At 37.2% G+C, this 119093-nt stretch overlaps 22 protein-coding genes, 1 non-coding gene and 3 pseudogenes across 47 annotated transcripts; 10 read left to right on the top strand and 16 right to left on the bottom strand.

Moving 5' to 3' along the window:
• Nucleotides 1-2450: 2450 nt before the first annotated feature.
• On the bottom strand, nucleotides 2451-4523 carry LOC104739420 (uncharacterized). 2 transcript variants are annotated; one of them, XM_010459785.3, is made up of 2 exons: nucleotides 4406-4523; nucleotides 2451-4265 (listed from the first exon to the last, which is right to left on the bottom strand). In XM_010459785.3, the coding sequence occupies exon 2, from the start codon at nucleotides 4222-4224 to the stop codon at nucleotides 2848-2850; it is 1377 nt and encodes a 458-aa protein (XP_010458087.1). In that variant the 5' UTR covers nucleotides 4225-4265; nucleotides 4406-4523; the 3' UTR covers nucleotides 2451-2847. The 2 variants fall into 2 exon arrangements, with proteins under 2 accessions (XP_010458087.1, XP_010458072.1); XM_010459770.2 differs by having other exon boundaries at nucleotides 2451-4232; nucleotides 4406-4521.
• Nucleotides 4524-8256: 3733 nt separating this feature from the next.
• On the bottom strand, nucleotides 8257-9723 carry LOC104739410 (heat stress transcription factor B-2a). Its single transcript, XM_010459760.3, has 2 exons — nucleotides 9262-9723; nucleotides 8257-9170 (listed from the first exon to the last, which is right to left on the bottom strand). Exons 1-2 carry the CDS (start codon nucleotides 9505-9507, stop codon nucleotides 8472-8474), a joined length of 945 nt encoding a protein of 314 aa, XP_010458062.1. The 5' UTR covers nucleotides 9508-9723; the 3' UTR covers nucleotides 8257-8471.
• An 805-nt stretch (nucleotides 9724-10528) lies between these two features.
• Nucleotides 10529-15488, bottom strand: LOC104739391 (auxin response factor 2). Its single transcript, XM_087472970.1, has 17 exons — nucleotides 15169-15488; nucleotides 15028-15073; nucleotides 14788-14945; nucleotides 14574-14689; nucleotides 14347-14442; nucleotides 14192-14248; nucleotides 13927-14082; nucleotides 13732-13816; nucleotides 13529-13619; nucleotides 13283-13447; nucleotides 13031-13150; nucleotides 12862-12937; nucleotides 12615-12786; nucleotides 11586-12514; nucleotides 11305-11495; nucleotides 10999-11213; nucleotides 10529-10904 (listed from the first exon to the last, which is right to left on the bottom strand). The coding sequence occupies exons 3-16, from the start codon at nucleotides 14933-14935 to the stop codon at nucleotides 11036-11038; spliced, it is 2580 nt and encodes an 859-aa protein (XP_087329096.1). The 5' UTR covers nucleotides 14936-14945; nucleotides 15028-15073; nucleotides 15169-15488; the 3' UTR covers nucleotides 10529-10904; nucleotides 10999-11035.
• Nucleotides 15489-22827: 7339 nt separating this feature from the next.
• LOC104756945 (pentatricopeptide repeat-containing protein At5g61990, mitochondrial-like) lies at nucleotides 22828-26328 on the top strand. The gene has a single exon (XM_010479615.3). The coding sequence runs from the start codon at nucleotides 22948-22950 to the stop codon at nucleotides 25681-25683; it is 2736 nt and encodes a 911-aa protein (XP_010477917.2). The 5' UTR covers nucleotides 22828-22947; the 3' UTR covers nucleotides 25684-26328.
• A 135-nt stretch (nucleotides 26329-26463) lies between these two features.
• On the bottom strand, nucleotides 26464-31983 carry LOC104739368 (ADP-ribosylation factor GTPase-activating protein AGD1). 6 transcript variants are annotated; one of them, XR_015571411.1, is made up of 19 exons: nucleotides 31463-31981; nucleotides 30981-31057; nucleotides 30789-30889; nucleotides 30605-30675; nucleotides 30417-30479; nucleotides 30273-30317; nucleotides 30080-30145; nucleotides 29950-29997; nucleotides 29762-29857; nucleotides 29550-29591; nucleotides 29216-29419; nucleotides 28989-29120; nucleotides 28660-28887; nucleotides 28448-28539; nucleotides 28024-28356; nucleotides 27755-27900; nucleotides 27577-27670; nucleotides 27005-27498; nucleotides 26464-26910 (listed from the first exon to the last, which is right to left on the bottom strand). XR_015571411.1 is itself a non-coding variant. In XM_010459695.2 (19 exons), exons 1-19 carry the CDS (start codon nucleotides 31505-31507, stop codon nucleotides 26796-26798), a joined length of 2496 nt encoding a protein of 831 aa, XP_010457997.1. In that variant the 5' UTR covers nucleotides 31508-31983; the 3' UTR covers nucleotides 26464-26795. The 6 variants fall into 6 exon arrangements, 5 of the variants coding, with proteins under 5 accessions (XP_010457997.1, XP_010458015.1, XP_010458005.1 ...); XM_010459695.2 differs by having other exon boundaries at nucleotides 28448-28543; nucleotides 31463-31983; XM_010459713.2 differs by having other exon boundaries at nucleotides 28448-28543; nucleotides 29762-29852.
• Nucleotides 31984-32810: 827 nt separating this feature from the next.
• LOC104756937 (tubulin beta-1 chain pseudogene) lies at nucleotides 32811-34181 on the top strand (annotated as a pseudogene). The gene is made up of 3 exons (XR_015569810.1): nucleotides 32811-33071; nucleotides 33182-33451; nucleotides 33931-34181. The product of XR_015569810.1 is annotated as a tubulin beta-1 chain pseudogene (transcript).
• Nucleotides 34182-37354: 3173 nt separating this feature from the next.
• Nucleotides 37355-41891, bottom strand: LOC104739359 (uncharacterized). The gene is made up of 14 exons (XM_010459683.3): nucleotides 41728-41891; nucleotides 41500-41622; nucleotides 41194-41260; nucleotides 40992-41102; nucleotides 40602-40797; nucleotides 40335-40420; nucleotides 40072-40267; nucleotides 39720-39831; nucleotides 39395-39522; nucleotides 39022-39228; nucleotides 38824-38933; nucleotides 38415-38544; nucleotides 38104-38253; nucleotides 37355-37777 (listed from the first exon to the last, which is right to left on the bottom strand). Exons 2-14 carry the CDS (start codon nucleotides 41591-41593, stop codon nucleotides 37553-37555), a joined length of 1812 nt encoding a protein of 603 aa, XP_010457985.1. The 5' UTR covers nucleotides 41594-41622; nucleotides 41728-41891; the 3' UTR covers nucleotides 37355-37552.
• A 4347-nt stretch (nucleotides 41892-46238) lies between these two features.
• Nucleotides 46239-47605, bottom strand: LOC147949313 (uncharacterized). The gene has a single exon (XM_087472962.1). The coding sequence runs from the start codon at nucleotides 47426-47428 to the stop codon at nucleotides 46307-46309; it is 1122 nt and encodes a 373-aa protein (XP_087329088.1). The 5' UTR covers nucleotides 47429-47605; the 3' UTR covers nucleotides 46239-46306.
• Nucleotides 47606-49273: 1668 nt separating this feature from the next.
• LOC104739349 (protein MEI2-like 1) lies at nucleotides 49274-55564 on the top strand. 9 transcript variants are annotated; one of them, XR_015571407.1, is made up of 16 exons: nucleotides 49315-49966; nucleotides 50096-50245; nucleotides 50456-50622; nucleotides 50758-50992; nucleotides 51195-51595; nucleotides 51711-51869; nucleotides 51967-52083; nucleotides 52155-52300; nucleotides 52458-52528; nucleotides 52618-53010; nucleotides 53377-54031; nucleotides 54117-54201; nucleotides 54308-54376; nucleotides 54468-54647; nucleotides 54899-55128; nucleotides 55232-55564. XR_015571407.1 is itself a non-coding variant. In XM_087472943.1 (15 exons), the coding sequence occupies exons 3-15, from the start codon at nucleotides 50545-50547 to the stop codon at nucleotides 55049-55051; spliced, it is 2742 nt and encodes a 913-aa protein (XP_087329069.1). In that variant the 5' UTR covers nucleotides 49315-49966; nucleotides 50096-50245; nucleotides 50456-50544; the 3' UTR covers nucleotides 55052-55564. The 9 variants fall into 9 exon arrangements, 5 of the variants coding, with proteins under 5 accessions (XP_087329067.1, XP_087329073.1, XP_087329082.1 ...); XR_015571404.1 differs by lacking the exon at nucleotides 50096-50245 and having other exon boundaries at nucleotides 49300-49876; XR_015571408.1 differs by lacking the exon at nucleotides 50096-50245 and having other exon boundaries at nucleotides 49302-49869.
• Nucleotides 55565-55700: 136 nt separating this feature from the next.
• LOC104762315 (uncharacterized) lies at nucleotides 55701-61188 on the bottom strand. Its single transcript, XM_087472938.1, has 12 exons — nucleotides 58662-61188; nucleotides 58454-58582; nucleotides 58229-58354; nucleotides 57930-57976; nucleotides 57686-57846; nucleotides 57503-57594; nucleotides 57192-57383; nucleotides 56886-57092; nucleotides 56648-56795; nucleotides 56435-56568; nucleotides 56254-56343; nucleotides 55701-56161 (listed from the first exon to the last, which is right to left on the bottom strand). The coding sequence occupies exons 1-12, from the start codon at nucleotides 60600-60602 to the stop codon at nucleotides 56078-56080; spliced, it is 3351 nt and encodes a 1116-aa protein (XP_087329064.1). The 5' UTR covers nucleotides 60603-61188; the 3' UTR covers nucleotides 55701-56077.
• LOC104756909 (uncharacterized) lies at nucleotides 61153-66537 on the bottom strand. Of its 2 annotated transcripts, none has more exons than XM_087472929.1 (13): nucleotides 63893-66537; nucleotides 63674-63802; nucleotides 63448-63573; nucleotides 63260-63361; nucleotides 63127-63173; nucleotides 62911-63044; nucleotides 62736-62821; nucleotides 62415-62603; nucleotides 62107-62313; nucleotides 61866-62013; nucleotides 61638-61768; nucleotides 61462-61554; nucleotides 61153-61367 (listed from the first exon to the last, which is right to left on the bottom strand). In XM_087472929.1, the coding sequence occupies exons 1-13, from the start codon at nucleotides 65801-65803 to the stop codon at nucleotides 61272-61274; spliced, it is 3399 nt and encodes a 1132-aa protein (XP_087329055.1). In that variant the 5' UTR covers nucleotides 65804-66537; the 3' UTR covers nucleotides 61153-61271. The 2 variants fall into 2 exon arrangements, with proteins under 2 accessions (XP_087329055.1, XP_087329060.1); XM_087472934.1 differs by having other exon boundaries at nucleotides 62911-63041.
• LOC104739326 (uncharacterized) lies at nucleotides 66372-71353 on the bottom strand. Its single transcript, XM_010459638.3, has 12 exons — nucleotides 68965-71353; nucleotides 68757-68885; nucleotides 68546-68656; nucleotides 68410-68456; nucleotides 68166-68326; nucleotides 67976-68055; nucleotides 67647-67847; nucleotides 67339-67545; nucleotides 67099-67246; nucleotides 66867-66997; nucleotides 66691-66783; nucleotides 66372-66593 (listed from the first exon to the last, which is right to left on the bottom strand). The coding sequence occupies exons 1-12, from the start codon at nucleotides 70909-70911 to the stop codon at nucleotides 66498-66500; spliced, it is 3351 nt and encodes a 1116-aa protein (XP_010457940.2). The 5' UTR covers nucleotides 70912-71353; the 3' UTR covers nucleotides 66372-66497.
• A 382-nt stretch (nucleotides 71354-71735) lies between these two features.
• On the bottom strand, nucleotides 71736-76291 carry LOC104739333 (uncharacterized; annotated as a pseudogene). The gene is made up of 12 exons (XR_015584443.1): nucleotides 74287-76291; nucleotides 74082-74210; nucleotides 73871-73981; nucleotides 73735-73781; nucleotides 73499-73659; nucleotides 73314-73414; nucleotides 72980-73180; nucleotides 72672-72878; nucleotides 72432-72579; nucleotides 72204-72334; nucleotides 72028-72120; nucleotides 71736-71928 (listed from the first exon to the last, which is right to left on the bottom strand). The product of XR_015584443.1 is annotated as an uncharacterized LOC104739333 (transcript).
• On the top strand, nucleotides 76272-78084 carry LOC104739342 (APO protein 3, mitochondrial-like). The gene is made up of 2 exons (XM_010459662.3): nucleotides 76272-76847; nucleotides 76926-78084. The coding sequence occupies exons 1-2, from the start codon at nucleotides 76459-76461 to the stop codon at nucleotides 77740-77742; spliced, it is 1206 nt and encodes a 401-aa protein (XP_010457964.1). The 5' UTR covers nucleotides 76272-76458; the 3' UTR covers nucleotides 77743-78084.
• Nucleotides 78036-79379, bottom strand: LOC104739316 (protein FLX-like 4). Its single transcript, XM_010459628.3, has 3 exons — nucleotides 79193-79379; nucleotides 78375-78944; nucleotides 78036-78283 (listed from the first exon to the last, which is right to left on the bottom strand). The coding sequence occupies exons 2-3, from the start codon at nucleotides 78941-78943 to the stop codon at nucleotides 78142-78144; spliced, it is 711 nt and encodes a 236-aa protein (XP_010457930.1). The 5' UTR covers nucleotide 78944; nucleotides 79193-79379; the 3' UTR covers nucleotides 78036-78141.
• Nucleotides 79380-79486: 107 nt separating this feature from the next.
• LOC147949312 (uncharacterized) lies at nucleotides 79487-82941 on the top strand. The gene is made up of 6 exons (XM_087491417.1): nucleotides 79487-79706; nucleotides 79862-80301; nucleotides 80385-80498; nucleotides 80581-81026; nucleotides 81323-82497; nucleotides 82593-82941. The coding sequence occupies exons 2-5, from the start codon at nucleotides 79870-79872 to the stop codon at nucleotides 82446-82448; spliced, it is 2118 nt and encodes a 705-aa protein (XP_087347543.1). The 5' UTR covers nucleotides 79487-79706; nucleotides 79862-79869; the 3' UTR covers nucleotides 82449-82497; nucleotides 82593-82941.
• A 1529-nt stretch (nucleotides 82942-84470) lies between these two features.
• LOC104756899 (protein BONZAI 1) lies at nucleotides 84471-88020 on the top strand. Its single transcript, XM_087491420.1, has 16 exons — nucleotides 84471-84623; nucleotides 84725-84772; nucleotides 84867-85015; nucleotides 85098-85146; nucleotides 85313-85369; nucleotides 85509-85694; nucleotides 85791-85925; nucleotides 86053-86114; nucleotides 86205-86298; nucleotides 86381-86495; nucleotides 86651-86727; nucleotides 86815-86952; nucleotides 87031-87195; nucleotides 87286-87399; nucleotides 87485-87581; nucleotides 87690-88020. The coding sequence occupies exons 1-16, from the start codon at nucleotides 84471-84473 to the stop codon at nucleotides 87785-87787; spliced, it is 1737 nt and encodes a 578-aa protein (XP_087347546.1). The 3' UTR covers nucleotides 87788-88020.
• A 1605-nt stretch (nucleotides 88021-89625) lies between these two features.
• On the top strand, nucleotides 89626-91115 carry LOC104739307 (ethylene-responsive transcription factor ERF114-like). The gene is made up of 2 exons (XM_010459616.3): nucleotides 89626-90076; nucleotides 90442-91115. Exons 1-2 carry the CDS (start codon nucleotides 89842-89844, stop codon nucleotides 90948-90950), a joined length of 744 nt encoding a protein of 247 aa, XP_010457918.1. The 5' UTR covers nucleotides 89626-89841; the 3' UTR covers nucleotides 90951-91115.
• Nucleotides 91116-91822: 707 nt separating this feature from the next.
• On the bottom strand, nucleotides 91823-93672 carry LOC104739290 (mitochondrial import inner membrane translocase subunit PAM16 like 1). 6 transcript variants are annotated; one of them, XM_087491412.1, is made up of 5 exons: nucleotides 93602-93672; nucleotides 92927-92982; nucleotides 92643-92691; nucleotides 92327-92460; nucleotides 91823-92241 (listed from the first exon to the last, which is right to left on the bottom strand). In XM_087491412.1, the coding sequence occupies exons 2-5, from the start codon at nucleotides 92927-92929 to the stop codon at nucleotides 92122-92124; spliced, it is 306 nt and encodes a 101-aa protein (XP_087347538.1). In that variant the 5' UTR covers nucleotides 92930-92982; nucleotides 93602-93672; the 3' UTR covers nucleotides 91823-92121. The 6 variants fall into 6 exon arrangements, with proteins under 6 accessions (XP_087347538.1, XP_087347530.1, XP_010457894.1 ...); XM_087491404.1 differs by having other exon boundaries at nucleotides 92604-92691; nucleotides 93602-93660; XM_010459592.3 differs by lacking the exon at nucleotides 93602-93672 and adding an exon at nucleotides 93107-93307 and having other exon boundaries at nucleotides 92604-92691.
• On the bottom strand, nucleotides 93598-95910 carry LOC104739299 (uncharacterized). Its single transcript, XM_010459604.3, has 5 exons — nucleotides 95621-95910; nucleotides 95248-95355; nucleotides 95092-95166; nucleotides 93938-94564; nucleotides 93598-93846 (listed from the first exon to the last, which is right to left on the bottom strand). Exons 1-5 carry the CDS (start codon nucleotides 95813-95815, stop codon nucleotides 93598-93600), a joined length of 1254 nt encoding a protein of 417 aa, XP_010457906.1. The 5' UTR covers nucleotides 95816-95910.
• A 481-nt stretch (nucleotides 95911-96391) lies between these two features.
• On the bottom strand, nucleotides 96392-99244 carry LOC104739273 (protein LEAFY). 2 transcript variants are annotated; one of them, XM_087491389.1, is made up of 3 exons: nucleotides 98685-99244; nucleotides 97819-98219; nucleotides 96392-96988 (listed from the first exon to the last, which is right to left on the bottom strand). In XM_087491389.1, the coding sequence occupies exons 1-3, from the start codon at nucleotides 99136-99138 to the stop codon at nucleotides 96572-96574; spliced, it is 1272 nt and encodes a 423-aa protein (XP_087347515.1). In that variant the 5' UTR covers nucleotides 99139-99244; the 3' UTR covers nucleotides 96392-96571. The 2 variants fall into 2 exon arrangements, with proteins under 2 accessions (XP_087347515.1, XP_010457875.2); XM_010459573.2 differs by having other exon boundaries at nucleotides 97819-98231; nucleotides 98685-99240.
• Nucleotides 99245-101279: 2035 nt separating this feature from the next.
• Nucleotides 101280-104185, top strand: LOC104739253 (putative beta-1,4-xylosyltransferase IRX10L). Its single transcript, XM_010459562.3, has 4 exons — nucleotides 101280-101819; nucleotides 102222-102610; nucleotides 103041-103282; nucleotides 103479-104185. The coding sequence occupies exons 1-4, from the start codon at nucleotides 101714-101716 to the stop codon at nucleotides 103990-103992; spliced, it is 1251 nt and encodes a 416-aa protein (XP_010457864.1). The 5' UTR covers nucleotides 101280-101713; the 3' UTR covers nucleotides 103993-104185.
• Nucleotides 104186-104418: 233 nt separating this feature from the next.
• On the bottom strand, nucleotides 104419-104503 carry TRNAY-GUA (transfer RNA tyrosine (anticodon GUA)). Its single transcript is given in 2 exon segments — nucleotides 104419-104454; nucleotides 104467-104503. It is a non-coding gene; the product is annotated as a tRNA-Tyr (tRNA).
• A 29-nt stretch (nucleotides 104504-104532) lies between these two features.
• On the bottom strand, nucleotides 104533-106217 carry LOC104739243 (short-chain dehydrogenase/reductase 2-like). Its single transcript, XM_010459533.2, has 4 exons — nucleotides 105974-106217; nucleotides 105468-105732; nucleotides 105172-105366; nucleotides 104533-105087 (listed from the first exon to the last, which is right to left on the bottom strand). The coding sequence occupies exons 1-4, from the start codon at nucleotides 106063-106065 to the stop codon at nucleotides 104689-104691; spliced, it is 951 nt and encodes a 316-aa protein (XP_010457835.1). The 5' UTR covers nucleotides 106066-106217; the 3' UTR covers nucleotides 104533-104688.
• Nucleotides 106218-106584: 367 nt separating this feature from the next.
• On the top strand, nucleotides 106585-109129 carry LOC104739210 (uncharacterized). The gene is made up of 5 exons (XM_019237875.2): nucleotides 106585-106905; nucleotides 107189-108092; nucleotides 108178-108327; nucleotides 108419-108670; nucleotides 108782-109129. Exons 2-5 carry the CDS (start codon nucleotides 107199-107201, stop codon nucleotides 108911-108913), a joined length of 1428 nt encoding a protein of 475 aa, XP_019093420.2. The 5' UTR covers nucleotides 106585-106905; nucleotides 107189-107198; the 3' UTR covers nucleotides 108914-109129.
• A 5432-nt stretch (nucleotides 109130-114561) lies between these two features.
• LOC104739215 (uncharacterized) lies at nucleotides 114562-117731 on the top strand (annotated as a pseudogene). Its single transcript, XR_015571399.1, has 5 exons — nucleotides 114562-114807; nucleotides 115274-116170; nucleotides 116259-116408; nucleotides 116494-116745; nucleotides 117483-117731. The product of XR_015571399.1 is annotated as an uncharacterized LOC104739215 (transcript).
• The last annotated feature ends 1362 nt before the right edge of the window (nucleotides 117732-119093 follow it).

Raw genomic sequence — 119093 nt, 5'->3', positions numbered from 1 at the left:
TTTTTTTTTTTTGTTTGCAAGTAAGTTTTAGAGATTATGATTGATCCTATTTAATATTTAATTGAGAGAATATCTTATTTTACATAGACTTGGTGACCTTGTTGAATACTTCTGTGTAACTTTATATCTTTCCTTGTCTATGTTCACCATGTTCAGAACCTTCAAATCTGCTTCTGATGTTACTCTAGATAAAGCGACATACAATTATCCATGACTGAAATCTGGTTTTGGGAAATATATAAACCAACTTTTTAAAATCTTTTTCCTTGGTTTTTATTAATAGTAATTGCATAGCTCAAATGAAGGGGGAACTGACGTCTTCTTAATTTGAACAGCCACTTAGAATCAGGTGGAGAGAGTATTATCGTTGCGATGACAACCTTGTTTCCAACTGTTATACCAGTTAAGATCTTTGCTTCAATGACTCTAGCACCCGAACATGTGACAACTAATTTGGTTCCACTGCAAAGTCCTTCTTTTTGATTCATGTTTCGTAAGAGCATAACTGGAGAGCCTATATATTTTGAGTGAGTTAAAAAATTCTGCAGGATATGAGGAAGGGCTTCAGTTTCTGTTCCAAACAATTATATTAGATACTGTTTTTAATAAAACATTTTCATATAAGGAAATGTTTTGTGTTTCTAATTTATAGCATTGTATTGAATGGAATTAATGTCTCTCTAATAGAATTAGGAATACACAAAATTTATGGTGATGTATTTTAATTGTTTGACATTTGGGGTTTAAAATAGAGGATAATATATGGTTTTAAATTATAATGAAAATGACCATGTATGAATGTGGGCTTCATGTATAAGTATGACTCATTTGTGTAATTTGGTTTTTACCTATTTGTGAAAATTGGTTATTGCAATAATGCACTAAGCCAAAAATGAGGATTAAAGTTTTTTTCATAGACAGGTCTCAACTCCCGAAGTGTCACATGTCAAGTTCTGAAAGCAAGATTTAAAAGGAAACTCTACAGTAGATTCTTTTGTCGTTATTATTTTGGGGGAGAAGTCGATTAATTTGCAGAAAATGATAAATTTGCTCGGTTTATTTTTCATACACAAAGAATTAAGGTGGTCCAATAACCACTTATTACAAACATAACTCACAGCCCATTAACCTTGTTAACCATGAGAAACAAAAGGAAAAAAAAAAAAGGACAAATATCAGATATACAGGTGTCACGTGGCAATCAGTTGGAGCTTTCTTAGAGGTAGAAGCCAAATTGGTTATTGCAATAATGCAGTAAGCCAAAAATGAGGATTAAAGTTTTTTCATAGACAGATGTCAACTCTAGATGTCAACTCTAGAAGTGTCACGTGTCAAGTTTTGAAAGCAAGTTTTAAAAAGAAACTATATTGTAAATTCCTTTGTCGTTATTATTTTTGGGAGAAGTCGATAAATTTGCATAAAAAGATAAACTTACTCGGCTTACTTTTCATACACAAAGAATTAAGATGGCCTAATAATCATTTATTACAAACATAATCTACAGTATATTAATCTTGTCTACAATCAGTTGGAATTTTCTTGGAAGTCGAACCTTACTTTATTATATTAGATTTCTAAGAAAGAGGGGTGGGAGACAGTGGAGTGGTGGAATTGGGACATATGATTTTTCAACGAAACAAATAAATAAATGAGCCAAAGTAGTGTGCGAACCTAATTTCTTATCCCTTCTACTTTGACGTAAGGTCCAAAAACACTAGTGTACGACCATATCTTTCTTTCTTTCTTTTTTGTCAGTGTACTACAAGTATACAACCAACCATATCTATTTCTCCATTTTGATATTCAGTGTAAATCGATTAAACTCATAAATTCATTCACATTGATAAAGTCAGCTCAAACTGCAAGAATAATCAACTCTATTGTGTTTTCAAAAATTAAGTCTTATTAAAAGAAATAAGTGGTTGATCTCTATATTTGAAGTTGAATTCTTATAAAATTACTAGCAAGATTTTTTTCAAAACACAACTAAAAGTGAAATAATCTGTTTGTGGAATTTATGAAGTTTCAAATTACTGATGATACAGTAGTATTAAACTATTAATTAGTCGGTGTAGTTTCAAGCTGTGTAAGTATATGTACTTTGGCTATTTCATCTCATATGTGTACATATATAGATTTAATGATTTATAATGAAGATTCCAATATGATGAACAGAAAATCACAAAGAGTTGACTTATTATGATATAACTAGCTTTTACCAATCAGCTTTTTTATGCATTACAATTAAAGTGTTTTTTTTTTTTTGTGTGGGTAGAACAGCTAAAAGTTTTCTAACCAAAAAAAAAATTATCATAAGTTTAGAACAGAAAAAGTTTAAATGATAGAGCTTAAATATGATTAAAACCACTAACAACACAAGTTTTTGCCATACAGTAGGTGATTGGTTCGTCTGTAATTATAGTTTAGGATTTTTGTTGTAGTTGTTTTAATGTTGTAGAAAATTAGATTATGGAGCTCATTAATGTATAATTATAACAATAAAAAAACATGAGGCCGGATCAAACCAAAACTTCAAAATCAAAACCAAACCTAATCAGATCTGCAACAAACATCATCAGTATCTTTTACTGCAGGGCCTATATTTTTCACTTCTATCACCATTTTGTTTTATCAAAACAAAATTTGAGCAGACAAAATCTCAGTAAACGGGAGAAACAAGTGTTGTAGCCTCTCTACAAACAGCCCTTTAATCCTCACGGCTTGTATAGAAAAACTGCATATGAGTCTTCAACTTCTGTCAAAGACTCATACAGAGTCGACAGTTTCACTTGAAGACTTCCCCAAGCTAATAATCAACAACACATTCCCCGACTTGGGTTATATCAGCTACTCTGTGTGGGAAACTATAAAAGAAGGTAAAGGGTTTCTTCGAATGGGACGAGATGCCTTCTTGAGATATGAAGAGTTCCATTCTCCACCTTCTTGTGCATAATAATCCATTGGATAGTCTCCATCGAGTGCCCCATCATCCTCTTTATTATCATTTTCCACGTTCTCATTACTACTACACGCACAACTTGTTTCGTTCTTCTCTTTGCAACAGCCAGCCAAAGAATCTCCTCTGCTCGAAGTATCCTTCTCCCACCAACCGCTGATGTATCCTAGAGCAATCTCAGCTTCATAAGTTGTTAGAAGCGGTTTAAGAAAGGCCTCACCCCAATCAATAGAAAGCCTTGGACATGCTATTTGCACCCAAGCATCCACCGAGTCTTCAAACAATGCTACTCTTGTAGGGCTAAGTTCAGACATTAAAACAACTGTGCTATCTATCCCATTCTCCCTCATTTTCGTCTCTAACCTCTCAAGAATCTTAGGATTCCCTTGCCTTCCCAATGTCCCCAACACAATCCCCCAAGTTTTTGCATCCATGGCCCTTGCAATTGCTCTCCTTCTTGTCTCCCTCATTCCCTTATGATCATACTCCTCTAAAAACAGCTTTCCAAGATATGGATCGTACCTAAACGCCTTGATCTTTGGATTGGCTATCATGATTGCTTCTAGATGGAACCTCCCGTCAGCTACAAACACAAGTACTTGGTCTTCACAACCCTCAACCATCTTAATCTTTGGAGCTGTACAGCCAAGTACTTCACCAGCTGATAAAGGCTTTGACTGAGGGATCAAAACATTAAAACCTAGCTTCTCTAAATCAGGCTTCACAGCCCTAATAGCCGAACTAAACTGAATCGTGCCTGCAAGAACGATGTTCTTGGCATCACTCGTGAGATTAAGATGGATGGTGTTCAAAAGGCACTTGACATCAATCTGTATATCGACAAAGACATAAAGGCAAGGGATTTTGGTAGAGTCAATAGGGACAAGACAACTATGTCCATAGTGAATAAGCAAGTCAGCACCAAGAGCAACCGCAGAGAAATCATCAACACAGCAAGCTCCATAAGTAACATCACCGAGTACAAAACAGTGAAGCGCTCCAGCAAAAGATGTGAAGATGTCAGAGAGTGTGAGTGCGTACATGAGAAGACCCTCAGGAAGCTGCAGAGCTATGCGTTTAGCGTTCAACGATTTGATCCGCCAAACGCACTTGTGTACCTCAAACTGGTAAATTGAAGGTAGGATTGAGATAGCAGCGTTGAGAGAAGCATCGTTAAGGATTGATTCAGGGATTTGGTTCTTGATGAAACGTTTTGGTGGCTGCTTTGGTCTTGTGCTCTTGACGTTGTTTACATCAGAAAGCTCCATACTTTGGCCTGATTACATAAGATAAATTCATAAGATCCTAACTTCACCACCACAAAATAAAAATAAAAGTTAGGATTTTTTCATATGCTTAGGTTAAACAAAATTTGATTCCTTTACTAATCTAATCGAAGGGGAAAAAGGTAGGTCTTTGAATCAGTATACGTTGAGATCAAACACAAACCTTGACGAAGAAGATGAAACAAAGTCGTTTATGATTTTGCTCAACCCAGAGAGAATAGAGCGCGGCGGGGAGAGAGAGAGAGAGCAAACAAGTCAATAAGGTTTAGGGTCTAACCAGTGTTATAAACCAAAATCAGTCTATTTTATAATCTAACCGGTTATCCCGGTTATCTACAATTTCTCTTAGTTTTCTCGTTAGGTTTGGTTTCTTTTTTTTGTGTATGTGTGTGTGGCTAATGTTGCAAATTAGAGACAACATTATTTGGGGAAAAAAGACAAGTCGCTATAATTCAAATGTGTTGTTGTTGTATGTGAACGAAATGCATAGACACATTACACATGTGTCATTGTCAACAACTTAACATTGACAAATTAGATGATCAAGAGCAATACAGTGTCGGTTCTTACCTAATTTGGCTGATTGGCTCTGCAGTCAAGGTTAAAAAAAAAAAGATTAACCACAGTCATTTCCTTAATTACCGAACTTCAAAGTTTTTTTTTCAGTCAAAATAACATTTACCTGCACTTTGACGTAAACAAAATTATTTTTCTTTTATGCATAATTTAACATTAAATTAGAAAAATGATAAATACTTAGAATTATGAATTCATTAATGTCACTAAAATGAATCTAATTTAAACAATTTATATTTTGGGATTGTGGCCTAAAAAACTGTTTTGTGGTTAGTTGCTTTGAGCATTTGCCCATTTTTATTATAGGTGAGTACACCCATTGTGCAACTAACAACTTTTCTCAAAATCTAATCTCAAATAACAAGAGAAGATTCAAAGCTTTAGGAGGTTATTGGTTCTATGATTTTAGTGGATTTGGAAATCCAAACAAAAATCATGTGTTATTCAATCATTTATTTTAAAATACTTATCAAAATTATTTGTTATTGGTTCTCTGATTTACAAATATTTGTTAAAATCCTATGTTATTCATTTAATGATTTGTTTTTGGATTTTAAAATCCACATTATGTTTTAAATGGATTTGAATGGATTTAAAAGTGTAAAATATAAGGATTCAAATTCAAGGATAAAATATGTTAGAATTTACAATTTACAATTTTTTATTTTTAGAATTTATAATTGAATTTACAATCTTTCAAAATCCATATGTTTTGAATTTTAGAATTTACAATTCCATATGGATTTAGAAATCACCTCTCTAATAACAGCCCAATTCCATTGAAATATATTAAACATATTATTGCCATAAAACATTAAACTTTACAAACTATTTACCTGAATCACCCATTTAAATATCGCTCTATTTATTGGGCTTCCAATAATCTATTTTTCACCATGTTGTTTGACTTTAATTGCAACACCATCACATCCATAGATACTTTTATATAACCGTCAACTCCTCTTATAAGACCATGACTGTTCTTTACAAACGCAATTGTCTCCCCATCTATCACTTTAATAGCCCGTATCGAAACCGCATGCCATGCTTTGAACTTAGAGTTTTTTTATTCAGGTCCACGATACTTGCCCTAAACAGATTAGAAAATAACATGTGGTTTCAGTCAAAACAAGTTTATATATACAATAGTAACTAAGAGAAAATCATAGAAAAATACATAAATTGCATTACTTACGTCTTCGATTCGTTATAACTCGGGAAAGAAGATAGCCAAGAGAGATATCTACATACATGTTTTACATAAATTCCATGGAAATAGATCGAAAATATTATTGCCATAAAACATTAAACTTTACAAACTATTATTACTTTTGAACTGATGGACATATTGCGTTATCATCCAAATCAGCCAAATAGTCTAAATAAGTTTTGCTGTCATTTTGCTTTAACTTATCCTTAAAATCTAAGGAAGCCTATGATCAACAATGAGAATTAGACAGATATTAAAAATGAACAAAACATAAATCGAATATGAGATATCTACATACATGTTTTCATCATCGCCTTTGATGCATAAATTCTAAAAAAAAATAGATATTATATAATCAGTAATTATAATCAACATAACAACATAACAAATTTCAATGGACTTTAAACTACCGATAAATAATTTATACAAAAGATGACTAATAGAACGATCTTGACATATTAGGAATAAAAAATTCATTAGAATTAGACTATTTCCCTTTCCAATAAATATATGTTGAACATTATGTTAATTGTGGAGTTTGTTGGTCTTATATTAATGATATTTTACCATAATATACTTATGTTCTGTTTAAGCAGTTGAATATCTTGAAAAACCAAAAAATAAATAATTAAAAATATTGAGAAATTAGTTTAAGTAACAAATACTACTACGATATTAAAGTTGTGAATTTACAAGAGTTGCATTCGAGTGAATGTGAGGTGGATACATATAAACATGATAAATCAGTTAGGTCATAATAAATCATCTAGTAAAATAATTAATACAATGGCTAACTATATTTATACACCTATATTAAAAACAAATTCATGCACTAATATGGTCCAAGAACTCAAAGCATTTATGAAGAAAACGTTCTGCCGTTTCCACATTCCAGAACATAACACACGTCGTTTTCTATTCTCCAACAATAATTTTTAATAGTAACAGGATTTTTTTCATATATACTTCCACAGTTTAGGTTAAACAAAAATTTGATTCCTTTACTAATCTAATCGGAGGGGGGAAAAGGTTAGGTCTTTGAATCAGTATACGTTGAGATCAAACACAACCTTGACGAAGAAGATGAAACAAAGTCGTTTAGGTTCGATTTTGCTCAACCGAGAGAAAAGAGCGCGACGGAGAGAGAGACCAAATAAGTCAATGAAAGGGTTTAGGGTCTAACCAGTGTTATAAACCAAATTCACTTTATTTTATAATCTAACCAGTTCTCCCGGTTATCTACCATTTTTAATTAGTGAGATTTCTTTTAGTTTTCTCGTTAGGTTTGGTTTCTTTTTTGTGTATGTGTGTGTGGCTAATGTTACAAATTAGAGACAACATTATTTGGGGAAAGAAGACAAGTCACTATAATTCAAATGTCTTGTTGTTGTATGTGAACGAAATGCATAGACACGTCACACATAAGTCATTGTCAACAACTTAACATTGACAAATTAGATGATCAAGAGTCAATTCATGAACAAATTTGCAGATATTTTACATATAAATGAGTCTATAATTGTAGTATTAATCCAAGTATAAAGTTTTAATGGCCCATTTACTCTAGAAAATAGTATTTGCTTTCAGAGTTTTCTAAGGACTCTCTCTACAAAACTCACACAAATCGTGTTCATAACTTTTCAAGATACTAATTTTTTGGTTTCTTTGAGAAAAGTAGTTTTTGGTAAATAAGAAGAAAAACTCAAAAATGTTTAGATGGTGATGTCTCACTTTCCTTGCAAGTTATGCGTTTTGATTTTCACATTGCAAGTGATTGTGAAATCTCAACGAAATGATATGAGTGAACAAAATTTCACCTAACCTTCTCTATCTATGAAATCCCAATAACACATTCAATCGGAACATATGATACATGTAGCCAATATTGTTATACTAAGTTACTAACCAAATGAACTCTTTATCATTTTTGGGAAACCAAGATTTGAATGTGTAATAAAGTCATGAAGTCAATCTACTACGATAGGAGAAAATGAGAAAATCTACTTTGTGAATAATCATAATCAAGGAAACTAAAAGGTCCACAACATGTTCCCTGAATCGCGCCCACCAAACGAGAGAGATTCCAGATGCTTCATTACAAATTCATCAATTAATAATTTAATAATCTCTTAAGTCTTTTTCATTTTCTTATAAAAACAAACACACAAAAAGATGAGAATAATTTTTAGATAATGTCAAAAAAGGAAAGTCTAGAAACAGCCTAACTATTTTTGAAGAAAGAAAAAAAAAAATATTATTCATTTAAAATAAGTAATAGCAAAACACAAAGTGTTAAAGAAGAAGTCAAGATTGATGGAAACTTCTTGAAACACAGATGGGACACGTGCTTCTCTGATTTGTCTTAACAAAAAAAAAAAAAAAAAGCTTTAATCCTCTACTTCGCGGCACATATCTACACACCAAATCTCAACCGTTGATTTTTTTAATTACAAACTCTCTGATTGGTTCGATTATAATTATAATATCTCAACCACGGCGGCTCCTCATCGGACTTCTTCTCACCAACCGGCGCCGTCGTCGTAGAAACCGACTTCACCTGATGAAGACCTTCACTTCTCGTACGTTTTAGCCCTATCGGAACACCAAACAGTCTCGGACTCGCTTCTTCTTCTTCTTCACCTTCAACATCACAAAACCGCTTCTTCGTCGCCGGTTGATGACTACTACTACCTCCACCTCCTCCGGGAGAATAACTCCGATCAGGGTGAGATCCGACGTAACTAGACATGAGAGTAAAGATATTATCGCAAACAGATTTCATCTGAGTAAGCTCACGGTTAAGCTGAATGTTCTGATTCCGAAGCTTCTCGTTCTCTTCTAATAACTCAACTGATAAGCCTGCACCATTGTTCCCCGTCGTCGTCGTCGTCTGAACATACCAAGACGATGACGGAGGAGAAGACGACATCACCTGATTGTTATTATCTTCCCCTGAGTTTGACGGTGACACAACAAGAGTCGTTTGGATTCTCTGTTCCGAAGAGGAAGGAGGAGGAGTAACAGCTGTTTGATAAGACGTTGTTATTTTCCGACGTTGGATCTCACGGAGAAGACGTTTCTCTCCTCTCTTGAAGTAATCGTTTGAAAACTCCCATCGATCCGGTACAACTTTTTTGAACCCCTGTTGAGAGAAACAAAACAAAAAGATTAAATTAGACGAAACAGAACGATGGAATAGAAGAAGAGATTGATGGAAGATTAGAAAAACGTACGTAAGTGTTGAGCTGACGAACGAAGCTAGAGAAGTTGTTGTGTTTGAAGTGTTTAGGAAGCAAATCTTTAGCGAAATCTGTAGGATTCCATACGATGAAAGAGGAACCATCTTCGTTCCATGAGATTACGTCGTTGATTGAACTATCTTCAACCAGGTTATATGTTTTTGTCAGAAACGGCGTCGGGATAGATCTCTGAGATAATGATTCTCCGGTCGTCATGGCATCCACCGGTGGAGAATTCATTGATTCTTAAAAAAAAGTGTCCCCTGAAAGTCACGAAAGAAAGAAAGAATAGTAGTAGTAGTATTATTGAGTTGTTTATGTAAAATTGGTTTTTTTTTATAAAAAAAAAGATCGAGAAGCTGCGTAATGTTTTAGGCTTCAAGAAACTTCCTATGGAGTTGCGTGTTTATTCCCTCATATAGTGTGCCCCCCCCCCCCCCCCAAGTGGTGGGGTCTAACTCTGTTACTTTATCCTATTGTTTTTATTTGGAATTTTTTTTTGGTTAATTTAATTATTGTAACATTGTCTGCTTTCATTTGATGTGTCATCGGTTCAGAGTCTTCAGACTCATCACACCATATGCTTATGTGGATCCATGGTAGAATTACAAATTGCAAGAGAAGGAGACAACAAACACTTATTGACCTCTGCAGTTTTTTTAACTTTTTTATTTATCGTTTGTGAAATAATGGGCAACAGTTTTAGCAAAATTGAAGGTTTTTTCTTCTACCGTATTCGGGGTTTTATGAGACGATTGAGATTGTCGGCTGGCTTAAGGCGCAGAGGTAGTTTGCTAGAGTTGCCTGCTGGTTCCTAATATGGTTTAACTCAAATGAGTCTAGCTCAAGTTTGCTTTTGTGCAAATTTTCCTGTTTCTAATGGCTTAGTTTATGGACTTGAAGGTGATAGTTACAAGCTGGAAAACCAAAAAAAAAGCCCTGTTAATTTATGTGTCTCTGTTTATTTCACAATTTCTTCACTGTTTAAAAGAGGTCACGTAGTTTTGCTAATTGAGTGCTTAACTTTTTAGAGTGTTAAAAAAAAAAAAAAAAAAAAAAAAAAAAAAAAAAAAAACTTTTTAGAGTGTACAACATAGAAGAAACATCCCAAAGTCGAAACTGTAAGGATTCGAAATGGAACAGATTGCTAGACGTCTCACTATTTCGTGCATATCATCAGATATCGAATACGAAAAGCTACAAAATGCTAACTAGGCATTAAAACCGTTAAAACGACTACTATTCTAAAAAAGGCAAAGCATAAAAAACTTATGTACATTGGATTAATATATATAAACAATAGAAAGACTTAAAAAGATCTTTGGATGAAAGAAGAAAGAAAATACATAGAACAAGAACCGATACCAGCCTCCATCTACACAACTCCACACCACATTTCTACTTAATAAAAGAGCCTTTCATATTCTACTATATAATACCTGTAACCTTTTTTTATGTTTACTTTATAATATATATATATATATATAGATTATATTATTAGATATAATAGGGGGTGGTGGGAGATGCTAATAATCTAAATGGCCAACAAAATACTTCAAAAATTGCATTTTTAATATCATATCTTATAAACCCATCATCCCATTTTGCTCTCCAGTCTCCACCAAATGACCCTCCTCCTGATAATACAAAAAAAAAAAAGCAAACATAAGTTGTATGTAAGGAAATAAACTTGGTCGCGTCTCTCCTATGATTTCAATAGCTTTTTCATACCTCGGCTTGTAGCAAAAGGGCTGCTGGTTTTTTCTGTTTAAGAGTTCCCGGCGCTGGACAATGAAGGATTTGATGCAGACTTGGCGTCCTTTGCATCTGATCCTTCCCCAACGACTGCTTCTTCCTCGCTCCTACAGCTTAGAGTCCCTGGGTTCATCTTCCTCACTTCCTCTTTAGTGTATATGAAGATTTTGCGAACCATGCAACAAAACTCCCTGTGAAACATCATTATGTCAGTGTTTTAAAACACACATTAACATAGATATAAATTAAGGTAGTGTAGGTGGAAAAACTGCAATAACTTACTGCCAAGGATCGTCTCCAACCAGCATCATATCATTCTCATCATCTGTGTAAACTATCAACCAATCTTTCTTCGGAGCCATCAACTCTCCATTGAACTCAAACAGCGTGTCCAGCTCAGCGATTAACTCCTCATAGTTTTGGAACTTTGAAAGATCCACTGAACGGCCAAGTGCGATTCCCTGCTTGTGAACCTGTAAACCAATGTGTCATGTGTTAGTCAACAAATTATTCAAAGGTTCCAACACCAAATATTCTTTGTGGTTAATAATAGTAAAAAGTACCTTCGTGCAACTCCTACTTGAGCTGGTTTTTGCATGAGCATCCTTCGGATGAGGATAATTAGTCTGGAATGGTCTTCCCTGTTCGCGATGTTCGTTTGTCGATTTTGACCCTTTTGACTGATCAGAAAGATCCTGGACCTTTGGTGATGCAATCTGTGTAAGCCCCGCAGCATCATTCAAATTGTTTCTCTGATACACCGTAGAATCTGTCCCATTCATGTTGTTGTTCAGAGGAATGCCAAAGAGCCTGCAGTTCCCATCTCTTGACTTTGCTGTCTCCTCTTGTATCGTCATAGGTTGTTTCGTTACTTGCTCCCTAGCCTGAGCTTGAGCTTGTGCCTGAGCCTGAACCACTTCCTCAAAATAATTCAAAGCACGTGGACGTATTGGCCAGTTACCACCAGTATTCTCGGTAGATAGACCATTAAGCACCGGATATTCGCTGAATTTACCATTGCCTCGCCCTTGGAAAGAGGTATCACTTGCTGCAGGTAAATTGGGAGATTCATGTAACTTCAGAGAAAGACCAGAGTGCATCATCTGCCACTGGTTAGCAAGAAAATCAAACTTGCCCTCTGGATCACTTGATAGTTTCTTTGCAGGCATAGAAGGTGACGATGAATGGTCATAAAAAGGAATCCGCTGACCATGGGATGGATCTATGCTAGTCCCGAAGCCGGAAAGCAAATCTGTGTAAGTAGGTTCATGCCTGGCTGAGGACATCCAGTTTTCAGATCCATATCTTCTAGAACCTGAAACCACGTCAACCTTATCATCATCCGCTGAGGATTGCCACACAACAGAATTCTCAGGAGCATCACACTCTACACTCTCAGTATGTTTCGTCCTCAAGGTCGAGTATTCTTGACCTTGCAAGACCCTTGAAAGTCCGCTTGCTGGTAAAGGGTCCATGTTTGCTTTAGCTGTGCCTGTATTGTTAACAATGAATTAGTCTCGCAGTGACAAGTTTAATATAATATTAAGACACACTACTATATGAACTACTCCAGTGGAAACAGGGAATATTACCTTCTCTAGTAAGCATCGAAGAGTCAGGAGATGAGGGTGCTATATTAGATCTGGGCCTCTTAGGCCTAGGCATTGGAACAGGACTCAAAGCAGGAGGAGCAAGAGCTGGCTCTATTTTCCACGGAGATACTCTATCAGGTCGAGGAATACTAGAAGTCTCATCCCATCTCACCTGAATGACAATTGAACAATCAGTATCCATTCGATTCAACAATAGTCTTAATCCTCTCTAGGAACTAGGTCATACCTTGAGGGATCTCCACTTTGATTTTGGCCACCTAGTGGGGTCAGAGTCTTCAGTCCCAACGATTGTGCCCGTAAACCTAATATAAATCAATAAAACATGTTAGGTTCATAATTCAGCGAGGAAAAAGGCCGGGAGCTTAAAATATCTAAGAACAGAAGACAGTTATTACCTCTGCTCAGGAGCCTCTTCGCCTTCAAATCTCATTTTAAATCTCATGCCTATGGAGTAGTTATTCTTCACAGACTCCATATACTGATCAAACGGAACAATAAACTCAGATGGGCTCGTCCTGTATCAAACAAAACAACAGTGTATTAACATTTAGTAGAGTAATTCACTGCCAGGCATCAGACAAATAGAGACACAAACAGCAAAGAGCTCAAAACTAAAAGCTGTTTTGTGAGCTAATACCAAGACAAACCTTGGTTTGTAGTAGACTGTAAACATAGTCCCAGTTGAAATGGCATGCCATGCGGTAGCCAGTACTCCAAGATGCATGCTATGGCTAGATATAACAGAAGATGGCACATTTCCCTGTTGTCTCATCGCACGCCTTACACCCACTCTTAGTTCTCCATTCTCTCCCCTGTAGAAGAATTAGACAATTCACATTATAGAAAATAACAGATACAGCTCAACAAAATAATAAACTAAGAAATCAACAAACCTTAGAAATATAAACGCATCGCCTGCAACTAGCCTTTTGGAGCTAACAAACACACTCCATCCACTTTGAAGCAAATGCCTCCGTGGTTGACCTGGTCATTATCGCAGACATTAACAACCACATAAGTTTGATGACACAAGGACTCGAGGAACATAACTTTTTTTTAGAAAGTGATAATATACTAATCATACAGAGTCCTATACCTCGGAATATATGCCTGAATCGCCACTCATTTGCATGCAAATCCTTTGCAACTAACTCTTGAGTTGGTGGTTGTCGAGACATATCCTGACAGAAAAAAAAACAAGAAAAATGAATTGAAGGCAAACGTAGAACAAAATTCAAGAAAACATAAGCCAACGAATGAGTATATAAGAAGAAGCAAATGAAAGACGAACCAGAGGTGGGAGACATTCATCCGCATGGCGCCTAAGAACAGAAAATCCACCGTGCGTACTAGTGTCAGATGCAGTCAAGGTTTTGCAGAACGAGTGGACCTGGAACCTAGGGGGTGGAGGAGGAGGCGCTTCTTTCTCAATTGCATTCTCGTCTTGCTGTGTTGAAAAGAAACAATAAAAAAAAAATATATAGATTTCAGTATCTTGAAGAATAAGATCATCCAACAACCCTCAAAACCAATAAAATCAGAAAAAAACAACTTACGTTAGCCTCAGGAAGAAGAGTAATCTGCGCATAAACTTCATCTGTATCTGCCTCTGCCTGTAAAATCATATACAAAAAAAAAACTCTTGTTAGCAGACAATTCAAGACTCATAAACAAACTTTTACCAATGAAGTAAAAAAAAAAGAAGTTTTACCTTTAAATCTACATTAATAACTCGACAAAGAAGCTTTGACGGAAGATCATAGAGAGGCATCTGCTGTTCTGCTGCCTGGTTCGTCGATGCCTCCACCTAACCCACCCATCCACAATGGAAACCGACAAATATCATTAGAAAAATATCTCAACAAATAGGAATCAAAGAGGGATAAACTCAAAGATTTAGCCCAAAATAGTAAAGAGGTCAAGAGATGAAAATATTACCTGCTCGATATGTCCTTGAGGGAAATAGAAGACTCGGTCATCTTGTCTAGGAACAGTCACAAGCGGACCAGCACAAGCGTGCCATAGCTCTCTGTAAAGAGCAGCTTCAGGGTCGACTATGAAGAAAATTTAAGAAAAGGTTCATTAGATCAACTCAGTCTGTAAACAAAAAGGAAAAAAAAAAAAAAAAAACTGGGAAACGGAGACGATATACCAGCACGCTCAGATCGGGTAGAATGACTAATTTGCCCCTCGCCGGGGACGGAGACATTTCTAGTAGTCTCCTTTGGGTCAGTAAAAGCGGAGGAGGAAAAGTTATCTCCTCCACGATTACCTTTCATTGAAACCTCCGAACTCGCCATACCTTCAGATCTGTTTCATCTGATACCAAATAAGACTCAAAGCAAACGATATCCACCAAATCCACCTCAGAAAAAAAAAGCTCAAAGCTCGCCTCGGTAAAACTCCACTTGATTCCTTTCTTTTGGTCTCTTATCTCACTAACAAACACAATCACCACTCGTTTTAGCTCCTTTACATTACTCATTACAACTATCAGAGAAATATAAACCCTAAAATCAAAACCAAATTTCACCTCAAATTTGTCTCCGATTCAGACTCCAAGCTCTCTCTCTCCTTCGCTTTCGTCTTTCTCGCCGCTTATGGCTTTACACCGGAGTCGCAGAAGCTCGAAACATCGACGGCAAGCAATTTCCTCTTCTTCTTCTCTTTCTGTGGTCTCTCAGAGGTTTTTGCTTTTCTCTCTCTCTATCTCTCTCTATCTCTATATCTTTATTTTTTTTTTCTTTGGTCTTTCCTATCTTTTGTGTTTTCTGGGTATGAGGCGACCAAAGGGCTTAAACCAAGGTAGTCAAAACTGGGCTTCAATCATTTCAACCGCGGGGTGAACTTTTCTCTAACCCATACCAATTGACCGGCATTTACCGGTTACCATTTCTTATTTCGCACCGGCTATAACCGGTTGTAACCATTTCCGGGGGACCAGGGTCTGCGACCTCACAAAGCGAAAGACAAGTGACGAAATTATTTTTCTCTTTCTTTCTTTCTTTCCTCGACTTATTATTTTCACATTTTTTTAATTTAATAGCCTTTTTTTCCTAAAAAGATATTGTCATATCCTTTTCTAAAATTTAATTTTTTTCCTATATAAAAAATAATATTGAGAAGATAAAGAAAAGACCCATTTTTTGCATACATTTCCAAGTCTTATATCCCCAGAAATATAGCAATTTTTAGTCATCTTTCAATTGTTGACCAAAAACAAGAAAAGTTATTTTGAATTATTATTGTAAATAAGAGAACCTAGGTTCTATCTAGTGGTAGTATTATTTATTATTTACTGTGGCTGGAAAATTAGGGGTGAGAAAAGTAAATTAAAATGTCTAGAGAGGTAAGTAATAATGTAATATTGAGAGATTAGCAAGTAATAAAGGCTGCTGGTGCTTTACTTTATAAGAAGGGACTAACGGCGTCAACACGTAGAAGAACAAGCGTCGGGTTTTGGTTGGATAAAGAAGATAACGGTGTTTGTGAAAGAGCGTCAATGGGAAAGGTGTTGTGTTTTTATTGGGAAATGGCTTTGTCGTGCTGTGAACAGGCAAGACTCTTCTCGGAACCAAAATAAAAAAAAATTAAAAAAAAAAAGAGCAAGCGTATTCTAGCAATGTGAAGATATTTCTAATGTCATTTTCCACAGTCTTTTTTGTCTAACGTGCGCTCTTTGTTTTGGGAATTTTCGTCTCGTGAATCTCTCGTACTTAATTTTACCCTGTTTTCCTTTTTATGGAAAAACAAAGACGTTTCATTATTGTTTTTTCTTTTCTAATTTCCTCTTAATCCAATTTACAACTCAGATAATAATACCAAATTACTAGTAATAAACAAAAAGGAAATAAAAGATTGTCGAATTTTGTAAAACCGCGTATTAAAAAATGTAATATTTTGATCGACGAACAAAGTTGGAAAACACTAACAATTATTCCATAATTATTTTTAAGTAGTCGATTATATCTAAAAATTGTGCTTAAATTATCTTGGATTACTACTGATATACAGCTGGCAAATGGGATTTAAATTAATTAGTAGTAGTGATTCAGAGACTAGATTCCGTACAGCCCCGTCATAAATATATGCTGCCCGCCTATGTGGGAAGCGTTTAAAGGAAAACAAAATAAATCTGGTTTATATAGATCAGTGTTTTAATTGTAGCCACAGCTGGCAAAATAAGATTAGATTAACTAGGGGTTTTCCTAATGAAACAATGATCCAATACTGTCAGAAGTAGAGTTGTGTGAATTGAGCTGTAAATTTCATACTAAAGAAGATGATTTTTAATAGGAAAAATCTACAATATTAAAATCTTATTACAGGGAACTAAAAATTAGGTTGATTAAAATATGAGCTGAATTTCTTCTCATAGTTCATAGAAATATGTAACCATCACGATTTTTATTTATTTATAACAATCACAATCTATATAGACTACTAGAATATAGATAGCACGTACTACTAGAATATTGCTACAACCAAACCAATATCTTAAAAATCGATAAACGAACTCTACTCACTAGATAGTAGTACTATAATCGATCTCAAACAAGACAAATTAACATCACTTAACTAACTAATATAATAAATTAAATTACAAACCCATGGTGTTAATCATAAAACGTTTGGGAAAAGAAAAGAAAACAATCCTTTGGATAAAAGATTGCGAAATAAGAAGAAGAAGAAGAAGAAGAAGAAGAAGACTGTGTTCAACATCAACACGTCACACGCGAGATATGATGAACTAGAGGAAAACGATACGATACGATACGAGAGAGAGAGATAGATAGATAGATAGTAGTAGTAGTAGATAGGAGAGGAGGAGACGGGGGGAAATCACGTGTTGGTAACGCACTTGCTAAGAGGAGTGGGACCCATAGAGTACTGTGTAGCATTTGTGTGTGGTCTAAAAAGCAAACCCCTTTGTAGGAATCTTTGTCCGTTTAATTTAACATATATAATCAAAATACAAATACAATACAATACCCCCTTTTTATCTTTTTCTAATTGTATAATCATCTGCTTTTCTTTACCCTAATCAATTTTTATTAATATAACTAATATGATGTACTCCCATCACCAATTAAATAATTAAATTAAATTCTGGTGTCCTCAAAGCCTACGAACATTTTGTATACTGTGTACCCTTTTGCAATTTTAATAATCAGCAACACACATAACATAAAGTAGTAGACACAGGCTTTTTGTAAAAAGCATCTCTCTTCTCTTCAGCTCGATCGTTTGTTAATAATTTTCATATATCTCGGTTTATTAGACCATTTATATTCATAGTGATATACCTATAATTGAAACTAATAGTACAATAGTATTAATTACTTAGGTTGGCAAAGGGAAAAATATAGACTTAAATAGTACACTATCAAAATACTAGTATGGTCTTTTTAATCAAAATACTAGTATGGTTTTTTAAAAAGATAAGTATAACAAAATATTACTAGTATTTAAATTTCAATTTTTTTTTTAGTAGTAGTAACAAATATTATTGATATTATCAACGTATATAATAACTGTCGACATGTGTGTAGACTGTAGAGTAGTACATGCTCACACACGTGAATGTCCCCTTTATTGTCAATTTTTCATTATAATAATAGCTAAATAGGGTTGATATCTATCTATTTAGCCATTTACATATAGTATATATATTCTGTATTCTTTGATGATCGGTCCATGATGTTAACAAATTTTGGAGAAATAGGGTTGATGGAAAACGAGCAAAATGTGCTCTCTTTTTTTTTTTTTTTTTTTTTTGTCTTTCTAGAAATCTTGTTTGGTATCCATAAATATTTATAACCAGTGCTCATAAAAAAACTCTCAAAAACTTATCAATAAAAAATTAATATAGAGAAGAGAGAGAAGAAGAATAGAAGAGAAGCGATACTCAAATTACTTGAGGAAGAACCGATACTCAGCCAGAAGTGTCATTCAATTAATGGTTACTTATAATAAATATATAAATGCAATTAAAATATATATATATATTTTTTTAAAGTAACCCTCTAACGTCACTGCCGCTGGCGATGGTCTAAGACATAGTTTGAGTATTACTATTTCCTATGTGATATACTTATATAATAAGATCACCTAACATTTTACTGTAGATTTGTTTTCTTTTGTTGGTCAGAAAAGAAAAGGAATCATTCTCTAACACTGTGTTAATGTGTGTCATTACCAACCCATGATAGATTGTTTCCTGGTAAAAGACTTCTTTTTTTTTAATACAATAACAATAAAAATTAGAGTGGGGTTGAATTACATAGTAAAAGGGTCTGAGAGCGAGCTTAAACAATTTGCAACAAGAAAAGAAAAAGAACAACTATTAAAATGATGGACTAAGTTTTGTTTTTTACTTATTGAAAAAAAAACTAAATAAATAATAATAATAATGTGAAGTGATTACACGTGGGACCTACACGTGTCACCAGATTAAGGAGCACTAATACAAGAAATGGGTCATGCCTTCATGCTTCCTTTCTCCTAATCTCTTCCCTCTTTGAACCCTAACCTACAGACCAAACCCTACTTTCCATTACCTTAACTAACTAGTACTACTACTAATAATATTATTATTATATTTCTTCATAAACAATAATTAAAAAACCAAAATCTGAAAAACGTAGTTTTGGTTTTAATTCGAAAGGTGATAAAAAAAATTATTTCGCTACATCATTTCATGTTAACAAAAGTGTACAGTGAAACTTAAATTTCAAAATCATTTGTTTTTTATAATTAGTGAAAAGTGAAACAATTTTTTTAAAAAATATAGATATAGATAAAATATATTCTGGTCTTTTGGGTCTTTATCCCAACATGCCACGTCATAATCGCACTTCTAACATATCAAGGGAGTGAAACACACGCGCCCATGACGGATTCCAAGCGGAATTATTCAATCGGGTTTACAAAAGAGGTTTTGATTACAGAGAGGGACTCAGTCAGTGGTGGTCAGTTTACACAACCAAAAAAAAAAAAAGATGGCTCGTGGAATGTTGATTGGCGGACTCGAGCCATTCTATTCAAACAAGTTGATTCCGTTCGGGTCAATTTGAGGGAAGGGTAACGCTTGAGTGACTAGTCGGTTATCCGGGAAACGAATTGACACTCGCCACGTGGTTAGCAGTCTCTCTTTCCGACGCACGTGGGTCTCGCAGGTAAAAGCCAGAACGAATTACTCGTTTTTTTCTTTTTTTTTTGGTTTAATTAGAAAAAATAAAAAAGAGGGTTTGTTCCAATGGAGTTCGGTTACGTCTAGTCTCACGCACGTTGCGTGACAGTCGTTTAGGTGAGGAAACGGGCTAGGCTAGACTACAGATGATGATGTCATTTATTTTTTATTATACTCTTTTTTTTTTTGTAACTAATTATAGTATTATTGGAGTATAATTACAAGTTTTTTTTTTTGTTAATGAGTTTTCTGTTTTTGGCCTATTTTTTTCAGCAGACTAAAAAGTGAGAATCATAATCTTAAAGCTGGAAAATAATAATATTAATAAATTAAAAAAAAAAAAAAAAACAGAAGACGAACTTTAAAAACGGTCCAGCCATATAAAGCAGCCTACCTACCTGCTTCTTTAATCACATGTATTATCGTTTCCAACAAATTCCAATTTGTTTTTATTTCATTCTGATAATTTAGTTAAATCCAAAAGTAATGCCATTAGATTTATTGAATAGAATTATGATACTATTTGATTTATTTTGACTTCCCTAACTATTGCATAGTATGTAATTACCTCTTAAATTTACTATCGGAAGAGCTTGAGATATGGTTAAACATCAAATCGAATTGATCACTTATTTTCCACACTTGTAATAATTCTTTTTTTGGCTAATAATGTTTATGATATTTCATTAAAAAATGAAGCCTCAAAAATGTTGACTTCCATAACTAACTGGTGGTTAGAACTTAGAATTAATCACACTACTCCAATATAAACAAAAAAAAAAAACACTCGGAAACCAAAATAAAAATCCAAATAAAAACAAACAGAACCCATTAATACCATTACACACAACTGTAGCCGCCCATGTACGTCAATTTATCCTAAAATCATAGGATAAATTAAACAAATAATTATAATCGCATGGTTCCACCATATAATTTTAGAAGATAACCTCCTCCACCCCTATCAAGTCAATTAGAGATAACATACTTTTGATTATGTAATAAGCCATAATCATTTAACGTTTTGATTTAAATAATTTAAAGCTTGTGGCAAGTTGTCAAGACTTGCATGGAGGAATACGTCTGTGTGGTGATACATTTTGGACCGTCTTTTATCCCCCAATATGTATACATTTTCCAACGACTACTAATCATCAATCTTAGTATTATTTTCTCTTGTGATTATAAAATTAGCAATTTGATTAGTTATGAGTAATTGTTTTTTTTTTTGTTTGTTTCAATTAGTCGGACTTTATACAAAAAAAAATTGCCCACGTGTGACGTGTCGAGCCTCCTGTCCTCGTGATTTGGTTCGTCTAATTAACAATAGTTTTCATATAAGTTTGATCGGGTCAAATTATGAAGAAAAAATACGACAAAATAAATAAATAAAATTTTTATAATTATCTGTAACAATCTTAAATACAGACTCTCCCCCACCGACAGTGCTTCAATGTTGTCGGCTTATGCCATTTTATTTTATAAAATCGTCGCTAGGAACTTGAACTTGAGTTTAAAAAGAATTATGAAATACTAATACACGACCTCTCTGTTTTAAAAAATGTTTTAAGTTAAAAGTAGGTGATATTAGTAATTATTTTGGTTAGACAAGGTAAATTATCTTTTTCACAAAACATAATTGTTTGCTAATAGAATTTGGAAAACTTCCCTATCTCAATGAAAATATACTATTTCTGACTAAACATCACTTTAAGAAAATCAAATACTTTTTTAATCTTTATCTTTGACCATCATAGAACACAAAAAGATTAATTTATATTATCAAAAAAAACATAATGCACTAATTTCTGGAGCCAACTTGGATCGATGGGTCATAAAACAATAATACTAATAATTAAATGTATCTAATGACGATGAAAGCGTCTAAGATGATATTTAGTCGTCAGCTTGATTAACTTGTTTTCTTTACTCACTGCTTCCTTGCTTCCAACACCAATTATTTATTTATTTTTATTTTTTCTGTTCAAAGATTAATCAACTTGGAACAGTGTAACAATTCTAAAAAAGCAACATTTAATAATTTAATAAATTTTATCTTTACCCTATAGACTATTTTATTCTTATGATGATAGCATTTCGTCATTATGCTTAGTATTTTTTAAGTTGGATGAATAGAAGAATTTTAACTTGGATTTGCATCCAAAGTAGATCATACAAATGATTTATCATAATTAAGATCTACTTGGGAAGTTTCGTCGATGGTTTAAATCTAACATCCAATCGTATTAAGTCTAGAGTCATTATGGTTAAAGAGACTATTTCAGGGATGCTTATTGGATCATTCATATTTTTATTTTGTGCAACTAGTGATTTCGAAAAGCTATCTTAAAATCTTAGGCTTGGAAAATTTTAGACACTTGATTTTTCCGAGGTTTATTAGGTGACTTTATTTCTAGTTCATAATATCAATAACTAAATTTTCATATAGTATTAACTTAACCCTCAAGTATTTTGATACAAAGAAATATTATTAAATTACATGCAAAATTTTTATACACCCACATGTTTTGGAACAAACTAAAACACGTTTTATAATTTAAAACAAGTGATTTATTATTATGAGTGTTTAGTAAATGTTTACACCCATACGGACCCGTCGACTTTTCTCAAAAAAGATAATCTCATGTCAAAACAAAATAGGAAAGGAAAGTTGGTCAAACCATGCATTTCACACACTATGGATTTGGGGTAAACACATTCATGCACCATTTGAAATTCAACTTTAGTGGGGATCTTCATCATATCTTCTCCCATAACCCCCATTTTATATAAATATCATTTTAATTCAACCTCTATGAATATAAAACAATACTATAACATACCATACCACTTTTCTATATTACAAAATAACATTAAATTATCTCTCTTTCAAATTTAAAACCCGTAAATCACGTGTAATTCATACAAATCTACTAATTCTATTTTTTAAATTTTTTTACTATCTAATTGTGTAGAAACCATCAGAAAATGCAAGGAGAACGTAAATATTTGGGCTCAAAAGCCCAAATTATAGTGGGCCTTTAGAATAATGGTAATATATTTTTTTTTGTTGATTAAATCCTCTTCTCCGACGAGGTTGTTGAATCTCCGATATCGGAAATGATGAGATCAACGTTGCTAAGACCGAACCGTTTACTTTTCCGATCGTTTTCCGTTAACATTGAGAAAATCTCCGACTCATCAGCTGAAATAGCGGGAATACTCAACCAGGTGAACTGGCTCGACACTCTTGTATCTTCGAATCTTTCCACCGAGATTAACCCAGACGTTGTTCTCTCCGTTTTACGATCCAGACGCGTCGATGATCCCGCTAAGCTTTTCAGTTTCTTCAATTGGGTCGATTCTCAAAAAGTTACGGAGCATAAATTGGATTCGTTTTCGTTTCTCGCTTTGTTTCTGTGTAGTTTCGGTAGTTTTGAGAAAGCTCATAGTGTTGTGAACCGTATGATTGAGAGGAAATGGCCTGTATCTGAGGTTTTGAGTTCGATTGTGAGGTGTTCGAGAGAGTTTGAGGGTAAGAGTGATGACGGAGTTGTATTTGGGATCTTGATTGATGTGTATATTGAGAAAGGGTTGTTAGATGAAGCTGTGTTTGTGATTCGTAGTACTATGGATTTGGGATTGGTTCCTAGTTCGGCACGATGTAACCATCTCTTGGAAGTGTTGTGTCAAAAGGGAGGTTTTGATGAAGCTCTTGAGCTGAAGAAGTTGATGGTTTGTAAAGGATTGGTGGTATCTAAGCAATCGTACAATATACTTGTAGATGTGTTGTGTAAGCAGAAGAGTCTAGAAGATGCTAAATCGTTGCTGGTAGAGATGGATAGTGTTGGTGTGTATCTTGATGATGTTTCGTGTAGTATACTGATTGGTGGTTTACTAAAGGGCAGAGATGCAGATGCTGCAAACGGATTAGTTCGTGAGATGGTTTCACTTGGAATTAACATCGATCCTAAGATGTATGATTATTTTGTTTGTGTGATGTCAAAGGAAGGGGCGATGGAGAAGGCAAAGGCTTTATTTGATGGGATGATTGCATGTGGAGTGACACCAGGTGTTCGGGCTTATGCTAGTTTGATCGACGGATATTTTCGAGTGAAGAATGTTGTTAAGGGTTATGAGTTACTTGTTGAAATGAAAAAGAGGAACATTGTCATATCTCCATATACTTATGGTACAGTGGTGAAAGGCATGTGTTCTTCTGGGGATCTCGATGGAGCTTATAACATTGTGAAGGAAATGGGTGCAAGTGGTTGCAGACCCAATGTGGTTATTTATACTACATTGATCAAAACTTTTCTCCAGAAAAGTAGGTTTGGAGATGCAGTGAGGGTGTTAAAAGAAATGAAAGAACAAGGAATCACACCAGACAATTTTTGCTACAATTCCCTTATCATTGGTCTTTCAAAGGCTAGAAGAATGGATGAAGCAAGGTCTTTTCTGGTTGAAATGGTCGAGAACGGATTAAAGCCAGATGCTTTCACCTATGGGGCATTTATCAGTGGATATATAGAGGCAGGGGAGTTTTCATCTGCAGATAAGTATTTGAAAGAGATGCTGGAATGTGGCGTAATTCCAAATAAGGTTCTTTGCACGGGTTTGATCAATGAGTATTGCAAAAAGGGGAAAGTAATAGAGGCATGTTCAGCATTCAGATCCATGGTTGAACAAGGGATCCTGGGGGATGCTAAAACATACACTGTTCTTATGAACGGTCTTGTTAAAAATGGTAAAGTAATTGATGCCGAGGAGATTTTCCACGAAATGCGTGGAAAGGGTATTGCACCTGATGTATTCTCTTATGGTACTCTCATTGATGGATTTTCTAAGTTGGGAAATATGCAAAAGGCTTATCGTATATTTGATGAGATGGTTCAAGAAGGTTTGACTCCTAATGTTATCATATACAACATGTTGCTCGGTGGCTTCTGCAGATCTGGTGAAATTGAAAAAGCTAAGGAGCTGCTTGATGAAATGTCTGGTAAAGGTTTTCCCCCGAACACAGTAACTTACTGCACAATTATAGATGGATATTGCAAATCTGGGGATCTAGCTGAGGCGTTTCGGTTAGTTGATGAGATGAAACTAAAGGGATTAGTTCCTGATAGTTTTGTGTACACAACACTCGTGGATGGGTGTTGCAGATTGAACGATGTGGAAAGAGCTATAAGCATCTTTGAGACAAACGAGATGGCTTGTGCTTCTAGTGCCGCCCCTTTCAATGCTTTGATCAGTTGGGTTTTTAAGTTTGGAAAACCAGAATTAAGAACAGAAGTGACAAATCGTCTAATGAATGGGTCGTTTGATAGGTTTGGAAAACCCAATGATGTAACATATAATATTTTGATTGATTATCTATGCAAGGAAGGAAACTTGGAAGCTGCCAAGGAGCTCTTTCACCGCATGCAGAAAGCTAATCTGATACCTACTGTTATAACTTACACATCTCTTCTAAACGGGTATGATAAAATGGGTAGAAGATCTGAAATGTTTTCTGTATTTGATGAGGTGATTGCTGCGGGAATTGAACCAGACAACATTATGTATAGTGTTATCATCAATGCTTTCCTGAAAGAAGGGATGACGACGAAAGCACTCGTTCTTGTGGATCAAATGTTTGCTAAGAACGCTGTTGATGATGGGTGTAAGCTAAGTATTTCAACATGCCGGGCTCTACTCTCTGGTTTTGCTAAAGTGGGAGAAATGGAGGCAGCTCAGAAGGTTATGGAGAACATGGTTCGACTCAATTATATTCCTGATTCTTCCACTGTTATTGAGTTAATCAATGAAAGTTGCATTTCCCCAAACCAAAGAATGGAAGCTGATGCCGCTACATAGATTTACGACAGAAAGCCGAAAGCAAGCAAGCTTCCTTCTTTCTTTCTGGCTAAAAAGGAGTCTGCTGACTCGAGTTTGGTTTGCGGCCAATTTCTTTGCCTGCCTGAAAATTGCTGAAAGGTTTGCAATCGTGGCAAACGGTAACATTGATCCTAACCTGACCTATTATCTTAAAGCTTCATCCTCTCACTTTTGACGCTCTCTACTCGGTCTCAGTTTTCTGATATGCCATTGTTTATTTATTACCGTTAAGAAGATGCAATTGCTGTTCCTGGTATAGCTTGCGGCTGCTCATAAACTCTTCTGGACCAATTCATTTACTTCAGAACGGATTTGCCTTCAGCTAGACATGTTGGATTCCATTAATTTACTTGGCAGCAGTTTCCATCACGATAACCACAATCAGGAATTGACAGTGAATGGGAGACGCATCTGAGCTGTTGATTCTGCAATTTCCTCGATATTTGTAGGCTAGAAATATCACAGTTAAGAAACAGAACTGGCAGTGTTGTAGTAACTCAATCCTCCTGGTCATTCATATCTAGCGTCAGTCAATCTACATTTTCAGTTTTGTAATAGATTTGTGTACTGAATGTTACAATGATTGATCAAATTATATAAAGTTTTGTTCCATCAGTTTCAAAAGATGATAATGCAGATGCCTAAAAAAAAGGATTTGAGGATTGATTTGACATATTGATGAATCACAAAATCTGTCTGGTTATTCAAAGCAAGTTCTCCAATGGGAAAAACCACAGGTTCTGTCTGACAACATAAAGCTGAACAAAAGAACACAATTGGTGTCTTTGTCTTTCATTAAAAAAAAAAAAAAAAAAGCTCATAGTGAAACCAAAACAGAGGTTTTCATCTTACAGAACATACGACCCCATAAAAAGACCTTATGTACACCAACGTATAAACAAGTATATCAACCTAACAATCAAAAAACAAAAATCTACATGTATTCTCTACGCTCTTCATGAACAAATCGCCGATTATATGGGCAAAAAAAAAAAGAATATGAAACCAACTAAAAGGCGGAAAAACGCGAAAAGACTTCAGTCGAGCAACACTCTTCTAGTGCTATACCATTCTCTGCTTGCACTGTATTATCATCTTTTGGAGTCTGTTAATAAAGCAATCAGTTCGTTGTCATTGAGGTCTGTCTCTGAAGCATATTTGACCGGTATGTTATTTTCTTTATCCACAGCATTTGGATCTCCTCCCCTGCAATTGAATCATCGTGTCTGACTTATAATTCAAATCTATGGTTGATAAGACCAGTACTAAGATATCTCAAGATGTAGTATCTGGAGTTTACCTCATAAGTAGCAACCTTGCAATTGCATATCTCCTGCTGATGATACAATGATGAAGTGGAGTCCGACCTTTTGAATCTGTCGCATTTATTTTTGCGCCATACTGAAGCAATAGTTCTACCATACCGATATCCGCAGAAAGACAAGCAAGGTGAAGCAAAGAACAGTCAGTTGAAGTTTCTTCTCTGACCATACTCTCCCCGGTCCTACTTGACTGAGAAAATCCCTCTGGATTCTCTTGAAATTCCTTTTCAATGCTCTTGAATTTGGCTTCAAGGGTTTCCTCCTTCGCTTCCAGTTGCATCATCTTTGCTAAGGGCATCGACACAGTGTACGATGCTTGTCCACGCAGAGCGTTCACATCTGCTTCAGAGCAGACAATGTGCCTGTAAACTGATTTCTTGTCGTTGGCACGGACATTTTCCCATATCTCTTGGAAAAGTGCCTGGAAATGCTGACTATCTATTGCTTTGCGGACAAAAATCCTCTCTGAGTACTGTAATTAGTCATCATATTAGAAACGAATGGAATACCTTCAAAAGCTTTGGTTATTAACTAACAGAGTAACATATACCTTTGCGTGGATGAACAACTCTTTCACAGAAATGGGGTCATTGAATCCAGGCTTCCTTACAACCAACTTTCTAGGTCGTTCTGACTTGGGAGTGCTGATAAATAGATTTTAGACTGTAAATACATGTAAGACATAGTTTCGTTCCTCTCCTAATCACAAGTAATTTTAAGTCACTTACCCCGAAGACCTACTAGCACTGGAAGATCTACTCTCCGAGTTCAACTGCTCTTCCCAAACTGAGTTTACATACACGTTACCTAACGATTGGAATAATGTCAAGACTGATGGTTCCCATACTTTAACATCAAGAGTGAGCGATCTGACCTGCACGACAGGATTGGCTAATTTATACCAAATTTAAGGAGCTACTTAAAAACGGAAACATGTTTGTTCACGCTTTCATCTTTGTGAAAAATATTTGCTGGACGCATAGTTTTGATGGCACACCTTTGAAATGTGAACACCAAGGTTACGATGGATACCAGAACACTCAATACAAATAAGGACACCAAGGTTCAAAGATGCCCAGTCAGGTTCAGGAGCACCACAGTCTGCACATTTCTCATTCCCCAAGACTCTTGTCAAGACATCAATTGGCTTTTCAGTCTTTACCATATCATGTTGCTGCAAGCACCCCGAAAACCTTGAACGGTTTCCTCCAGTCATGGGATTTTCCACTGTGGATTCTCCACTTTCTGCCTGCTCGATATCATATGGATCTGCTAAAGAACCAGAATCACTTGCAGAGAAGGTATCACCTCCATCCACAGTAGAAAGACGCTGGTTGAGTTTCATGTAAATGATATGTTAGTTAACAATGAAAATGGGTCAGACAAGAAATAATCAGCAGTAATACCATATAAAATCTAACCATGATTGCTCTTTCAGGTGTCTGGAAACTCAACAAAGAAGCAATTACTCCAGTTATTTTTTCGATCCAGTCCATCTGATCCTGCGCATTCTCTGCCTACATCAATAACGAAAAGAACACCAAATGAAAAAATTGTCCGGAATCCTGATAGGAGTTTCATTAAGTTTCAATAGGTAAAAAAAAACTTAAGATCGTTTTACTTGCAAATATACCTGCAATGTATAAACTTTTGTTGGTGAAATTATTCGAAAGCAAAATCTTAGATCGGTCTGGTCTGCATCAACTTTGATCGTAGAGGTCAGCAGATTGACGGTGTGACGTGCAACTGGTTTTTCATCATGCACACCGCCATGATAATGAGAAGACAGCCACCGACTTAGCAGCCCAGGACTGTTTTCTGAAGTCATATTCCTGTGAACAACAGAGCGACTACCATTTCCCTGATACATAGAGCTTCGAAGATTCAGTACATCACAAATGTTATCTATATGTTTTCTCAAGGAAGGATCAAAAACACAATTGTTTTGGTTTTGCAACTTACTGAAGACCAATTCCATGGCTTGCGGTAATAGTATAGCATCCCACGGCTATCAAGGATAAAGAATCTTCTTTTCCAGTCACCTCTCAAGTTTGAGGAACGTTTTGACAAATACCCTTGTCTGATAGTCTGAACCTGAAGGACAGTAATATCAACAGATTAATATAAAACAAAACAGTATGACGGCAGATTGCATGAGTAAGCCTTCATTACAAAAGATATATTCTTACCTTTCCTTTTGCAGCAGATTGCATGACGGCCTCTATGACTTTCTGTGAGTTTCTTGAGTTATGTCTCATGCCATCGCCTGTTGGAGAACCATTTGAGTTTCTAGTTTCACGATCAACTTGCCTTTGGTACTCCTGCATCCTTTCATTAAGGGATGCCATCTCATAATTTGCACATTCTCTAGACTGGTGTGCATAAGCCAACACCTGCCATAAAATTCCAATTAAACACAGATATATATACCTTGTACTATTGCTTGGATAAGAAAAGATTCGCTACAGAGAAATCTCTAAAACTGAAAAAGACAAAAGAAACATGCTGCAAGGAGTACCAGACCTGATTAATAAAAGGCTCCATTTGATGTAGTAGCTCATAACCCTGAAAGAAGGAATCATTCGTGAGAAATCTAATTGAGTGCTTCATATCAGAAAACAGGAATAGAACCCATTGTATGATAGTTTTCCTTGTAAAACCAAGCTGATTGACTCCAAGGAAAAAAAGTTATTTGTCGTCTTGCTTCTGAAAATTATTGTAAGGAAAAAGCTTGCCTGTTTGAAGAAACGGAGATGAGCATCCATAGTCCCGCTTACTGCTTCCAAAAATTCAAATCTCTTTTTAGCCTCCGCATTAGAGAGTGCACTAACCTGGCCAGGAAGAAGTAAGAAATCATTATGTACGGTTATATGAGAGAACACCCTGTAAAATATTTGTAGCATCTTGAATATAGAGCGATTACCAGATGAAATCGTGCTTGCTCGAACGTCGTTCTTGCACTATGTAGGTCCTGAAATGTGTCTCTATCAAGTTAGTTTTTGCTTAAGAAAAGTGATGATTTTCTCAAAAAAGTAACAATTTTTGTTACATACCTCCTCAATTGTGGCAGCCACATCCAATCGTGTACTCTTCCTTAAAGAAAGATATTTCTCTCGTGCCTGTTCATGTGGATGCACATAAATAAAGATATAGTTTTCCAAACAGGCAAAGAATGTTGACGGTAACAAGCTGGGAAACCATAATTATACCCATTTAATTGACATATTCTGAAGTCATCTAACGCACCTGGTCATATATAATGGTAGCTTTGTCAAACCGTTTACGAGCTTCCTGCATGAGAGAAATAAAAGATGGATATAAGTCAAAGCAATGCAGAGAAAATACAGAACTTAATATTTTCATGTGGTAAAAAAACTACGACGAATATACCTTAACTTCGTGGACATCACCATTCACAAATTGAAGCAACCGATCATTCAGCATGTGTTCTACCTAAAAAGTGTTGAGAAGATATCATAGTTTAGCTATGGGTATCATCAATACACAGCATAAGTCAAACAAACTAAGGGAAGTTAGCTCTCTCAATACATAGGCAATGAATGGGTTTCATTCAGTACCTGGGAACGAAGAACTTCCTTGTATGTCCCGATTTCTCGTAGAGCAATGGTGAATTTAGTCATAACGGGACCTGAGCAAATAACATATTTATCTTTAGAAACTAGTCCAAAGAAAGAGGAACGAAAGGGAAAATGATGCAGAATTCTAAGATATTGCAAAAGTGAGGAAGAGTAAAAAGCAAACCTCCAAAAGCAACACAGATGGGATCATTATGACCACCTCCGAAAGATTCAAGAGCATTAACAAAGCCAATATCTGCATCATACCCTTCTCCAAGCCCCTCCCTAAAGAAAGATTAAAAAATTCATAATTTGGATAAATTGATAAAAAATTTAGGCTCTTATCATCAATGGTTGTCAATGGAGATGAGCTTACGTGTATTTTCTGCAACCTTTATAGAAACGTAAGCATCGCATTCGCAGCAACTCGGCACTCTCTTCCATAGATTGCATCTGTTTTCACAAAACAAACAAAAAACGACTTTTAATCACTAAACATTTGGTGCAAAAATTCAAGAAAGAGAGCATCGGGAGGATAAGATCAACAGTAATAACAAAATTCGAATTCAGGATTATTTAGTTTGAGAAGTCAACTCACAAATTTTGACATTATACAGACAAACCAACAATGCATTCCAAAAAAAACAAAAAAGGTAACTTCACAATCAATAAATCATCAGCATTCACCATCAATGATGTTGTATGGGATTGAAATGTATCTGAAAAGACAGGCCCCCATATTTTGTTTTAAACAAAACCAATTTGATCAGAGAATGCAGGGCACTGTAGATTATATATATACAGAGAGCAATGGAATCTGAGGAAGAGACAATGGAATCGGATGAAGGAAACGGAAACCTGTTGGCGAAACATGGGAGAATCATCGAGCTTTGAGAAATGCATATTTTCCTCAAGAGACACAGAACAACGACGGAGCTCTTCGTCCTCCACCGTATTCTTCTTCTTGTTCGTCGTCGTCGTTGTCGTTGTTGTTGGAAATTAAATCCCGATTACTGGAGACGTGGATAGAGCTAATTACGGTCTGTGTGTGTGTTTTCTCTTTAAAAAAAAAGTTCCCAAAAAAAGAAAAGAAAAGAAAAATATAACGTAAAAAGTTATGTGTCTTTTGTTTTGGGGGAAATCAGAAAAGCTTATTTCTGGTTTTGGGGATTATTTAGGGTTGGGTTGAGAGAGAAGTGGGAAAATGTGCGGAAATTATGGGATAGATCGTGCGATTGAGAGACCCAACCCAAAAAAATAAAATAGAGGAAATCTCGTCTTCCTCTTTGTCCTTGTCCTTTTTGTTGTTGTTGTTGTTGTTGTGGTGATCGTGGTCGTGTGCAACCAAAAAAACCTTGAAACCTTCCCATGGCTGTCATTTTTTTCTTTTTCTTTTTTAATGACAAAAATATATATAATTAATTTAAGAGAAATTATCTAGAATATTACATAAAAGTAGGTTTATTACTAGACTAACACGTTGAGATTTTCGACTTACTAGAATAACACATAAAAATTTGCAAATTACTTATATATTTGAGTTGTGTGTTTTATTACGGTTTATGCCATTTATAATTAAATTTGTTCTGAAAAAAATAACTTGAAATCTTATGCTCTTGCTCTTGTTTCCCTGTTTTTGTTTCTTTTTCAATCGATGTTTGTTTGATTTTTTGTCAAATCCTCCTTTACTCTGATAAATTTGCTTAGGATGCAAGAAAAGAAGCTTCACTTCTCCACCAAATAAAGTTTCAATTTTTTTTCTTTTAGGGTTTCCTCTCTCTCTTTTCTTTGGGAGATTTCAATGGGAGGAGAGATTTCAACCTTAAAGGTTTCAATTTTTTTTTTTCAGTCTTTCACTTTCTTCGCCGACGTTTCTCTTTTGACCGGAGGAGTGTGACTATATCTTCTCTTCTGTTCTGTTCTTGATTTACAGGTTTTTACCTTCTTTCTTTCTTGTGCACACTTTTCGTTTCTATCTCAGTTCGTAACAGTTCAAGATTTATCAATTAAGATTTCTGAAAGTATTGGTTTTTAAAATAGTGATTTAGACAAAGTTTGAATCTTTGTTATGATTACGTATTGGGTTTGATCAGTCTTTGTTTCGTTTGATGAATTAAAACCCTTAATTGCAATTTTCACAGGAAGCAAAAAGCTAAAAAATATGGACTTTGATGATGAACCCAAGCCAAAGGAGGTTGCTAACTTGAGCGTATCAATGTTTACTACAACGAAGCTAGTTGTGGTAGATTCGTTCCTCGTGCTGTGCTTATGGATTTGGAGCCAGGAACCATGGATAGTCTCAGATCTGGACCGTATGGTCAGACCTTCCGTCCTGATAACTTCGTTTTCGGTCAGTCTGGTGCTGGTAACAACTGGGCTAAGGGACATTACACTGAAGGAGCTGAGCTAATTGATTCGGTACTCGATGTTGTTCGTAAGGAAGCTGAGAACTATGACTGCTTGCAAGGTAAAAATTCCGCTAGATCTGTTCGATTTGAGGGTTGATTTTGCTTTCGTTGAAGTGTTTTTGGTGTTATTGAGACTACTCTGAACTGTGGGATTTTTGTTTGTTTGTAGGGTTTCAGGTTTGTCATTCGTTGGGAGGAGGAACTGGATCTGGTATGGGAACACTTTTGATTTCCAAGATCCGTGAAGAGTATCCAGATCGAATGATGCTTACTTTCTCAGTGTTCCCTTCACCTAAGGTTTCTGACACCGTTGTTGAGCCTTACAACGCTACTTTGTCTGTTCATCAGCTTGTTGAGAATGCTGATGAGTGCATGGTTCTTGACAATGAGGCCTTGTACGATATATGCTTCAGGACTCTGAAACTCACAACCCCTAGCTGTAAGTCCTTCTATGATTCATGGTCGCATCGATAGATGCCTTCTGTTGTATAGTTGACATGATTTGGTCATTGTTTTGCATCAGAAATGTTATGTTACTGTTTTCAGTGGTTTGCTCTTGCCTATATGCCTCAAGTGTTTTGTGTTATTGATTCTGTTTAATGTTCCCTGGTTAACTGCGTCTATGCCATCACCACATACAAATCCTTATACTGCTATTCTCTAATCTTCTTGGTGTTAGACTTTCTCGTTAAGTGTCATGTGTATATATCCGGTACTTCTTATAACATAAGGGATTTGCAAAATGCAGTGATTGTATAGAAAGCTTGATTGTCAAACTGCTTTTATGATTGTCAAAGTGTACTGTCTGCTTTCTTATATACTTGTTTTCTGTTATGCTCTTGTTTTAATATGCTTGTGGTGATAAGTGTCTATATGGCTAGAAGGACACTCACTAACATCTTCATTCTCTCTCTGCAGTTGGTGACTTGAACCATTTGATCTCTGCTACAATGTCTGGTGTCACATGCTGTTTGAGATTCCCTGGTCAGCTCAACTCTGACCTCCGTAAGCTTGCTGTGAATCTTATCCCATTCCCTCGTCTTCACTTCTTCATGGTGGGTTTTGCTCCTCTCACCTCAAGAGGTTCTCAGCAGTATCATTCCCTCACAGTCCCTGAGCTCACCCAGCAAATGTGGGATTCCAAGAACATGATGTGTGCTGCTGTGTAGAATGTAGCCTCCTACGTTATAGTAGTGAGTAAAATAAATTAAACCAAGAATAAAGAGAAGTTGATACAATTGAAGTAACTTCTATAATACGTCAAATGTTGTTCTCATGAGGTAAATCTTCATTCGTTTTTACAGTTAAGATCAAATAAAGTCCATTTTCTCTTTCTTGTACCAATTGTTACAGATAAATTTGTTTCTCTACTCGTAAGTTCATGTGTTCTTTTTTGGAAGCAATACTCTAATAGTCTCACAGTCCACAACATTGAGAAAACCCAGTGTGGTTAGGATCCCGGATCACCATCCTTGTCGATCAACCTTTTCCGCTCAGCCTCCTCGTCAACCGCTTCTCCACTTCTGTGTTCCTCAAGATCTTTCTCCTTACTGAGAAAGATTGAAAATAGGAAAAATGGTGAAGAATAAGTCCACTGATGATTTTTTTATTGTACTTGATGATGAAGCCATGTGTGCACAACATATATTGTACTAGCTTGAAGAAAGATTAGAAAAGACTGTACATTGAGTATATGATGTCCTATAGTTGTAGTAGCAAATGCCAAGAAGTATTGCCAGTCCACCTGACATTAACATACATACATGACCATGGACCTCATCAGCTGGTTTCTACAGACAGAAAACGTAAAAATTTCCTGATAATATAAAGTGAGCTATAACCTTCTCATGGTATGCAAAAATGCATATCAAAACTGACCACATGTCTGCCGTGAGCAACGAGAGGTTGAACATGTACAAATTTTTTGGAACAGGCAAGGATGTTTTCCATTGAGTTTGACCACAAAATTTTTCACTATTAATTAGATATACAAGTAAAGCCATAACACAATGTTCATAAAAACTTGGTTTTCACCTCAAGGAAAAGGGCCCTTTTCTATTTTCTAGCTCAGGGACCTCAATTTTCTTGAGCCGGCCCTGAGGTGATCACTTACTAAATTTTCCTTATACTATAAAGAGTGTTTTATGTGAAAACGATAGTATGTATTAGAAAGTGATTAATTCTTGTATTGTTGATTAAACATAGTTCTTTAATAGTTCAATATGTAAAGAAATTCGTATAAACCTTAATTATCATTTTCATACTTTAAATATAAATGCAAATCTAAATATATATTTAGTTGTACCTAGTTGAACTGAGTATTGTATATTTATGTTATCTAAATATTACCCTCTATAGTTAAAATGTAATTTTGTGTGGTTATTGTTCATTACCTCTCGAAAATATGATAAATAAATAAACAATTACGAATTACATAGGTTGTTCTAGTAACATATCTTACTTTTTCTAGTAACATCTCTTACTTGTTCCATTTCCGGTGAACAACAACGACAATATTAGCTAGGGTTGCAGAAGAAGATATGTTGAAGATAACTACAAAATTACAATAATATCGTTTATTAAAACGGATTTATGGACACTAAGCAAAAGAACGTTATGTACATACACTAATCTCAAGAACGTTATGTACGTATGCGTTCATATGTACGTACACGTTTATATGTACGTACATGTTCGATTTTAGGTTTAATGAACCCGAAATTACCAGAATATCCTCGTCTTCTACCTCTAACATACGACTGAAAACCCTAATTTTCCCTGCCTCACTTGATTTTTTCACGACTTATGTCTATTTTTTTGGTTTCACTTGTGGGGTTTTTACTCAACTATTATAGATTTTCATCTCAACATCTGATTTCTAAATTAAAAACCTATAAATAGTGAGTTATATAGATCCTCCAATAACGATATCTTGCTCTTCCATGGATGAACCCAGAGGAAAGATTTCCAAAACTGAGTAGGAAAAAGACGTTTGCTCCGGCCGATAAATAGAACACAATTGATGAATCTGCTACAAACTTTATTACATGAACACCATTAATCGGAAGAACAGCAAACCTGTTTAGATCTTCCTCCAATAAGTCTATCGCAACGCTAGACTGTCTTTGCCAGCTCAAACAAATTCGTGTTATTCTGGTAAGACTTTACAGCTGTCAATCTTGCTTACTAAATCTACCACGGACAAGAAGCCTACCACAACACTACGAAAACTATTTCAAAAAACAAACAAAGTATACCAAAAATATCTGTAAGGAGAGAAGGCTGTCGCAAAAATCTGTCGCAACATGCCATTAGTCTACCATAAATATCTTCCCACCCTTTTACGTTTTCCGCTACACGCGCTAAAAACAAAAGTCTATCATCAAAGGGAAATTCCTCTACCAACTTAATCTACCGAATCGATATCATGTACGTCCACCGATAAGTGTACCAACACTACAACTAAGTGTACTATCTACAGTGACCGATAAGTGTACCAAGACTACAACTAAGTGTACCAAAAATATCTGACGTACACCTTTAATCAGTCCACGTGTATAAATCTACCATCAAAGGATCGGTAGACTTAGTCCCAACTTCCAATGTTTTTTTTTTCTAATGGCATTTACGTTTTTTCTCAACACTAGTTTCAGGGATAGTATAGGTACAAGGTGTTAGTCTAGTCATTACAAACAATTGTATGTTGCTTTTGTAATAAAGAAGCTTTTATGCAATATTCTAGTAACTCACCTTTAATTTAAACAATCCAAAAAACCAAAAAAATTTAAGGAAAAACTTTATTAATCCCAAAATCACCCATTAAAATAAGTTTAACCCCCACCACTCTGTCTCTCTCTCTCTGCTTGTTGGACGGAATTATTATTACCTTTCTTCAATAATTTTAGAAAAAAAATCCATGATAAACATAAAACACTTAAATTTGTTTTTCAGATTGATCGAGTGATTAGGCATGGTAGGGATGTCGATTAACTCATTAATTAAGGCATTCATAGATTCGTCAGTCCAATTAATTGAACTAAGAGAGAGACTATTTATTTATTTACTAGTAACTCTTTAATTTATAGGAATATGAAATCCAAACTAGTAGTAGTAGTAGTGGTTGACTTTAATTAATTTGATGACAAGTTCCTAAACGTGTGAGAAACTAAACAAATGTACTCCAACGACTAAAAAATTACTACATTTTTATTGTATTAGACAGACCATCCTTATCCAATGTTTAAGAATGTGACATTCTTTCCTGAGAGTAGGTGTTTAGACCGGCCTTCCTTTCTTTCCCACAAAATGCTCAACTTTGTAACTAATAGTATCAAAACTCAGATGACGATAAAAGTGTCTGTATTTCCAACATTTTCAAGTGTCGCTAAAAAAAAAAAAGATGATCAAAAACGTCTAGACTGTAATTCTCTGAAAAAATCGACAAAACAAAAATCTCATAGCATTTTGTTTCGGAAGCTTTAAGAGCAACAGGTGGGCTCAGAGTCTGGTAAATAAGGGGGAGACTGAATCATAGATTCTTTTAACTAGTAAATCCAAAGAAACGGCTGTATATGCTTTTCTTCTTCATCCTGTTTTCAATATCTGGGAAGGCGATGCAGCCGTCCGCAAGGTCTAGAACAATTGGATTACGCGGTATTGATTGGAATGCCGGTGGGAATCGCTCTATCTTTGCCGTGCTTTTCGTGTTTGCATCTCCAACTGCAGATTCATACACATCCAGGTTGTCCAATAGGTATTTCTCCACCTGGTTAGGGGAAATTAATAAAAAACCATTAGACTGCAAGCGATATGATTAGAGACATTGCAAAGACTACATAAAACCTCAAAATCCGGAACCCACAATGGAAGACTTGTGATGATAAATTTAGGTTTTTAATCGCTCAGGAGGAGGATGTGCAGAACAAAGCATATATGATCAGAAATTACTTCGCTAATCACATCAACAAGTTTCAGACACCAAGAGTAATTTATATGGTAGAAGCAATAATAAACTAGGCATATAAATAAGGTGAGGGATTAATTTGTATACCATCAGCCACTACTCAAGAAAACAAGATAGTGAGATTGTACCTTTGCAGCTGAATCGTTTAGTGATATAGTTGAAACTCTCCTTGATAGATTCTCTGGAGCCCTCTCTTCTTCCATAATCCCGGTCGCATGCTCTATGCAACTGTTAGCTCTGCATTCTTTGATCAGTGAATTCAGTTCCTGGATTGTTCCCTGAGTAGCATTATTTGACAAATTTTAGTCCAAATTCATATATGTTCAGTGAAAAAGAATATTCACGATATTCAGTCGACATGAGGTAACATACTACACTGCTATTCAATATGACTATGGACTCCATGTCTGAAGTGAACAATAAATAATGAGCTCGATACCTCATCTTTCTTTGCTACGCTTTGAAACTTGTTCAGGGCATCTTCAGCAAGAGATCGAGCACGACAATACAGGGCGAATGCTTCAGCCCTCTTTCCTGCTAGACTATATGACTTCGCCAAGTAGAAGCACCTGATAGAGATTTGGGAATATATCATTAGCAAATTCAGTCAAGGGCAATGAAAACATAAATCATATCGGTACATATACGGAAAGAACCACGTGAGTATATCGACCAAAAAGTAGGAAAATAGGGTGACTAACCAGGAAACAGATTCCTAATTTAATGAATAAATTTTACTAAAGGAGCCTAACTCTTACCAACAATGCTAAAATCATGTGAATTGTAAAGAAAGTCCACAACTCAATAGCAACCCCTCTAAATAATACAATAATGTAAGAGCATTAAACCTTTCAGCACGGTAGGCCAAGCTTTTGCGCTGACACTCTTCTTCAAAGGCAACCTCTTCAGGTTTTCTGTCTCGTCCAGAGCTAATGAGATCAGAAAGATCAGCGACATTCTGAGAAAAAGAAACACAGATGACGTCCCCCGCTGGTATAACAAACAAAATCTGCTTCTGAAGAAATAAAGAGGTGAACATTGGTTACCTGTAATAGAAGGTCGAACAATCGAACAAGCTCTTCAGGCCTAGTAACCTTTTCACTTTTATCATCACGTTTCCTGTTCAGTTTACTCTTTGCTGTTTTAACCAACAGCTGGTTCCGTTCAATGGTTCTTTGTCCTAGCACAGCTCCAACAGCTTTGTCCAAACCATTTAGGTCATCTTTAACAGATTCAGCATTTCCTGCACTTACCTAAAAATAGTATGCTCGTCAGTAAAATCAATCACAGAAACAGTAATGCAACAAAAAAAAAAACAGACGCTCTTACTCATTCTACACTTTCAAAAATCTTTAAAAAGGTTAACCTTTTCGGTGAACCCAATGAATAAGTCAGAAGATGTAATGTAAATTCACTCACCAAGTCACTGCGTATGGTGTTCCTGGCATCATTATAAGCAGTGAATAATTTATCAAAAATGGTTAGCTTTTTCTCTGCAGGGAGGGATTCTGCTGTCGGACCCTGTAGCTCCTTCTCAAGTTCCTGGGCTGAACAAGGAATAAAGAATAAGAGCCTCAGAGAGGTCCTAACAGTCTATAAATTATCTTCATAGGTTAACGCATAACAGTAACCCATTGTAAAGGTAAACCAACCTTTTCCCATATCTAGGACTATGCTATTAGACACAATTTTTTTCAGCATAAAGTAACTCAAAAAGAGTGGATAAGGAAAAATTTAGTCAAACCTTTTAAAATAGAAACCCGAGATTTTGGGTTCGAAACTGGAAATCTGTAGCCAAGCCAACTAAACTCTGTAAGAGATGCAGCTTGTTGAGATCTGGCCTCTTCCATAGCAGCCTACATGACAGTGAGTATAGACATAATCACAAAACCATTGTAAGACATTCAAGAGTAGCCAAGATCCTATACATGTAATACTTTTTCATGTGTGTTGCACAGGTCAAAAGCAAAACTCTAAGTTCCTAACAACAGACTAAAATTTTCTGCTGCAGATCACTGAAACATGCATATACACTCACTTGCCTTGGTGGACGCTTACAGAAAATGATATTTTTGATCGTATATATCTATACATACCTCTATTTTTGCTTTGAAAAGATCCAATGCAGGGCCTTCCATCTCACCAATTTGAAGAAGTTCAGATGTCTGCAAGTTTGACTTGCCAATTTTGTGTAGGCAGTATCGAATACTAGGCTCAAGCTCCTCAACCCGTTCCCGGCAAAGAACTTGGTTCTCTAGATCTCCATATTTCCCAAGTTCCTCATAAACAGCTCTGCAACAGGGGATTCAGAAACAATATCTACTAAATTGCAAAATGACGATATCGACAAAAGACAAACCTGGCGTTTTTGAAACATGCCAACCCAGTTTCCCAGTTTTGATCTTGCTCAAACAACAGGGTACCTTTCATATAGGATGCATATGCCTATAAAACAGTAAGATAAAGTATGACGACTCATGTCAACCATTTATAGAGTAAACACATGTTTTACATGAAACAACTAAGCTAAAAGCCTAAAACTGAGGTATGCTCATCTTCCTTTCAAAGCAGTAGATATGTTATATGTAAATTATGAATACCGCAACACCTGGGATCACGGAAATACCTCAGCTTCCAGAGATGTCCTGGAATCTGTCTTAATGGAACACAAACTTGAGAAAAGAGAAGCCCATTTAACAGCCTTCCTCAGCCTACCAATCAAATATATCCGCTGCCGTGCATTAGGCCCATCTGGTAGCTGTCTTTTTTCCATTGCATGGCTCCATGCTCTTTCCGCCATATAGAAAACCACATGAAGGAACCTATTTCAAAGTAAAGACATAACATTAACTCGATTATGAGCATGGCAAACTAAACTTATTAATTTCTAGTGGAAGTAACAACTGAGCCTTCACATTCTTCCTATACTGTTGAGCTAAACGCAAAAAAAAAAAATCACACTGAGCCAACAAAATCAATAGCTTGTAATAAATAAGAATGAGAAGAAGATAAATACCTAACATCAGTGACAGTTGATTCCAGTATGGCTCGTCGAGTGTATTTACCACGGCCATGAGTGAATTTCAAGGACTTGTATAACCTCCTCAACCGTGCTGAGCAATACCTCCTACACAACAAAATAACACAAATTACAGAAAATAACCTAAATCGATGAAAATTGCAAGTAGACCAATGAGATTAGGGTTCCATATTAATACCGATAGCGAGCATAGTCACCATGACGCAGACCATGTTGCGCCTGAGAAGATTTCATCAGCTGCAGAACTGAAAAACCAAATGCAATGTCGCAAAGATTCAAAAACCTATAAGACTTATATACAGCCATGCCCTCTTAAAATTACGTTTGAAGGAATTAAAGAGTGGTCAAATTTGAGATTCCCCTAAGCAAAATTCCCAAACATGCAGATACTTAATCATGTATATTGCCATCACACCCTAAATCTTTAAACCTAAAAAGAAGCATTTGGGTATATTTTGCATTGATTGAAAAAACAGAAACTAACCATTGATCGAGAACTTAGGAAGGATCTGGTCAGAGCTTTCGGAGTTCGGATCGTCGATCTCCATTGCAGACATCTCGCTCTCTTTTTTCCCCATGAATTCACACAATCCTAGTTAAAACCCCGCTGAACAAATCCACCAAAACACCACGCGATATGTAAATTGAGGGCTTCATAACAACAAAAAAAACGTATAATAATAAAATAAAATCAGCTCAACGAGTTCAATACGTTTTGATCTGATGAGATGATTTCTAGGTAGTGCTAATGGAATATTCCGATGTGGCGACGGCGAGCAGCGGAGGCGTGCAAATTTCAGTTTTCGATTGAATCTCGAGTAAAGTCGAGATGACGACTAGCAACGAAACGAGTGGGTGAAATTTGGGGTTTTGTTTTTTTTTGGTAAAGCAAAGTCCAGATTAATCCGAGTTTCTTTGGGCCTTAGGCCCAGACCCATGTAATGTCTGGCCTTATGGCTGGTTAACCCCTCAATTATTATCTCAACGAATTTAATTTGAGATACTTATTTTTCTGAAAGATGGTTTGGAACTAATTGGAATTTGGAAGTTAGAATACAATATTGTTCAAATTAAATAAAATTATTATACTATCGTATATCAATCAGTTTTAAACTACAGATGAACTCTTTTTTTTTTTTGTCAACAAACTAAATGAACTTATGCAATCATCTTAAAACTACAAAATACAAATTAATACCATAACGTGCACAAATCCGTAGATTTATTTACAACAGATGTAGATAAAGTGGTTAATAAACCTATATATTTGACTTTCTAATTATAAAGTCAGCCTTAATTTAAACGGTCATACTTGTTACCAATTATTATAAAAAGTCAAAATGAAAAACAATACTTAGTTGAGGCAATGCATTTTTGGATTTGGGCGCCGTGAATTAGTCAATTAGACATGTATTTAGATTTAATATAAAACATTTTAGATACACAGACCAATGTAAAATGCTGACAGAAATTAGAAAATACTAACACGAAATAATAATTTATTCAAAAGTATTAAGTAATTAATCAATAGATAATACTAAAATAAATAGACCGACGGAAATCTTTATAGATAACGGGATCTAGAGACTGCGTGGACCATATTATCAACCAAATAATTCAAAAATGATTATAGTATTATTTAGTTTTAATTATCCAATGAATCAATGATATCTGTTATATAAAAACAAAAATTATATGATGTTCCATAATTCCCATTGGTTATTGCTTCTGTCTTGCTGTTCTGTCCAATCGTGTTCTTCAAGATTTAGCACGTGAAGTCTATTGCCTTATACTACTATTTATTTTTCATAGTAATTAGTTTTGATCGTTTGAACCCCCCCAAAAAAGTGTATTAGTTTGATCTTCCATGCATGTTAAATCACCAGTGTAGCAAAATTTCTAATATACTTCAATTCTCAAATACACTTTTTTTTTTGTGTTTCTTAAAACAAAATTGGTGTATATTGATAGCTAAAACAGGATATTATTATCATAGAATTAGAAAATCATTGTATGAATTTAAAAGAATCACAAAATCTATACTATATAGCAGAGTTAGCATTTCACAAAATAAAGGATTCGTCTTGCGAATGATCTCATTCTCAAGTTTTGAATATCTTTAGATGTTAACTTAAGTATATCCTAAATTAATTAATTAAAGACCCGCACTGTTTCAAACTTCGAAGGATGTAGGCATGTGAGACCAGCGTGACACTCTACTAAAGTCTATAATTATCAAAAGGCTTGTACGTGTGAAAAATGTTAAATTAAGTGCTAATTATGTATAATCAAATCTCGCTTGTTGATTAGCAAAACTGGGTGACGGTTCTTACACCGGTTAGGTTCGGTTAGATACGGTTTTAACGTCTTCTTTACCGTGAGTGTTGCACACGTAATTTGGATGAATCCAACGGGGTCGTACGAGAAAGGGTGCACAGAGGTGTTAGATGGTGAAGTATGTAGATGATCACAGCCCACTCCTGGGATTTGCTGGTCAGCTTTTGATGTATAAGCTAATAGAAAATTGACACGTGGTTACGTTTTGAGAAGAGCATCTTTAAGAATAAATGCTTTTCTAATCCTTCACGCAGCGGCCAGCATTTAAAATTGTGGACAGTGACCCTCTCTCTCACGCCACTCACTCCACTCGCTCGGCTTTAGTATTTTGGTCAGCTGGCTCACTCAGCCTTCGCTTTGGCTTGGCTTGGCCGGCAAATACCAGAATAGAAATTTTCTCTAATTTCTTCTTTAAGATCTTTTATAATTCTAACATATTTTATGATTTTTTTTTTTTTTTAAGTATCAGACCACTTGTGTTGTATCTTATGTTGTTCGTTGCCAATATTTAAAAGGGATTTTTGTTTTTTTTTTCTTGGACTAGACTAAAAAGTATAGAAGCTTGAGTACCTATTGAGTATACACTCTAAACTTTCCAATCTCAATACTACAAAACTAATGTATGTTTAAGAGAATCATATGCTACATTATTTGTTTTAATCTATCCAATCTCATAACTACCAAATTAATCTATGTTTAAGAAAATTAGATGTCACATTTTTCAATCTACGAAGCGGAATCTATACATTTTACTGACATGATGAAAATTCGGTTAATGTATTTCTCAATTAAAGATCAATTTTTTTTTGGTCAAACACTTCATTTTCATTAAAATAGAGAGTCTTAACCTCTACCAAGAGAGAAAATACATCCAAAGCAAAGGAAATAAAGGCAACATATGCCAAAAAAACACCATTAAAAGGTGGTTAAACAAGGGATAGATAAGATACAAATCATAGGAAGAGAACATAAGACCATGGGCAACGGCGATGATTCGGACCGTCCCTGGTTTTTTTTTTAATTTTAATTTAAATCGAAAAGGCCCATTATTGAAAAAACGGTTCTTATTTGGGGACGTATTTCGTCCGTCTTCTTCGCCACGTGCTCTATTCTGATTGGGTGTCGAATTGTCTTCCCTGGAACAAATTGTCTTCTTTCTGTTGCAGACAGTGATTTCTTCTTCATCTTCATCTTCTTCACGGTTCTTCTCTTCTTCACGGTTTTTCGTCGGATAAATGAAGTTGGTGCTGCTTCGATCGATCTCGTTCGATTCATCTTAAGGTATGAAACCGACCAATTTAGTCGAATTTGATTTTCGGATTCTTATAAATTCTCCAAAGCGGAGGGTTTTTTATGATTCGGATTTATATGTCGTGTTTCGTTCCGGCGAAGTTTATAAGTTCTTTGTATAGCTTTGTGTGTTTTTGGGTTAATTGTGCTGATAAAACCAATTGAATTGATGAATCGCAGATTCTTAGCATCGTTTTCGTTCTAAGCGATGGATCATGATACGATCAGCAATAAGCTTCAGAAATTTTTGTTTCCATGGAAACGGCTTTTATGGGACAAGATGAAAATATTAATTGCGCCTTAGAGGTTAGGTTGATTAACCCTTTGTTGCCCATCACATGAATATCATCTTTTTTTTTTGTTTCTGTCATCAACAACTTTTTTATGATGATGTCGTTAATATCTATATTGCTGGTCATTGTAGGGTTTGCAGAAGTATGTCAAGGGAAAACCAGGGCTTCCCCACCTTCTAACGAGGTTGTCGACAAGATACACAACTGCTTAGAATGTGTTTGACGCCTGGGGATTTGGATATACCTTTGGTGTTTCATGATGATGGCATTTGTTGGTAAGCTGTGCATTATTTCCAGTTTTTTTTAACACAAAAGTGAAGGCAGTTGATTCAAGTGCAAGATTTATCTGGTGCTCCAATTATAAATGGTTGCCTAATATCGGTTTCCGTGTAGCTTGCAGAGAATGAAATTACTGAAATCAACTCCTTCAAAAGTCCTCTCGACAAGCTGCTTTGCATAACAAGCTGTTGCACGCTCATTAGCAACCTGATGCATTTAAGTAGATGAACCGTAGTCTGGCTGGAGCAGATGTGTTCTTTCCCTTCCTCATATATGTTGCAGGCATCCTCTTCACTTGCTTTACAACCTCAAGTTCATCCGGCTATACTGGAGGAAGGCCAAAATTGTCTCTGAGGGTGTTTATTATTTGACAAACAGTTTCAGCCAAGACATTTATTAATGAAATTCTTTAGGAAACTGTGCAAGAGAAAGATCATTTCAGAGAAGCAAGTCCAGCTTGATTGTTAAGTGACTTCAGAAGTTTTGCAGCGCTGAGTAAGAAGGTAGAATCTGGCATCAATGAGATGCAATGACATGCTTTTAGTAATTGGTGAGATTGGTGAGATTATTTAAGTGATTTGTATTATTTATGATACTTTTGGTGTAGGAAATTAGTAATCTTAGTACTTGGTTTCTCTTGTATGATTTTTGTTTTTTAAGCAGGAGTCGTATCTTTGAGCTTCTTGTGTGCTCATAACAGATTTGGGCAATCCCATGAAGGCAGAGGAATGTGGGAGTTTTAAGAGTAAAGTGCAGATATGAAGCAAGTAAAAAAAGAAGAAAGGTAAATGATTTTGGCATCATATCCTTCATAAATGTCATTTTCCCATGATAACAACACTAAGATTTAGGATTGAGCATATTTGGACTAACTTTGGACATCTCCCGGATCATGAAGATTGATTTTAAAATTTCTATGAGTTGAATAAAATGTTTATTTTTGTTTTGATGTTTTTATGTTACATGTTTTCTGTTATTAATTTCTTAATTGTATGTTTTTGTTTTTTCAACTTAAAATAATTAATGTTTAAACTTTCAAAATATTATTATTTTATTCGGGGGACCAAATACAAATAGACACCAATGCTCCTACTAAAAATAAGAAATTATCAAAATATTATTATTAAATGTGGGGGACCAAAAAAAGTCCCCAACCAATGTGGATGCTCTAAGAGACCAAAAAAAGAGTACAATCTCAACAGTTTCTTGATAGATGGCATCTATGATATAGATAGAGGGGACCATCAGCCGGGAGGAGGAACCTTGCAATACCGACAAGTCTTGATCATCCAAACCACTCCAAACAAGAGGGAAATTTGGGAAGAGAGAGAGCAACTGAGGCTCTGCCAAGGAACCATCAAACCAAGAGTATCCAGATAAGCAAACCTCTTTAGCTTGAAAGTATTTGCTGAAGCCACAAGGAGGAAGCAAAGCCTCCAATGACACTAACGTTGAACAGTCAGCAAAAGCTGATCGAGAATGGTCTTGAACAACAACCCCCGCTTCTGCTTGAAGCAGAACAGTTAACACAATGCTCCCTGTAACACTACCACTTACAAAGAGTGAAGTATATGGGAGGATAAAAGGCTCCATAAAGGAGAGATGAGAGCTACAAGAGCCCCGATGAACCAGGTGAACTGGTCGGTTGTCTAGACTCAAAGAACTTTGTCCAAGCTGCCACAAGACAAGTTTGAACCAAGCCAAATCGAGATAGAGATAGAATCCGCATACTGCGGTAAATGATCGCATCAAAGCAATAAGAGTGCTGCAAGAGAACGCTAAAGTAGATACAACATTATCTAATCCCATAACTTCATCCAAATTCCACAAAAACAGAGCCACAAACTCAACCAACATCCAATACCTTCCCATCTTAGAAGAAGATTTAGAGGGCAAAGAGTAAGAGCATACCTGAGGGAACATCTGGTGAGGTAAGATGAGGGCGTCGGCCGGCAACGAAAGACAAGGTGCAGAGGAGGGAGGAACGCCGAACGAGTCAAAAACTCTGAAGGAAGAGGGACTCAGCGGCTGGGCAAGAGAATCACTAAAAGAGAAGCATATCTGAAAGTCAGGTGGATCCGGTGGTTCAGGTGGAGTCGGCGGAGACGGAGGCTCCGGCGGTGGTGCACGAGGAGGCCTCATAATGAGGAGAGAGACCGAAGACATCGGTAAGTGACGAGAGTGGCTCGAATTCGACAGAAACAGAGAAGTCATTGGAAGAGGAGATCCACCAGAGAGAGATCCCACCTTAGCCAAAGCGAACAGATCAGGGGAGGAGATTACCGGAGAAACATCAGTGGTGGAAGAAGCTCATTTTGTGGAAGGAACGGCTCTTTGGGTATCGTGCCTGAGAGAAAACTAGGGCGAACGGCCAGAATCTATTTTACTACCTCAATTAAAGATCAATTAGGATTGCAAATGTTTTATAATGAACATGATCTGCCACTAGACCACCAGTTATGTTATGTTATATCGCCAAAAACACTTTTAAATTTAAAATACGAATGCTGCAACTAGTTGGATTGTTCCTATTTTGTTTAATTTTGACACAATTGGTTTTAATATTCAAGTTTTTTAAATATAATATCTAGTAAATTTCAATCCAGTTTCGACCTTCGATTCTTTTTGTTAGCACAATTTGAGTTCAGCGTGACTCTACTAACAAAAGGCTAATTATATAGCACAATTTAGTTTTAACCAGGCATTTTAAACCGCCCGAAACCGACTTGGACCGGTGAGATAAAACCTTCACTGCAGGGAGACATATACATGAGTATATATGACACGTTGCTCATCAAAACATATCCATGGGTGGGGGGGGGGGGGAGGAAAAATATTTATAAACTCAATTTATTTGATATGTTCAAAATGGTTTTTGTTTCAACCAACCAATAAAAAAGGGTTACCTATTTTGTATTCAAAGAAATCAAAAGATTAAAATGTCCGACGGAGATCCCAATACAAAAAACACTTGATGAATCTTTAAGCTAAACTCTTATTTATATATACATAAATAGTAAGAATCTCAACAAATTAAATTCATAGATAAGAAGTGCAGTATTTTGTAAATACATTCACAGACTAGATATCGTACACGACACTCACCTTCGGCCACATTTCACGGTCGATTAGCTACGTAACTTGCATTTCGACTGATTCCTTCTTCTTTTTTTTTTTTTTCCTTTCTAATTTGCGTTTTATCGTCAGACAAGACACTAAATAATGTTGGATACCTATCTTTTTATTGTCTAGTGGTTTTTAATATCTACATCATCTTTTGTCATTTCCGTTCGGTAGTTCGAAGCTAGTCATGCTAAATCTGATAACATGATGGAGAGATTAACCATCTAACCAATTAACTTCACTCGAATAATTATTATTTTTTGGTTATGACATATTCGTTGGGAAATGAAACTGTACTACAAAGTTGTAAGAATATTAAAGCGAGACTTGACTTGAGAAGTAGGGAAAACAACAAAGCAAGAAAAAAAACAAAACAAGCTAAGAATGATAAAGAGCGTGTGTTAATTCGAATCTCGTTAACGTTAACGAAAATAGCGTTTTATGATATATAATCTCGAGCCAACCAACCAAACATTATCTTCAAAGATTACAATGACCAAATAAAGATTCATTTTCTCAGTAGCTTGTCTATCTTTCAAACAATTGCGAAATCATTACTTTAATAACACGTACATACTAACATTTAAACTCTAATAATAGCGGATTTATGTACTTGTATATGGCATTTAAAATCATGTATGTACGAGTCTATAACATAATTAAAAAGTGTTTCAACTAATATATTGTCAAAATTACATCAATTTTTTCTTTCATAGTATAATACTGTAGTAGTATTTAATCAAGAAGGTGTAAATGAATGATCCAATGTGTAATAGCCGGCTCCTTTGGGTTATTAGCCGGAACTCTTGAAAACTTGCTGTCGTCGAGACTCGAGAGTCTCGTGTGTGAGTCCGTTAATTATTTTATTCTTTAAATAAAAAAAGAAAAAAAAAGTATTTTGTAATCATAATCCAACGGTCCAGATTCAAACTTATTACCATACCACTAGCTAGATGAGATTCATGGTACATACAAACGTAGCAGAGTCCTTCTCTCTCCCTCCAATCTATTTTTTTTTTTTGGGTTTCCTCTTTTGTGTTTTTTTTTCCCATCCCACTCATTCTTTTTTTTTTTCTTCCCTAAACCAACTAACCGCAAAACCAAAAAAAAAAAAAAAAAAAAAAAACTCTCTTTCTCTCTCTCCGTTTCTCTCTCTTTCAGAGAGTACCGGAGTTACGCGTCGACGGGAAGAGTATCGTCGGAAAAGCTTAAATCATCGCCGGTCGCACGAATTATTCGTTGTAAAAACAAACGCGTTGTGAGAGAGGAGGAGAAAAAAAAAATTGAAAACGCCGATTCACTTTTTTTTTTTTTAATTTAATATTTTATTTTAGAGGAATTAAATATTCTCTGATGGATGCGATTGGATAGAAGGAAACAAAAAGGAAAGGAGGAAGATAAAAGAGAGAAGACGAATTATTCTCTCTCTTCTTCTTCTCTCTCTCTCTCTCTTTCATCTCTCTGTCTACATCGCTGTGTTCTTCTTTTTTTTCCTTCTTCTTCTTCAAGGATCGTGATACTCTCTGGAGGAGGTAAAAAGTAAGGTTTACGAGATCCATTAATTTCATCAGCACTGTTTGAATTTGTTTTGGGGGGGAGGAAAGCATAATTGTGTTTGTTTGTGATTAGGTAATTTTTTTTTGTTGGTTTTAAGTTGAATTTTGGTAGCGGGTGATTAGGGTTTTTTTTTTTTTGAATTTTTTTTTTATATAAATTGAAATTGGTTTTTAATAATTCCGTGCCGAATTTGTGAATTAGGTAAGAGTTGGTTGGCTGTTTGATTATAATGAGCTGCGCAAGGGATCCCGAATTAGGCTTCTGAATCATAAAACCTAATCGTCTCTTCCTTATATATATATTTTTTTCCTGTCTATGAGCTTTCAAATGCAGCGAGTTTAATTGCCCAGAGTATGATATATCTGCTTCTACTTACAACTTTGTAATTTAGAAATCTTCTGTTTTCTCTATTTTGTGAAGTTCTTTGATCGTTTTGGTCTGTGCGTGAGTAATTGAGCTCTTCTATTTTGTCATTCTTGCTAGATCTTATTCGCAATTGAGAAGTGCATTTTGTTACTTGGCTTTGAATTTAACATTTTTTTTTTGTTCGTTTTTTTTCAGGGGAAGTGAAATGGTTCGTTGACGAAATTTTTAAAAAAGTTCAAAAAAAGATTTTGATTTCGGTTTTTAGTTAGTTAAAATTTTGGAAGATGCCGTCTGATATAATGGAACAGAGAGGTGTTTCATCACCTTCCCATTTTCGTGAAGATATTCATATTACTTCTGAGGTAACTTTAAACTGTGTAGCTCTTGAATTGCTGGTACCATATTTGTCACACATATGGCATTATCTATCTGCCACCTAGTGTTTATGATGTCTACAACTGTTTTTGTTAACTGTAACTTGTTGTTTTGTTCGGCAGAGGCAATTTGGGTTTATGAAATCAGACCTGATGCCTGAAAACCAAGGTGGTCGTGATAGACTTTCAAACCTGCCAAAGAGTTCCTGGGCTAATGAAAGTTACCAGCTGAAGCCACAATCTAGTTTTTCTGGGTCGCACCCTTCTCTTATCCCTAACGCAAAAAACACTACAAATGGTAGTCAGTGGGAAAGCAGTTTGTTTTCAAGCTCTATGTCTGACTTATTTAGTAGAAAACGTAAGCTTCTGGTTCACTTTTATGTTTTTTTTTTTAAGTTATCGTGCTCAATTTTTTAATCAGCTTCCTAAATCTACGAACCTCTATGGTAACCAACATGGTTTGTTAAATAAGTACAGTATAATGTGATGATGAAAGTTTGTTACTTGTGTATCGTACTTTAACTACTTGAGCGTGTTGCCAAACTTGCTGGTTTTTGCAGTGCGGCTACAGGGAAGTGATATGCTATCCCCTATGTCTGCAAATAGAGTTGTTACCCACCGTGAGGAAGAACCTTCTGAATCTTTAGAAGAAATTGAGGCACAAACTATTGGAAATCTTCTCCCAGATGAAGATGATCTTTTCGCGGAAGTGATGGGTGAGGTTGGGCGTAAATCTCGTGCCAATGCTGGAGATGATTTGGATGAATTTGACCTCTTCAGCAGTGTTGGTGGCATGGAACTAGAGGGAGATATTTTTTCTTCTGTGAGTCACAGAAATGGGGAGAGAGGTGGCAATAATTCTGTTGGCGAACATCGTCGAGTGGATATTCCATCCAGAACTCTTTTGGTCGGAAATATCAGTAGCAATGTCGAAGAGTGTGAACTGAAGGCCCTTTTTCAGGTACTTTTTTTTAGCAGCGTTTTTGGTTCCCATGGATTCTTTACGTACGAAATGTATGGTTTGTCGAAGTATTGGAATTTCTTACTTTGTACTGAGGATAAATTTACTTGTTCAGCAATTTGGAGACATCCAGCCTCTTCATACAGCTGGCAAGAATCGTGGCTTTATCATGGTATCGTATTATGATATAAGGGCTGCTCAGAATGCGGCAAGAACACTCCATAATAAGCCGTTAAGAGGAACAAAACTTGACATTCGTTATTCTATCTCTAAGGTGTTATTCACTGTTCTGAAGGAAGATATTATCTTTGCTATGTGGATTGCACTTGTGACTTGTGTTGATGTGTGCTTACAATTTTTCTTGCTACCAGGAAAATCCTTCAGAAAACGATACAAGTAAAGGAGCCTTGCTGGTTAATAATCTCGATTCTTCTATTTCGAATCAAGAGCTCAATCGACTGGTCAAATCATATGGAGAAATCAAAGAGGTTGATATACTGGGTTTCTCCCTGTATTTACTTTTTGGGATTGGTACTTATGCTATATCTGTTGTTTGCAGATTCGTAGAACCATGCATGATAACCCACAGATATACATAGAGTTCTTTGATGTTCGAGCTGCAGAAGCTGCTCTTAGTGGACTAAATGGACTTGAGGTTGCTGGGAAGCAGCTTCAACTTGTGCCAACCTGTCCAGAGGGTACAAGGTGGTGATTTTATTTCCTGTTTTATCTTCCTTTGTGGGCCGTGAACTGATAAAAATGCTGATCAAACTGATTTGAACACATGATTTCTTGTTAAGTCTTTACATGGACGCCAACTATATAAGCTTGTAGGATTGATTTTCTTTTTCTTTTTGTTCAGATACACGTCACATGATGCTGAAGGGTGTCTACCTAAAATGTCTTATAGTACTACATCATCGGGACACATAGGTATGCCTGCATTCACGATTAATAATTTTTTTTCTTCAATCATGTCATCTTGGGATACAAATCACTGCACTTACATATCTCTGTTTCAGGGAGACATTTCCCAGGCATGATTCCTTCAACCTCCATTGATGGTGGATCTATGCGTGTTATTCACAATTCTGTCGGATCACCTGTGAATTCCTTTATTGAACGTCATCGAAGTGTCAGCATTCCTATTGGATTCCCACCTTCGGCAAACGCCATCTCAGCCAGCAAGCCTGTCGGACTTCAGGAGCATGGCCACACTTTTGATAATTCAAATATGGGGATCCAAAGCATGCCAAATCTTCATCCCCATTCCTTTTCAGAGTATGTCGACAACTTTGCAAATGGTAGTCCATATAAGTCCTCTGCATTTTCTGAAATGGTCAGTGATGGCTCAAAAGCAAATGAAGGCTTTATGATACACAATGTTCGTGGAGTGGATGGCTTTAATGGAGGGGGTAAGTTCTCTATCTTTAAATTGCTACGGTTTTGATAAGCTTACTGTAGCACACTATCAGAGCACAATCTTGAAATGGTCCTTACAATTTTAGTAGACTGTGAAAAGCTACAGCGATGCTACCTTTCATTCTGGGGAAAATAGTATTAGCATCATGTTCTTAATTTAAGTAATCTAACCAGATAAGGCGGGGATTTTGAATAGGAAAAGGGGATAAAACTTAATTGTGTATATCAACAGAGTTGCACAATTACTGAATACTATTAAATTTGATATGGAAGATTGTGATGAATTTTTTTTTAAACTGCCATACAATATATTTTCTTTCCTCACTTTTAGCTGTTCTGATCTGATCTTTTGACTTTAGGCATAGGATCTCCCATGCATCAAAGCTCCCGCCGCCCTAACCCTAATTTATGGAGCAACTCTAACCCTCAGCAACATAATCCGTCAAGTAGCATGATGTGGCCTAACTCGCCATCTCACATCAACAGCATTCCTACTCAACGCCCACCTGTTACTGTATTCTCTAGGGCACCTCCTATAATGGTGAATATGTCATCTTCCCCTGTGCACCACCACATTGGATCTGCGCCGGTATTAAACTCGCCTTTCTGGGACAGACGACAAGCCTATGTAGGTGAATCTCTAGAATCATCTGGCTTTCACATAGGTTCTCATGGTAGCATGGGGCTTCCTGGATCTTCACCCTCACATCCAATGGAAATTGGTTCTCATAAGACTTTCTCCCATGTTGGTGGGAGTCGCATGGATATAAATTCCCAAAATGCTGTACTGCGATCTCCTCAACAGTTGTCTCATCTCTTTCCTGGAAGGAATCCAATGGGTTCCATGCCAGGGTCCTTTGACTCGCCAAATGAACGATACAGGAATCTCTCTCACCGTAGAAGCGAATCTAGCTCTAGTAATGCGGATAAGAAACTGTATGAGCTTGACGTTGACCGTATATTACATGGGGACGACAGGAGGACAACGTTGATGATTAAAAACATTCCTAATAAGTAAGTGAATTTTGATTGTCTTTGATTAAGATGTAATCTGTTTTCATCCGATTCTTTTTTAATAAAAAATCCTGCTATGGTTTAGGTATACTTCTAAGATGCTTCTATCTGCCATTGACGAGCACTGTAAAGGAACATATGATTTCCTATATTTGCCAATTGACTTCAAGGCAAGCAGGCGTCCTACCATTTTATATAAGAAAGTCTTATTTAGCAGACATGAGCTTTTTGGTATTGGCAATATCGATTTTATCTAATCTCACTCTCTCATTTCAGAACAAATGCAACGTGGGATATGCTTTCATCAACCTTATTGAACCTGAAAAGATTGTCCCATTTTATAAGGTATACTGTCTTGTATTGCTGCTTTTTCTTATCGCTTTTGGTCTTTCTTTGGGAGAGCATTGGTTAAAAGCTTCAAAAACAACATCCACAGGCATTTAATGGCAAAAAGTGGGAAAAGTTCAATAGCGAAAAGGTGGCAACGCTTACGTATGCTCGTATCCAAGGGAAAACAGCTCTTATTGCCCATTTCCAGAATTCAAGCTTAATGAACGAAGACAAACGATGCCGGCCTATTCTCTTCCACACCGATGGTCCAAATGCTGGTGATCAGGTAGATTATTAATAAAGCTTCATGATAGAAATTTCGTCTGGTTTTGGTTCCCCTTATCTCATTTTAATCCATCATATTCATCTCCTTGCTTGCGGCTCGTATTCGGTCTCCCTTTGGTTGCCAGTATTCAGATGTGATTTCATTATATTCATTAGATCTGGTTATGCGCAGTTGTAGATAGAGAGGGTCGTAGTTAATGAATATAACATTTATATAATCATATTATCTCCCTTTGTTGTTATATATCACAGGAACCATTTCCAATGGGAAGCAACATACGGTCAAGACCAGGCAAGCCACGAACCAGTAGCATTGATAACTACAACAGCTTTAGCATTTCTTCCGTTTCTGAAAACCGAGAAGAACCTCCTAATGGCACTGATCCGTTCTTGAAGGAGAACTAACTAATGAGCAAAACATAAGCAGAGGTAAAAGCGGCAAAAAAAAAAAAAAAAAAAGGAGGCCTGAAAGATAACAAAAGGTTACATATAAATATATTTTATTACATAATATATCATCCACACACCCTAGAGTTCTGTAAATCGGGGGGTGTTAGATTTACCCTGACAAAACTCATTTTGCAGTGAAGAATTTTTTTGGAGAGATGAAAAACTTTGTTGACCACAAACCTTTACCCAGGTTGTTGTTGCTTCACCAGTTTTGTTGTAATGTATTATCAAAATCCCCAGAGAAAATATTGCAGGTTTTTTTTTGTTGTTCTTTTTTTCTTCTTTCTTTTGGGTTTTTGGGTTTATATTCAAGGATTTTTGGTTCTTGCTATCAATGTATAACAGCCTTGGATTACACTCATCTTCTTTTGCTGGCTATTTGTAGCCATTCCATGTTGTACTCTTTGTCTTTGAGAGGTTTTTTGAACGCTTCTCTTTTTGGATATAAAAAAATATTATTTTTCTTAAGTTTTGTTCAGTCGCAAGACCTTATTATATAATGAAGCAGTTGAATTCTACAAATAGCACTGATTCCATGGGTCTCATTGAGTATGATGATTCAAGGTTTCAATGATTTTCGCTGGAAAGCCTGGAATTTAGTATATGGTGTGACATGAAACTATTTTAATTCCGAAGTTTCTTAACCAAAAGTTATTCAAAGCATTGTGTGCTGTTGTAAGAGGTACAAGAGCCACAATCATGAGATGCTAGAAAATGTGGCAAAGCTACTTCGAGAGAGAGAAGACAAAAATAAAGAAGTAGCTTTCGGAAGTAAAGAAACAAAAGTGTCTTTGGTAGCGGAAACATATTTTGTTTTTGTTTCCATTGAGCTATAGAAGGACTCTGTAGATGAACAAACGTAGTTTCCAAGGGAACCCAAGCCGTGAAATCACAACTTTTGAACTGGAACATGTCACTGTTTATACATCAATGCTGGACTTCACCACATTGATACAATACTGTCACTTGTTAGGTCGTCAGTCAGGCAGCTTCATAAAACAGAATCTCTGGCTGAACCTTCCTCTCTCCACAGAATTTGACCATATTCTTCCAGTCACCAACATCCTATGACACCACCACACATATATCAATCATGTCTACCTTAAACTCATCAGTATCCAACTCAAAGAAGACAAAGGGTAACTGTTTCGTCTTACCTCTCCTGCTAAACACTCACGTCTGAGATTGACCCACCGGTTCTTTTCATAAGCCAAGCATATGTGTTCTCCTACTCCACTGCAACCAACCTGCATCACATCCCAGATATTCTGACACTTTAACAAACAAATACAGAAGAACAATATCACAAATATATGAACCTGTTTCAGATGTTTTTACCATTGACACAAGCCGGTAGTTAGTGTTTGGTTCTAAGCCTTCTTCGTACAGCCTGCTGATATCTATCTCCCAGTCCAGAGCCTTTGTTGTTTCAGATATCTCGTCTTCAGTTGCACTCTTCTCCCATTCCAACACTGATGTTGTGGTAGCTTTATGATAAGCATAATACACGAAATGAGTACAAAAGATCACAATCATGGGGGAAAACCTTACCGATTGTGAAGATAGGCGGGCATCTACTTATAGTGTGATGAACATAGTTCGTCTTTCCGCAACCTCCTGTTTCACTGTCACATACCATTTTATATCCCATGCGTATCACCTTTAGGATATCCACAAACTTTATATTCCCAAAAGCACACTGCATACATTTTAAGCACAAAACAGCTTTATAAGGGTAAGCACCTGCAGTTTCTGTTAAAAGATAAAGGGATAATAAATAAAATCGTACCTTCAGATCTTTGATTGCATCTGCAGGCATAACAATGCCATAAGAGCTTTGCTCTGGATAATTTGTAGTCCTTCTGCATTTTCTACAGCTCATTCTTTTATTATCCGGCACCGTAAAAAGGCGAGTTACCAAGCTTTCTCTTTCTGGATTTTTCCAGCAACGCCAAAAATCAAGGATGGCTACAACTACCTTAGCAGCATCACTCGACTGCAAATTAGTAAAAATTTGAATACCTTCAGAATAATAATTTAGCTTATTGACAGACATTTTATAATATAATGCTTAGAACCGTATCTCCACACGAACCATAGAAATAACTTCTTCTTGGGAAGCATGTAAGTCGCTCAAGAGGTAACTGTAGACTCCCTCATGTTTTATTTCTTCTGAAACAAAAGCAGCAAATAAATTTCGTAGTGAAAGAGGAACTTGTTCTTCCAGGTGGTCGGGCAATGGTTGGTTCATCAAATCTTCTTTGAGAACCTTAATGTTCAAGAGGGCCTGCAAAAACACAAGTTTTTATGAACTTATCGAAAACATTGAGGAAGCAAACAGATATTGGAATTCAGAAGATGATAGTCTAGTTACTAAATCTTGTGATGGGTTGGTAACTGCTTTACCTTCAGTGTCATGTCATGAACTGAATTATATCTAGCTGCACTTTCTCCAGGGGCTGACTGTGAATCTTCTTCTCCAGGCCTGTTGTGCATATCTTGAAAATGGCAAATGAAAGAAATAAGAATTATGTGCATCTCAGAACAAAAGAATTCTAACTATTGGTCAATTGAAAAGCTTTTAACAACCAGGGTCTTCTTTAGTAGATTCCACTTGAATTTCAGATTCGGATGAAATTTCCAATTGACCCATCTCACTTGCAGGAGTATTTTCTGGTTCAATACAATCTTCTTCAACCGTTCTTAGTGACGCAGATGTACTCTCCGGTTCAAGATTGAGAGAAGTTTTACTGTATATGTAAGAACACGTTTTGCTCAGAGAAAACCCGAAAACAATTTATTAACATGTGAAAATGACTCTAAAGGTACTTACCGTTCAACAGTCTTCTCAAGGGGACTAGGCATGCTAGTTGAAGTTTTCTGTCGCACCAAGAAGATCAATCAATCTTACAACCAATTTGTGGAGAATAATTTTCTTGAATTGACTAGTAAACAGGTTATTATACACAAACCAGAGAAATGAAATCCTACAAGTAAGGAAACGAAATCTAAATAGAAGATATGATATCCCTAGAAGATAGGAACACGTTATTGACTTGTTAAGACTTCAGACTTTAAACCGATATTACTAATAGGTTAACAGATATATAAGAAATTTAGAACTTCAAAGACCTTTTTGTTTTTATTATTCATCTTCTTTGGTTGTGGCTTCTTCTTCTCCACCTCGCTTAAAAGATCTGCTTCTGCTGCATCTGCTGCATCTGTCTTGGCTTTGGACTCCATATTCACAATTTCATTCTAGATTAGAAGAGACAAAATAACGTTAAGAATCAATTCAAAGGCAAAACTAGACGGATAATGAAATCTCTCTGAATATAACCGAAGTTTCAAACCAACCAGCAAGAAAGGTTTCAGGAGTTGAAGGATATAAGTGCGGTTGTCAAAAGCAGAAAGCCTTGTGAGGCTGTTTAGCAATCTAATCCTTGAATTATCAATCAGCAAAATTTTTGATTCCATTAGAAGAATCTGCAAGTCATGTAGATACTTTTAGATGGACAATTTTATGTTATTATGTTGTTAATGAATATTAAAACCATGGATGAACCTTTTGGGTGACCACTGATTTGAGAAGGCCTCTGGACTTCAACACTTGATTGTCACTGAGAGTTTTACGCTCACGTATAAGATTCAAGCAATCTTCTATATCAGGGGAATCAAACGTCGGATGCAATGCTCCTTCCAGGACATCTCGTACTGCACACAAGAACAACAATTTTGTAGGGAGGAAATCTTCAGGAACTCCCTCTTCACAACAATCACATACAAGAGATGAATATAAGCTCCACTGGTCTTCCGGCAGATTCCTTCTCCTTTCATCTTCAAGCGTACAAATTTTCTCAACAACATTAAGAGCTTTATCAAAAATCGAGAACTGCACTTTCTTTGCATATTTGATTCTCAGAGTCCTACATGTGAACTGAACAGCTTTCAGAACAGCCACCCAGATACCAAAATTGTGTTCCCTGATAGGTCTGGGAAAAGTCTTATCCACTGAATTGTAGTCAGTTAACCAGGATATGATATCATCTCCATGAGCATGTGCCTTGGAGTAGTGAACATTGGGATCTAAAACATTGATTGCCACTTCATAATCAAATGGAGCATCATTGTTTTTCAGCAGTCTTTTATCCAGAAGCAGATACGAATACTGAGGATCAAAGTCGATCTTTTCTTTAACTTGAGTACGAGCCAAGACGCTGTCCACTGCTCTGCAAACCAGATCTGTACCATCATCCCTTTCAAACTTGATGGTTTTAAGAAAGCCTAGGATTTGATTGAGTTCATGGCATTCTAGAAAACATATACTCTGAGGTGTTTCCACTAGGTGATAATCGACAAGATTCTGTTCAGAAACTTCAAGTTTTCCAAGATGCTTAACCGGAAAACGCATCATCCAGTCACGAAGGCTACCGGAGAGAATTTTCTTGTCCCAAAACGAGACAAGGAGCAATTTGATTTCCTTGAGTAACTTACTCCGTTCTTCATCCACAGCTATAGGCCATTCTTTGGACCAGCCATTCTTAGATGCAAACGCTTTCCCATCTGCGAGCCGGTTCTTGATCATCTCAACGGCAGCTACTGCGTCTACTGGTTCCCAACTTCCAACTGATATCTTACGAGCCCAGTCTTTTCCTATCCTCTTGACCGACTTTTCTGAAGAAATTTTAAAATCAGCAGCATGTTCTTGCTCAAGATGATTCTTACATTCTTCAGCACTAGAGAACTTCTTGGAACATTTACTTCTACACATCCAGAAATTCCAGTTACTGTCTTCCCTTGCAGAAACGAGAATTTGCTCCAAAGCATCTCGTCCCTCCGTTTTGTAATGTTCTAATCCCTCGACAAAACGTAAAAGATTTGCTACGCTTACTTTCATAAAGTCCCTTTTGATCTTAACATCCAAACCTAACCAATACGACCTCAGTCCTTTATACTCATCCTTAAGCGGCGGCTCTGGACTCTTCTTTGACTCCAAATCAGTTATTAGCTCGCACTTCTTTGTAGAAGAAGCCTTGGACTCAGCGATGATGAACTCTGCTTTACCTATTAAAGTCATCATTCCTTTATCCTTGTCCTCCATTTTTTTCAAATCCGAGTTGCTACCAAATTTTATACCTTCTCTCGCTTTGCTCAGGCATTTCTTGGCATACATCACTGACCCAAGCTGTTGGGCTAAAGAGTAGAGAGAACATGCAGAGAGTGGTGACATCCCAGAGTTTTCAAAGCATTCCACGGAACCCAACCTATATGCGAACGACAAGTTAGGGTTCTCTGCTCTTTTCGCTAGAGCTGCGAATATGTGACCTTGATCGTGATGAAGAGCAATTGAGTCCTTGGCTTGCTTATGGACAAAAATCAAATCTTCAAGTATCTCCAACGCCTTGATGTGGTTTCCATTAGCGACGAGATCTTTAGCTTCTTCGTAGGGTTTTGACATCTCATCAGAAACCTTGAAAGAAGAAGAAGAAGATGAAGAAGACTCCATTAGTAACGATTTCTCAAGATTCTTGTGTGTTTCTTGGTCTCCACTCCAACGTGATTAGATTCAGAGAGATTTGTGAGAGGCTAGAGAGAGAGAGAGAGAGAGGCGGGAACTATAATAACCGTTTATAAACCGCAAGGTCTCGTGAGAGCCACGTGACGCCACAAGGCTCTTCATTAAAAAACAAACAAAAAACCCCAATTTGACCTTTGAGGATTTCTGTCGAACACCTTGTGTGCATTATTCGTTTGCGTTTTTTCCGGACAAAAGTAAGCAAAAAATATAAACCCAAAAGCTGTGTAGATCTTTGAATTTGCGTTAATGCCTATATGGCGAATGGTATTCATGTTCATGATCAACAATTCGTAGACGACGACGACGACGACGACACAAGAGCTTCTTCTATATTTTGTAAGCAAAAAAAAAAAAAAAGCTTCTTCTAAATGACAAGTCAAGAAGAGCGAGAGATTGACACGTGTCTATTTACAATGACTCTGTTTGGGTTGTTGGGTTGCTGAACCATTTGTGCGGTTGCTTGTTGGGTACATTTTGATAAGGAAGACGAAAAAAATTCCTAGTTTCCAAAGACAAAGAAAGAATCGTATTCTCAAGTTAAAGAGAGTATACAACAACTTCTGATGATTTTGGTTTTCTAAATTTGATACACACTTGTTAGGCCATTGATGGGACAGCTTCATAAAACAGAATCTCTGGCCGGACCTTCCTTTCTCCACAGTATCTGACCACATTCTTCCAGTTACCAACAACCTATTTATGTCATTTTCACCACACATATATCAACTCTCTCGCCCATCTGAATTCATTATTCAACTCAAGCAAGACAAGCAGTTTCGTCTTTTACCTCTCCTTCAAAAGCAGTGCGTCTGAGTTTGACCCACCGGTTCTTTTCATATACTATGCAAATGTGCTCTTCTTCTTCTTCACCACAACCAACCTGCGTCACATACGTTGAGACTGTAACAGAGACATAATGAAGAACAATAGGACAAATATTTGTGACCTTGTTTCAGATTTTACCATTGACACAAGCCGGTAGTTGGTGTTTGGTTCCACGCCTTCATATAGCCTGCTGATGTCTATTTCCCACTCCAAAGCCTTTGTTGTTTCAAATACTTCTTTCTCAGTTTCGCTCTTCTCCCATTCCAAAACTAGTGTTGCAAACCCACAAAACACCAATATTGCTATATAAAAAGCGTAATCAATGAAATGAGTGAATAAGATAGAAATCATGGTGGTCCAACTTACCGATTATGAAGATAGGTGGGCGTTTACTTATAATGTGATGAACAATGTTTGTCTTCCCACATCCTCCTGTTTTAAGGTCACAGAACATTTTAAATTCCATGCGGATCACCTTAATGATATCCACAAACTCCATATTCCCAAGAGCACACTGCATATTAATAAAGCATTGAACGACGTTATAGAAGCTATTAAGGGGAAGTACCACTTCTGTAGGACAAAGAGGAAAACAAATGAAACATACCTTTAGGTCTCTGACTGAATCTGCAGCCATAACAATGCCATAAGAACGTTGCTGTGGATAATTTGACTTCCTTCTGCATCTGGTACAACTCATTTTTTCATTTTCCTCCAACGTGAAAAGGCGAGTTACCAAGCTTTCTCTTTCTGGATTTTTCCAGCAATGCCAAAACTCAAGGATGGCTACAAGTACCTCAGCAGCTTTACTTGACTGATAAGATAGAACATAAGATGACTTTAAAATAACAGTTAAGCTTATTGAAACAAATAATAACAATACCATGCTAAGAAGCTTATCTTCTCCGCACGTACCATGTAATGAACCTCTTCTAGGTAAGCAAGTAAGTCGCTCAACAGGCCACTGTAGATTCCCTCATCATTTTTTATCACCTCCGACACAAAAGCGTCAAAGAATTTTTGTAGCGCAGAAGGAACTTGGTCATGAAATGGTTTCCTATTGCGCATCAAATCTTCTTTGAAAATCTTAATGTTCAAGAGGGCCTGCGATACAGTATGTTTTTGTGTACTTATCAAAGAAAATAAGGAAGTAAAGAGGTATGGAACGAGCTGAATCAGAAATGGGAGTTTAGGTATTGAATCTTGTGTTGGTTGCCTGGTTGGTGATTGCTTTACCTTTAGCGTCACGTCAAAAGCTGAATTGTATCTGGTTGTAGCTTCTGCAGCTGCTGGCTCTGAATCTTCTCCAAGGTTTTGCAAATCTTGAAGATGGCGAACAAAAGAAATAAGAATTATGAATCCCAAACAAAAATTTTAAAATTATTGGTCATTTGAGAAGCTTTTTAATAACCAGGGTCTAGTTGGTGATGCTCTTCCTCTTGAATTTCATTTCCTAGAGCATCTCCTGGTTCCATAGAATCTTCTTCCATCGTTTTGAGTGATGAAGATGTACTTTCCGATTCAAGGTTGACAGAAGGTTTACTGCTACATGTAAGAAGATGCTTTGCTCAGAGAGAACCCAAAAAACAATTTAAAGCATGCGAAAAATGACTACTAAGGTACTTACTATTCAACAGTCTTATCACGCGGTCTAGACTTGCTCGTTGAATTTTTCTGTTTCACCATGAACACCACTCATCCTTACAACTGATAAACCAAAAAGTCAGAGAAGCAAATAGAGAGTTTAGAACTTCATAGACCTTATTTTTCTTCTTTGATTGTGGCTTCTTCTCCACTTCGAGTAAAAGATCTGCTTCTGCTGCATCTGTTTTTGCTTTGGATTCCATGTTTTCAATTTCGTCCTAGTTGAGTAGAGAAATAATAAGATATTAGAAACAGTTTAAAGGTCAAATCAGATAGAAAAGAGAGAGTTTGGAACTTCAAAGACCTCTTTGCTTTTATTATTTTTCTTTTTTGATTGTGGCGTCTTCTTCTCCTCCTCGATTAAAAGATCTGCTTCTGCTGCATATGCTGCATCTGCCTTGGCTTTGGACTCCATATTCACAATTTCATTCTAGATTAGAAGAGACAAAATAACGTATAAGAAACAATTCAAAGGCAAAACTAGACGGATAATGAAATCTCTCTGAATATAACCGAAGTTTCAAACCAACCAGCAAAAAAGGTTTCAGGAGTTGAAGGATATAAGTGCGGTTGTCAAAAGCAGAAAGCCTTGTGAGGCTGTTTAGCAATCTAATCCTTGAATTATCAATCAGCAAAAATTTTGAATCCATTAGAAGAATCTGCAAGTCATGTAGATACTTTTAGATGGACAATTTTATGTTATTATGTTGTTCATGAATATTAAAAGTTTAAAACCATGGATGATGAACCTTTTGGGTGACCACTGATTTGAGAAGGCCTACGGACTTCAACACTTTGTTGTCACTGAGAGTTTTACGCTCACGTATAAGATTCAAGCAATCTTCTATATCAGGGGAATCAAACGTCGGATGCAATGCTCCTTCCAGGACATCTCGTATTGCACACAAGTACAACACTTTTGTAGGGAGGGAATCTTCAGGAACTTCCTTTTCACAAAAATCACATACAAGAGATGAATATAAGCTCCACTGGTCTTCCGGCAGATTCCTTCTCCTTTCATCTTCAAGCGTACAAATATTCTCAACAACATTAAGAGCTTTATCAAAAATCAAGAACTGCACTTTCTTTGCATATTTGATTCTCAGAGTCCTACATGTGAACTGAACAGCTTTCAGAACAGCCACCCAGATACCAAAATTGTGTTCCCTGATAGGTCTGGGAAAAGTCTTATCCACTGAATTATAGTCAGTTAACCAGGATATGATATCATCTCCATGAGCATGTGCCTTGGCGTAGTGAGCACTTGGATTATAAACGTTGATTGTTCCTTCATCATCAAATGGAGCATCATTGTTTTTCAGCAGTCTTTTATCCAGAAGCAGATACGAATACTGAGGATCAAAGTCGATCTTTTCTTTAACTTGAGTACGAGCCAAGACGCTGGCCACTGCTCTGCAAACCAGATCTGTACCATCATCCCTTTCACACTTGATGGTTTTAAGAAAGCCTAGGATTTGATTGAGTTCATGGCATTCTAGAAAACATATACTCTGAGGTGTTTCCACTAGGTGATAATCGACAAGATTCTGTTCAGAAACTTCAAGTTTTCCAAGATGCTTAACCGGAAAACGCATCACCCAGTCTCGGATGCTACATGAGAGAATTTTAAGGTTACAAAACGAGACAAGGAGCAATTTGATTTCCTTGAGTAACTTACTCCGCTCTTCATCCACAGCGATAGGCCATTCTTTGGACCATCCATTCTTAGATGCAAACACTTTCACATCTGCGAGCCGGTTCTTGATCATTTCAACGGCAGCTATTGCGTCTACTGGTTCCCAACTTCCAACAGATATCTTACGAGCCCAATCTTTTCCTATCCTCATGACCTTACCCTTTTGTGATGAAATTTTAAAATCTGCAGCATGTTCTTGTTCAAAATGATTCTTACATTCTTCAGCACTAGAGAACTTCTTCAAACATTTATTTCTACACATCCAGAATGTCCATTTAATGTCTTCCCTTGCAGAAGCGAGTACTTGCTCCAAAGCATCTCGTCCCTCCGCTTTGTAATGTTCTACTCCCTCGACAAAACGTAAAAGATTTGCTACGCTTACTTTCATAAAGTCCCTTTTGATCTTAACATCCAAACCTAACCAATACGACCTCAGTCCTTTATACTCATGCTTAAGCGGCGGCTCTGGACTCTTCTTTGACTCCAAATCAGTTATTAGCTCGCACTTCTTTGTAGAAGAAGCCTTGGACTCAGCGATGATGAACTCTGCTTTACCTATTAAAGTCATCATTCCTTTATCCTTTTCCTCCATTTCTTTCAAGTCCTCATTGCTACAAAATTTTATACCTTCTCTCGCTTTGCTCAGGCATTTCTTGGCATACATCACTGACTCAAGTTGTTGGGCTAAAAGGCAGAGAGAAGATGCAGAGAGTGATGATATCTCAGCGTTTTCAAAGCATTCCACGGAACCCAACCTATATGCGAACTTCAAGTCAGGGTTCTCTTCTGTTTTCGCTAGTTCTAAGAGTATATAACCTAAATCGCGATGAACAGTACTTAAGTCCTCGGGTTGCTTATGGACAAAAATCAAATCTTCAAGTATCTCCAAGGCCTTGACGTCGTTTCCATCAGCGACGTGATTTGTAGCATCGTCGTAGAGCTCATCAAAATCCTTGAACTCCATAGTAACGATTTCTCAAGATTCTTGTGTGTTTCTTGGTCTCCACTCCAACGTGATTATATGATTCAGGGAGATTTGTGAGAGGCGGGAACTATAATAACCGCTTATAAACCGCAAGGTCTCGAAGACGCTGGCTCGTGAGAGCCACGTGACGCCACGATACTTCATAAAAAAACAAACAAAGAAACCCAATTGGCCATTGAGGATTTCTGTCGAACACCTTGTGTGCATTATTTCGTTCGCGATTTTTTCCGCAAAAGTAAGCCAAAAAAATAAACCCAAAACCTGTGTAGATGGTCTTCATGTTGATGATCTTTGAATTTGCGTTAATGCCTATATGGTGAATGGTCTTCATGTTGATGATAACCAATTCGTAGAGGACGACGACGACGACGACGACACAAGAGCTTCTTCTATATTTTGTAAGCAAAAAAAAAAAAATATGACAAGTCAAGAAGAACGAGAGAGTGACACGTGTCTATATACAAAGACTCTGTTTGGATGATGCGTCATTTGGTTTGTTTGGTTGCTGAACCATTTTTGTGCGGAAGGCTCTCTCGTGTCGTGTTGCTTGTTGGGAAAGATCATCAGAATAAAAAAAAAATGATCGTAACCTCAAGTAAAAGAGAGTACTATACAACTTCTGATGATTTTGGGATACATCAATGTTTGGTTTTCTAAATTTGATACAAACTTGTTAGACCATTGATGGGACAGCTTCATAAAATAGAATCTCTGGCCGGACCCTCCTTTCTCCACAGTATTTAGCCACACTCTTCCAGTTACCAACAACCTAATAAGTCATTTTCACCACACATATCTCCATCACGTCTCTCGCCTATCTGAATTCATTATTCAACTCAAGCAAGACTAGCAGTTTCGTCTTTTACCTCTCCTTCGAAAGCAGCGTGTCTGAGATTGACCCACCGGTTCTTTTCATATACTATGCAAATGTGCTCTTCTTCTTCTTCACCATTACCAACCTGTATCACGTATGTTGAGACTGTAACAGAGACATAATGAAGAACAATAGGACAAACATTTGTGACCTTGTTTCAGATTTTACCATTGACACAAGCCGGTACTTAGTGCTTGGTTCTAAGCCTTCGTATAGCCTGCTGATGTTTATCTCCCACTCCAAAGCCTTTGTTGTTTCAAATATGTCTTTCTCTGTTTCACTTTTCTCCCATTCTAACACTAATGTTGCAAACCCACAAAACACAAACTTTGCATTTATCATAAGCATAATAAAAAATGATATGAGTAAATAAGATCGAAATCATGGTGGTCCCACTTACCGATTATGAAGATAGGTGGGCATCTACTTATAATGTGATGAACAAAGTTTGTCTTTCCACATCCTCCTGTTTTAATGTCACAGAACATTTTAAATTCCATGCGGATCACCTTAATGATATCCACAAACTCCATATTCCCAAGAGAACACTGCATATTTATAAGCAAAGAACGACGTTATAGAAGCTATTAAGGGGAAGTACCACTTCTGTAGGACAAAGAGGAAAACAAATGAAACATACCTTCAGGTCTCTGACTGAATCTGCAGCCATAACAATGCCATAAGAACGTTGCTGTGGATAATTTGACTTCCTTCTGCATCTGGTACAACTCATTTTTTCATTTTCCTCCAACGTGAAAAGGCGAGTTACCAAGCTTTCTCTGTCTGGATTTTTCCAGCAATGCCAAAACTCAAGGATGGCTACAAGTACCTCAGCAGCTTTACTTGACTGATAAGATAGAACATAAGATGACTTTAAAATAACAGTTAAGCTTATTGAAACAAATAATAACAATACCATGCTAAGAAGCTTATCTTCTCCGCACGTACCATGTAATGAACCTCTTCTAGGTAAGCAAGTAAGTCGCTCAACAGGCCACTGTAGATTCCCTCATCATTTTTTATCACCTCTGACACAAAAGCGTCAAAGAATTTTTGTAGCGCAGGAGGAACTTGTTCTTCCAGGTGGTCATGAAATGGTTGCCTATTGCGCATCAAATCTTCTTTGAAAATCTTAATGTTCAAGATGGCCTGCGATACAGTATGTTTTTGTGTATCAAAGAAAATAAGGAAGTAAAGAGGTATGGAACGAGCTGAATCAGAAATGGGAGTTTAGGTATTGAATCTTTTGTTGGTTGCCTGGTTGGTAATTGCTTTACCTTTAGCGTCACGTCAAAAGCTGAATTGTATCTGGTTGTAGCTTCTGCAGTTGCTGGCTCTAAATGTTCCAACAGTGAATCTTCTCCAAGGTTTTGCAAATTTTGAAGATGGCGAACAAAAGAAATAAGAATTATGAATCCCAAACTAAATTATTTAAATTATTGGTCAATTGAGAAGCTTTTTACTAACCAGGGTCATCATTATTTTGCACAGAATAATTCTCTTCTAGCTGGTGATGCTCTTCCTCTTGAATTTCATTTGCTAGAGCATCTTCTGGTTCCATAGAATCTTCTTCCACCGTTTTTAGTGGTGAAGATGTACTCTCATGTTCAAGGTTGACAGAAGGTTTACTATTACATGTAAGAAGACGCTTTGCTCAGAAAAAATTCAAAAACAGTGTATAGCATGCGAAAATGAGTCCTAAGGTACGTACTGCTCAACGGTCTTATCACGTGGTCTAGACTTGCTCGTTGATGTTTTCTGTTGCACCATGAAGACCACTCACCCTTACAACCAGTTAATAGAAAAGTCAGAAAAGCAAAAGAGATCGAGTTTAGAACTTTAAAGACCTTATTGCTTCTATTCTTCTTCATTGATTGTGGCTTCTTCTCCTCCTCGAGTAAAAGTTCTGCCTCTGCTGCATCTGATTTCGCTTTGGATTCCATAGTTACAATTTCACTCTAGTTGAGAAGAGACATAATAATATATGAACAACAATTTAAAGGCCAAATCAGACAGAAAAACAAAGCTCTCTGTATATATCAAAAGTTTCAAACCAACCAGCAAGAAAGGTTTCAGGAGTTGAAGGATATAAGTGCGGTTGTCAAAAGCAGAAAGCCTTGTGAGGCTGTTTAGCAAACTAATCCTTGCATTATCAATCAGCAGAATTTTTGATTCACTTAGAAGAATCTGCAAGTCATGAAGATACTTTTAGATGGACAATTTTATGTTATTATGTTGTTAATGAATATTAAAACCATGGATGAACCTTTTGGGTGACCACTGATTTGAGAAGGCCTGTGGACTCCAACACTTTATTGTCACTGAGAGTTTTACGCTCACGTATAAGATTCAAGCAATCTTCTATATCAGGGGAATCAAACGTCGGATGCAATGCTCCTTCCAGGACATCTCGTATTGCACACAAGAACAACAATTTTGTAGGGAGGGAATCTTCAGGAAATCTCCCGTCACAACAATCACATACAAGAGATGAATATAAGCTCCACTGGTCTTCCGGCAGATTCCTTCTCCTTTCATCTTCAAGCGTACAAATTTTCTCAACAACATTAAGAGCTGTATCAAAAATCAAGAACTGCACTTTCTTTGCATATTTGGCCCCCAGAGTCCTACATGTGAACTGAACAGCTTTCAAAACAACCAGCCAGATACTAAAATTGTGTTCCTTGATAGGTTTGGGAAAGGTCTTATCCACTGAATTGTAGTCAGTTAACCAGGATATGATATCATCTCCATGAGCATGTGCCTTGGCGTAGTAAACACTTGGATTATAAACGTTGATTGTTCCTTCATCATCAAATGGAGCATCGTTCTTTTTTAGCAGCCTTCTATCCAGAAGAAGATACGAAAACTCAGAGTTAAAGTCGATCTTTTCTTTGACTCGACTACGACTTAAGACACTGTCGACTGCTCTGCAAACCACATCTGTACCATCATTCCTTTTACGCTTGATGGTTTTTAGAAAGTCTAGGATTGTATTGAGTTCATGACATTCCAGAAAACAGATACTCTGAGGTGTTTCAGCTAGGTGAGAATCGGCAATATCCGGTCCTGAAACTTCAAGTTTTCTAAGATATGTAGCTGGAAAAAGCATCAACCAGTCTCGAATGCTACATGAGAGAATTTTCTGTTCACAAAGCGACACAAGGAGCAATTTGATTTCCTTGAGTAACTTACCGCGCTCTTCATCCGCAGCTAAAGGCCATTCTTCAGACCATCCACTCTTCGATTTAGATGCAAACGCTTTCACATCTTCGAGCTGATTCTTGATCATTTCAACTGCAGCTAGTGCATCCACTGGTTTCCAACTTCCAACTGATATCTTACGAGTCCACTCCTTTCCTATCCTCTTGACCATATCGTTTTCTGAAGACAGTTTAAAATCAGCAGCATGTTCTTGTTCAAAATGATTCTTACAGTCTTCAGCACTAGAGAACTTCTCGGAACATAAAGCTCTACACATCCAGAAAGTCCATTTACAGTCTTTCCTGGAAGAAGCGATAATTTGATTAAGAGCAACTAGTCCCTTTTTTTTATGTACTCCCTCGACAAAACTTGTAAGCTTTGCAACGTTTACTTTCAGAAAGTCCCTTTTGATCTTAACATCCAATCCCAGCCAATACGACCTCAACCCCTTAAACTTATCCTCAGACGGCTCTGTACTTATCTTTGATTCCCGAACTTTTGTCACAGGAGTTAAAGGAGAAGTCTTGGAAGCAGCAATCTTTAACTCAACATCAGAGATTAAACACTCCAGTTCTTTCCGGTTTACGATTACTAAATTTTGGAATCCCACAGAAGCAACTGAACTCAGGTTGTCTGGGATACGTTGAGATAAAGCCTCTCTTGCTTTGACAACGCATTTCTTGTAATACATCACTGACCCAAGATCTTGGGCCAAGAAGTTGAGAAACTGTGCACACGATCCTGATGTCTCCACATGTTGCGAATAGCATGCTACACAACCCAACAAGTATGCGATTTCCGTGTCATTATCCTCTGCTTTCTCAGCTAGTTCTATGAATACCTTACCTTGGTCGATATGTAGAAGCCATGCGTCATTGGCTTGCCAATGGAGTGAAAGCACATCTTCAAGTATCTCCAAGGCCTTGATGTGGTTTCCTTCAGCTATGAGACCTTCAGCCTCTTTGTAGAGTCCTGCCGCCTTAGCATCCTTCATGAAAGACGACTCCATAGTAATAACGTTTTGCGTTTTCTTGGTCTCTAAAGTTTCGTTTTTTTCTCTTCTTTAACGTTTCAGAGAGATTTGTGTGAGAGAGTAGAGGCGGGAACAATAACAACCGTATATAAACCGCAAGGTTCACGAAGAGGCGGGCTCTTTATCACGTGGGAGCCACGTGAACACATAAGGCTTCATAAAAACAGACAGAGAGACCCAATTTTGGGCATTGGGGAATTGTGTCGAACACCTTCTGTGCATCATTCGTTTGGGATTTCCACGGAGTAAGAAATAAAAAAAACATGACCCAGAAGCTGAGTGAGTCTTTTAGAATTTGGGTTAAGAGCTAAATGTAGAACTGTCTTCATGTTGATGATGAACAAAATGTCGTGAAAATGTATGGATTTGAAAAATCAACAATTTGTAAAGACGACGATACAAGAAAAAAGTTCGATATTTTTTTAGAAGAGACGTTGATGTTGAAGTTAAATATAGTAAGTAACTCACAAATCAATTAGGACGAGATACTGACACGTGTCCAGTCACTATGACGGTCAAATTAATTAATTAGTTTAAGAAATAAAAAAAGACTATAGAGGGAGAGACTCTAATCGGTTCGGAGTGTTTTTGGGTTTTAGAGCAATTAAAAATGACCAGAAAGATAACCGAGCCGGTTAAGTGGTTATTTCGATTGATGTTAACCGGTGTCGTTTCGTTACTCGTTTTAAGATGTTGAGCTCAGCCTCTTCCTTAGTGGTAGATGCGAAATGCTCTTGTCGTCCTTGTTGTGTAGATGATAAGGACTCTATGTAGATAAAGAAATGTAGTTTCCAAAACAATAGAACACAGAACACAACTTTTTTTTTGACTTGGAACATGTCATTGTTTTATACATCAATGCTGGACCTCTCCACATTGATACAATACTGTCACTTGTTAGGCAATCGATCATACAGCTTCATAAAACAGAATCTCTGGCCGGACCTTCCTTCCTCCACAGTATCTGACCACATTCTTCCAGTTACCAACAACCTATTTATGTCATTTCACCGCAAATATTTCCATCACCTCTCTCTCGCCTATCTAATTTCATCATTCAACTCAAGCAAGACAAGCAGTTTCGTCTTTTACCTCTCCTTCAAAAGCAGTGCGTCTGAGTTTGACCCACCGGTTCTTTTCATAAACTATGCAAATGTGATCTTCTTCTTCTTCACCACAACCAACCTGCGTCACATACGTTGAGACTGTAACAGAGACATAATGAAGAACAATAGGACAAATCTTTGTAAACTTGTTTCAGATTTTACCATAGACACAAGCCGGTACTTAGTGTTTGGTTCTACGCCTTCATATAGCCTGCTGATGTCTATTTCCCACTCCAAAGCCTTTGTTGTTTCAAATACTTCTTTCTCAGTTTCGCTCTTCTCCCATTCCAAAACTAGTGTTGCAAATCCACAGAACACCAATATTGCTATATAAAAAGCGTAATCAATGAAATGAGTAAATAAGATAGAAATCATGGTGGTCCAACTTACCGATTATGAAGATAGGTGGGCGTTTACTTAAAATGTGATGAACAATGTTTGTCTTTCCACATCCTCCTGTTTTAAGGTCACAGAACATTTTAAATTCCATGCGGATCACCTTAATGATATCCACAAACTCCATATTCCCAAGAGAACACTGCATATTTATAAGCAAAGAAAGACGTTATAGAAGCTATTAAGGGGAAGTGCCACTTCTGTAGGACAAAGAGGAAAACAAATGAAACATACCTTCAGGTCTCTGACTGAATCTGCTGCCATAACAATGCCATAAGAACGTTGCTGTGGATAATTTGACTTCCTTCTGCATCTGGTACAACTCATTTTTTCATTTTCCTCCAACGTGAAAAGGCGAGTTACCAAGCTTTCTCTGTCTAGATTTTTCCAGCAATGCCAAAACTCAAGGATGGCTACAAGTACCTCAGCAGCTTTACTTGACTGATAAGATAGAACATAAGATGACTTTAAAATAACAGTTAAGCTTATTGAAACAAATAATAACAATACCATGCTAAGAAGCTTCTCTTCTCCGCACGTACCATGTAATGAACCTCTTCTAGGTAAGCAAGTAAGTCGCTCAACAGGCCACTGTAGATTCCCTCATCATTTTTTATCACCTCTGACACAAAAGCGTCAAAGAATTTTTGTAGCGCAGGAAGAACTTGTTCTTCCAGGTGGTCATAAAATGGTTGCCTATTGCGCATCAAATCTTCTTTGAAAATCTTAATGTTCAAGAGGGCCTGCGATACAGTATGTTTTTGTGTACTTATCAAAGAAAATAAGGAAGCAAAGAGATATGGAACGTGCTGAACCAGAAGATGAGAGTTTAGGTATTCGATCTTGTGTTGGTTGCCTGGTTGGTAATTGCTTTACCTTCAGCGTCACGTCAAAAGCTGAATTGTATCTGGTTGTAGCTTCTGCAGCTGCTGGCTCAAAATGTTCCAACAGTGTATCTTCTCCAAGGTTTCGCAAATCTTGAAGATGGCGAACAAAAGAAAATTATGAATCCCAAACAAAATTATTTAAATTATTGGTCAATTGAGAAGCTTTTTACTAACCAGGGTCATCATTATTTTGCACAGAATAATTCTCTTCTAGCTGGTGATGCTCTTCCTCTTGAATTTCATTTGCTAGAGCATCTTCTGGTTCCATAGAATCTTTTGCCACCATTTTTAGTGGTGAAGATGTACTCTCATGTTCAAGGTTGACAGAAGGTTTACTACATGTAGGAAGACGCTTTGCTCAGAAAAAAAATTCAAAATAGCATGCCAAAAATGACTCCTAAGGTACTTACTGTTCAACGGTCTTATCACGTGGTCTAGACTTGCTCGTTGATGTTTTCTGTTGCACCATGAAGACCACTCACCCTTACAACCAATTAACAGAAAAATCAGAAAAGCAAAAGAGATCGAGTTTAGAACTTTAAAGACCTTATTGCTTCTATTCTTCTTCACTGATTGTGGCTTCTTCTCCTCCTCGAGTAAAAGTTCTGCTTCTGCTGCATCTGACTTCGCTTTGGATTCCATAGTTACAATTTCACTCTAGTTGAGAAGAGACATAATAAGATATGAACAACAATTTGAAGGCCAAATCAGACAGAAAATGAAATCTCTCTGTATATATCAAAAGTTTCAAACCAACCAGCAAGAAAGGTTTCAGCAGTTGAAGCATATAAATGCGGTTGTCAAAAATAGAAAGCCTGGTGAGGTTATTCAGCAAACTAATCCTTGAATTATCAATCACTAAAATCTTCGAATCGATTAGTACAACCTGCAAGTCATGTACAAGCTATTAGATGGGCAATTTCAAGTTCTAACGTTGATGAATATTAAAATCAAGAATGAACCTTTTGGGTGACCACTGATTTCAGAAGGTCTATTGATTTCAACACTCTATCATCGCTGAGACTTTTACGATCACGTATAAGATTCATGCCATCTTCTAAATCGGGAAAATCAAATTTTGGATGCAGTGCTCCTTCGAGAACGTCTCGTACTGCACACAAGAACAATTTTGTAGAATTTCCGGGGACTTCCTCTTCACACCTATCGCATAGAAGCGATGCATATCTGTTCCATTGATCTTCCTGAAGATTCCTTCTCCTTTTATCTTCACTTATACACATGTTCTGGATGATAGTAAGAGCTGCATCATAATCTAAGACGTGCACTTTCTTTGCATATTTGGTTCGCAAAGTCCTACATGTGAACTGAACAGCTTTCAGAACAGCCAACCAGATATCAAGATTGTGTTCTCTGATAGGTTTGGGAAAGGTCTTATCTACTGAACTGTAGTCAGTTAACCAGGATATGATATCATCTCCATGAGCTGGTGCCTTGGCGTAGTGAGCATTGGGATAAAAAACACTGATAGTCCCTTCATCATCGAATGGAGCAGGAGCAGTATTACTTTTCAGTAGTGTTTTATCCAGTAGCAGATATGAAAACTGAGGGTCAAAATCGATCTTTTCTTTAACTAGAGTACGACCCAGGAAACTGTCCACTGCTCTGCAAACTGCATCTGTACCATCATTCCTTTCACACTTGATGTTGTTTAGGAAGTCTAGGATTTGACTGAGTTCATGACTTTCTAGAAAACAGATACTCTGAGGTGTTTCTACTAAGCGCAAATCAACAATACTCTGTTCGGAAACTTCAAGTTTCACTAGATGCTTAACCGGAAAACGCATCATCCAGTCACGAAGGCTACCGGAGAGAATTTTCTTGTCGCAAAACGAGACAAGGAGCAATTTGATTTCCTTGAGTAACTTACTCCGCTCTTCATCCACAGCTATAGGCCATTCTTTGGACCATCCACTCTTAGATTTAGATGCAAAAGCTTTCACATCTGCGAGCCGGTTATTGATCATTTCAACGGCAGCTACTGCGTCTACTGGTTCCCAACTTCCAACAGATATCTTACGAGTCCAGTCTTTTCCAATCCTCTTGACCATATCCTTTTCTGAAGAAAGTTTAAAATCTGCACCGTGTTGTTGTTCAAGATGTTTCTTACATTCTTCAGCACTGGAGAACTTCTTGGAACACAAAGTGCGGCATATCCAGAATGTCCATTTTCTGTCTTTCTTTGCAGAAGCGAGAACTTGCTCCAAAGCATCTCGTCCCTTCGCTTTGTAACGTTCTATTCCCTCTACAGAACTTGAAAGCTTTGCAATGCTTACTTTCAAAAACTCCCTTTTGATCTTAACATCCAATCCCACCCAGAATGACCTCAATCTTTTAACTGAACCCTCACGCGGGTCTGGACTCTTCTTTGACTCCGAAACTCTTTGTTCAGAGTTTTCTATAGTAGAACCAACAAGAGTCTTGGAAGAAGCGATACGAGACTCTGCATCTTTGATTACTTCCAACAATCCATTATTCTTTTCGTCGAGTACTTTTTGATCTTCCAAAGTCAGTGGACCAACAGAATCTGGGTCCCCTGCCCAAGTAAGACTTAAACCATGTTTTGCTTTCTCCACAGACATCTTGAGATACAATACTGACCCAAGCTTTTTGCCCAACATGTGGAGTGAATTCGCACAAAGTGGTGATAACTCATCATCTTCCCAAAGACACTCTACAGAACTTAACAAGAATGCGACATCCACGTCAGGGCTCTCTGCTTTTTGCGCTAGTCCCAAGAATATGTGACCTTGTTTGAGACGAAAATGCCATCCGTCTTTGTCTTCCCCATGGACTAAGATCAAATCGTCAATAATCTCCAATGCCTTGATGTAGTTTCCTTCACGGACGTGACGTTTAAGATCTCTCAAGAGTTGTGCGCCTTCTTCATCATCCTTGAAAGAAGGCTCCATAGCAAACGATTCTTTTCGCTTTCTTGTTCTCTACGGTTTTTTTCAAAGCTTTGAAGAGAGCAGAGTAAAGAGAGGCAAGCGGGAATCTCAACCAAAAGTAATAGCAAGGTACACGTGAGAGCCACGTGACAAGGCTTGTGAAAACCCAATTATATCACCATTGGGGAATTCTATCGAACACTTCATGTGCATTTGAGAGCAAAAATGCAGAGACGAAAGCTTCTGCAAATCTCCGTCTTCGTAATCAGAAAATCTCATTATTCAACTCCCGTTAAATCTCTAACCACCAATCACGACGTTCCAGTTGTCGTTGTTGATGATGACGATCCTCTCTACGCCGACGTACCCAAGCCACGGAAGGATAAATCAGAGAGGAAGCCGTACCCGACTCCGATGAAAGAGTTGATTCGTCGCGCGAAAGAAGAGAAGCAACTGAGAAAACTACAACCATGTCGAGTTCTGGAAGATCCGCCGGATAATGGTTTACTTGTTCCGGAACTTGTCCACGTTGCTCACTCTGTTCACCGACGCCGCAACTCTTTGCTCTCTGGCCTCTCTAAAATCATTCCTCATGTTCCTGTTCATCGCTGCAGGTTACTTTTACTATTCGTCTCCCTTCTCTCTTTTGATTTGCTTTATATATTTGAGAACTTGTGTTTGTTTTGTTTCAGATGTTGCTCTGAGGTTCACATTGGCAAGGAAGGTCATGAGATCAGGACTTGTACAGGCCCAGGTAGTGGTTCAAGAAGTGCGACTCATGTCTGGAAAAGAGGAAGAGTGAGCGATGTTGTCTTGTTCCCTAAAAGTTTTCACCTTTATGACCGTGCTGTCAAACCGAGAGTTATACACGACGAGAGATTTACAGTTCCTAAGATCTCTGCGGTTCTCGAGCTATGTATACAGGCTGGTGTAGACCTTGAGAAGTTCCCATCAAAGCGAAGATCGAAACCTGTGTACAGCATTGAAGGACGGATTGTAGATTTTGAGGAAGTCAGTGATGGAAGTTCAGAGACTGCAGTTGCTGTAGTTTTACAAGAAGATGATCGTTGCAAGGTTGAGGAGAAGAAGAGTTTGAAGGAATTAAGCATTGAGACGATGGAGTCATGGTTTGAAATGGTTTTGGGGGTTAGGAAACTGATGGAGAGATACAAAGTGTGGACTTGTGGGTATTGTCCAGAGATTCAGGTTGGTCCAAAGGGACATAAAGTGAGGATGTGTAAAGCGACAAAGCATCAGATGAGAGACGGAATGCATGCGTGGCAAGAAGCTACTATTGATGATGTGGTTGGTCCTAACTATGTGTGGCATGTTAGGGATCCTACTGATGGTTCTGTTCTTGATAATAGCTTGACGAGGTTTTACGGAAAGGCTCCTGCGGTTGTGCAGATGTGTGTACAAGGTGGTGCACTGGTACCTGATCAGTATAAAAGTATGATGAGGCTTGATGTGGTTTACCCTCAACGCGATGAGGTTGATCTAGTCGCTTGACCTCTTCTTAAGGATTGGGATTTGTTTAATGACTTGAGACATTGGAACACTGTGTTGGAGTCAGAAGAAGGTTCAGGTTCATGTCAGTTCTCAAACCAAGTCACCCCGGTCAGTGAACCCAAACAATCACTTTGTAGGAAAACCCCAAGTCGTTTAGTGAGGCACTAAGATGAGTGGTTTATGAATGCTGAAGAGTACACTCTTTGTTTCTGTGGTAAAATATTCTCAGTAGATGTTGTGATCGACCATTTGAGCACTTTTCTAACTCATCTTTTTCAGAAGGAACAGGTTGATTTGAAAAAAGGAAACCTCATATATATATTAGGAAAAATGAGAACACAATTGTGGCTCTTGTAATCCTTCCTAAAATAGAGGAGCCCCAGCCTCAGCCTCTTGGTCTCAGACGGCTTTGCTCCTTGCGGTTGCGATTTCACTTCGCAGCTTCTCAATCGTTTTAACAGCTCCGATTATTTTCCTCTCCATCTCTTTCAATTGCTCAAGTTTCTCTACGTTCCCACTCTTCTCTTCCTCAAACTCTTTCCTGTTACATAAAAAAAACCAAATGGTTAAAACAACTGAACTGATGAATAGTTAACAGTTACTTGACATGTAAAAAGACTTTTTCTGTTTACCGTAATCTCTGGTGCTCCTCTTTCAACCGCTCAAGCTCTTGGCTCGACGCATCCAAACCCTCTGCCTCAAGACAAACCTTCTTCAACTCCTTTACCGCCAACTTCACCTGTGAAGCAAGCTCTTCCCGTTCTCTGGCCAACCGATGAGCCTCAATGTGAGCTAACTGAACCTCCCTCCTTATATTCTCTCTGTTCTTAATCATACCTTCCATTTTCGCTATTTTCTCAAGAGTCGCTCGGATCTGAATCTCGGTGTCTGTTTCCGTCTTTCTGATGTGAGCTCTTAGCCCCTGGACTTCACGGTCAGCCACGGTTAGGTCTTCCTTAAGAGCTACGTAGCTCGAAGCTAGTTTCCTGTTGTCACTAGAGAGCCGGTCTATCTCAGCAGCTTGAGCTGCAATCTTGTTTTCTAGAATATCGGGATGGGACATCCGTTGGTCTCGAAGATGACGCGGATCCGAAGCCAAAGAGATGGTCTCATGGTGCCTTGATAATGATGACCCACTAGTTGACATGCCTTGGCTAACTCTGCTATGATGTTTCGAACCTAGCCTCTCCCTTGAAGACATTCTACAGGAGAAAAAAAGATGACCTCCACTCAAAACATAGAACTCAAAAGATTAAAATCAAGAAGCAAAATTGGCAGCTAATGAGATTCAGTAATCGAAGATAGCACAGAACAATCCCTAGGTTCCTATCTTAACAGGAGCTAGAGGAAACCCAGGAATCACGAACTAAGCGCCGAACCTTAAACTAAGGAGACAAACCAATTTATCACCCCAGATTCTAAGAAACCCTATTATCACAATTGGACGAACCTGAAATTAACAAATAGAGATTTTGATCTTCGATACAAATCAGCTGATATCGAGCTCCGGAAGAGGCAACTACAGAGCTTTATGTTCTGAAAAGCTGATCTCTAATCAACTCAAAGATCGATTTCACAACTCTGGTCTGGTCTCGGCTTGTGTCAGAAAGTTCCAACTCTCTGTAATTGTTGTTATTTTTTTTTACGATGGGTAAATTAGTTTTGTTTATAGATTTGGGTCTTAATAAAGGCCCATTAGATAATTATTGGCCCATTTAAATAGTTAGCCTTACACGTCTGTCACGTGATTCTCTGTGAAAGTCATCTTCTCCGCGACCCCTTCATGAACCAAAAACATACTTATTATATAGAACAGAATCCAACTTCTTCTATCAATTCAGATTCGCACGTTGATCCTAATCTTAAATACAAATATCAACACCTAATTATGACCTGATTTGATCATTACTCTCTTATTCAATCTTCCTGAATTTTCAATTTCTCTCCTAGGGTTTCAAATTCCGGTAAGTCACTTTTTGCCTCTTGCCTCATTTTCATCTCTCTCTCTCTTTGATTTTTCCGTTTGATTCTCAAAACCCAAATCGTGTGACGTATCTATTACTATTTCTTCATCTCACATTTGTTTTTTTTGCAATTCGCGTACTTGTTATTAATACAGTTAAAGAGATGGCAGAAGCGATGGAGACAGAGATGGAGTTATCTGATGGTGAACAAACGAATGCTAATAATAATGCATATGTTGCTGCTTCCCAAAACTCTGCTTCTGCTGTGTATAACAGAAACCTTTTGGCTGCTTATGGAAACTCACCCACTGGATTAGAGAAAGTGATACAAAGGAGACCTCAGGTTCATCATCATGAGCAGCTCCTACCTGGTTATATCTTTATGTGTAATGCGAGGACCAAAAACGATTGCTACCGTTACCGTGTTTTCGGGGTTCCAAGAGGAAGAAGAGACGTTGTTGAGTGTATCAAACCAGGGATGAAGCTTTTCCTTTATGACTTTGAGAAGAGACTTTTGTATGGTGTCTATGAAGCTACTACTGCTGGCAGGTTGGATATTGAACCTGAAGCTTTTGACATGCAATATCCTGCTCAGGTTAGCCTCCTGTGAACACATACACATATGATCATCAACTGAATGTGTCTAAGATTGTTCCTTTTCTTACTTGATTTTGGCAGGTTGGATTTAGAATCCTTATGAACTGTTATCCCTTGTCAGAAAACACTTTCAAGTCTGCTATCTATGAAAATTACAATGGACCCAAATTTAAGCAAGAACTTGCTCCTCACCAAGTAATACACTTTTTCTTGCTTTTTTAAGTCCCATGCTTACATGCTTGGCTTTCAATAATGATAAATGTTCCATGGATTGCAGGTTATGTCTTTGTTATCATTGTTTCGTCCATTTAATGCTCCAGAACTCGATCTGTTACCTCATAGATTGGCTTCTAGAGCTCCAGCACCAAGGACTCTATCTTTTGAGGAAAGGTTCATAGCTGCTACACAACTTAGAAATGCTTCATCGGTTTTAGATCCTGTGTCTGCTCGTCATGGAGAACCACGACCTGGCTCTCTTATGGCCCATCAGTCTGCTCCCCGCACGTCTTTGCTCCAACATAGTTACTCCAGACAAGACGACTTCACAACCCCACCTAGAGATGGTCTGTCAAATTTGAATCAGCCTTATTATCCTACAGAAGCTCGGCAGCAACGGTTGCTCGGAGACCCTCCTCAGTCAGATCCTCCTCGGTCAGACCCTCCTCGGTCATCTATACAGGACCCTCAACTCAAATACCTTACCATTTTATCTAATATTCGGAGGTAACTATGGTTGTAGGGGGTTTTGGTATTCCTTTAGCCAATAACTTTATTGATTTATTATCCTATTTCAGTTCCAACTTGAACTTTTATCTTTTGCCAAATATGTCGATCATAGCTCACTAAAGAACTGATATTTGTAGCCATCAGACGTTTAAAAGCATAGCTAAATCTGAGAACTCTGCTAGACTCCAGGACCTCCACTTTGCAGATGTTTACTTTGTTCCTCTTTTCTGGCTTTGCAGTTACCTATATGTGAATGTGTAACCATAGGGCTTGGTTTTTTTTTGCAATGACAGATATGGAACTGCTTCAGATTGCTTGGCGTCAGAACATGAATATACTCCGGCAACACCATCAGAGAAGGACCAGTTTGCGTCACCTTATTCTGATAATAAATATCACCCGTCGACGTTATCTGGGAATGAGCATCCTTCTGCACCTACAGCTAATGGGAGTGTGTATAGAAGTGAGTTCTATACTTCAACATCACAAAAGGAAGGCGAAGCTAGTCAGCAGCATGAAATCCCGGCTAGGACTTACTATCACCCAGAAGCATCTACAGTTTCAAATACTCCAGTGTCCGTACAACCAGATATGCAGGCAGTTAGTACTTCTCAATCTCATACTGAGACAGCTGGCTATCCCACACCGGCACATGGTGAAGCTTCACAACCAGCTGCTGGAGCAATTGGTTACACACACCAACCTCAAAGTGTAGCGGGTAACTATACCAAGCATATACAGGCTGGGAATGTGGAAGAAAGTACACAATCGTATGCTGGAACAATGAGTTATCCGCAGCAGCAATATTATGCAGCTATGGGGCATACTACTCAACTCCATGCTGGTGGAACCGGATATGTTCAAAACCCCCATGAAATTGGGTACGCTCACCAAGCTCATGTTACGGTAAATGGGTACCCTCAGCAACCCCATGCTACAGGAACCGAGTACTCTCAGCAACCCCATGCTGCCACAGCCGGGTACACTCAGCAACCCCATGCGGGATCAACCGGGTATTCTCAGCAACCCTATGCTGCAGTATCCGGGTATGCTCAGCAACCCCAAGCTGCCGCAACTGGGTATGCTCTGCAACCACATGCTCAAGCTGCAGTATCCGGGTATGCTCAGCAACACCAAGCTGCCGCAACTGGGTATGCTCTGCAACCACATGCTCAAGCTGCTGAATACACAACGCAACCACATGCTCAAGCTGTTGGTTACATGCCGCAATACCATGCTCAAACTGTTGCATACAATCAACAAGGTTTGGTGCAAGGTTCTGTACCAGGGGCTCCCGGGACAGCTGATTGGAATGCTGCAAACCAGGCATATTCTGCAACAGCAGATTGGAATGCGGTGAATCAGTCTTATTACCCTCAAACAGCGGATGCAACCACAACCTATTATCAAACGTATTAAAAGTGTTGCGAATCTGGGATGCCAGAGGGAGGACTCTGTTAACTCTCGTGTACGTAAAGAATTTTCGAACTCAATTGAGGAGCATTGTTTCGATTCAGGTGAGAAACAGTTTGCTGAAAACACCTCTTTGCATTGGTATTTCAGGACGTGGGCAACTTGTGCGTGGTGGGGAGGCATGGAATCAAACTGGTGCTCTCAAAAGAAGGTCAAGGACATAATAGCTAGAGTCGCCAGCTCGTTTACTGTAAGTTTTTTTAAAAAGTTCTATATAATGGTTTGATCATATTCATATCTGAGCTGCACAAGAGGAAATGCCTCAAACCATCAAAACTTCTTGAAGTCCCATTTCAGGAGTGCAATCTGAAATGCAATTCTGATTGGGATGTAAAATTAATAATCTGTTATCAGTACTTATCCTAAAACATTTCTTTTAGTATGTTCTTGTTTAATACTTGGGATTTGCTATTAAGAATAATACCTTCAAAGTTGAAAAGTTGACCTTAAAACACACAAAATCGCTCTCTCAAACGCAAACTAGAGACCAAGAACATGCTTATTGGCTTTTAAGAATAATTTGCTCTAAACCCTAAGCCCTATCTATTGGTAGAAAAAGAAAGACTTTGCTTTGGTTTTGAGTTTTCTCTTGGGGTCCCAAGTCTCCCACTATGAATGTTTGAGCACTTGCACTGCAATTTCACATGTTGTTTGTTTTTCTCAAAAAGGATAAGCTTTTTCCATTTCTGATTTTCTGCAACTAAAAGATATTAAATCACACCTCTCTTTCCCTCTATTGTATATGTATAACATTTGTTAGCTACAGAAATTTACGTAGGGCTCTGGTCCTGCCCTCTTCTTCTTTCTTTTGTCAATGGTCCTGTCTGTTTACAGCTCTGTGGTTGTTGTAGATCACAGATCATCAAAATATGATTGACAAAGAAGAAAATAGCATGGGCTTATCACTCAATAATGTCTATATAATATGTTTGTGTGTATGTATATTAACTAGATACCTTATCCAATTTTGAAAGTCACATAAACATAGTCATTATAGGATTGTTTCCACAAAATTTCAGAGTTGTGTAAACCAAAACGACTTAAAGAGAGATTAGAAAGAAATAAGACGGTCTCCTCCTCCATGGTAAATAATTAAACCATGTAAAATGTGTGTAAATAATTCTCACCAGTAGTGGGTATTTTATTTTCCTAATACTCTCAATCTATGGGCAATTTTGTAACGTTTTTTCCAAATAGTTGTGCCAACTGCCAAATAGTGTAACAATTTGTACTAGTTTGAAAATTTCTCTCAACTTTACTGTGAATTAAAAAAAAAAAAAAAAAAAATTATTTAAAACCCAGAAAAGAATGACAGGTCTAGTTGGCTTAAAGAAAAAAGAAACACAAGTGTATTGCAAAATAACATGATTGATCCCAATTATTAAAAAAAAAAAGGATGGTAAATTATCAAAATTAATTAACACTGATTCTATTAATTAACAACAATATGCTTTAAAAAAAAGAATGGTAAATTATCGATAATTTTTTGAATTTTGTACATAATTATATTTGTTTCAAATTGACTGACACGTTTACTAAAAAGAAGCTAATAAATACAAAAGTTAATTTCTCAGAAAATAGCTGAACGTTTCTGGGATACTTCGTGTTATAAAAAAATATATATATATATACCAGTATTTCCTTTTGTAAAGTTAATATTAATTAAATAAATGATGACAGAAAAAAACAACTATAAAAAGGGTGTGTTGGAGGGAGTCAATTGAAAAAAAAAAAAAACAAGATTGACTTGGACAAGTTTTGTGTTGGGTCCCATTTACTCTCTGCTCTCCCAATTTCTTTTTTTTTGCGTTTTCTCTCCGTTCTTCTTCTTCTTCTTCCGGGTGCCAAACACAAATTCTCAAAAACGGTTGTTGTTTCGATACAAAGTGCTTCTTCTGATTCCCGCAGTTTTTTTTTTTTTTTTTTAATCTGTGAAGTGAAATTGAGAGAGAGAGGATTTTATATCCAATGGGGAATTGCTGCTCCGATGTCTCTTCCGGTTCTGGTGCTATTGCCGGCGTTGGTGGAAGTTCTTCCTCCGCCGCTCTCGCCACTACTAACGACGCTCTTGATTACTTTCTTAAGTCTAAAGGCTTCAACGGTCTCTTCTCTCAGATCGAGGTTTTTATTCTTTAATCTCTCCCTCCGCCAAACACGTTTTTCACAATTTACGAGTCTCTCTGTATCTGACGATTTTTTGTTTTTTTTGTTTATTTATGCAGCTATCGTTTTCTGCTTCTAATTTGCGAGATCGAGACGTGCTCTCCAAGGTTAGTTTTAACTTTACTTTTGCTTTTCAAATTTTTGGCTGCTCCTATGTGTTTTTTTGATATCCTCTCTACTTAAATGAAATGTTTCTGCCAGAGTGATCCAATGGTGGTTGTTTATAAAAAAGAAAAGGATGCAACTCTTTCTGAAGTGTTTCGCAGTGAAGTTGTTTTGAACTCTTTAGCTCCCAAATGGATTAAGAAATTTACTCTCGCTTATCATTTTGAGACTGTCCAGATTTTGGTGTAAGCTTCTTTTTATCTCTCCTTTTTTGTTTTGTTTCAACCTTCTTGTTCTTCTTACCTACTGAAAGGTTTTATGTACCAGGTTTCGTGTGTTTGACGTTGACACCAAATTCCAAAATTCACGAGCAGAGGTACTTTTCCTATTTTGATGTCTCTTTATATGTCAATATGAGCATTGCATTGTTTCAATTTCAGTAGGGAAGAAAATGGTTGAATAGTTGTCATGCACAACCTAGTTTAGTAAAGCGTGTAATACATACACATAGTGTACTTACCACTGAAGATTTACTTTTCCAGATGCTTAAGCTTGACGATCAGCAGTTTCTTGGTGAGGCAACATGTGCATTGTCTGAGGTATCCACTGCTTAAATGCTTCCCTTGTTATTTTACTGACAGATATTAGCATTGCAATGTGTGTGCACTTGTTTCCTGGCTATGCACAGTGTAAATTCGTTTTGTCGCCCACCTTATGATTTATCTTTCAATCACGCAGATAATCACAAAATCAACTAGAACAAGCACGTTAGAACTCAAGCGTAAAGAAGGCGTTGCTCCACAGTCTCATCCTCACGACGGAAAGCTTATCATCCATGCTGAGGAGTCCCTTGCTTCTAAGATTACAACAGAGATTGTTTTTAGATGTTCCAGTTTGGAATCTAAGGATCTTTTCTCAAAAAGTGTAAGTTTCTAGCTCATTCTCTTTACCATTTTTACTGAAAATATGGTTCTGACATATAAATATAGCTTAATTTTTTTTGTTGCCGCTTGATTTTAGGACCCCTTTTTGGTGGTATCAAAGATTGTAGAGCATGGTACTCCAATCCCCGTGTCTAAAACTGAAGTCCGGAAGAACGATCTTAATCCAATTTTTAAACCACTCTTTCTTAGTGTTCAACAAGTGGGAAGTAAGGTACGGGAGATCATTTTTATCTGAGCTTCCAATAACTTGTAATGAATGAATACAAGGTCTGTTTCTCTGTTCGAGATGCATGTTAATTCACAGAAAGATATCTCAAGTTTTTTCTATAATCCTGCAGGACAGCCCACTGATAATAGAATGCTCAGACTTTAATTCCAATGGCAAACATAGTCTTATCGGGTAACTAAATCTTAGAGCTCAGTCCATCTTATTTTTGGAGTGACTTAAGCTCCTAGCTGACTTAACTACTTGTTTATTTTGGGTGGCCAGAAAAGTTCAGAAATCACTTTCAGACTTGGAAAAACTTCATTTGGCTGGCCAAGGAATCAATTTATCTTTGTCTACTGGTGCTGGACAAAACAAGGTATAAACCAATACGAAAAGGTTTTCTAACATTTTCATGCCTTTTCATCTAAGCTATCTAATACCATTGATCGTTATTTTAGGTGTTAAAGAGCCAGCTTTTTGTGGACAAGTTTACCGAGACTGTCCAGCACACATTCCTAGAATACTTGGCATCTGGTTTTGAATTGAACTTCATGGTAGCAATTGATTTCACAGGTATGTATTGCACCACTGCGGAAAAGCCTATAAACTCTCCATAGAATGTGTGATGTTGTTATATTATCTATATATGCAAAAATAAATTATCAGCAATATATGTTATCTCCATCGCCTTCATGTACACTAATCCAAACTTTTCCACTGTCCTTCAGCTTCAAACGGAAATCCCCGCCTCCCTGATTCTTTGCACTACATTGATCCTTCAGGACGATTAAATGCCTACCAGAGAGTGAGGACTCAATGTTACTTCATTTTCTTATAATTAGCAGCGACTGTGACTGTTACTAAACAATCATGATCTCTTCTTTTATCTCAGGCAATAGTGGATGTTGGAGAAGTGTTGCAGTTTTATGACTCAGACAAACGTTTCCCTGCCTGGGGATTCGGAGCTCGTCCAATTGACAGTCCAGTTTCCCATTGCTTTAACCTCAACGGAAGCAGTTCATACTCTGAGGTACACAAACTCGACTTTAAAATTAAACTTGATATGTTCTCGATTCACACGCCAATTATGCTTTTTTTTCTCTCTCAGGTGGATGGGATTCAAGGTATCATGAATTCATACACCAGTGCCCTCTTCAATGTCTCTCTTGCAGGACCTACCCTTTTTGGTCCGGTGATCAACTCTGCTGCAATGATCGCCAGCACGTCTCTAGCTCAAGGTTCACGGAAGTATTACGTCTTATTGATCATCACAGTGAGTATATTATATATAAATAGAAACCTACATCACATAAAATAACAAATCAGAGATTGTTTACAAACCAAAAACTCTTGTTGCATGCAGGATGGTGTTATAACAGATCTTCAAGAAACAAAAGACGCATTAGTCAGTGCATCGGATTTGCCCTTATCAATCCTCATTGTAGGAGTTGGAGGAGCTGATTTTAAAGAAATGGAGGTAAAACAGTGTTGCCTTTAGAGAAAAAACAGTTACATTTAAGATTGTTACAAGTATCTTGTATAAATTGTACTTTTGTTTATAGATACTAGACGCAGACAGAGGAGAAAGGTTGGAGAGCTCGAGCGGTCGACTGGCTTCACGAGATATTGTTCAGTTTGTAGCACTACGAGACGTCCAATGTAAGTGTAGTTTGATTATGGAGTTTATAACCGGATGAGACCCATGAGAACGCTAGTTTTCTGGTTTGGTGGGGTTTTTAATGTGTTAGTGTTTGTATTATTTTGCAGATGGAGAGATCTCAGTAGTACAAGCGCTTCTTGCAGAATTGCCTTCACAGTTTTTGACGTATATGAGAATCCGTAATATGAAACCTATTCCTCCATGAAACGACCTCGTGTGTAAATGAAGTGTGTACATATTATACAACCACTACGACGGGTAATCGTCGTCGTTTTACGCCATTACATTGGCTCTCTTTTTTTTCTCTTTTCTTCTAAGAATTGTGTGAATCTGGTAGGATGTAGTATATGGTTTCAAATGAAGAGACTGATATACAACATTTTGTGTTTGATTTTCTTTCCTTCAAGATTTGGAATTTGAAGAGATCTGTTTTCTGCATCTTTCTTTTATTACAAAGAGAATTTTGAACAAATGGTAAACCAAATATCAGATAATGTAAAAAATTATGTTGGGTTGAAATTGAATAACGTTATGATCGTTTAGAAAAGTGAACAAATGTCAAACGGTATTATTATTCATCACAATAAAATTTTCCGTCAAATAAATAAATAGTTAGGCGTCACTGTCACACGGTGATCTAAAATGTAGAGGGAGTGAGACCAAATACATTTTTACGGTAATGCTGTAGTTTAAAGAAAATTTTGATCATAAACATAAATAAAACCGCCGGTTAGGGAAATGGTAGTTGAACCTAACAACTACGCATGCAGTACACACACATGATCTTTTGTTAGTCAAAGTGGGTGTGGATTACATTTACAAGTCTTACATTATATCCACTTGACACATTGTAGTTATAAGTTCTCTCTACCTGTCAACTTAGTTAGCTCTTGACTTTTTGGTTCAAGACTTATTCATATATCAAAACTTTTTTACATTCAAACCAATAAAATTTAGTTAGGCAAGTGCTCCTCCATGAAGTAAACAATTTATCTCCTTTCGAAAGTAGAAACGTGTACACAACTCAACCCTTACATTAGCAACTATATATCTATATACATTTAATCAAATTCATACGACACAATAATATAATGTGCTTACTAGCTAGATAACTTTTCATTGAGTGTCTACACCTTTACGATGCCTTGTCGCGATTCTCTGACTCTTCTAGAGTATGCAAAAAGGAGTCTTGGGAAACAATTCGAAAAGACTTCAAAAAAGCTTCCCTTTCAGTTTGAGTGTGTACACACGGTTCTTGGATTTAGAGGTCTTGTTGCAAATAATATTTAGTCAACCAGTCATTAAAAATTAGATTCACTTCTCACGTACGCAAACTCTTAACTATTTCCTTTTTTAATTCACGTTCGACATACAAAAGGTGTCGGTTTACATCACTTAATTAATATTATTATAGGGTCATTTTTTAGAGAATGTCGGTTTTTGACGAAACAAATAAGTGTCGGTTTACATTACATTTACAACTAAGAGAACACGATACTGCTTTTATATTTTAAAATTATTATTCATAAAAAAAAAAACAAAAAAAACCTATTAGATATTTCCTTCGGTTCCATGAATGCGTTAAACCCTTTCACACAAAAAAAAAATGATTTAAACAAAACATGAACATGCATGCGCAGTTTCTTATCTTCTTTATTGTATTCTTTTCACTTTTGCATGTTTAGTTTTAATTTCCATCTCGTGTAGGTGTAGTATTCTTGTAGTAATCTTTATAGAACATAATATCATCCTCCTTTGATATTTAAGTTCACATACACTTTCCTTATTAAGAAAAGTTTATAACAAACATTCTCATGTCTTCATTTTTATAAGTACATCGACCCGTACTGATCGTACAAACATATTTTTAAAATATGATAACAAAGCATGCACATATAAACTAATTGTTAAAGACGAAAGAATATGAAATGGAAAAAGAGAGAGAACCAAAAAATAAATCAAACTTAAAACGTATATTTTTTTGTAGTTCATATGTTCACACGTAGAACACTTCCTCTATATATAAAAAAGCCTCAAAGATTGCAAACCCCCAAAAAAAACTTTACTCTCTCTTTCTTCATTTGACTTCAATCTAATTTCGTCTCCGCTCCTTATCGTTTTCTTGTTCTTGATGTTGAAAGATATCACAAAGAAAACACTAAACAACCCAAGATTCTAAATCCTATATCGGATTTTGATATTTTCTAGAGAAAAGGTTAGTTTTTTTGTAACTAATTTTTAGCAAAAGTGGATCCTAGAATGTATGGGAACTGGCCCTCCAATGAATCTGAGGAAAAAGAGGGAGATGAGAACTTATTCCCGGCTTTCTCGGCCCGATCTCAACACGACATGCGTGTTATGGTCTCGGCCTTGACTCAAGTAATCGGAAACCAACAAAGCAATCCTCATGATAACATTATTGATAACCATCCTTATGTGTATAATCCACAAGACGACCCTAATCAACAAGTGGCTCCTACTCATCAAGTTGAAGGTATACATATTCATCTTTATGTTGTGTCTTTTTTTCTTTTAATGTTTGAAACTATGTTCAAGAATTTGGAAATTTTGTGAAAATTTCATATCAGAAGTAAAAACCAAACTTAATAGACAGTTGTAACTTAAACTATGCTTTTCAGCACTCCTTTACCAAAATGTGAGTTTTAAGTTGTAACATGGAGATCTTGTTGGTAGTATATATGGTTTAAATAAGTTAGCCCCAATATATTATGATATACATGTAAATCCGTACAATGAAACATCTAAAATGTTTACATGCACTATGCATATATGTATGCTTAGACCATGGCAAAGATTTAATAATGATTTCAATGTTTTTGTGACTTCAATATAATTAAGGAAACTTGAGGAGAAGGCATTATAGAGGGGTAAGGCAAAGGCCATGGGGAAAGTGGGCAGCCGAAATTAGAGATCCACAAAAGGCGGCACGCGTGTGGCTCGGGACATTTGAAACCGCTGAGTCGGCAGCTTTAGCATATGATGAAGCAGCTCTAAAGTTCAAAGGAAGCAAAGCCAAACTCAATTTCCCGGAGAGGGTTCAACTAGGAAGTAACTCTACTTATTACTCCTCAAATCAAGTTCCACAAATCCAACCGCAAAATAATATACCATACAACCAATATTATCAAGATGGGAGTAGTAACGATATGCTAAGTTTCAATTTGGGAGGGGGATATGGTACCACTAGCGGTAGCGGATATTCAATGTCATATGATCATAGTACTACTACTGCAGCTACAACTACTTCTTCGTCTTCTGGTGGCTCTTCTAGGCAACAAGAAGAGCAAGATTATGCCAGGTTTTGGCACTTCGGGGATTCTTCTTCCTCTTCTCGTTCAGGTTTTTGAGAAATTCATTAAGAGATTTGAATTACTTGTGATTAAGTCTCATAAAAGTTTAGGTGATGATATGTTTCTGATTTTGAGTGTTAATTTTTGTCCTCCCTTTTAAGATTTCTTGAACGTATAAGTCTATTTTCTTGATTTAATCAGCTGCAACATTTTTGGTCATAAGTGACAAGATAATCTCACCGCGAGATAAAATGCTTATTACATAAGACGTAATTCTTGTTTTAACTTGGGTGTGCAATAGTATTATATGTTCCGTTAATGTTTGACCAAGCTTCAACTCAGTGCTAGTAATACCATCTATGCAAAATCAAATCATATGTTCACATCAAACACTTTAATTATTTTAGTTGACTTTATAAGTTTTTACAAAATCAGTAATTAGTTTAGGGTGTGAAACACAATATTCGGTGGCCGACTTGTGCACAAGTAAAACATCCGAACTTCAAATTATAAATAAAAAGCTTCCTCTCTTAATCTTTGATTCGGTTGTGTAATTTTGTACTATGATTCAAAAACCCTATATTATTCGCGTTCGGAGCGGCTTAGACGTGTAATAGACACCGCCGCAACTTTGCGCAATCAATCTCAAAGCCACTTGGAAACTTGGACTTGGACTTCAAAGTCTTGTGTCAGACCACTTGGTTTTGTTTACTACCCTAGTGCAACTCTATCAGTTTAGTTGACTATCAAACATGAAATATAAAGTATTCAACAAAACACATTGTGTATTTTTAAAATCTCTTGACTAAAATAGAAACAAAACAAAATTAGATACCGCACCGAACTATATACTTCATCATAAAGTTGCGTGATTAATTGAAAAATAATCAACGATAAATTGGTTAGGAACGTGATTTATCTACGTGCGATTTTGTTGGTCAATATATTTGGCATTAGAATAGACAGATTTTTCAATCTCAGATAATTCAACGAGCATACCTAAGAACAATAAAGTCAACTGAAAAAAAAAAGAATAGACTTTAACAACGGCCGGTGAGTCGGTAACTGTCAGCACTCCGGCAACACCGACCTCCTCTAATTTCAAACTTTGCGGCTTTCTCCACCGTCTTCTCACTTAGATTTCAAACTTATCGATCTAAAACTTAATAAACTTGTATCAAAAGATATATATTCCTGATTTTGCTTGAAAAGTTTTTTTATTACTTGATCATGCGCTTGTTTTAGTATTCTGATATGCAGTCTCTAAGCATTCCTTAGCTCTATGGACCTTTGATTGGAGATAGAAGCTTCCGTTCTGTGCATTGCGTTCGAACAATATGTCGTATTTCTACAAAAAAAACATCATAACACAATCTTAATAAGAAAAAAGGTTATTTTTAGTATATCTTTTCAATTAGCAGTAGAAACTATACCTTAAGAACCTCTTCCCAAGATGATTTCTCGGTTACACCAAGAATCTCTCTAGCTTCTAGTTCACTTAACATCCCTCTGCTCCCTCTCTTCAAATTTTGAGCTGCTTCATGCGCAACCCCGGATCTTGATGCATCTGTTAACCATTCCAAACAATGTTTATCAACCATTCTAAACACATACACACTCACACAAAGAACGAATCTTTGATAAATTCATTCTTGTCCAGAAACAAAAGAAAAAGCAGAGCAGAAGAACATTGTAATTTAAAAGACATACTTGCAAGCGCCTGACGATATGCCTGAGCACAAGCCCTACCTATGATTGTAGAGCCCATCACAATCACACTCGCCAAAATTCTTGCAGCCTGCACACAACAAGTATTCATGAAAATTTTCAATTAACGTAATCAATCACTGAGAATATCATAGTTTCTTGCAGCCTCCACACAAATTTAAGAAACTGTTGAAACGTACACAGCTCAACAGGATCAAGTAATCAAGGTCACGGAGATACCACGATTTCAATAATTTGTGCTGATTTCACTATTAACTTGTTATAAATTTCAATAAAACAGACTCTAATCGGGAAATTACACATACCATTGTTAGTGATTAATCGAACCGATGATTGGAGACTTCGACAGATGTGTAAATACCTGACAATGTAAGTACGGTATAAGAATTCTCGTAACAGAATGGAGAAATAACACACACAACGTAGAATTCGAAACAGAGACAAGTCGTTAAGTGTATGAAGCTAATCGACCTTGAGAACCTTACCCGGAGAACAAGAGACGGTTATAAGTTTATTTATTTTTGTATCGGAATCGAGGAATTTAGGGATATGACGACCACGATGAACCACCTAGTTCTGCGTTCTGTGACGGAGGCGGAGGGAGAAACTAGGTGTTTCAGGTGATATCATCAATAAAGAACCCTAACCGACGTCGGAAGGTAAAATTGGGCCTTCAATTTAAAACTTAGGCCCACTTTAATAAAACGTGGATATTGGGGAGCACAATCCCTTAATTTTTAAAGATATTCTTCTTTTGTCCCTAACTTTTTAGATTTGAATTTATACGCTTTGATTATACATATTTTGGTCACAGCGAAATTCACATCACGGTTTATCAACGACTTGATCTTCTCAAGAAATACCAAGGCTAATCAAAGTGTAACTAATGACATAAAAAAAAAAAGGATTCTAAGTAATAAAGAAGCATATTGTGGATAGATTCTGATGCAATGCGTGAGACTTGTGCTTACTTTACTTACCTCCAGGTTACTGTTCTAGCAGAAGGTGACAAACCAAGTGGGATCAAAGAATCAGGACGGGCTTTTTGAGAATTTAACCTTGCACTTCGTCGAATTGTCACCAATGGCTTCTGCTTTGTGTCTGCTTGTCTGATAAGCTCTTTAGGTCCCATTGGACTATCTGGTTCTTGTTGCTTTCTCCTTTTGCTCAGTACTTCCCACAGTAGTTTCTCTTCGTGTTGTCGGCCTCCCTCTGTGCTAATACGCTACATGGACAAAAGGATGAAAAAAACAAACGTTTTAGTGTTGTTAATCATCGGAGCTTTCCATAAACAAAACTCATTCTCGAAATTATACCTTGCCGGTAATAGAATGTTCAGCTTGTTTCTTCTTCTGACTCGAGGGTAGAAGATATTTGGCAGATGTTGTCATTCTCTGAACATGATCTTCAGCTTTTTTCAGCTTCAGTAAAGCGTCGATCTTCGTCTCTTCTGCAAGTCTAATCCTTTCTCTAGCATCTTGCAGCTCTCTCATTGTAGCTGCGTTTGCTCTCTCCATCTCATTCACTACATCCATCAGTTCCACACAAGGGCCAAGCTTTATTTCAGCTGCCAAGTTGCCTACGTACTTGGTCATCGGGTGACACATATTCTTTGCTAAAGCCTGCATAAGATCATTGACACCAGTATCTACTGAACCAAGCACCTCATTGATGTTATTAAATAGGACACGAAGGAGCTTCACTGTGACAGGGAAAGTGTCATGGTTTTTGCTGTGAACCGAGCTTAGGTAATAAAGAGATTTCTGGATGAAATCTTGGAAGTAGGTTCTGCGATCGTCAACCATCTGCAGAATCTCTTCCCGATGTGAATTCACTTGTGTTTCAATTTGCCTCAGCATATGGATTAACTGTCTCAGTTGCCCCTTATGTTTGTGCAGGATCTCTTTCCCCGCTGATTCGACTTTAGCAGCATAGTTTTCTTCCTACAGAATCACAATACAACACATGAACTTCTGAGGAACAAACCCACTTGGGTTAGAGAAACTGCATCTCACAATTCTAACGATTTGTTCACATTCAATCTTATAGCAGAACTAAGCAAACAGTTATAAGGAATCACCAAAATGAAACTTGACTAGACACATTACAGTTTCAAATCACATTGATTGGTTCTCTCCAGGGCTCTCTATAGCAGAACTAGGCATACATATATAAGGAATCTTCCAAAAGCATATCAATTGGTTTGCATTCAATATCTAGCAGAATAAGTTAGACATACTATATAAACAATCAACGAAGTAAAAATTGTCTAGACAAGTTACAGTTTCAGACTCAAATTGCTTTATTGGCATTTCCATCTATAGCAAGAAATAGGCACACGTATATAAAGCATCACCAGAATGAATCTTGACTAGACACATTACAGATTCAGAATCATATTAATTGGCTCACATTCAACCTATATCAGAACTAGGCAGAAAGATGTTATAAGAATCATGATGTATACTACCTTTGAACTGCGAATTTGATTGTTCAGATCACCAGACCGGGTTCCATTTTGGGCAGTATCCATATGATATCTTCCCTGATGACATTAGAATAATGATCTGAAATTTTATGCAATTGAAGCATAATTTCTAGAAGATGAGGATTGAATATAACTCACAGTATTGAAAATAAAGGTGGAGGTTCTCCCTTCATTCTCCATCTCCGACGTCTTCAGCCCAACCAGCTTCATCAAAGGGATTGCCAAAGACTCGAAAACTTCTCCTGCCTTTAAATTACGAAAACCTATCTCAAATTCAATCGTTCAAATCAAGCTTGAATCGACAAATCTACCAAACCGTAGAATCCGATTAACTCTCTCCAATTCGTTGCAACACTCAGAATCGTTCAAATCAAGCTTCGAATCTACGAATCTACCAAACCAGAGAATACGATAAACCTATCTCAAATCCGTTGTAACACTCAAAATTGAGCTTCAATCTACTGAGAAGAAATCAAAATCTAGCACAATAGAGAAGAGGATGTATCTTTACTTCGACAAGGCCGAACGCGATCTGCGATTGGAGTTGATTGTACGCCATTTTCACTTTCTTGTTGCGATCGACCAGCGTCGCGAGCTTATCCCGGAGATCTGGCGCCGATACTGCTGCAGCACTCTCCACCGTCGTGTGTTGCGCCGGAGAGGCCTGAAACCTCCGTGGATAAAACGATCTTGGCGGGAACTCCATTGTAGGAGGAGGTGAAGTGATATCACAAGTCGGAAGAGAAAGGATTCGAATTTCAAACAGTCGTCGTTTACTCAATTCTCCTCTTTGAGTTTTCGCCGTTTAACAATCTCTCTCGCACACCAATTTTATATAATCCCGGCCCATCGTACGTCTCGAATCAGCTTGGCCCATTATTTATTAACCCAAATATATTTTAGGATAAATGCACAAAATGACTATGAAAATTAATTAGGTAAAAATGACTATTAGACATTTTTATTTGCAAAACATCACGAAAAAAAAAAATCAAAAAATGCTACTTCTATATGTTGTTTATAATTTTTTTTTTAACTACTTCACTAAAGTATTTAATAAAGTAGCATGTTATTTATAGAAGCAGCATGTTATTTATAGAAGCAGCATGTTATTTATAGAAGCAGCACTCTAATTAAACCTTACAATATGTTATTACAGTATAATGTTAGAGTGTAATTTTTCTGATCAAAAACCATCACATTTCTTTTGTTTCTTTTTCTCTATGGAGAAGTAGTGTTTACGAATGGTTTACTTTCAATGCTCAAACTTAACTCAATTGTATCAAATTGCCTTGATTTTGACAAAGTGGGTTAAACTAGGGGTTGTATAACATTAGCAAAAATAAAAGGGGTTGAGAAAAAGAAGAACAAATTAGCCAAAAGGACTAATTAAACTAAAGACTAATAACTAATTAGGAATTTTAGGATAACGAATAAGTAAACCGCAACAACCCAAACCAAACTAGAAACGCAACTCGTCACCGCCGCATCCACCGCGTCCAGACGTCGACGATCCCGTACAGCTAATACCGCCAACCAAAGCGGCAGCCGCAGCAGCAGCAGCCGCATTGTTCCGCTCCAAATGACAAAGCTGACGCAGCTTAGTGGGGACATACCAAATAGAGAGGCGAGGGTGAGCGTTAAAGACGGCGTCTATATCCCAGCCATGACGACAAGCGATGTTAACAAGTGGCTTGTAACAAGCCTGACGCCACGAGCCAACGTTCTCACCGCGTTCTTTAAACGCTCTCCGAAGAGCGTTTGAAGCCTCTTCGTCTAAGCAGTGGAGAGCATAACAGTGGACGTAGTGTCGCATTTTGGGCTTGTTTATGTAACTCGCTCCAGACTTCTTCGCGTACCTAAACACTTGGTTCGTCACCTACACATTAAACACAATATAATAAATCAAACAAAAAAAAATTATTAAAGAGCAACTCCATAATAGAAAATTAATTACTTGTTAGTCTAGATAAGTAACTGCACCCAAAAAGAAAAATGATAAGCAAAATATTGAGACCAATAAATTTAGAAAGAAAACAAATAAAATTAGAAATTTTGTTTTTTTTTTGTTTTCTGGTTATGATCTGTAAACCTCAGATTTTAATAACGTGCGTCTGTACAAGCAAAGCAATGGCACAGAGCTCATGGATTCTGTACTATCATCACTAGAGGAAAGAAGACCCTCTATTATCCGCTGAGCAATAGCCTGTTTCTAAAAATATTATTTATATATATATATAGATACAAATATCCCTATTTAATTGTCGAAAAGTCCTATACGTATGTGTGTGAACTGTGAATGCATGCAGAAATTGTATGTAACGAATGAGGATATCGTATCTAACAATCTCATGTCGTTTTACCCAAAAACAACAGAGTCCTTTCCCTAACTCGACACGTCTTCGTACGGTTTACTGTCAAAATTTTAAAATTGCAATCTAACTAATATTTATTCTGAAGACATGATGGTAACTAAAAAGAAAAAACAAAATATCAGAACCTATAAATCTATGCCAGACATAGCCAAAATTAAAATTAAAAATAAAAAATCCTGAAGTACTCGTGACTTGTCAAACTTACTTTTAGAACAGCTGTCCATGATTATAGTCTATAGTTTCCCTACCATACCCCATTAATTCCGACACAATTTTTATTTTGTTTTTTTCTCATAAAGTAAATGAACGGTTAGGATTAGATCACGAAAGATACCTTGGTGGGGCATTTCTCGCCACGGTCTTTAGCAATGGTCTGAACCTGAAGAAGGAACTCACGGCATTGTTCGTACAAGTGGAACAGATAATCTAAACCGTTCTTTTTGCCACGTGCCACTTCCCCAGGCTCCGTCACGATAAACGGATGCTCCCTCTGTCTCTCCGTTCCCAACCCACCACTACTACCTCCTCCTACTCCTCCGTTACCGTTATCCATCCCGTCGTCATCCTCACCTTCGTTTCCGTCATCGTCGGTTTCAACTGATGCCACCATTGGTTTCTTTCTCCTTCTTTGCGGTTGCAGTTTCTTCATCTTTCCTTGACCTGCCTCCCAATAACCGCCGTTATTTCCCGCCGCATCTGTCTGGTCTTGCTGCTGCACCGGTTCCTCTGATAACCCTGTCCAATCATCTACATATGTAACTTGTCACTATAACATTATTTTAATCAAGTTTATGCGTATACTCTTTGAGTTTCCTACTATACACGATACTAATCCTCGTACTTCTTGCACTAGGTCTAATCACTTATAACCAGACTACCACTTCATACACACTAGCTCTAAATAGTGCTATCAATTATGCATTTTTTATTTATCGTTAGACATATATATATATATATATATATATATATGATATATGTTTAGAATTTGAAGTTGTACTCGAGAGGCTCAAAACAATATCTGTATTTTGTATCAGAAGCTTAATCATAAATTATGCAGATCACAACTATATATAATTGCTGATGTGTTTTTGGGAAGATTCATAAATATGTTTCTACTAGTCACGTGAACATAGATATATAGAACAGTATTATATATATCAAACGTGCGATATTTTTGATATGTATTCAATATCACTGTACCTTCTTGGGAGAGGGCATCAAGAGCGTGATGAGTACCGGAATCACCAGCGGCGGTGAGTAGCAAGTGACGGCGTCTAGAAGATTCCTCCTCTTCCTCTTCTTGCAATCGTCTCCGTTCAGCTCTAACGGCAGCTTTGATACCGTACCGTTCACCAACGAGAAGCTCCCACCTAAATATATGAGAGAGACTATTCATCATCTCCTCAAGCTCCTCGTCCCTCATACCAACAAGCGTGCTCGCCGTAAAACCCAACTCTGCTATCTTCGCCGCCGTGTAGAAACGTATACCGTAAGCACCAAACAGCCCCTCTAAGCCACCGAGTCGCATCCCAAAAGCCGCCGTCTGAGGTGTTAACGGCTGTTGCTGCAGCGGAGGTACCGGAGATGGTGCTGGAACCATTGCTCTCGTTGGGTTCCACCGGAATAAGCCACTCGTGAAACCTTCAGGATCCATAGTCTCTCTCTCTATCACTCACTCTCTCTTTTTTTCTTTTTATTTTTTCTTTCTTCTCTCTCTTTCTTTACTCTGTTTGAGCTGATTGCTTTATTGTAAAAATGACCAGTCGAGCAACTTCTATATATACAACAGTAAAGAATCTAAAAAATAAATACTAGGTTTTTGTGATATTCTTTTTTTATATCGTTATTTTTGCAATAAAGCATTTATGTGTAGATGTAAAGAAGATATGTGTCTTACTGGGAAATTGACAGTTGGGACTTAACAAGTCAAACTTTTTCCATTCATCGACATTCTTTCTTCTTCTCTACTCTGATTATGACCATTCGTAATTTGACACGTAAGAATATAAAATGATTAGGGTTTCTACTGTGATGATCCTTTCCTCTGTTATTGTTTATATATATATATATATATTCAAATCATTCGCATCTTTGTTTGTAGTTGCGCATATAGTTTCCAACTTATAACTACTTAAAAATATGATATGAACACGAATTTGGCAATATTGTGTATTTGTAAGTTATATAGAATACGTAACATTTGAAGTTTAAACTTGTATTACGTACACGTATACTAACACTTACTATATATATTGACATGATACCACACTCTTTCGCTTGTGGATCATTCAGATACTTTGAATGAATCCGTTATCCATGCATATACTAGTATATACGTCGTCTTATCCACAAGTTACGTACAATTTTTTGCGATAAAATAATTTTTTCTATGATAAGAACTATCAGCACAATCTCGTGACTATACACTGAGATTTTTAATTTATAGCAACCAAAAAAATTGTCATTATATTAAAAATAGTTATTTTAAGATTGTAGGTTATATATATATCACTGCAAATTATAAATTATGTTTAAAAATCCTGATTTTATTAATACAAAGAAAAGTTTTGTGTTTTAAAAAGATATAAAATAATATTATTTTCGGATGGTGGGTTTTTATATTTAGCATTGTTAATTACATTTAAAAAAAATGGATTTTTTTAAATACAAAAAATGTGTTTCATAGTATGTGTTTTTAGCCTTTTAGGGCATAGGGGTAAATACAAATTACGGAGATGACAACACGTAAGGGATCGTAGAAGAGATTAGACCCAAAGTTTGTGGGATTAGATGATAGACTGGAAACACACCTGACCCCTCTCCCATTTGGAATTTGGACTTAGCATTTATATAAAAAGAAAATTTGTTTCCTTTGTCAAAAAAAAAAAAAAAAAAAAATTTGCTTCCTACAACGTAAATAAAGGTTTCATTTAATGTAAAGAAATGTTACATTTATTAGCTTTTTGTTAATTTATTACAGCAAAAAAAAAAAAAATTACAATAGTGAGAAAACCCGGATAAATGAACTTTTAATGCCAAAATGTATATTTGGAAAATGGAACTGGGAATAGGATTGGACATCGGTTACGTAACTTGGGGCAGTAAACAGTGAACACAAAGAATAGTGTTTAAAAAAAAAAAAAAAACATAGGAAAATTAGCCGAAAATAAAAAAACTTTAGTGTTGGAGAGTTAGCCAATGAGGAAACGACAGGTCAAATCGGAGTTCTGAGAAACTGCTCTCAGTCTGTGTAGTTTTTGTATTTGACTGTCTCACTCTCCTCAGTTTCCTCTCTTACCTTTTCTTTTTTGTCCTTTCTCTCTCTCTCTCTCTCTCTCTCTCTCTCTCTCTCTCTCTCTCTCTCTCTCTCTCTCTCTCTCTCATTTCCTTTTTATTAAATCTTTTAAACATTATTGTCTTATTGATACTACGTATAAGTAAGGTACATTGTATTATAATAATATCATCACCCTTCATCATTGCGAGTTGCGACTAGTTGTACTCTTAAAAATACTGTTCTCACCACTGTTATTTAACTGTTGGAGTTTTAGAATCCTGAAAAGATTGAATTATATGTTCTAACGCCCCCCTATTACTACCCTATTCTCTCAGTATCAATTTCACATGTATTTTTATTTAAGTAATAATTAATTAGTGTTTATTAGAAAAACAAAACAAACAAATTGTAAAAATTTACCTTTGGGCCCTTATAATAATGGGCTTACTTTACAGTTTATATCTCGGCCCAGTCCATTACGTCGTTATTATATAAATAATAATAAATTTTAAAGTGGCTGACGTTGACTGGTCATCTCACACCCCAACGACTTCTCTCTCTTTCTCTCTTTGACGAAAATGGGATCCCAGCGCAACGACGTCGCATAGGCCATAGACGAATCTCTCTTCTGTCTTTCTTTCTTTCTTCTTCTTCTTCTCCCTTTTTCTTACTCGTTTCTACGCATCTTCTTCAAAAAATGAGAATCGCTGTGATCTCGCTGTCAACTCTGGGCGTGATCTAGCTAAAATCGGTTGGCGAATTTTATATCTTCTGTTCCAGTTTCCAAGTCTCAATCTCTCGGCCAACTCTTTTCTTAGCAACTAATTTTTTTTTTCCCCTGACATTTCAACTGTTCTCGCCGATCTTTATATACTTTATATGTTTTCCTTCCTATAATCTGGGATTTTGAAAGATCTTAGGTGGTTCTCGGGGAGAACAAGAGATAAGAAAAATGAAGCTGTGGAGCTGGGTTTTGATCTTCATTGTTTGTAACCTCACTTTCTCGACGATTTCTGCTTTCCGTTTGAGTCGGAGTCAACCAACTGAGCGAATCTCAGGTGATTTCTATCTTCCTAACTGTGTAGTGATTAAGCTCAATCTATGGATTCTAGTGATTGATTTCATGGTTTTTTACTTGGATTCAGCTCGTTACTTGGAGTTCTAGGGATTCTCAGTATGTGAGTTTGTGTGGTCATTACTTAGTTCTTTAATCGAAGCGAAGACTAGGGTTTCTTATTATAGTAGAGGTTATCTATGGTTGATTCTAATTGAATCTGGGGAAAAATGTATAATAAGATGAACTAGTAGCAAGATTCATGCCTTATTTTTGAGCTTTTACTTTGATTTTGCATTATAGTTGAGCTATTATACAGTTCAGTCATTGCTTGTGGATTCAGTGTTTTGATGTTCAAGAAGAATCATGTGAAAAACTGAAGTGTGTGTTTGTTTTTTTTTTATAGGTAGTGCTGGTGATGTGTTGGAAGATGATCCTGTGGGAAGGCTGAAAGTCTTTGTTTATGAGCTTCCAAGTAAATACAATAAGAAGATACTTCAGAAAGATCCGAGATGTCTTAACCACATGTTTGCTGCTGAGATATATATGCAGCGTTTTCTTTTGTCCAGCCCAGTTCGAACACTTAATCCCGAGGAAGCTGATTGGTTCTACGTTCCTGTCTACACCACTTGTGATCTCACTCCTAATGGTCTTCCTCTCCCTTTTAAATCTCCACGAATGATGAGAAGTGCCATTCAGCTCATTGCTTCAAACTGGCCTTACTGGAATCGCACTGAAGGAGCTGACCACTTCTTTGTCGTGCCTCATGACTTTGGAGCCTGTTTCCATTATCAAGTAAACAAAATATCTCTCTTTTTACTTCCTATCCTAAATTCCTAATTTGGCTTTTGCTTTATCAATGCCTCTACACTTTTGGTTATGTGCCAATGTTGAACTTGCTCTCTGAATTATTTCCAGTTCTGCAACTTGTGAGTTGATCACTGTTCCATACAGCATCACTGTTCCATGCTGAGTCCTCGGGTTAAGTTGTGCACTTGTTTCATCATGGTCTCACGTATAGTTCCTCGTGGACTAAACTAGGAACCAAAAGTCTATAACTAGTGTTCAGTAGATCTTAATGCCTCCACACTCATAGTGGCATTTAACTTGCAAAGCCTTTTTGATGCAGCAGAAATAGTTATCCTGAGCAGTGATACAAATATATTTACCTGCAATGTTGCTAACCTGTCTTAAGTAATATCTTGTTTGTGTTTGACTGTGGCAGGAAGAGAAGGCAATAGGAAGAGGAATACTAACCTTGCTTCAACGAGCTACACTGGTGCAGACATTTGGTCAAAGGAATCATGTTTGCTTGAAAGAGGGTTCAATCACTGTTCCTCCGTATGCTCCACCACAGAAGATGCAGTCACACTTAATTCCTGAAAAAACTCCTCGATCCATCTTTGTTTATTTCAGAGGATTGTTTTATGATGTGGGAAATGATCCTGAGGGTGGCTATTATGCGAGGTAACTTTTTCTTATAAGAATGCTTAGCTATGTTTCAAAAGTTTTCACAAATCACCTTAAACAGTTCATAATTACTTTACTGATTTGTAATTGTGGATATGAAACTTAACAAAGCAATGAAGATTCATCGACTGTTTTTACCGCCACGTACTGCTCCTATACTTAGTAATGATGTTTTGTTTTTCAATGGGCACAGAGGCGCACGAGCAGCTGTATGGGAAAACTTCAAAGACAATCCGCTGTTCGACATCTCAACAGAGCACCCAACAACATATTATGAGGACATGCAGAGAGCAATCTTCTGCTTATGTCCGCTTGGATGGGCCCCATGGAGTCCAAGACTGGTGGAAGCCGTGATCTTTGGTTGCATCCCTGTGATAATAGCAGACGACATTGTGTTACCTTTTGCAGATGCGATCCCTTGGGAAGAGATTGGCGTGTTTGTGGATGAGAAGGATGTTCCTTACTTGGACACAATACTCACATCGATCCCACCAGAGGTTATACTGAGGAAACAGAGGTTGTTGGCAAACCCATCCATGAAACAAGCAATGCTGTTCCCACAACCGGCTCAACCAGGAGATGCGTTTCATCAAGTGTTGAATGGGTTGGCTCGTAAGCTGCCTCATGAAAAGAGTGTGTATCTGAGACCAGGTGAGAAGCTGTTAAACTGGACAGCAGGACCGGTCGCTGATCTGAAACCTTGGTAAGGACCAGTGTTGGAATTTGATTGAATGATTCTATTGGTTGGTTGGTTTTGTTTCTTCGTATGTCTGTATTTTGTAGATTCAGAACCTTTTTTTGTTATATAGAAAGGACAAAGCTTCATCATTGTAATGAAAACTAGAATCCTTTTGAGAGAGTCTAATACAGTATCTCAGTATAGAGAAGAGCTAAAGAAAATTCTTCTTCCCCTTTCGTTTTAAATTTTTTACAATTCCAGTAAAAGTGGGAACTGATAGTAACAAAGGGTTAAAACGGTCAATTACTAACATTATGGGAAAAATTAAAATTTTAAAAAATCCGACCTGCTGGAATCGAACCAGCGGCCTATAAAAGATTGACTGCTAACACTACAGTCAAAGGAGTAAAACGGTCAATTACTAACATTATAGGAAAAATTAAAATTTTAAAAATCCGACCTGCCGGAATCGAACCAGCGACCTAAAGATTGTCTGCTAACACTACAGTCTTCCGCTCTACCAACTGAGCTAAGGTCGGTTACTGATTATAACCACAGACTAAAAACATTTAATCTAAACATGTCTTAATTAGTTGTGACAAATCAAACACTAGTGTCATATATAAACGCATAACCAAATAACTTTAGACCTGTTTAGATTGATGTTCCAAAACCTTTTGACACTAAACGAAAGCAACAGAATATATTCCAACTTTCAACAACCTCAGAAGTTGATCTCACGTCTCTCAGCAAAGAATTTTCCAGTCACCGCCTCTTCGGGAAGAACCAGGCTAAGCCAAACTCCGGTATCAGCTGCATCTTCAGGTGGCATATTTCCAGCGTAGCCAGTCATCGCAGTCTTCACCCAACCAGGACAAAAGCTGTTAACATAAATCTTCTCTTCCTCTCCTCTTCTTGAAAGTTCTTTTGCCATAAGTCTTGTGTAAGCATTTACGGCAAGCTTAGACAGGGAGTAGTCGGTGAATGTCTGAGGCCACCCACCTGATTCCCAAGTTCCGTCTTTTACTTGGTTGATGAAGTCAGAGACAGTTCTGTCTATAAGTTCCTCCGTCAGCAAATCCGGATTGCTTAGCTGATCTCTCAACTCTACATTTGCAAGTCTCTGCAATGCATATGATTTAATGACATGAGTTTTACAAGATTTTCCTCTAACAAAATAAGGATTAACAGTGAAAGAGTTACTTACATTACGTCTTCCGTTAACTCTACCTAGCCGAGAACTAACGTTAACAATACGAGCTCCATGAGGAGATGGTCTCATCAATGGTATCATAGCTTTTATCATGTTTTTAGTTCCTAAGTAGTTAGTAGATATAACTGTCTCAGCAAATTCAACCGAATTATCTGAACCAAGATTGTAGTTGACACCTGCATTGTTCACCTGAAACATACAGTAACACAAAACCAAAAATGTGTATAAATCAATCAAGGCAAACAGAAGAATTACTCTGTACGATCAACGAGTCGGTAAGAGGATCTTACGAGAATATCTAAACCTCCAAATGTTTGCTTAATCCAGCAACCAAACTCCCTAATCGACGAAGTGTCTGTGACATCAAGCTGATGAAAATCAATCTTGAGACCTTGTTCTTGGTCCCTCAAAGATTTAACTGCTTCAAGGCCAGCATCCACGTTTCTGGCTGTAAGAACAACAGTTAATCCATGACCTGCAAGCTGCCTTGCAATCTCAAGTCCAATTCCACGGTTTGAACCGGTCACCACTGCTACATTTTCACAAGACCACCACCTAAAAAATCTCACAAGTCAAAATAATCAAGAAGAGGGCTTCAAAGGCATAAACTTTAATTTCAGTTTTCTCCAAAGTATATATATATATATATATATATATATATATATATATATACTGTTTTAATCTAAACCCAAATCTTTAAGTAATCCTAATTCAATCTGCTCAAAACAATGCTGTGAGCCTGAGATTATCGCAGAGTAAGTTTTGGAGAAATTAGGTTGGAGTATTGATTCGTTACCTGTTGTGGTCAGAGTAAGGGATAGTTCGAAGGAGAGAGATCTCCTGCATCCTCTTCTCTCTTCTTTCCCGCGCTTTCTCCTTGTTCGTCATCGTCTTACTTACTTACTCCGTCGCTCTCGTCCGTCACTGGTGTTGTTGGGTGTACCGTTTGACCCCCTAGTCGTGCCCGTAGGGAAATCAAATTTCGTCATGAGGACCTTCAACTTTTATTAATACCACGAATTAGCCCAAAAACTTTTAGTGGTCCAACTCTTAACCAAAATCCAATGTTATACAACCAAAGATTTTAAATTCTTTAGTCAAATAATGTATATATAACTCTATACTAAAAGAGTTTTAAATCAAGTGTTGTTTAATTAAAGTCCAATGTTTTCCATGTTTAGTAGATTTTTACAAAAAAATATCCATTACTTGAAAAGATTTCAATTGACTTTTAAACTGATTCCATATGTATAGCAATCAAAAAACAACTTTGCTAACTTGAGATTTCACTATTCTATTTTTTTTTTTTTTACTTTCACATCAACAAAGAAATACACGTACGTGAGTGACGTTACGTCTTTATTTTCTTATCTATCTTAAATTAGATTTCCGTATCTCCTTCATTTTGAGACTAAATTAAGTAATTATGTTGATTTTTATTGTGGGTTCTTTGATGTAAGAAAGATTACTCTAACCAGGTTACTGATGAAGAGGAAAAATAAAAACCGGATTTGTGACGAGAGTGAGGACGTCAATGTTTTACAAGTGTCAGGTAATAACGAAGCTCGCGTCCTTTACGTCTCTGCGCTTATGGTGCACACCACAACTAATCGAAATTCCAACAAGACATGATAAATAGAGAGATAACTCTCGAATTGCACTTCATTCATTCCTCAAGCGGGAAAACGTCAGTCATCTCATCTCTGTTTTATCCGAATTCTTACCCACGTAAATCTCTCCCTCTCACTCTTTTATCTATATCATCTTTGTTTCTTTTGTGTTTTGATTTTGCAATTGAATCTTGGTTGTGTGTCATGATAGTTACGAGTGGATACGTTTAGTCTTCTGGTTAAGTTAGGGTTCAAGTGGTTTTGATAGTTTGATTCCAATCAAAATCAAACGAAGTAATTAGGTTTAGAGTGTTTTGAGATACTTTAATCCCACGTTTATGATTTTTATCAGCTAAATCACGTTACTACTAACCTCTCTATTTATATAATCTTCAAAACAGGGGAGATAATATGGCTCGTTACCACAAGAGATCGCTGATCTTGTTCTTAGCTCTTGCTCTGCTCGTATCATCGAACCAAGGCTTTCTACGGACCGAGAATAAGATAAAATCTGGAGTCTTTTTATCACCAAAACTGGTGATGAATCCTGGTTCTGTTTCAGATGCTTACTTATTCGACATCGATTTCCCAAGAGGCCATATCGGCCTCAAAAGTTTCGATGCTGAAGTGGTTGATGAAGCGGGCAACTCCGTTCCTCTACATGAGACATATGTCCACCACTGGGTTGTCAAACCTTACTATGTTCGTAAAGGCTCTTCTACGCTTCCACAGCAAGAAATGTTTAGGAATCAGGGAGTTTCAAGTCAAGATCCCGGAAGCAATCTTGATTCGAGATCGTCGGATATTATTTTTGTAAACAACGGAGGGTTGTGCAGGAGTAGACTCAGACACTACTATGGGTTAGGATCAGAAACCCGCAAAACCTCAACGTATGTTCCTGATCCTTACGCAGTTGAAATCGATAATCCTCAGGAGAGACCTGATGGTTATGAACTCAAATGGCTTCTCAACCTTCACGCGATAGACACGAGAGGTGTGGAAGACAGGAAAGGATGCATAGAATGTGTTTGTGATCTCTATAATGTAACCGTTGATGAGTACGGTCGTGCTATAAACCCTGGATACAAAGGAGGTTTATACTGCTGCTACGATAAGACTCAATGTCTGGTGAAGAGCGGATTTGACAACGGGAAGAAAACAAGAAATCTGTATTTGAAGTATACTTTGAGATGGGTTGATTGGGACAACACGGTTTTGCCCGCTAAAGTTTATATTCTCGATGTTACAGATTCTTGGAAAAAATCAGAGGGATCAACAGGAGATAGCCAAGAACATAATTGCCATGTCAGTAAAAAATTTCCCTATCTGCTTAGTTCTGTTACTTCGAGTTCATTGTCTAAAAATTTTAGGGTCTTTTGTGCTTTTTCAGGTAGAATACGAGGTGAAATCGTGCACAACCAGTGGCGATGGATGCATTGATGTTAAGAAAAAAAGCTTAATGATGCCATTTGATGGGTATATTGTCTACGGCGTAGCTCACCAACACACGGGTGGTATCGGTACTGCTCTGTACCGCGAGGTAACTAAGACTGATTTAGTTTAAGCTACCGCAAAAACGAAAAGATTGAAAACATTTTCATTGAATTGAGTCTTGTGTTTGTGGATATCAGAGCGGTGAAGGAATATGTACCTCAATGGCCAAGTATGGGAATGGAGTTGAACCTGGAAACGAAGCTGGTTACATTGTTGGAATGACGTCTTGTTATCCTGCTGATCCAGTGAAAGTGAGCTATGGAGAGACATTGACTTTGGAGTCTAATTACAGTAGTGCCGTTGGTCATACCGGAGTTATGGGAATCTTTTACATGATCGTTGCTCAGCAGTTGCCTGAACCAGAGAGCTCCTTGCCTAATCTTTTTCAGGTAACTAACTACCTGGTACTCAATCTTGGTTTAAATCAAACCAGTTTCAATACATATAATGTTTGGGAGATATTGCCATACTGACGTTAAGTATATGTTACTTCCTTGTAGGGACCTGTGACAAGCGTGAACTTTTTAGCATATTTGGCCGTGACGGTGGTGGTGGCGGTAGTGGTTCTAATAGCAGCCGTGATATACGGGAGACAGAACCGGGAAGATGGTTACCAATCTCTTAGTACTTGAATAAAAGAGAGAAACCATGTCGATCGCTACATATGAAAGTGAAGTATGTTCGTATACGACGTATAGCGAAGAAATAAAATATAAAAGATTATTATTTTGTTGTAATCTTCCTTTGATGTATGTGATATTATTTCTGTAACAGTTAGAGCATAATGTCTATTGAAATACAATGATATTTGTATTTGTAATTTAGTTTAATTAAATAATTAAAATAAATTATGTGGGTTCCTTGTTGAACTCAGCCTTATTAAGATTAATATTGGAGAGATTCTCGACACCAACACTTTAGGAAAGATGATATCTCCATTTATGCTAATAACTCTGTACATATCCTTGATTGATATTGTCTGTAATTAGGCATTTATGTTTAGCTTATTCTACAAGATTGTATTGGTATATATGTATGTGTAAGAGCTCCAGTAATAAGACAAGATATTCTCTTTCTGTTCATGGTATCAGAGCCATCACGGCAAAATAAACAATGAGTGAACAAATTGGGAATAGTGAAACTGTGAGGAATGAGTCTGATGTCGGTAAAATCAACTCGACATATCAACTCTCCGCTACTGAAAATCCTGGTGGAATAATTGCTCAAGTGCAGTTCACCGGTGATAACTTTGATGAATGGGCGCAAGCAATCAGATCTGCCTTGCGTGTGAAGAAGAAGTTCGGCTATGTCGATGGGACAGTGGTGAAACCAAAAGAGGAGGCACCGGAGTATGAGGACTGGGTTTCGGTCAACTCCATGGTAGCATTGTGGATTCTCAACACCATTGAGCCGAAGGTGAGAAGGACACTTGGGAACAAGGACGATCCAAAAGAACTATGGCGTGAAATCAAAGATCGTTTCTCTGAAGGAAACGGACCCAGAATTCAAGAGATCAAGGCTGAGTTAGCCAATTGTCGACAACAAGGCATGAGTCTCATTGAGTATTTTGGGAAATTGCAGATGCTATGGGAGGATTTGTCCAACTACGACCAATCACCAACGTGTCAATGCAGCGGCTGTTCATGTGATCTGCGTAGTCGCTTGGAGAAAAAGAAGGAGGAGGATAAAGTGCACCAGTTTCTGCTTGGACTTGATGACGCAGTCTTTGGTGGACTTCGTACAACAATAATCAGCAGCGAGCCTTTGCCTAACTTAAATCAAGTGTATTCCAAAGTCAAATATGTGGAACGTGTTCGTACCGTGTTACGGAATCGTGAGGAACAAGCTGGGCAAGTCGCGGCTTTTGCAGTACAAACCTCTCGCACCCCTGAGGTCATAGAAGACAAAAGCAAACTTCTGTGCTCCCATTGCAAGCGTCGTGGGCATTCCAAGGAAACATGCTTTCAGCTGGTCGGTTATCCTCAGTGGTGGGGTGAGAGAGGTGGGAAGTCTGCTCGTGGTCGTGGACAAAGCAGCATGGCACGGGCTAATGCAGCCTGTGTAATCGGACCTGAAGATCAAAGCAGTGAAGCTTCTCGTAATGGGTTCACTGGTCTTAACAACGACCAGTGGAAAACATTGATGCATCTTCTCGAGAAACAAACCAAGGCACCTTCGCAACGTCTAAGTGGTAAGCCTGATTCTCTTGATTGGGTTCTTGATACTGGAGCTTCTAATCATATGACGAGTAGTTCCACTTTTCTCAATGATATAACTACAATTTTATCTTGTAAAATTGGTCTTCCTGATGGACATGAGACTACAACAACTAAGAAAGGGACAGTTAGCTTTGATGATGGTTTTTCATTACAGAATGTGTTGTTAGTTCCTCAGTTGCGGTGTAATCTCATCTCTGTGTCACAACTCGTAAAGGATTGCGATTGTGTGATGCAAGTTGCTAACATCGGGTGTGTGTTACAGGACCGTATAACGAGGACGTTGATTGGCGCCGGTGAGTTGCGAGAGGGTCTCTACTTCTTTCGACGCATTGGGGTTCTTAATGTTTTTCATATGAATAAGGATGGAGCTGAGCATACATGGCATCAGCGGCTAGGCCATCCCTCTAATGGAGTTTTTGATTTGCTTCCAGTTATTAGTAAACGTGTTTCTGATTTTTCATCTTGTGATGTATGTTTGCAAGCCAAACAAACTCGAGATTCGTTTCATTCCAGTCATAATAAAGCGTTGAGGATATTTGATTTGATCCATTTGGACGTTTGGGGACCATATCGCTCTTCTAGTACATGTGATTCTCATTATTTTCTCACCATAATTGATGATTTCTCACGTTGTACTTGGGTGTATCTGATGCGTGACAAGGCTCAAGTCAAGCCTCTGTTTCAGAATTTTCTAAAACTGGTGTTACGGCAATTTGATATGAAAATTCGAACAGTTAGAAGTGACAATGGCACTGAGTTTGTTTGTATGCGAGACATGTTTGCTGATCAAGGAATTCTTCACCAAATGTCCTGCGTTGGCACACCGCAGCAGAACGGTCGCGTTGAGCGGAAGCACCGTCATCTGTTAAACGTCGCCAGAGCCTTGTTGTTTCAATCAAATTTGCCGGTCAAATTCTGGGGAGAAAGTGTTCTCACTGCAGCTCACCTCATCAATCGAACACCATCTCCTCTATTACAAGGCAAAACGCCTTACGAGCTCTTGTATGAGACTGCTCCGGCATACGACAATCTTAAAGTCTTCGGGTGTCTCACCTATGCGCACAATCAGCGCCGTGGAGGTGACAAATTTGCCTCTCGCAGTAGGAAGTGTATCTTTGTCGGTTACCCCTTTGGTAAGAAAGGCTGGACTCTCTTCGATCTCCAAACTGAACAATTTTTTGTGTCTCGCGATGTCGTCTTTGTTGAAGATGTGTTTCCTTCATATACTGACAGTCACGAGGCTCCAGCGGTAGATGTTGATTTAGACGGTGATTGGCTTCTTCCTTCGCCATCATCGCACACGCCGGAAGTAGTCGACGGCTCTGTTTCTGTTCCCGAACCTCCGTCGCCTATAGCGGATGTTGATGACGAAGAACAAATTAATCCACCTATTGGGCCTGGTCCCTCTTTGGACCCATCTTCTTCAACTGGGCCTCTCTCACCGTCATCTCCATCAACTCCTAGTGGGCCTTCTCTATGCCCGGTAGACACCTCATCATCGTCCTCCTCTCCCGATAGTCCCGATAGTCACCATACGGTCGAAGCCTCCGATTCCGATGACAGGGAGGGTTCTCCTGAAATCGATCAAGCTGCTCTGGAGGACCTTGGTCGTGGAAAGCGACAGAAACAGCCCTCTATTAAATTAAAAGACTTTGTTATTCGCACAGTCCAAGCTGGTCCGATCCTGCCTGAGCCTACTTGTCCTTTTCCGGTGTCTGATATCTTGGAATGTGAGGATTTCTCTCCTCAACATCGTGCGTTTCTTATGGCAATCACTTCCGGAGTGGAACCCATGACATTTCATGAAGCTGTCACTGATAAACGATGGACTGCTGCTATGGGGACAGAAATCGATGCTCATGGGATTAATCATACATGGGACATCACGGAGCTACCTCCTGATAAGAAAGCTTTAGGCTCTAAATGGGTATACCGAATAAAATATCTAGCTGATGGTACCATTGAGCGCTATAAAGCGAGATTGGTAGTTCTCGGAAACAATCAGAAGGAAGGTGTCGATTACTCTGAAACATTCGCCCCTGTTGTTAAGATGACAACGATTCGTGCCACACTCAAAGTTGCAGCAGCTCGTCGTTGGTCTTTACATCAGATGGACGTGCACAATGCTTTCTTACATGGTGATCTCAATGAAGAGATTTATATGAAGCTGCCTCTAGGATTTCGACCCGAGAATGGTGAACGTAATCTGGTCTGTAGGTTGCGCAAATCTCTATATGGTCTCCGTCAAGCCCCGCGTTGTTGGTTTGAAAAGCTCCATACTGCCCTGCTCAAGTATGGTTTCAAGCAGTCTTACCGTGACTACTCTCTCTTCACGTTGCAGAAAGGGGATGTTTGCATCTATGTTCTGGTCTATGTAGATGACTTGGTCATCACAGGTAGTTGTTTGGATGCAATCTCTGAATTTAAAGAGTATCTCAGTTCCTGTTTTCATATGAAGGACCTTGGTGCCTTGAAATATTTTTTGGGCATTGAAGTAGCAAGGAGAGATGATGGGATCTTCTTAAATCAAAGAAAATATGCATTGGATATTCTCAAGGAAGCAGGTCTTTTGGACAGTACGCCAGAGACGTTTCCCATGGAACAGCAACACAGTCTTGGTCGCGTTACCAGTCCTCTTCTTCAGGAACCAGAACGCTATCGTCGCTTGGTGGGTCGTTTGATATATCTCCTTGCAACCCGACCTGATCTCACATACTCTGTTCATATCTTATCCCAATTTATGCAGAGGCCGACGCAAGCTCATTGGGAAGCAGCGTTACGTGTTGTGCGTTACTTAAATGGATCCCCAGGGCAAGGCATTCTCTTATCCTCTGATGATAATCTCACGTTAACTGGTTGGTGTGATGCTGACTGGGGGGGTTGTCCGGTAAATCGTCGTTCGTTAACAGGGTGGTTTATCTCTCTTGGCACCTCTCCTTTGTCATGGCGTTCAAAGAAGCAAAAAGTTGTCTCTATGTCTTCTGCGGAGTCCGAGTATCGCAGCATGTCACTGACGTTACGCGAACTCAAATGGCTCAAGGGTCTACTGGAAGACTTAGGAGTCATGCACAAGGCACCTATCGATCTACATTGTGACAGCAAAGCAGCAATTCACATTGCCACAAACACTGTGTTTCATGAACGCACTAAACACGTCGAGCTTGACTGTCATAATGTCCGTGATGCGGCAAAAGCAAAGTTTATACGTCTACGTTTCGTTCGATCAGCCTCGCAACTAGCTGATGTCTTCACCAAAGCATTGGGTCGTCGCGAATTCGAAGAAATTATTTGCAAGTTGGGTCTTTCAACCAATCCTGCTCCAACTTGAAGGAAGGTATTGGAGAGATTCTCGACACCAACACTTTAGGAAAGATGATATCTCCATTTATGCTAATAACTCTGTACATATCCTTGATTGATATTGTCTGTAATTAGGCATTTATGTTTAGCTTATTCTACAAGATTGTATTGGTATATATGTATATGTAAGAGCTCAAGTAATAAGACAAGATATTCAGTCTCTTTCTGTTCAATTAACGTCACCATCTTCACATTGATATTTGATACAAAAAAAAAAAAAAAAAAAAAAAAGATTCACGTCACCAATGGATCTAGATACCTACAAAGGAACAAACATATCTTATTCTTTTCAACTTCGATCTCCAGGGTTTATCTTGAGTCTTGACATGGCAAATGAACAAACATATCTAGGCGTTTGAACCTAGTATATATAAAGAAACAGTAAGAAAAAGAATTAACATAAGGCATATTTGAGACAACTTACACCAACCTAACCAACAAAATATACTTTCAATTGTGGCTAAAATAAATGGTTTATGGTTAGTAGCTTTGTGCATTTACTTATTTTTCACACGCTAAAATAAGAATAAAGTACAATCCAACATCAAAAGCCAAACTAAAGCCGAGAACTGGTAATAATAACCAATCAGAATTCGACCACATCTGATATTTTAATGTTCCTGTCTTTTTTTTTTCGTTTTTATTATTTAGGTCGTTTATTAACCATCACACATTTATAAATATCTTGTGGTAGGACAATTGAAAGCAGAGGAAAATGAAACCGGGTCTGTGACGACGTGAGGACATGATCACTTGTTAGAACACGTGTCAGGTAACAGCTGATGCTCGCGTCCTTACGTCTCTGCGATGATTGAGCACAATTCGTAATAATCACATGATAAATAAGTAGAGATAACTCTCGAATCCGTTGTTTTCTTCATTGGGCGAGACACTTCATTCATTACAAGCGGGAAAGTATTCTCTGTTTTTATCCGATTCATACCCAGGCACGCAAATTCTCTCGTCATCTCTCTCTCATCTTTGTTTCTATCTTCGTTTTATGTGATTGGAATATCAGAAGATTGTTCCAAGTGGATACGTTCGAATTTTTAAAAGTCTTATTATGTCTATGTCTCTGTTTTATGGATGGTCTGAAACCAGGGGTTTAGATTTTCGTGTTCGAGTTTTGATTTTACTTCAGGATGATTTGAAATATTAGCTTCCCATTTACCTGTATTTTGACTCAGGGAGTCACGGGTTGCTGAAAAGTTTTTAAATTTTTGGATTTTAAGCAACCATGTACTATCATCTTCTGGTTAACTTATTTAACTCTAGTTAACCATGTTTTATCTTTATGATTTTATTAGTTTTTTTTTTTTTTTTTTTTTTTTTTTTTTTGTGTGGACAAACATGATTTTTATTGGGATAGCTAATCACATTACTTACCTCTCTGTTTACATAATCTTGAAACAGGAGACGATGGCTCGTTACCACATGGGATCCCTGATCTTGTTCTTAGTTCTTGCTCTGCTCGCAACAACCATATCACCGAGCCAAGGCTTTCTAGGTACCGGGACAAAGATAAAATCCGAAGTATTTTTCTCACCAAAACTGGTGATGAGTCCAGGATCAGTTTCAAATTCTTACTTCTTCGACATGGAATTCCCAAGAGGGCATATCGGCCTCAAAGGTTTCGATGCTGAATTAGTTGACGAAGCGGGCAAACCCGTCCCTCTACATGAGACATATGTCCACCATTGGAATGTCTATCCTTACTATGCGCGTAAAGGTTCTTCTAAGCTTCCACGTCAAGAAATGTTTAAGAATAATGGATTTTCAAGGAAAGATTCCGGAAGCAATCTTGATTCGACATCGGATATTATTATTGCTAAAAACGGAGGGTTGTGCATGAATACACTCATATATTACTTTGGGTCAGCATCTGAAACCCGCCATACCTCCTCGTATATTCCTGATCCTTACGCTATTGAAATCGACAATCCTGAGGAAAGACCTGATGGCTATGAATTCAAATGGCATCTTAACGTTCACGCAATAGACACCAGAGGTGTGGAAGACAAGAGAGGATGCTTAGAATGTCTGTGTGACTTGTATAATGTAACAGTTGATGAGTACGGTCGTGCTTTAAGACCCGGATACAAAGGAGGTTTAGACTGCTGCTACGATAAGACTCAATGTCGGGTGAAAAGCGGTTTTGACAATGGGGAGAAAACAAGAAATCTGTATTTGAAGTATACCTTGAGATGGGTTGATTGGGACAACACTGTTTTGCCCGCTAAAGTTTATGTTTTCGATGTTACAGATTCTTGGAAAAGATCAATAGGAGATAGCATAGAACATAATTGCCATGTCAGTAAGAACTTCCCTATCTGCTTAATTCTGTTACTTGGACTTCATTCTCTAACAATATTAATAGGGTCTTTGTGTGCTTTTTCAGGTGGAATACGAGGTGGAACCGTGCAAAACCAATTGCGATGGATGCATTGATGTTAAGAAAAATAGCTTCATGATACCATTTAGTGGGTAAATTATCTACGGCGTAGCTCACCAACACGTGGGTGGTATCCGTGCTGCTCTGTCCCGAGAGGTAACTAAATCTGGTTTAGTTTAAGGCTACTTCAAAAATCGAAAAGATTGAAAACAAATTTGAGACTTTTGTGTTTGTGGATCAGAACGGTGAAGGAATATGTACCTCGATGCCTAAGTATGGAAATGGAGTTGAACCTGGAAACGAAGCTGGTTACGTTGTTGGAATGACGTCATGTTATCCTGCTGATCCAGTGAAAGTGAGCTATGGAGAGACATTGAGTTTGGAGGTTAATTACAGTAGTGCCGTTGGTCATACCGGAGTTATGGGACTCTTTTACATCCTCGTTGCTCAGCAGTTGCCTGAACCAGAAAACTCCTTGCTTAATCTTTTTCAGGTAACTACTCGGTACTGAATATTGGTTTAAATCAAACTGGTTTCAATACATATACATATAACTAGGTAGCAATCCCCACTATGTGCGGGATAAATCTATGCAGATATTAGTGTTATGAGTCAAATTATTTTTAGTATCTAAAATTCGTTTGTAAAAAAAATATATATAACCTGTTAGAATATGTTTAGATCAAACAATTATGTATTAACTAAATATATAATCCGCTATTTCTTCAATTCATGCAAGATTTTAGATTTTTTAAATATATTTTTTTTTTTTGTGTAAGAATATGTTTGACCTGTGAAATATTATACCAATGGTATTAAATAAGTCAATTGACTATAATAATGATTATTGTGATAATTTTATTTTGGAAATTTTAAATATGTGAATATTAATCAATTTTCGTAATAGGTGAATAAATTCGGATTTTGAAAACATTTTAGATCTATAATTTTATATTTTAATAATTAAATATGTTATAAAAATGATTAAAATTGAAATGTGTGATTTTTTTAATTAATTGATATGGAATATTCCTTAATCATTCAATAGCAATTATGTATAAATATCCAAAAAAAATGAGGACAATAAATTTATTAGTGTCTCGAACTCTCTAACGACGACACATCATCATATTTTTTAGAATGATTCTCTATTAATATATAGAGGATATGTTTGGGAGATATTGCCATGTGATTACTTTACTGACGTTAGTATATGTTACTTCCTTATAGGCACCTGCGAGAAGCGTGAGATTTATAGCATTTTTGGCTGTGACGGTGGTGGTGGCGGCAGTGGTTCTAATAGCCGCCGTGGTATACAAAAGGCAAAACCGGGAAGATGGTTACCAATCTCTAAATACATGAAAAAGAGTAAAACCATGCATGTCGACTACGAAAAATAAAAATAAAAAGTAATTTTGTTGTCATCTTCTCTTATGTGATGTTATTTCTCAAACATAATTAGTACATGGCTTTGTCAAAGACATCACATTCACACGATATTTCATGTCTTAATTAAAAATATTAAAAAAAAAATTATAAATGTCGAACTAAATAAATCCTCCTCTCACATTCTTTGGTTAAATACCCCTTCATGGCTTCCTTATTCAACTACATTCCATTTATAAAGTACAAGTTTATTTTTTTGTGTCGTGTGAATGTGATTGATTATTGTTAGATCCGGCCACCTCAAAAAGAAATAAAACTCTTTCGGTAATATATGTATGGCTATCATTCTCCTTTGAGCTAAGCTCCAACACTAATATGACATTAGAACTAAGGTTTATTAAATACTAGAAAGTAGTCCACGCGATGCGTAGGTTATATATGCATTATTAATTTGAATTAAAGAATGGAGTTTCTATTTAATTGTATATGAAATGTAAATGTAATTGTTAATATATGTATTTAAAATTAATTTTCATAATATTAAATTTTAACTATAATATTTTAATATATATTTGTTATATGATACTTCATAGAAGAGTCATTTTGAGATAGAAAGAAAAGTGAAAGTACACATTACTAATATTTGTACTTACTACAATATTATTGAAAATATATAAACAATATGTTACTATAGTAGTAGGACCATTGTTTAATTTACCGCAAAATCAGTTTAATTTCGTATGTTTGTTAAGTAATTAAGATAAATTATATTTATGTATATTTTTGTTATTTTGGAAAAAATAACTGATAAGTAGTCTAAAAAAAAATTGTAAGACCTTAGATAATATAACTAATTTGATAGATAATTTTTATGTTGTTCTATATATTAATTTTACTTTCATCATCTAAAAGTAATACTTAACAAAAAAATAATTTTAAAAGAAATACCCTCTCTTGTAATCTATTTTCAATAATAGCCTTATCTATATACAAAATAACTAATTTTTTAAAGTGGGCAGAGCCAATGACCAAGCACCTTGATCAATTGACCCTGATGAAATTTCAAAATCAACTAATTTTTTCTTAAAATTTTCAAATTGGTCCTGTGCAATATCAATATTGACCCCTATAAAATTTCGTTTTTTACATTTTAACCCTCATAAGTCAAAATCTTAGCTCCGCCACTGCTTTAAATCTTAAACCTTAAACTCCAAATAATCATAATAAACGTTATCTCTCCATCACTCTTTAATTATTTTTGTTTCATAAATGATTTCCTAAATAAATATTTGACTATTATAAATTTAAAATATGGAGTATTGATCTACTATTTTTGCCATTGTTCGCTTTTTAAGGACTCACTTTATCTCGTACAATTAACTTTTATTTGGTTCGGTCCAAACGTTTGAAGTGCTTTTTGATATGCCTCCATCTTCATGGATAGTGATTCTCCAC

Source organism: Camelina sativa, chromosome 2, assembly GCF_030686135.1.
Source record: "Camelina sativa cultivar CO46 ecotype springtype chromosome 2, ASM3068613v1".
NCBI lineage: Eukaryota > Viridiplantae > Streptophyta > Magnoliopsida > Brassicales > Brassicaceae > Camelina > Camelina sativa.
The sequence above is the reverse complement of the archived record's forward strand: the minus strand, read 5'-3'. Positions and strand labels throughout refer to the sequence as shown.

Bases quoted from the DNA above. Each gene is read 5' to 3' on its own strand.
- LOC104739420 (XM_010459785.3), bottom strand. From the start codon at position 4,224: ATGGAGCTTTCTGATGTAAACAACGTCAAGAGCACAAGACCAAAGCAG.
- LOC104739410 (XM_010459760.3), bottom strand. From the start codon at position 9,507: ATGAATTCTCCACCGGTGGATGCCATGACGACCGGAGAATCATTATCT. The intron at 9,171-9,261 runs GTACGTTTTTCT...TTCTCTCAACAG, and splicing joins TTCGTCAGCTCAACACTTAC to GGGTTCAAAAAAGTTGTACC.
- LOC104739391 (XM_087472970.1), bottom strand. From the start codon at position 14,935: ATGGCGAGTTCGGAGGTTTCAATGAAAGGTAATCGTGGAGGAGATAAC. The intron at 12,938-13,030 runs GTAATAACTGTC...GATTTATATTAG, and splicing joins GAAGAGGCTCCTGAGCAGAG to GTTTACGGGCACAATCGTTG. The intron at 11,496-11,585 runs GTACTTTTTACT...ATTGGTTTACAG, and splicing joins CAAGTAGGAGTTGCACGAAG to GTTCACAAGCAGGGAATCGC.
- LOC104756945 (XM_010479615.3), top strand. From the start codon at position 22,948: ATGATGAGATCAACGTTGCTAAGACCGAACCGTTTACTTTTCCGATCG.
- LOC104739368 (XM_010459695.2), bottom strand. From the start codon at position 31,507: ATGCATTTCTCAAAGCTCGATGATTCTCCCATGTTTCGCCAACAG. The intron at 30,890-30,980 runs GTAAGCTCATCT...ATCTTTCTTTAG, and splicing joins AAAGGTTGCAGAAAATACAC to GGAGGGGCTTGGAGAAGGGT. The intron at 28,888-28,988 runs GTAAGTTGCAAA...TCTATGTATCAG, and splicing joins AGCCATGGAATTGGTCTTCA to GGAAATGGTAGTCGCTCTGT.
- LOC104739359 (XM_010459683.3), bottom strand. From the start codon at position 41,593: ATGGGGAAAAAAGAGAGCGAGATGTCTGCAATGGAGATCGACGATCCG. The intron at 41,261-41,499 runs GTTAGTTTCTGT...TTGGTTTTTCAG, and splicing joins TCCTAAGTTCTCGATCAATG to TTCTGCAGCTGATGAAATCT. The intron at 38,934-39,021 runs GTAACCAATGTT...TCTTTTTCTCAG, and splicing joins TGTTCGACCTTCTATTACAG to AATGTCGCTGATCTTTCTGA.
- LOC147949313 (XM_087472962.1), bottom strand. From the start codon at position 47,428: ATGACTTCTCTGTTTCTGTCGAATTCGAGCCACTCTCGTCACTTACCG.
- LOC104739349 (XM_087472941.1), top strand. From the start codon at position 50,545: ATGCCGTCTGATATAATGGAACAGAGAGGTGTTTCATCACCTTCCCAT. The intron at 50,993-51,194 runs GTAAGCTTCTGG...TGGTTTTTGCAG, and splicing joins TGACTTATTTAGTAGAAAAC to TGCGGCTACAGGGAAGTGAT. The intron at 54,377-54,467 runs GTATACTGTCTT...CAACATCCACAG, and splicing joins AGATTGTCCCATTTTATAAG to GCATTTAATGGCAAAAAGTG.
- LOC104762315 (XM_087472938.1), bottom strand. From the start codon at position 60,602: ATGGAGTCTTCTTCATCTTCTTCTTCTTCTTTCAAGGTTTCTGATGAG. The intron at 58,583-58,661 runs GTTCATCCATGG...CATGACTTGCAG, and splicing joins AATCAGTGGTCACCCAAAAG to ATTCTTCTAATGGAATCAAA. The intron at 56,344-56,434 runs GTAAAAACATCT...GATGTGATGCAG, and splicing joins ACTACCGGCTTGTGTCAATG to GTTGGTTGCAGTGGAGTAGG.
- LOC104756909 (XM_087472929.1), bottom strand. From the start codon at position 65,803: ATGGAGTTCAAGGATTTTGATGAGCTCTACGACGATGCTACAAATCAC. The intron at 63,045-63,126 runs GTAAGTACCTTA...TCTTACATGTAG, and splicing joins CGTGATAAGACTGTTGAATA to CAGTAAACCTTCTGTCAACC. The intron at 62,014-62,106 runs GTATGTTTCATT...ATTAATATGCAG, and splicing joins ATTCAGTCAGAGACCTAAAG to TGTGCTCTTGGGAATATGGA.
- LOC104739326 (XM_010459638.3), bottom strand. From the start codon at position 70,911: ATGGAGTCGTCTTTCATGAAGGATGCTAAGGCGGCAGGACTCTACAAA. The intron at 67,848-67,975 runs GTAAAGCAATTA...ACTGTATCGCAG, and splicing joins CTTTTGACGTGACGCTAAAG to GCCATCTTGAACATTAAGAT. The intron at 66,784-66,866 runs GTAAAATCTGAA...TACGTGATACAG, and splicing joins AGTACCGGCTTGTGTCAATG to GTTGGTAATGGTGAAGAAGA.
- LOC104739342 (XM_010459662.3), top strand. From the start codon at position 76,459: ATGCAGAGACGAAAGCTTCTGCAAATCTCCGTCTTCGTAATCAGAAAA. The intron at 76,848-76,925 runs GTTACTTTTACT...GTTTTGTTTCAG, and splicing joins GTTCCTGTTCATCGCTGCAG to ATGTTGCTCTGAGGTTCACA.
- LOC104739316 (XM_010459628.3), bottom strand. From the start codon at position 78,943: ATGTCTTCAAGGGAGAGGCTAGGTTCGAAACATCATAGCAGAGTTAGC. The intron at 78,284-78,374 runs GTAAACAGAAAA...TTTATGTAACAG, and splicing joins GAGGAGCACCAGAGATTACG to GAAAGAGTTTGAGGAAGAGA.
- LOC147949312 (XM_087491417.1), top strand. From the start codon at position 79,870: ATGGCAGAAGCGATGGAGACAGAGATGGAGTTATCTGATGGTGAACAA. The intron at 80,302-80,384 runs GTTAGCCTCCTG...TGATTTTGGCAG, and splicing joins ACATGCAATATCCTGCTCAG to GTTGGATTTAGAATCCTTAT. The intron at 80,499-80,580 runs GTAATACACTTT...CATGGATTGCAG, and splicing joins AAGAACTTGCTCCTCACCAA to GTTATGTCTTTGTTATCATT.
- LOC104756899 (XM_087491420.1), top strand. From the start codon at position 84,471: ATGGGGAATTGCTGCTCCGATGTCTCTTCCGGTTCTGGTGCTATTGCC. The intron at 85,016-85,097 runs GTAAGCTTCTTT...TTTATGTACCAG, and splicing joins GAGACTGTCCAGATTTTGGT to GTTTCGTGTGTTTGACGTTG. The intron at 86,115-86,204 runs GTAACTAAATCT...TTGGGTGGCCAG, and splicing joins GGCAAACATAGTCTTATCGG to AAAAGTTCAGAAATCACTTT.
- LOC104739307 (XM_010459616.3), top strand. From the start codon at position 89,842: ATGTATGGGAACTGGCCCTCCAATGAATCTGAGGAAAAAGAGGGAGAT. The intron at 90,077-90,441 runs GTATACATATTC...AATATAATTAAG, and splicing joins TCCTACTCATCAAGTTGAAG to GAAACTTGAGGAGAAGGCAT.
- LOC104739290 (XM_087491404.1), bottom strand. The intron at 92,461-92,603 runs GTATGTCTTTTA...AATGGTTAACAG, and splicing joins ATATCGTCAGGCGCTTGCAA to ATGCATCAAGATCCGGGGTT. The intron at 92,242-92,326 runs GTATAGTTTCTA...TTTTTTTTGTAG, and splicing joins CTTGGGAAGAGGTTCTTAAG to AAATACGACATATTGTTCGA.
- LOC104739299 (XM_010459604.3), bottom strand. From the start codon at position 95,815: ATGGAGTTCCCGCCAAGATCGTTTTATCCACGGAGGTTTCAGGCCTCT. The intron at 95,356-95,620 runs GTAAAGATACAT...CGTAATTTAAAG, and splicing joins TCGCGTTCGGCCTTGTCGAA to GCAGGAGAAGTTTTCGAGTC. The intron at 95,167-95,247 runs GTGAGTTATATT...TAATGTCATCAG, and splicing joins CCACCTTTATTTTCAATACT to GGAAGATATCATATGGATAC.
- LOC104739273 (XM_010459573.2), bottom strand. From the start codon at position 99,138: ATGGATCCTGAAGGTTTCACGAGTGGCTTATTCCGGTGGAACCCAACG. The intron at 98,232-98,684 runs GTACAGTGATAT...TTACATATGTAG, and splicing joins TGATGCCCTCTCCCAAGAAG to ATGATTGGACAGGGTTATCA. The intron at 96,989-97,818 runs GTATCTTTCGTG...TTTAATGTGTAG, and splicing joins GCGAGAAATGCCCCACCAAG to GTGACGAACCAAGTGTTTAG.
- LOC104739253 (XM_010459562.3), top strand. From the start codon at position 101,714: ATGAAGCTGTGGAGCTGGGTTTTGATCTTCATTGTTTGTAACCTCACT. The intron at 101,820-102,221 runs GTGATTTCTATC...TTTTTTTTATAG, and splicing joins ACCAACTGAGCGAATCTCAG to GTAGTGCTGGTGATGTGTTG. The intron at 102,611-103,040 runs GTAAACAAAATA...TGACTGTGGCAG, and splicing joins GAGCCTGTTTCCATTATCAA to GAAGAGAAGGCAATAGGAAG.
- LOC104739243 (XM_010459533.2), bottom strand. From the start codon at position 106,065: ATGACGAACAAGGAGAAAGCGCGGGAAAGAAGAGAGAAGAGGATGCAG. The intron at 105,367-105,467 runs GTAAGATCCTCT...TGTATGTTTCAG, and splicing joins TTGGAGGTTTAGATATTCTC to GTGAACAATGCAGGTGTCAA. The intron at 105,088-105,171 runs GTAAGTAACTCT...TATGCATTGCAG, and splicing joins GAGTTAACGGAAGACGTAAT to AGACTTGCAAATGTAGAGTT.
- LOC104739210 (XM_019237875.2), top strand. From the start codon at position 107,199: ATGGCTCGTTACCACAAGAGATCGCTGATCTTGTTCTTAGCTCTTGCT. The intron at 108,328-108,418 runs GTAACTAAGACT...TGTGGATATCAG, and splicing joins GTACTGCTCTGTACCGCGAG to AGCGGTGAAGGAATATGTAC. The intron at 108,671-108,781 runs GTAACTAACTAC...ACTTCCTTGTAG, and splicing joins CCTTGCCTAATCTTTTTCAG to GGACCTGTGACAAGCGTGAA.